The sequence below is a fragment of the Artibeus jamaicensis genome, unplaced genomic scaffold, assembly GCF_021234435.1.
Source record: "Artibeus jamaicensis isolate MK-2021 breed Jamaican fruit bat unplaced genomic scaffold, CSHL_Jam_final scaffold_369, whole genome shotgun sequence".
Taxonomy (NCBI): Eukaryota; Metazoa; Chordata; class Mammalia; order Chiroptera; family Phyllostomidae; genus Artibeus; species Artibeus jamaicensis.
In genome coordinates this window covers 7887869-8016087 of record NW_026522042.1, presented here as the reverse complement: position 1 = coordinate 8016087, position 128219 = coordinate 7887869, and the positions used below count along the sequence as shown (strand labels likewise).

The 128219-nt window shown below is 42.3% G+C and overlaps 2 protein-coding genes, 2 non-coding genes and 1 pseudogene across 4 annotated transcripts; 1 reads left to right on the top strand and 4 right to left on the bottom strand.

The window, feature by feature from the left end:
* The first annotated feature begins 9323 nt into the window (after nt 1-9323).
* Nucleotides 9324-61789, top strand: C7 (complement C7). Its single transcript, XM_053657380.1, has 18 exons — nt 9324-9546; nt 14539-14594; nt 16392-16467; nt 20210-20351; nt 22313-22460; nt 23582-23720; nt 28338-28508; nt 29741-29984; nt 32530-32634; nt 37651-37817; nt 40087-40315; nt 41599-41776; nt 45287-45374; nt 47514-47646; nt 50636-50827; nt 55332-55422; nt 57638-57822; nt 60597-61789. The coding sequence occupies exons 1-18, from the start codon at nt 9541-9543 to the stop codon at nt 60776-60778; spliced, it is 2532 nt and encodes an 843-aa protein (XP_053513355.1). The 5' UTR covers nt 9324-9540; the 3' UTR covers nt 60779-61789.
* Nucleotides 42701-42839, bottom strand: LOC119044264 (small nucleolar RNA SNORA1). Its single transcript, XR_005081571.2, has one exon. It is a non-coding gene; the product is annotated as a small nucleolar RNA SNORA1 (small nucleolar RNA).
* On the bottom strand, nt 54783-54887 carry LOC119044267 (U6 spliceosomal RNA). The gene has a single exon (XR_005081573.2). It is a non-coding gene; the product is annotated as a U6 spliceosomal RNA (small nuclear RNA).
* LOC119044268 (uncharacterized) lies at nt 57854-57953 on the bottom strand (annotated as a pseudogene).
* A 10123-nt stretch (nt 61790-71912) lies between the features above and the next one.
* On the bottom strand, nt 71913-126141 carry MROH2B (maestro heat like repeat family member 2B). Its single transcript, XM_037138506.2, has 45 exons — nt 126132-126141; nt 123671-123735; nt 123415-123466; nt 122478-122621; nt 120618-120679; nt 119080-119190; nt 117907-118066; nt 117190-117288; nt 114491-114645; nt 111338-111478; nt 110873-110965; nt 110712-110781; nt 110174-110287; nt 109192-109265; nt 107491-107613; nt 106661-106774; nt 105691-105847; nt 105503-105543; nt 103746-103887; nt 103143-103186; nt 100935-101042; nt 100178-100294; nt 96874-96981; nt 96222-96374; nt 94095-94121; nt 93361-93480; nt 93059-93138; nt 90432-90567; nt 90244-90339; nt 89891-89980; nt 89419-89539; nt 88122-88219; nt 85708-85860; nt 83138-83295; nt 82550-82676; nt 81821-82008; nt 80578-80718; nt 79175-79289; nt 78448-78594; nt 78017-78199; nt 74550-74705; nt 74135-74269; nt 73651-73753; nt 72457-72522; nt 71913-72079 (listed from the first exon to the last, which is right to left on the bottom strand). The coding sequence occupies exons 1-45, from the start codon at nt 126139-126141 to the stop codon at nt 71973-71975; spliced, it is 5004 nt and encodes a 1667-aa protein (XP_036994401.2). The 3' UTR covers nt 71913-71972.
* Nucleotides 126142-128219: the final 2078 nt, after the last annotated feature.

Sequence of the window (128219 nt, the reverse complement as noted above, 5' to 3'; positions counted from 1 at the left end):
TATATATGCTAGGAATAAGTGATGGGATGCACTAGGGAGAATTGGAAAGAGTAGCTTTAATGAAAAGAATCCAAAAATTCTCACACTAAAAGACTTGTGGGTAAATATTTCATCCTTCTCTCTTCTCGTACATTCAATCTCTCTCTTCTTCTCAACACACACAATTTGCATATATAAATTGTAAATAATATATAAGTAATAAAGAGAGAAAATAATAACATGTATTTATATATTCTTATGCTTGCATGAAGGAAACACTGGAAATATACCCCCAAACTAACACAAATGTTTGCTTATATAAATGCTTACTAATAGAAGGTTAGGGGGTCAGGGATGTGGTCCTTCTAATCCTTCACAAACTCTCCCAAAAAATAGGAGGGGAGGGAACGGGTTCCCAGACATTCTGTGAGGCAAATATTACCCTGACCCTAAAACTAGAGAAAGATATTAGAAGAAAGGAAAACTACAGACAAATATTCCTTATTAGTATATACACAAAGTTCCTCAAGGAAATACCAGCAAACTGAACCTAGCATCATGAAAAAAGGATTGTATATCAATGACCAAATGGGCATTTATTCCAGAAGATCGAGATTGACGCAACATATGGACATCGACTGATGTAATACACCATTTTAGAAGAATACAGGGTGAAAAGCTCACGATCATCTCAGTAGATTCAGAAAAAGCTTCTGACAAAATCTAACACACTTTCATAATAGAACACTTAACAAAATAGGAATAGAAGGAATCTTCCTCAACACAGTAAAGAGCATTTATGCAAAATGTACAACTAACATCACACTTAGTGGCAAAGGACTGAAAACTTTCCTTTTAGGATAAAGAACAAGACAAGGATGTCTGCTTGCCACTTCTCTTCAGTATTGTACAGAAGGTTCTAACCGATGAAATTAGGCATTCTAATCCAGCTTGGGAAGGAAGAAGTAAAATTATTTCTATCTGCAGATGATATGGTGTTACATATAGACAATTATAAGGAATCTATAAAAAAAAACCCCTGAAAACTAAAGAAATAAACTAATTCATCAAGGTTATGAGGTATAAGATTTCAATATAGAAATCTATTCTATTTGCATAAACTAACAATAAACAATCTGAAAAAAATTTAAAAGTCCATTTACAATAGCATTAAAAAGAATAAAACACTTTGGAATAAATCTAACCAAGAAGGTTCCAGATCTAGACACTGGAAACTTCAAAACATTGCTGAAAATAACACCCCCAAAACCTAAAGGCCTAAGTAAATAGGAAGGCGTACTGTGTTCATGAATTGGAAACCTTGCTACTGTTAAGATGGTGATACTACCCACTGCAACCTAAAGATTCAGTACAATCCCTATCAACATCTCACTGGCCTTTGTGCAGCAATGGGAAAGCTGAATCTAAAATTCACATGGAATTACAAGTGATCCAAAGTAACCAAAATAGTCTTGAAAATGAAGAACAAAATTGTAACGCATATTTCCTGATTTCACAACTTTCTACAAAGCTACAGTAATCAACACAGTGTGATATTGACCTAAAGATAGATCAGTGGTTTAGAATTGAGGGTCCAGAAATAAAAGCAAACATCTGTAGTCAACAGATTTTCAACAATATTGCCAAGAGCATTCAACGGGTAAATAAGAATTCTTTAACAAATAGAATGGGGACAACTGGATATCCATATGCAAGAGGACGGAAGTGGACCCCTGCCTCACACCACCATATACAAAATTAACTCTCAATTGATGAATACCTGAAGAGAGCTATGAAACTCTTTGAAAAAACATAGGTCTTCACGATCTTGGATTTGGCAGTGGATTCTGAGATATGACACCAAAAATCAAGGGAACAAAAACAAAAAATGATCAATTAAACTTCACCAAAATTAAAAGCTTTTGTTCATGAAAGGACACGATAAAGAAAGTGAAAAGACAACCTACAGAGTGGGAGAAAATATTTATAAATTATATTTCTGATAAAGGTCTAGTATCTAAAGTACAAAAAGAACTCTCACAACTCGTAACAAAAACACAAGAAACCCAATGAAGAAAGTGTACAAAGGACATTTCTACAAAGAAAAAGAATACAAACTGCCAAAGGCACATGAGAAGATGCTCATATTTATAAATATCTATGCTCAGCATTATTATCAGTATGATGAAAGTTAAAACCACAATGAGATACCACTTTTCACCCTCTCTTATAGCCATAAGGAAAGAGATGGACAGCAAGAAGTATCAGAGAGTGTGTGGAGAAATTAGAGTTCTCATACATTGTTAGTGAGAATATAAAATGGTGCAGATGACTTTGAAAACAATTGGGTGATTCCTCAAAATGTTAATCAAAGAGTTACCATCTGACCCTGTAACTCTGTTCTTAGGCATATGAATTGACTAGGTATATGTCTTCAAAAGAACTGAAGACATATGTGCATACAAAACTTGTATATAAATATTCGAAGCAGCATTATTTACAATAGCCAAAAAGTAAAACACTTAAATGTCCATCAGCTGATGAATGGATAAATAAAATGTGGTTTCCATAGAATATTGTTCTGCCATGAAAAGGAATGAAGTACTGACGTATGCCACAACACAGGTGAAATTTGGAAACATGATACTAAGTGAAGTCAGACACAAAAAGCCACATATTGTATCAATCTATTTACACGAAATGTCCAGAACAGGCCAATCCATGGAGACCAAAAGTAGATTAATGCTTACCAGAAGCTAGGGGACATGGGGATTAACTGCTAAGGGGTATAGGATTTCTTTGGGGGATGACGAAAATATTCTGGAATTATTTAGAAGGTGGTGATTGCACACTCCTGCAAATATTTTTTAAACCACTGAATTATACACTTTAAGATGTGTGAATTATATCCCAATAAACAAATGTACCAGACAGGGCTAAGGGAGGGCGTGGCTGTCCCCTGACAGAAGACCGGAATGAACTAAGGTATAAATCAAGTATATTCTACAGAACTTGACTGATGATGTGTGGGAAGCACAGGGATGAAGGAAAAATTCAAGAATGGTTCAGAGGTCCCTGATCATCTTGTATTCCATTAATTTATTATATATTTGCCCACCTCATTAGAATATATGTCCCTCAACATACAGTGACTAAAAATACAGGGCTTATTGTAGGGGGAGCAGAGATGGCAATTTTAGAGAGACTTCAGATAAAACACTCAGTATGTCCATTTTCAAGAGTCTGTTTTATACAGTCCAATTGCTCAATTTCCCCTGTGGACAGTAAGGTTACTTCCTGTGTTTAGATGGTTTTGAAAGACTACTTCCCCCTTTGAGGTTTCCCCATTTTAGTCGCTTTTTAAAAATTAAAAAATATATTTTATTGATCATGCTATTATAGTTGTCCCAATTTTCCCTCTTTGCCCCCCTCCACTTGGTACCCCCTTCCCTCTAACAACCCCCCCTTTAGTTCACGTCCATGGGTCATTCATACAATTTCTTTGGCTTCTACATTTCCTACACTATTCTCGACATCCCCCCATCTATTTTCTACCTACCAATTATGCTTCTTAATCCCTGTATCTTCCCCCCATGCTCCCCCTTCACCCTCCCAGACGATAACTCTCCAAATGATCTCCATATCTATGACTCTGTTTCTGTTCTGCTTGTTTGCTTTGTCTTTTTTTTAAATATTCAGTTGTTGATAGTTTTGCATTTGGTTGCCCTTTTAATGTTTATAGATTTGATCTTCTTTTTCTTAAATAAGTCCCTTTAACATTTCATGTAATGGTGATGATGAACTCATTTACCTTTACCTTGTCTGGGAAGCACTTTATCTGCCCTTCCATTCTAAATGAGCTTTGCTGGATAGAGTTATCTTGGTTGTAGGTGGTTGCTCTTCATCACTTTGAATATTTCTGGCCAGTCCCTTCTCGCCTGCAAAGTTCCTTTGAGAGATCAGCTGAAAGTCTTATGGTAACTCCTTTGTAGGTAACTCTCTGCTTTCCTCTTGCTGCTTTTAAGATTCTTGATCTTTAACCTTTGGCATTATAATCATGATTCCAGGTCCCCCAGTCACTGTCTGTGCAGGCCCATGAGAATCTAAACTCACATAGTTAGTATTTATTAACCAGGCTCATTCTAGACTCAGTGTTTGCAAGTTGGTTTTATTCCTCTCAGGAAGTGTGGCACCCACACTGTGTATCATTAAAAGGATATCTTTGGATAAACTATTTTTGCTGGCATTTTTCTTTGGCTCCCATTCGCTTATGCATATTTTTTGAAAAATTCATTTATTGTTCGTGGGTGTGGAGGGTGTGGAGGCCTGTGTGTGTTCAAGATACTGCAGTGTGAATTTTATATACATTGAATTTCATCAACCCTATAGAAAATGTTTTATTATTTTTATTTTTAAAAAAATAAAAATACAATCTCTCTAATTCAATGGAACATCTGTGTCCATCAAGTGCCTGTGTGATCACTAGATGGCACTCTCGAGTCGTGAAAAGTAAATGGGCTCTTTATTTTTTCTTAATTCAAACTTTTTCATTATTTATTTTCTTAATTTTAATTTTCATTGAACTTTTGGGGTGACATGATAAATAACACTATGCAGGTTTCAGGTGTACAATTCCACACCACATCATCTGTATACTGCACTGTGTGTTCACCACCCCAGGTCAGGTCCCCTGCGTCACTATTTTTATTTTAAGTAAGAAAGCTGAGGCTCAAAAGAATAACACAGATAGAAAGTGGTAAAGCCCAGCTTCCAGACAAGATTTATCTGGTGATTTTTTTCTGGTAAGCCATACCGTATTTTTCAGACTATAAGACGCACGCCTCAAATTTGGGAGGAAGGGGGGTGCATCTTATAGTCTGAATGTAGCTTACCTGGCTTGCTGTGGGTGGTGGGGGGGGTGCGGCGGTGGAGCAGGGTCACAGGTTATGAAATATTTTACCACATTTTTTGCTTCAATTTCCCCCCCTTATTTTCCTCTTCTAAAACCTGGGTGCATCTTATGGTCTGGTGCGTCTTATAGTCCTAAAAATACGGTCTCCCAGAAAACAGGTCCACGCATTAACAGAAGCTTAAGAAGGAGCAAGAAGGTAGTGAAACTAACCTCTGTGTTGAGTATGGGTAACTTCACACATCTTCATGTATATTTAAACTCATGTGATCAGTGCGCTTCACTCACACGCAGTGTAGCCCGGTTCCATCCATAAACGGATGAACAGAGAAGCGAACGAAGAGGGAGGACCTTTAGGATGCTTATTCTAGCACACCCCGAATGGCACAATTACAGCAGCTAACAAAATAAAATGAAATAGTTCAACATTTTATCTTCGAATAGGTAATAGGGTCATTAAAGCATTAAAAATATAAACCATTATAAGGTAAAAAGTCCTCGCCCATCTCTTTTCCCATCCATCCCGTGTCCATCTTTTCCCCCAGCCCCCTTCTGGCATGCGTGCCCAGTCAGGCCACGTGTTTGTTACTTCCCTCCGTGTCCTTCCAGACTTTCTTTGTGAAAATGTGAACTTACATGAATTTATATTCTCTCTATCCTTCCTCCTTTTACCCCTGAAGCAACGTACTGTTCTGTGCCTTTCTTTTTTCTCCTTAACAATATATTTTGTAAATCTTTTCATATCAATGCACAGAGAACTTCTCATTTTTTATAAGTGTATAGTATTCCATTTAATTGTATACTATCATTTACTTAACCCATCCATGATTGAGGCACATTTGGGTTGTTTCTGAACTTTTGCACAATAGTTCACATTTATTGAACTAAGCTTCCCATATTCCAGGCACAGCGCTTCCTTGGACTCACCTACTGTAACAGCCCTGTGAGTTCAACAACATTAGTTCTGCCTTTTAAGGAAGGAAACAAGAGCATCAGAGTAACTAAGCAGCTTGCCTAAGACATGAACCCGGACTTTCTGCCTTTAGAGCACATTATTCTACTACTGAAACATAAATCAGTACCCTTTATTGATTTGAGAAAAGTTCCTTCTTTTAAGAAGCTTCTAGTCATGTGTTTGTGACTGAACATCACTTATTTCCAAGATTTTTTTCACAAACATTTGAAGGGTTTGTACGATTCAGGATTTTACTTCTTTCTACTGCTCACTCTTCACTCTTTTGTGGCCTGTGGAGAATGTAAAGGTGAATCTGATATCAAACTGCATCTGTTAGAGGGAGTTTAAGGAGGAAATGCCTAAAATTATGGAGCAGATTGATATTATCTGAGACTGATTAATTTTCATTTCAGGGCTATAATATACTGAACTCTTGATCAGGAAAAGAAAAACAAAAAAGCCCCAGACAATTCCAACTGTCTTTGCAGGCAGCGCAAGTTTCAAGTGTAGAATAAATAGATGGCCTTGTCTGTTGCTACACACCCTTCCTCTGTAAGGAAGGAGGGAAATCTTTGCATTTCATGTCTTCCTTCTCAGAGCTGTTTGACTTCATTTAAACGTGAGCCAGATGAAATGCATCTTGGACTCGCGAAGGCTGCTGCTACAACGTGCATCTCAGATCATGGAAAATCCCAGATGGCAGTTAGAGACCCAAACAAACGGGGCCTTCTCCTACAGTAGCAAGTGCCCACCCGCCACTGTTGAAAATCTTAAAGCAGACCAGTCTGGTCTTACTGCCTCCTGATGGTAATTGGATCCTTGTTTTGGGGGTGGAAGGAGGAAGGGAAGTCATGTGTATTGTTACCAGGGGCTATGACTTCTGTCTTAAAGAGGAGTGTGAAGCCCTATAAATATCTTTTACTCCATTTAAACCTTAAACAACTTCTGTATGAAGAACTGGATGCCAATAGAGGCTACTGATAGTGACCTCGCTTTAAACTAATGCACCAATTACAGTATTTAATGCAGTGTTACTGGCAGAGATGGGCAGAGTCTTATTAGGTATAATGATAAAACATTTAACAATCATTATTTTCCTGAAATACTGATTTGGAGAAGGCATTGCCTAAAAGTCGTTTTTCACTATTCACACAGTTACATTTCAATGGAAAAGGAGACACCACCTGGAGTATTTATCGACTTAACAAGCACTTGACTGGGAGCCTCAGAAGATTCGATGTTTCTTTCTGCTTCCAAGTGGTTTAAACTCCAGAGCATAATGTTCTTCTTTTGCTAGAGGGACTGAGCACATCTGTCACTAAGGGGTGCTGTTGCTTCTTTGCTCCAACCCCTGGCAGTTTCAATTCTGACCTTATCAGTCTCAACAGAAGAGAGAGAGAAGATTCCCCAGTGAGTTCATTTCTCTTGTGCCTCCAGAGTCAGCAGAATCTGTTGGAAAACTTTACAACAAAACCAAATGGCTAGTAAATGGAATGGGCTTGTTAAAATAAATGTTTTCAAGTATCTCTCCTAGGTGGACTGGAACAGCTTCTTGATATCATCAGTGGTCTAATAGTTTTACTAGAGTCTGGGGCTGTTAACGGATTTTGGGGTGCTACCAAGCGAAGTGAAGGCTAACTGGGAAAAAGGGGTTGTAGCAGAAGTTTGAGAAAGCTCTGGGCTCTTGAGGCCCCTCCCCCAGTCCAGCAGAAACCTGCCTTCCCCTCTACCCATTTGGTTTTGGCAGAGACACCACTGGCCAGAGCATGACACAATACCAGTTCCGGGGGGTTGTTAGAAATGCAAGTTCTGTGGTCACATGAATCTGGGAAACTCTGATTTGAGAAAAGTTAAAAAGAAGTATTACGTGGTGTCAAACTTTCAGGACATTTAATTTGCCATGCGTTTAATTTGCAGAACTTTCCGAACATTTACTTCGTAATTCACTGTGCACTGTGCTTGTGACTCTAAGGCTGGGCACTTGCCCGGAGGAGACATAGTCCAGTGCTCCTCAATGGAGGGCGGTGTGATCTTGCCCCCAGGGGACTTCCTGCAGTGTCTGGACACATTTGTGATTGTTGCAACTGCAGAGGGTGTTACTGTCATCTGGTGGGAAGCTGCTGAGTGTCCCCTGCGCACCTCGCAGCTCCCTCTCCCCCTCCACTAACAAGGAATGATGAGGCCCAATGGCGCGTAGTTCAGCTGCTGAGAAACTCTGCTCCGTAATACACACAACCTCTTATACTTCGTTAAATTCAAAATTAATGATTTGCAAGTGCCTTGCAGCACAGAGGAGAAGACACATCAGGCAGCTCTGCCCTCGGTTCAGGCACAACACTGTGAGTGCGGGCGGTGTGCCCTTCATCAGCACTCCCTTCTCTGACCTCTGTATGGTGCCCACACGCTTCTCCTGAGATTGTCTCCAGTGGGCTCGATGCGCACTGTGCTCATCTTCCTTCTCGTCTGTGCCTCTCCCTCTCTCCTTCCTGGCTTTTCTCCGTCTTCTCGCTCCCGGAATAGGAGCGCTTCTTGTGGTTTTGTGCTTCATCTGATCAGTCTCGCGACACTTCAGCTGTTTCCTCATGCCTGTGGCTTTACTTCTGTCCCTTTCCACGACATTTCTCCCCGAAGATACCTCCAATCCCAGTTACATGTTGGATGTCTTCTCCCACATAGCACTCATGTCTTTCCTGATCCTAACACTCCACAGTGAGTGTCAGATTGTTGAGCCAAACTACGCACAGAAAACTGTAGTTCAGCTTCATAGAAAACCCGGAAGATCTCACCAAACATGCAGTGTTTTGTGAAGTCTGTGATGAAAGTGATGTTGGAGAGCTGCTAGAATAATGCAAAGCCACGAGAAATGAGGATCTGGCGGAGTAAGGCAAGGCGACAGCCGAGGAGGAGAAAACGGAGGTCGATGGTGACCATGAGAAGAATTTCCCAATGGAGTGGTCTGGCCAGCAAAGGATTATGGGAAGTTCTTGGAAAAACTAGTGGTGCCTTTTAACATATTTGCAAAAAAAACCAATGTTCTTTTGATCATTCCGTGAAAGTCAAGCATGAAGGATGGGTATGGGTATCATATCGTTTTAGACCATATAAATTTTGTTTTGAGGGTGGAGGCTTCCACTCCAGAATGTTCCTTTGGAGTGACAGAACTGCATTTAGGTAGATCATTTCTCCCTCAAAGTGTTTAATCTCTAAGTCTGGCGTTTAACATCCTTTAAAAAAAAACCATGTAAATATTTGCTTAGTTTAATAGATTAAAACAGGATGACGGCTTATTCCTTGTCTCACACACAGCCTCCTTTGGTGCGTGAGAATCACTGGAACGCTGAACTGAAACATTTTCTGACTTTCTTGATTTACAGATGTTTCCTCAAACTACACATCCCAACAGCCCCAGCTGGCTGGCGCTGAGGCCTCTGCAGATTGATAAGAGGCATCTGGCTTCAAGACCCAGACTAACCACAGGGGCAGGCTCCTCTCTGCCAGAGAATCTGGTTGGGGTGGGAGCTGAGTCCCAGAGCACTGGTTCTATATAAGAGTCCCAGGCGCAGCCCCAGCCCAGTGGAGAGGGAGCACCAGCACCAGGGAGGGCGCGTTCCGCGGGGCTCCTCAGCCGCAGAGAACGCCCCAGGCACTCGCAGGAGAAGTGTTCATCCTCTCTCCTGTCCTGAAAGTTTCCCCAATCATGGAGGTGAGATCATTATTTCACTACTTTTGTAAACAGAGCTATTGCAAGTAAGAGTAAGGCTTAATGGGAATAACACAAATAAGGAGAGAACGTGGGAAATGGGGAAGATAGAGGTGATTTTTAAAATCCTTGAATACTTTTTACAGTTCGGCCAAAGCAAATTCCTTTTTCTTGACCTGGGATTAAATGATTGGTTCAGAGGTCTGGGAGTCAGAAATTGGGGACAATGTTTATGAAAGACCTGAGAAGCCATTAAGAAATACAATGGTGCTACTATTATCTCTTAGGGGAAAGTTCCCTCCTGTGTATTTTTGTTTGATTTGGAGCCAGGCAGCGAGCGAGCCCCTGTGATCTGACTTATGTGAGAGCTTCATTAACAAAAGAGACTTCAGAGACCTGGAATTTCAGGGGGTCAGGACTGGGACTGGGGAAGGGACACGTAGCTGGAATGAAACTAAAGGTTTAGCAGATACATGTGTTGGCCCAATGCAAAATGGTCACATGATAAAAAAAATTTACTACTCAACCAGTGAGAGGACCAAAGACAGAAATCACTCTCAGACTATGTTTCTGGGATGCAAAATTAACTTGAAATTGCTATTATAATCTTATTATTGAAAACTTTGGTATTTAAACTTTAAAAGTTTTGCAGTGCAGTGCCGACACAATAATGTCTCAGTCCCGTCAAGCTCCTAGGTTGCCTTTGTGGTTGCTACGCTGTCTATTTGTGATAGTGAACCTATGTTCAGTTCCCGACGGGGCTGGAGGAGGACTGGATGATGCTGTGTCTGGGACAACTCAGACCTGGAATTAACTGGTTAAAAATGAAACATGATCGCAAAGTTGATTTGCCGAATGTTATGATGCTAGAATACCAAGTAACCCTGCAAAGTTAGAATTATGCTATAATCTAATTTTTATTGATGTGTCTTGTATTTTTATTTAAAATTTCAGGATATTTGTTAGCTCAGAAAGAATAGCATGCTTTTCTTAGGGTCATCTGCTAATATATCTTCTCCTAATATTTGTATCAGCCATAAGCCAATGTCTTTATTTATTTTATAATGAGACATCTTAATAATTGATTTGTTTTTTTAAAATTTATCCAGTTATTGATTATTATGGAATTATTCTGCAATGATAATAAAGTAATTGTTTCCCTGCAAGTGGTATACAAAAGTTTGTATTTGAAAGTATTTGTTTATATTTTGTACATGAAACCTGAAGGCAATACTTTGGTGATACATTGCAGAGAAGGGAAACCTGGGATATGAAGCCACCACCAAAAATGATTCCTGGGTCCAGCCTTTAAAGGGAAGTGTGCTTTTGTCCTATTCTCCCAGTCATAGGAACGAAATTCAGAAAGGTAGTCCGGAATCCCCTGGTTCCTTCTGTGTCTGCTGGTTCAGAGATAACTTGAGTCTGAAGTGTTTCAGGACTTCAGAGAAAAAAGTTCTTCCCTTCGACCTGGCTGTGGCCCAGCCTTTTAGGATCGCCTCCCCTGATGTAGATGAACCCAGGGTTTGTGAACCTCAGGCCTGATTCTCATGGGGCTGCCCTGTGGCCCGGTACCATGATGTCTCAGGTCAGGGCCTCTCTGCTCTCTCTCAACACCCAGGGCTGATCTGACTTTCTCAGCTGTCACCGCTCATCAGACGGTGTTGGTATGTGTGCCTTTAAAAACACGTCTTTTTCCAGATTACAATACTACCTTATTGGGAAAAATAAGTTAAAAGAGAAGATAACAGATGTTATTTCTCCACCCAGTGGTAACCACTATTAACATTTTAATCCATTTCTCTTCAGACTTTTATATGAATATGTATAAAACACACTTTATTAAATTGCTATCAAACCAAATCTGGATCTTTTTACTCATTATGTCATGAGCACGTTCTCCTGTCATTAGAATCTATAATGTCCTTCCAATGACTGTGACGTATTCAATCATATTATTGGACCCTTGTGCATTTATTGTTAGAAGAGTTGCAAATTGATGTTTATTTCTAATAAGGATATAAATAAATCTATGTTAAAATCTAACTCCTTCATTTAAATGGTGCCTATGTTCAAAATGTACTGACCAAGATATTAAATATTAGGAAATGCTAATGAATTAAGTTTGATTTTTTCCTACTTAAAAATATGGCTATCGAAACCTAGTGTATGCTACAGAAATTATTTCATTTTTTACCCCAAATGTGCTCATGGTTCAAAAGATAAACACAAATGACCAGACTTGAAGAAATTAGAAGGATGGAGATGATGGTTGTCGCTGGAGCAGGTTAAAAGAAGGAGGTAGCACTAATGCTCAGGCAGTGACTAAAAAAAAAAAAAAAAAAAAGGAAGAGAATTCTGGGAAATGTAGTTCCAACTTCACCATATCACAGAATAAAGACACCACATCTTTTCGACTAGGCAATTTTTTTTATAGAGTCAACACAGCTGTATGTTTATCTTTGTCATTAATGTGTCTTCTCATGTGTCCCTTTGGTAAGGCATCTTTCCAAAGGTAAGAAATGATCATTGCTTCATTTTCAGGTCCACAGCTAGCAAATTCTTAAGAAATTCTTTTGGTTGTTAGATTCAGCTTGCATAACTCATGAACAGAAACTGACTTTGTAATAAGCAGGTGTTCATGGGTTATAATAAGTAGCATGTATACGGGGAAGGTGGTGTCAAAGGCATTTTTGATGAAAAAAAAGATATTCCCCAAAATATAGTTGAAATCCTTTAAAGACATAGGTAAAAGAATCTGAACAATTGACTTTTTTCATGATTCCTGATTTGGCTGGAAGTCAAAGGCCAAGAACAATAAGTGCTCAGTAACCCCACATGTTGAAGTGAAATATTGGACATTCAATGCAGTCTCACAGGAAGAGTAGCCCTGAATCTGTCTAGTGCCCTTTGGCCGTCTCCATCCTCAAGATTATGTAAGATCGTGTCCCTTTGAGTATGAAGGATATAGAGAATGACACCTCCTCACGTTTGAGAAAGTCTAATGGCACAGGCTGGTTGACCGACCTGCCTTTAGCAGAATAAGTCGCCATGACAGTATCAGTTGCACTGTGGCCATTGAGCATCGGGGAGAACAAGGGTGTGTTGCAGCATCCCATGGGCCAGGTGTGGACATTTGTGTTGTCAGGGGCTCTGCCCGGGAGGCTGTCTGCCAGGTAAAGTGATGCCCACAGGTAGCATCCGTACTGGAACGGCCCCAGAGGAGCAGCACTGGTGAGGGTCAGGAGTGACAGCCCAGAAGATGAGTCATTTGTACCTGAGAACAGTGGTCATAGATCCCCAACTCTGGTGGCAGGGAGGGGCAGCAGCCAGAGAAGCACAAAAACACTGTGAGGTGGAGAACTGGCATTTGAACATCCAACACCCCCTGACTTACTATTACCAGCCTCCCGCTGAATGAGTCAAGCAATGTCACCCCAATAAATCTAATAATTAAAAGATGTACTTTTGGGCTCTTTCCTCTTACACTGCTGCGGCTCTGACTTTGAAAAAGATAGAGGAAGCTTGTGGGAGCAGGGCGGGGCAGGGAAGACAAGTGGAAGAACACTCCTCCCGTGTTATAAGCATCTAGGAACTAGGAGTAGGAGAGAAATTTAAAATCAGACGACACATTGAAATTTCACTATTCATTGTTCCAGAATTTTTATTTTCCGAAAATTTGTTAATCCCTGGAAGGGACTCATAAAACTATGAGATAGGCTTTCCCAGGGGCAGGAAAATTGAGAGCATGGAGACATGACAAAAAAAGAAAAAAATGTAGTTTATAATTAGGAAAAAACACTTTAAAAGGTGTTGCTTTATATTCTGTGCTTCCCATGTTTGCTGAAAACTCGGGATGTGTCCCAGCCTCCCCCCCACCCCCACCCCTGCCAATTTACTCATCTCCGTGTTGCTCACAGCTCCTCGGTTGTGCCAATCAGAATGAGAGGCAAAAGGAGTTGTAGAAGTATGAGAGACAGAGGTAGGTGAGAGGGACTTTGTAACTGAAGGAAGACACCTAATATAAGGACAGGTGGTCTCGGGGGGGTGAATAGAAGGCCCTGAGAAAAACGTTAGGAAGCCACTTCCCAGCAGCAGTGACAGAACAGAGTTTGGGGGCAGAAGAGAAAGAGTATCGGCCTGTTAACATGAGGGGATAAGATGATCTTAAAGACGGTTATACTGGGTTATGAACTGAATGCATTCGATATGCTTAGAGCATCTCCAGTAAAGATTTGAATTGTATTCCCTACACCTTCAGCTGTCAGATGAAGTAGGAAGATACTTAAAAGTGACAGTAAAGTGATAGAAATCACCTATAATTTCACAACCAGAAATAAACTATTATTCTGTGTTATATTTCCTTTTAGATTATTTTTCCTCAATACACATTTGATTTTTCAAACAGAATGTGCCGGTCGTGAGGTTTGACGTACAATGTTTAGCTGGTGTTCTCAGGTAAAGGTGACGACTGAAGGCCTCAGAGGCTTTTCAAAGGCTGATAAGGAGGATGATGCCCATCGTCCGCCCCTCTGGACCGGGCTGTGTCTCCGGTTTTGCTTCCTCATTGATGAAGTTTATTTCCCCTTTAACTCCTCATCCCTGGGCACTGCACTTTCTTCCAGAATTTTCCTCTTTGGCTGTGCTCATGGGTGTTGACATTAGAGAGATGAACAGTGGAGAAAGGAATTCAAAGGTCATGGGACCATAATGAAATGCTCGCGATAGTTTCACTCTAGTGAGAGTTTTTAATTTGTCCATGACATCACCCAGCTCCTAGCTGTTCTTACAGCAATAAATTGCAGGGGTGAGCTGAACAGAATTATATTAAATGCTTATTTAAAGTGGGAACTGAAAAGACAAGTCGAGTCATCAAGCCTTCTCTGTGGTTCCCTCACTCTTCCTGTTCCTAAACCACAGATCTTGACTTGCACAAAGGAATTTGCTTTCAACTCATTAAAGCAATGCAAACTAAAATAATGCTTTTATTTCCCCCAGGCAATAAGTTTATTCATGTTGGTGGGATTTGTAGGAGAGTTCCCAGTTTTTTCAAGGTAAGAATTTTTTGGATTGTGTGTGGAAATCATTAAAAATTTTTTGTTTGTTTTTAGGAAATTCTTTAGCATGGCCTGATTTTCACATTGCAGCTTGAGCATGTTTATCCTTCCAACAAGCAAAAGTTTGTTTTATTCTTAGTCTTACTTTGTTTTATTCACTATAAGGAGGAAAGCTGAAGATGAAAGCCATCTTGAGGTTTTCCACTAGTCCCAGTTGCACGGTTTTACCTGCATTTTGGAGAAGCACAGCTGCGCTACACAGCTCAGAGCAGAGTTTGATCTTTACATCTAGTCTCTGAAAAACATCCTTTGGATTTTAAAGGTTGAGCATTTTTTAAGAAACTAGTTTTATTGGCTCTTGAGACCTGGAATAAAGCAGCGTCATTGACTAATGGCCTTGCTTTGCTTTCGCGGTCAGTTTGGTGGGACCAGACTGGGTCAGTGCACCTGATCAAACCATCCAAATATGTGTCAGACTCTGTGCCAGTGACTGGGGACGCAAGGAGGGCTGAGCCAGTGCTGACAGTCTGCATTGCCACTCAGAGCTGGAAAGAGGTGGTTTCAGTACAAACGTGCTGTAGGCTCCCTCCCAGAGGGGCGGGGACAGGGTGTGGGGGTGGGAGGTGGGGTGCACGAGAAGTTCCGGCCAAGCCTGTGTCCCTCACTAAGCCTCCGTGTTAGGGCTGCAGCTGTCCCTGGGACCCAAAATAGCGAGTTCAGATTGTTTAAGTGTCCATGGTTCCAAGGCATTTGGATCACTGGTGCCACGTCAAGATCACAGGTCAGCCAGGTGGGCTCCACAGAATCACCGAGGCACACGGATGGCAGAATGGGGCTCCTCACATTTAAAGTTGCCTGAGGGCCTGAGATAAGTGCAGATCACCTTAACTTGAGATGTTTCCAAGGCTGGAAATGTGCTCGAACTCTAGAAGTCAGGAGTCTTCTTTCCTTTACCTGTTGCCAATGTTCTTTTAGGTGAGGCTGCCCTCACTTCTCCATCTAAGCCATGACACAGCTGGAGTTTAGTCTTGCATGAGCATCAAATCCCCATTTTCCACATGCATTTTTTTAGTGGAATTATTTAAGCTCGAATTTCCCCTCTATGGATGTGTGCTTCAGAAGTGACCTAGATGAACAGGGAGCTTTTAAAAATAAATTCCTGTCCACTCAGCAGTGGCCAGTTTTCAGTGCCCCATTTCTTACTTAGCACTCCTGGGCTCCCAGTTGAGGGTTTCTGAGGAACTCTTCCATTCATCATCCAGAGTCTTTCTGAAGACCATACCACCTTCCTCCTAAATGTTCTCCCTTATACCCCTGAACTCTGGCCACTCCCTTGTCCATGTTTCCTTGAAACATCACAGTGTCCACATTTGTTATGACATGTTTCAAATTAGATATACTGCAGTATGAATTATGCTGTGTTATTGTATCATGATTACTTGTTCGTGCACGTGTATCTTAGTCCTCCCCTCTGTCAGTGGTTCGTGACCTATCTCTTCCAATATGTCTACAACTCCAGCGTCTAAATAGTGCCCGGTATATTATAGATACTAATCCATAATAAACATTAACCTCTATAATAAACATTATTAGAGGTTAATAAACATTAACCTCCAAAAAAGGGGGGTCCCTTTTGCATTTTTTAAAAGATATAGTTTTGGATACTTTTGGTTTCTCCTAGGAAAAGAATTATGAAGCAATTTTTAACAGTATTTGCCTGTTTCTGATTATTCTTGACTAACGTTTGTGTCCCCTCTTTCCTCTCCACCTGCATGACGATGAACCACCGGACAGTGCCGCCAGTCCAGTCAATTGCCAGTGGGGTTCCTTTGGCCCGTGGTCAGAATGCAACGGTTGTACAAAGTCTCAGGTGGGACCACGTAGACGATTTGCATTTATTACTTAAGTGCTGAAATGGCTTAGGTATAGACAGACTGGCACTAACTTTTGAATGCATTTATGCTCCTTGAAATTATAATTAGTAATTTTAAAGGAAAAGAAGTACAACTTGTATGATAATTAATTTTGCAATAAACTAATTTTTGTATTCAATTTTTTTTCTCACAGAACTTTTATAAATCTTATATTTGGGCCTAGAAATATACATAGGGTAAAAATTAAAAGCAACTCACTAACTTTTGAGCTACTAGAGAAATAAGAATAGCATGAAATGAAATTAGTAGATAATTCAAAATCTGTTTCATGTTTACTGGCTTCTATTTTTTTCCTTTTTTAAAAAATTTTTCATCTGTAATGAAATGACTTTGGAAACAATGTATATTTGTATGACACCAATACTATAGTGTTTGGAGTCACAGGTACATAGAATTACATTAGTAGTCAGTATGAATGTCAACATTTCAGCTGTAATTTTTAAACAATTGTATTGATTTTAGAGAGAGGAAAACATTGATTTCTTGTTCTGTCTATTTAAGCACTCATTGGTTGATTTTTCACATGAGCCCTGACCTGGCATTGAACCTGCAAACTTGGTGTATGGGGATGAGCTCTCACCAACGGACCTACCCAGCCAAGGCTGAGGCAGCAATGTCTGTTACATGGCAAACAACTTCAAGAAAGTGACCATCAGACAAAAGGAGACCGACCCATAGTTTCAGACAAGGCAAACCCCAGGACGGTGTATGAGAACAGCCGCTGCGTCAGCCGAGGGTTTCTGTCATAACCAGTGATGAGGCTGCCAAGATTGTTCAATCTTAGCGCCAGAACCAGCCACTCCTGCTGCAGCAGAGCCTGCACCAGTGAATTTGGCAGCAGTACCAATGTCTCCGCTGACTGCACTGGTCCGAAACTCCCTTCGGGTTGGCCGCGACACACCATTGGGGCGTTAAATACCGAGAGCCCATTCCGGCCCTCGCCTCTGGTTGAGATGACTCACACTGATGCAGAAATTGGTCTGGTGCACAGCTCTGGGTCCAGCTGGGATTGGAGCCTGGCTGCAGGCAGCTTGGCGCTGGCCACGGGGCCCCTCTCCTGCTTTCTCTCATCCTGGGAGGTGGTGGCCTCGGTTTTTCTTCTTATTTCAAATAAGCACTAACAAGTAGCAAAATTGCTGCCTTGCTTTGCCTGACAAATAAGTAGTGAATGACCATGCAAAATAACCATTTTGCAATGTTTTAAAGTTTAATTCTTAAGTAACACAAAGAAAATGCCAGACCTGATCTGGAGATTAGAGAGCACTTCTCAAAATACCCACTTTTTCTCTTATTATAAATTATTTTTTTGAGAAAAAAACAAAAGTATAAAGAAAATACAATTTATAATCCTACCATTTAGAAGAAACCACTATACCAATAATTTCTCTCATATTATTTTCTTTGTTAGTTTATGATGTATAAAAATAGGATTATTTGATCATAGTTTTGTGTGTGTTCTACCATTTTAACCTAACATACTATTAGCAAGAATTTTAACAGTTGTATTACATTCCCTTATATAAACACACCAAACTTATTTACCTACTACCTACTGTTTGAAATTTAGATTATTTAAATTTTTGGTTATTATAACAAAACTTTATAAACTTTTAAAAAAGATTCTATTTATTTAATAGAGAGGGCAAGGGAGAGAGAAAGAGAGGGAGAGAAACATCAGTGTGTGATTGTCCCTTGCACTCCCCCCCTCCCGCCCCGGGGACGTGGCCCACAACCCAAGCATGTGCCCTCACTGGGAATTGAACCAGCAATCTTTTGCTTCACAGTCTGGTGCTCAATCCACTGAGCCACACCAACCAGGGCTAATAAACATTTTTATACATAGTTATATATTCTTTTTTCTGATAATTTTATTAGACTAAATCCCAAAACTATAATGTTTGTTTTAAAGTTTCAGAGTATTTGAATGTTTAAATATTTTTAATAGAAATATATTGACCTGTGACATTATAATAGTTTCAGGTGCATAACATTAGTTGATATATGTAAAATATTTTAGAGGTGATTCTGTTTGGATAAACTGTGTGTTTAAATTTTATTTTTTAATTATTAGAACAGCAGAAACATATTGCAGAAGATAATTTTGAAGCATCGTCATAATCACCGTTTTCATCAAGCTCATGTATTTGGTACCTTCATGAGTGTTGGCCACAAAAGTCACACAAATGCAGTGTGACTCCTGGGAGATATAACAGATGACAACTCTGATTACAGGCTGAAAAGTGCATGAAGGACAAGGCAAACGTCAAATAAAACTAGCCATAGACAACATCTGTGTAATTTAGGAAAGAACACTGAAGAGAAGTAGATGGAAAATATTTTTTATGTTAGCAATATTTTTTCCCTTCGAGCGAAGGTCATCATGCAATGGATTCATCCCTAGTTTATAAAATCAAATTTTCATTGAGAAAGAGGCAAGTGAAAATGAAAAAGGTCAGATTTGACAGGTGAGAATGGGATGCTGAGAACAGACAGTCATCAAAGTGGTGCTGGTAGATAGGAAAATATTATATACACACCAACAACACAATCTGTGCTTTGGGACTTCAGAGAATGTCAGATGAATGAGCCAAATGTGAGAGGTGTCTTCATCCATTAAATGCAGAAACTAAAAACATAGCAAGAAAGTGGTGCTGAGTTCCATTCCCCACTGAGAAATGCCACAGGCGTGCCCAGGCTGATGGAAAAGTGCTCAAAGTTCGAATCATACGACTGTGACCCTTCGCCCCCACTTCTGACCTAGTTTAAGATGGATGAATAGATTGAACCTATCTTGTCTTCCCTGTTGGTCTTTGCTCATGGTTTAAATTCTCTGGAATCTCAGATGTCATTTATTTTTACTAATATGGAAGAGCTAAGTATAAAAGATGTACCTTTCACTGCCTTTGCAGAGTGCGGGGGGGGGGGAGGATTTTGTAAATCTTTCTTTTGCTTGAACATTGAATACGTTTTAATTCTGATTAGTGCATTTTAGGACAACTTGGCATGATGACATCCTCAATTTCCCCTCCTTCCCCCCAAGAGGTTTGCTTTTAACATATTTTTCCATTTCAGAAGTCAATGACTTTGATTATTTCATAAAATTTCTTTGTAGATATAGCTTCACCTTTGAACTACTTAGGCTTCTCTTAACATATTTTTTTCTGGATTGTTTGACCTGGCCTTGCCTTCCTGAAAAAAGATTAAATTTATCTCAAATCAATTGCCACCGCTTTTCTAAAGTTTTCCATAACTGCACTTCATGTCAGCCCCCTTCCCAATGCCATTACCTGCTCTCCAGCCAAATTCATTGTCGCTTCTTTAATTAACTTTTGGTACATAGCTTTGGCGAAAATTAATCGTTCTATATTGCAGTCTATTTGCATATATGTCTACCCAGCTAATACTTTCAGGTTACTTTCTTAAAGATTCACTAATACATATTTTTACTACTCACTCCTGACAGTAAATGTATATAGTAAATACATATAGTAAATTTATATACAGTCTATAACAATAATCCAATGTCACTGGATTCAAGGACCAAGGGGTCTGTGGGCTCATTGCTTTAGAGATTTTACTTCTGCAGGATGCCAGAAACATTTGCCAAACACTGCTTCTCCAACTGTATGAATTTTTCTCAGATTTTATTTCTCAGATGAAGGACTGTTTTTTGTTTAGACTCGCAGGCAGACAGTTGCGGTTTATGGGCAGTTTGGTGGCCAGCCTTGTGCCGGAAGTGCTTTTCAGACACAAGCGTGTGAACCGACACAGGGATGCCCAGCAGAAGACGGATGTGGAGAGCGGTTCCGGTGTTTTTCAGGTACATGTTTTTCATCAGTTTAGCATGCAAAGTGTGAACTCAAATGTTATTTGTGTAACTCACTCAGTATATATTTGTTGAATTTTACTGGATTATATTGACCTGTAAGTTAATCTCCCCCAAGTATCAGTTGTCACTTTTATTGGTATAATAATCACACACTTAACCATTATTCTTTCAAAATCAAGGGGAAGCATATGTTAATAAAAGCGGGGATACCCTTTGACTTTTGAAAAGAAATGTGACGACTGATAGACCCAAACAGCACTTGACATCGTGTTTTTGGTGAAGATCTGGCATGAGCACTGATACTGAGAAAAAATGATGTTACAACCAGAATTATTATGTTTATAAGGAAAGCAACTGTAATAGCTAATCAAGGAGCAATACAGGTCACCCCAGCGCATGGGTCATTGAAACATAGTTTTTCCATTTTTTGATTTGTCTATGAGTCATTTGTGCAATCAGATTAATTCAACGACCTTTAGCAAACGTTTATTATTCTTGTTAAATTCCAGATATACTGAGGAGGGTTGTGGATTTAGAAATGAAACACATAGCCTCTTCCCTAAAAAATAATTAAAGTTTTATGAACAGAATACTATATAAACAATCTCTGTGTTAGAAGCGCGCCTCAACAATACCTGCCAAACTCCTATTTTACTTTCAAAACCCAAATGAAATGACACCTCCTTTGGGAAACTTTCCCCAGACTTTAACTGATAAAGCTAATTAACAAACACTTCTCTGTGTTTTCTACATACCTTGTACCATCTGTATTCTGGAGTACTTGTCAGTCTGGTTGTCTCTTGGCAGATTGTGAACTCTGAAGAAATAGGGTAGGGCAAAAGTGGGTTTACAGTTATGGATATGCAAAATACAGAGTTGATGCTTATGTTATTAGTTATTTATTAATTTTGTATTTTCCATATGAACAACTGTAAAGCTCCTTTTGTCCCACCCTGTATTTATGGGGCTTTTGCACCTGAAGTGCCTGGTTGACTCTCGACAAATGTTTGCTGCATTGGATTGAGTGACAGCATAGTGGGGTGCATGCTGTACTATCAGGACGGGGTGTGCAGTGCCTGCCTACTCTGAGGATGGGAGGAAGCACAGCATTGTAGCCTGTGGGATAGGGATGGTGTTTCTCAGAGGAGATCATGTGTAATTTGATCTAGAGAAATGTAAGTGCAGGGTCAATGGCAATGACAGAAGGCCTTGGCCTTTATTCATGTAAGTGATCCAATAAGACTAGGGCACAGGGAGGTAGCAGGATATCTGGAGACGATGCTGGAGAGGTAGCTGGGGGCTGGGCTGTTTGCTCTTCAGTGTTCCCTCGGACCCCTGTGCTTATGTCTCTTGCGACAATGATGGTGTTGAATGGTAGTGATCTATGTCCTCATAGTCTTCCCGTTACTTTGTAAAGGACATTAAAAGCCTGACAAATAACTGTTTCATTCATATCTGTATCCCCACACCAGGAGAGTGTCTTGCACAGAGAAGGTGCTAAAGAAACACTGAGTTTTAACCTTTGGCTCAGTTTCTGTGCTCTCAAAGCTGGTACATCCACATCACCAAGAAAAGCAGGATTCGTCAGTGATTCCAGAAAGGAAACTGGAAGTTGAAGGGCAGGAGGTCACACTACCTTCCCAGTGGCTGGCACTGTATGATTTGGGAGGATTCAGACAGACTGCCTGCTGCTCATGAGATAAAGCCTGGAATGGGGATTCGGGTTTTATTTTCAATTTTGTGTCTGGCCAAGGTGAGAATCAATTTTGTGTGTTGCAAAATGAGGACGAATATAATCACCAGTTTTCCCCTGGACATGCTGAAGATTTAGGTCAAATTCATGTTAGCAGGCCAGTATGGTGCTGGGGACTGGAGACAAACCTTTCTGATCCCATGTGGTGGTTCCTTTCTCCCCTCTTTTACTTTTGTGTGGCGGCTTTTCTCATGGGCAGGTCAGTGCATCAGCAAATCCTTGGTTTGCAATGGCGATTCTGACTGTGAAGAAGACAGCGCTGATGAAGACAGATGCGAGAACATAGAGAGCAGAGCTTCCTGTGACCTTGATAAACCTCCTCCCAACATAGAACTTACTGGAAATGGGTAAGGTACTGGGCAACCTCCTGTGCACATTGGTGGGTTATAAGTCTTCATTTGGTTTTATTTATTTATTTTTTTATAAGTCTAATAGCAAATCATCTGATAATCAAGTATTTGGCTCAGAGCTCTTTGCTGCATCCTGAAACACCCTTTTAGTTCCTATATGTATACCTGTAAATATATATATATGTGTATGTGTGTGTGTATATATATATACACATACACACACACACACACATATATATATGTGTGTGTATGTATGTATGTATTTATATGGTGACCAATTGTCCCTGGACTGTCCTGGTTTTAGCAGCAAAAGTCCTGCATCTAGAGAAACATCGCAGACTCTGGAAAAACCCAAATAGTCAGTCACACTATGGGAGGGAAGGTGGGAAGGGGAGGGAAAAAGAGAGAGAGAGAGAGAGAGTTGATTCAGTGAAGTAGGGCTACTCAAGAGAAGGGAGACAGTAGCATGAGAGCAGGGAAAGGGAGATGCGTGTTGGGAATATTCAGTCTGAAAAGCAATTGCTCAAACTAGCTGAGAAATTTCATTTACAAATAAAGTTGGGACTAAGAGAATTCTGAAGAATTTTTAAGGATTAGAAATCCAAGTTAAAATGTCAAGGCTTTAAAATAATCTATTATAGAATGATAGATGTAATTTTTTCCTATGATATTTTCAAATTCATTTCCAGAGAAATGATAAAATTACTCTAAAGGGTCTGCCAGTCAACCTGCCAAGAGACAATCTATTGAAATTCGCTGTAGAAAGCTCTCTCTCTCTCTCTCTCTGAGTAATTTTAATTGTATTGGTTTTATCTACAAATTGAATTTAAAGCCAGTTGCTGCCATAGATACAAAAGGGCCGTGTGTTGCCCAAACATGTCCTCACACTGCAGAGATGTTGGCTTGTCCCAGAGGTCAGTTTTAGCTCTCATACCAGCCAAGGGAGTTTAGATAATAAACGGTGTGCACTGGGATGCTGTTCCCATCATCTGAGCTCCAAGACGTCCTTAACCGTGATGTATTTCTAGAGTTTTCTGATGATGCCTTTTGCAGCAAGTGCTATTTCTGATTTTAGCCATCTTTTCTTCCTTAACCGTCCCCCCCCCCCCCAACAACAGTTACAATGCCCTCACCGGCCAGTTCAGGAACAGAGTCATCAACACAAAGAGTTTCGGTGGCCAGTGCAGAAAGGTGTTTAGTGGGGATAGAAGAGACTACTACAGACTGAGTGCGAACGTCCTCTCCTATGCATTCCAGGTACTTCGTGACACTGGTTTTACTTACTTCTAACCCAGGAGTTGCTGCTAGAGATCATTATTGTATGATGTTTATTTTTTTGGTATTTATGGAGAATTTACCTGTGCCTATTATGTGGTCATTCTTATAAATGTTTTATATGGACTTAAAAAGAACACATATTCTGTAACTCTGGAGTACAGGGCGATGGTGCTTTCAGCTGGTGCCATGTAGGCTGAAATGCTGATTTGCCTCATTTCATTTTGCCTCTGCTCTGCGTGGCTTGGGACCTCATGGTCTGGCCCTGCATGGGTGTCAAAACTCCGGTCCCTGGCCGTGCCTGGTGTGATTGTTTCCTTAGAATTGCCACAGTGTCCCTTCAAAATGCTTTTATTTTTAACTTGTGAAATATTTCATATATATACAAAAGAGTGTGAATAACGTACATGCAGTTGAAAAAAACTAATAAAACAAATACCCATACATGCCCATCACCCCACTTAAGAACTAGAATTTTCCCAGTGACTTCAAGGTTCTCATTTACCCCTCTCTGATCAATTCCCCAGACCCCACTCTCCAGGCAACCACTATCTTATATTTTATATTAATCATTTTCTCGTTCTATATAAGTGTATCCCCTATGTCTTGGTCTCTAAAATTTATAATTTAGTTTTGACTGTTTTGGCCATTTATATAAATAAGTCATATAGTATATAGACGTCTATGGATTTATTTTCACTCCAAATTATTGTGTTGAATTTTATTCATGCTGATGTAGATGGCATTTATAGTGTTGTTCCCTGTAGTTTCTTATGGAAATGCCTTGAGCGTTCTTGTGCATGAGTGCCATGCAAATGGGGGAGGATTTCTCTGGGGCACTCCTGCAGCTCAGGGTGCTGCCTGGTCTATGACACACTTCACTAGGTAAAGTTTGCAACATGTACCAATTTATGGCCCACCAGCAGTGTGGAGGAGTGGTCTACACTTCATGCCCTTCCTGATGCGGTCTGTATTACCTGACTTCCACATTTTACTGTTGGCATCAGTCGGAATCTCCTCTGGCTCCAGGCTTCTGCTTTTCACGTGCCCTTTCTATCAGACACACTGAAACTCATCCTCTTGCTTGATTTCAGCACAAAATATACTGATGCAAAAACAGTTAGGGCTTTGGAGGATATTCCTGAAGATCTGTGGGTAATTTAGAGGAGAAGTTTTTCTGTTGCAGTAGTGCAAAGTCATTCAACAAAAACAGCTGACTTCCTTTGTCTTAAAACATTTGTGCTTCCACAAGCTGAACCAAATGAACTTCTGGTCTCATCCTGATTTAGCTCCTTCCTTTCTTCCTTCCTTTTTTCCTTCCTCCTCTCCTCTCCTTTCCTTTCCCTCTTCCTCCCTCCCTCCCTTCCTCCCTCCCTTCCTTACTTTCTTCCTTAACTGTGGAGATTATTTTGCTTTTATTTTGTCCTGAGGTACTAAGTGGGTTTGCAGTTGCTCTTCTTCTTTGCCTCGTCCTTGCTGTCTTCTTCCAAGTTCTCCTCTCTTAGTGCATTCCTCCCTTCTTCCCAGAATGCCCCAAATTTCCAATTCATCTCTTCCTACCTACTACTCCTAAATCTGTAAACTGAAATTATTAGGATATTCAGACATAAGGGCCCTTATTTATCAAAATTAACCCTCTCCAGAAAGCAGTTTTGATTATGAATAGCAATCTCACCATCCTCCAACTCACAACAGAATAAATTACATTTAAGAATTATTGAATCATGAAACTGACATGAAAAATAATCATAGTTACCAATTTGAATCTCTCTTGTGGCACCTGCACTATTTTTTTTTTTTGATGTATAGGCTTGCTTCTCAAAATATCTTTGGAAGAAAAGTGTTATTTTACAATTTTATCCATGTAGAAATTGAGGCTCAGAGAGAGGATTTTAGCCGGCTTATTCAGAGTCACAAAAATTATTAAGTAGTAGAGCTTGGATCCAGCCTGTCAGACTTGGCAGCCCTGTGTTTTTCTACTATATTTTACTCTCCCAGTGCATTATATTTAATTGCACTTCAGTTCTAAATTCTACATGGTGAATAATACATATTCAAATTTAACCGGTGGCTGGAAGGGAGAATGTGAGATGGGCATTTGTAGAAAAAATGTTCTCTTTCTCTTCCTAGGAGGATGTGTTGATAATTCTTTCATAATTATAAAAGGGAGAAATGAAAAATACATGTGTATTGGGTGTAGTTTAGAAAGTTACAGAACAATGAGAACAGAAAGGAAGAGACCTTCCGATGTGGTTGGAAGGCAGGTGTGCTGGAGTCCGCAGTTTCTGAAGACGAGGAAGGGGCCTGGGACCTGCACAGCAAATGCGCATCCTGACATTTGCTTTTCTCAGCATGGCTTGATGTCTGGATTGACATCTAAACGCTTTTCCAGTCACTGAATTTGTAGGTGTTTGTCACAGTGGAGGGAAATTACAGGCTGTTAGTGAGTGAAGAATGTAGATGTTTTCAGGATCCAGCCTGGGGGAAGCGAGAGGGAAGCAATGGGCCGTGGGTCAGTCATTAAAGTGCTAGACCCAGGAGGGGTGTGGGCTGGTGACTGCCTTCCACAGTTCAGAGATTGACCTTGGGCCACCGGGGGTCAGCTCTCTATGAGGCAGAAGGTAACTTCCGGTTTGCTGGAATATAAATATTAATAAATAATCACATAAGAGAATCAGTAACCCTCTGTTAGAATCTCTGTTTGGGTTATCAGCATTAAAGTTTATTCAGGGCAAACCCAGAGTCAGCCACCTATTTTGCTGAGGAATAATTTCTCATTCCTGCTGTTTTTCAAGGAAGCTTTTGAAACATAAGCACATTCCTGCTCCATGCTCCCCCTGGGAAAATGTCAGTCTGCTTAGTTTATCCTGGGAGGCAGTCAAAAGACTTGTACTGATTCTCAGCACCAAATGAGTTGCTAGTTAAAGGTTAGGGTGGAGAAAATAAATAACTCCCTGGATCTTTCTGTATTTGGTCTTGAGCGTACTTCACTATATTTTTGAAGAGAAATCCTATCTGCATGTCAAATGAATAACAAAAACATATTCTAAAAGCAATTTTAACTACTGCTTAATTCATTTATCTTACTGTTTCCTCTGTTTAAACTCGGTTGAGTTTAGATGTCTGAGATTTCTACATCTAGCTGGTTAACCAGCAATACTTTAAAGAATAATAAAAATATATGCATTAAGAAGCATTTATATATGAGGCACTATTTTAAGTGCTTTACATCGATTATTTTCTTTATAATAACTCGAAGTAGGTACTGTTATTTCTGTTTTACAGACGAAGAAACTGAGGCAAAGCAATGCTGAAAAACTTAGCCCTGATCAGAGAGGTAGCAGGTGACAAGCCTGGGGCCTGAGCTCTGGAAATGCATGGGACTGCAGGGTCCCTGCAGTGACTCTACTTTGATGGGGTTAGAGTATGTGTAAGTGTTGATAGGAATGAGACAGTAGAGAAAGAAAAGTTGACGTTCAGGGGAGGGAATGTTTAATCAATTAAATACGTCCTTTGAAGAGGTGAGAGGAAATGAATACTGAGAAGAGACAGAGAAGTTAGCCTTAGAGAGGAGGAGGGACATTTGTGGAAGAAAGGAGAAGAAGAAACCTTAATAACTTTGTAGCTTGGTGAGCCAGAAGGTTAAGAGGACTCTGTGTGATCACAGGAGTGTTTGTAAAGAAACAGGTTAGGTTTGGCTTCTTAGAGGAAAGGAAGTGGTTGTAAGTAAGACTAGGGCATGGGGGCAGTTGCAGAACTTCTGAAACAGTTACCGTAGGAAATGGGAGAAAGAGAGAAAGTTGAATGGGTGCTAATACAGAGAAAAGAAAGGAAGAGAAATTGGTGAGCTTGTCTCTACGAAGCTGAGTGACAGAGAAAGAATGGAACGAGGGTCAAAAGAGTAAGTGCTGTTGGAGCATGGGATGTTTGAATTTATGATTTCCAAGGGAACCCAGAATCTAAGCTGGAAGGAAGAAGTACTAAGGAAAATTTAAGATCCTACTACTTTGAAAAAAGATGATTTTTGCAGTTATGTGTGGAGTGCATGGGAGTGAAGAGATGCTGACCTAAGTTGCTAAGAGGCTTACTTGCAGAAATCATGGCAGAATTGGCAAGTTAAATCTACTACTGGATCACACAGAACACTCCAAAACAAAATCTGAATAATTTGATTGCTTCATATTACCTATTTCTATTTCTGTTCTTCTGATAGGCAAAAAAAAAAAAAAATCAAGAACCAAATGTTTTGTGCTTTTTTTATTGTAGCCTTGTTACTTTGTTCACTTCTGGGTTAAACATTAGCATTATAAGAAATGGAAGATGTTTGTACACAGATGTATTTTGTGAATCATTTGGAATTGCCATTATTGATACCATGTCTCTTGTTTAACAAATAGTAATTATAGAATGAACTCTATTCCTTACACTCCTATAGGCCTGGTCTTAATGACAGACACCATGGCTTGGTGTCAGTGAAGAACTTAGCCTTTCAGGGATTCTGTGAAAAAAGTATCCATATTAAAGTATCTATGACAAAAGATTCTTGATTATGTCTAAATCTTAATCGGCTTATAGCAAAACTTTTCATTTTCTTTATAGGTGAAAATAAATAATGATTTTAATTATGAATTTTACAACAGTAGCTGGTCTTATGTAAAACAAACATCAAAGTATTCATCATCTGAAAGAAAAAAATCCTTTTTTGGATTTTCATCAAGTTCTTCTCATTCTACTTCTAGTAAAGGTTACAGTGAAAACCAGAAGAAAAAGGTTAGTATGAAATATTAGTTAATGTTTCCATAATTTACTGGTTTAAGGATTTATAGCATTAACAAGTGTGTTTACCAAAAGCATCAGCTTTCATTTTTTAATGGGGCAATAGTATCTTCTCCAGAAACACTATATATTTCTTTAAAAGATACAGTCTTGTCTTATTAAAAGGTACAGTCTTGTCTTGTTAATTCTCTTTGAATATTTATTTATACTTTTATTTTTTCATTAGAGTGCTTGTACTTATCTCAAAACCTAAAAAATCTTCTAGTTAAAACTTTCATAAGTTTCTCATCCATGATTACTGATGCTACTATTTTAAGTGTTGTAATTTTAAAAATCCAATTAATATGTGCTTCCTAAATGCTAATACTAGAAAAACTTTAAAATACTTTATTACTTTTGAGATACCAAAATTTCATATAAGGAAGTTACAAGACTTAAGATACTTTGTTGTTTTGAAATTTCAAAATTTTCATCTTGGGCAACCTGAACAGTGATATGAATTATACTAATTGATATACACTTATTGCTGAAAAAAATTCAGGCTAATGATCATTCATAATTTGCATATTTTTATCTCATTCCTAAAGTCATTAACTTGATTAATAAATCACACAAGGGAGGTATAAAAGAAGAATATTTTGTTTGTTTTATGACTAAGAAGCTGCAGAAATATGAGCTATGGAAACATTTATCATATTTATATTGTTTCATGTAAGTGAGATTTGATAAAGGTAGATCTTTCGTGAACATTATGAAAAATGCTTAAGAAGTAATTAAAAGGCCTCATTATAAAGTGGGTTAATTTGTCAATGCTTCAGTATGGGAGCTAATTATACAGTCACCCTACCTAGAAGTCATCACTGAGATGCGGATCCTAGGGACACATTATTTTATACACTTATTTGTAAAATTGTTTTGCAGTTAAGAAAGTTGGTTCTCTCTCTGTAGTTGAGGAGGGCATACGATCTTGGTCATGGTGTTTTCAAGGCTGTGTATAGAAGAAAGGAGCATGACATCCCTCAGATATTATTCGTACTTGGGATTCCTAAAATTCCTTACATTGCTCCAAGTGAGTGGGCCCAGAATACACCTTCTCATGCATCATAATTAAAATTCATATAGTCTGGGTTCAAGCTGGCGATCAGTGAAGACATCGGACAGGGTGTTATCTCCACTACTTCTTCACTTTGACCGAAAGGTTCCTTTACTTCTTACTCTTCCCACAGAGTTATCAACTGCTGGTTATTGAGAACACGGTAGAAGTGGCTCAGTTCATCAACAACAATCCAGAATTTTTACAACTCGCAGAGCCGTTCTGGAGGGAACTCTCCCACCTCCCCTCCCTGTATGACTACAGCGCCTACCGAAAATTAATCGACAACTATGGGACACATTTTCTGCAGTCGGGATCCTTAGGAGGAGAGTACAAAGTTCTGTTTTACGTGGACACGGAAAAGATGAAACAAAGAGGTAGAGTATTTTTTTTTAATGTTATAAAAATCATTGCAGGGGTTGTAATGGGGAAATTACACATAGTTAATTTAAACTTTAAAGCTTTAAACTAAGACATATAAAAATTAAATTGCAGAGGATTCCCAAACTACAAGAATCCACTGTGCTCTAACTCAAAGTCATATAGGCTTGAAGAAAAGCCTGCCTATCCTTTGAGACAGTGACCTGAAATGTGAGTTAAACCATTACTAGTCTTGGCTTCTCCAGAGGGTGTTGACTGGGTTTGTAGAATACTTTATAAGCATTCCCCTTTCTCAGATTACATGATATTCCTCAGGGAAAATGAATGAGGAATTGACTGTTATTACGGAAATCAAGATGGTTTTAAAGAACTGTTTTATTCACCTCTGTTCCTTACCACTCATATTCCTTTAAAAAATCTGTCCTGGTTATCATACGTTTGCTTGCTACGTAACACTTGTAACCGCAGCTTAAGTTCATTGGCTGCCTTCCTTCCAACAGGCGAGTTCTGTATCTTAGCAATGACCCTCACTGTCACCCAGTGAGGTGGCCACTAGAATTGCTGTCTCACAGACTGACACACGGAGACTTGGTGCTATGAGGAGACCCATCAGAGGGCATGTAGATCCTAAGAAGATCTGACCAGCTCCAAAGTCAGCTTAGCTTTTGCCTTACACCATGTGGCTGATAGAAATGCCTGTTGTTCATTGGAATCAGTTCATGCTTTGTGGACTTCACACTGAAATCCTCACTAGCTACCCTCGTGTGGGAAGGGAGGGAGTGACGACTTACTATCCGTTTTTCCTTTCCAAAGATCTTTTGGCCCTGGTTTACTAACATTCCCAGTCAAACCTGCTCCTTCCAAACTTTATCCTTAAGCTGATGCTCATTCTTCTTTCTCCATCCCAAATGTCCGCTTCAGGGTGTTCCTCGTTAGTCAAGATGCCCTTATGACTTTGGAAGAGAGTAAACCTTCTTTTTTTTTTTTAAACACAGCAGTTTAAAAATGTGAGGCAGCACACTTTATTTACTTTCTATAACAAGAACTAATTAGTAATCAGCTGCTATTAAAATATGATGGTAAAATTAGAGCAGTAGGGTTAAAAAATTGATACTGCAGGATCCAGGTCATATGCCTACTTGATATCACTGTCATAAGGAGATTATAGGGAGATGTTCCAAACTGTCTAATCACATCTTCACCAGAGAGAATGCAGCGCAGTTTCCCAGACTTACAGCAGTTGCTCCGTTATGGGTTTCAGGGTGGTGAAAGGCTTCTTACCTGAGATTCAGAGGAGGTCTTGTAGCTTTGCCCTGTGGGTGAACTACAATGTTTTTCTGTTTCCATTGGCTAAATTTTCCACTGGGCTTAATGTTTAGCAATAACATTGAAGTAGTATTTGAACTTTTCTAACTTCACAGGTTGAATTAAATTGCATAAGTGCAGGTTTTTGTAGAAATGACAGAGGTGATATTTCTCTAGAAAATTAATCCAGAAAGTGACTTGATCTGAATTCAGTTTTACTCTTCTCCTTCTTCTTCTCCTCCCACCCCTCCTTCTTTTTCTTCTTTTAATTTAGGACTTAAAAGAAATGGAGAGAATTTTTAAACCCTTTTTAATTTCATAAAAGTATTTTTGAGTAAAATTTTACCCTTGAGCAGTCTCTGTTCTTCCTAAATATTTTAATTTAAATATAATCAAATTTCCTGGGACATAATACAGGGTGGGGCAAAAGTAGGTTTACAGTTGTGAGTACAGGAAACACAGTTTACTCTTGTAGTATTATTTGTTAATTATTGTATCATTGTCCATATGAACAATTGTAAACCTACATGTCCCACCCTGTACATGCCCCCTATTGTTCTTTAAGAAATATTGAGGTTATTATCCTTAATAAAATTATATAAGAAAAGTATTTTCTATGCTTTATTATTTTCTATCCTCATTTGAAAAAATAAATAGACGCACTTGATAATGAGTGGTAATTTTCACATACTAAGGTTATGAGTCAGGGGCAAGAAATGTCAGCAACCAGAGGTGTTTAAGATAGAGAGATGGAGGCTATCAAACTAGGGTTTGGGATTTAATTGCTGTAGAACCAGAAACCAGCTTTGAGCTCTGTAGTAGGTGGCCTGGAGCCCACCACACATCTACTTTTATTTACTTGCATCATGTCTGAGAGGCTGACTGAGAATTAGTGAATGCTATTGCTCCTTAGGGTATTTAATTTCTGCTCCCTACACGGTTTCATATAGAAATCAGCCTAGCTCCTTCTCTCTCTGGTCAAAATTAGAAGGGAACTCTATTTGCTCAACCATTTGAAAGTATGTTTTAATATCTGGTTACTTTGTTTAATAACAAAAATCAAATATTCCTTTTTCTGACCATTGACTCTTCTAGAGCACTTGAAATGCACCGATCATATCAGTCTTGATCAGATGGGCACAGTAGTAGGAGACAGTCTTTTGTCCTCAGTCTCATACCTGGCAGCATTTCATAGGTCTTCAACAAAATTAAGCACCTTTTAATTTTTCCCACCAGGTCTTAGTTCAATAAATACGAAGGGCTGTAGTTCCAAAAATTTCGTGATTTTATATTCTTCAAGCAAATGCAAGGAGCTGAAAGATGCCTTAAAATGGGCTTCAGGTAAATGGGAAAGGGGCAGTATGCATTACACACTTCACCTCCATCCCTCTCTCTTCGGTTAATTCCTAGTCATCAAGGTCCTTTAAAATTTTAGCAAGTGTCCTTTTTTGTGTTTTTCAAGTGTTTGGTGGTTTTTGTTTCTGATCTCTCTTTCACATGTCAAGGCAATGAGACTCGTGCAGAGTGAGATTCACTGGGTGTCTTCTGTGGACTGTAGGTATGTCCTCAGTGTCTACCACCTCTTTTCCCTATGGTGGCTGTTAGCAGACAAGCCTAGAAAAACGTCACCATCAGGAGAAGGTTCAGATTCTCTCTATGACATGGATGCTCAGTGAGGTTGAAGTCCTTGATGCACACTGTGGGTGATGGTGGTGGTAGGGAGGTGGGAACCAGGGTGCTGGTGTTTGGGTGAAGAAGTAACAGGAGAGTGAGCTGATCCAGACTGTGTCTAGATGCCAAGTGAAAGAGTTGGGGTTCAGTCCTGATGACAAGGGGTGCCATTAAAGGGTTTAACACAACATGTAATTAAATGGACATTCACAAGGATAAAGTGGCAAAGAAGGAAGAAAGACTGAAGAAGAATAATCTGACAGGATAAGAACCAGAAAAGATGAGTAACATGGAAAGTAAAGGAGCAGAGGTCGACAAAAATGCTAGAGAGCAGGTGAGTAAGAAAAGGACTGAAGACTCTTGGATTTCAGCAATTAACACTTAATTGCCTGCAAATGGGGAGATTCTTAGCCTGGTAGAGCTAGAAGTGAGACTATAGTTCTGGCCAAGATGGAGGTTTAGGTAGAAAACTTTCCCTTCCTCGCACAACCAAAAAGAGGTAACAACCAATCTAAAATCAGTAACAACCAGACCTGCCAGAAAATCAGACTGCATGGAACTCCAACAACTGCGGAATTAAAGAAATAGTCAAACAGAATAACCATACCGATAAGGCCGAGGACGGAGAGAAACTGCAGCAAGGTGGCGGACCGTGCAGGCAGGCTGGCTGAACGGGAAACTGAGACTCAGAGCTGACTGTGGACTACGGTGGTTGCCCAGGTGGGAGAAACTCCTAGTCTCACAGGAGAGTTCATTGGAAAGTGCACTAGAGAGGAGCAGGCGAGCTGCATTGTTCCCTCTCTGGTCCCTCTCCCACAGGCAGCTAAGCAGTGCAGCAAGGGGAGTTGCCCTGCCCTGGTGAGTACCTAAGGCCCCGCCCCTTACAACTAACAGGTGCCCTGAACAAAGAAATAGGGCCCAAATGAAAGAACAGAGCAAAACTCCAGAGAGCTAAGCAAGGAGGAGATAGCCAACCTATCTGATGAAGAATTTAAAACCCTGGTAATCAAACTGCTCACAGAACTGAGCTTGGTTGAAAAATGAAAGAACAAATGAAAGATACTCAAAATGAAATAAAGCAAAATATTCAGGGAACCATCAGTGACAGGAAGGAAATTAGGACTCAAAGCAATGATTTGGAACAGAAGGAAGAAATAAACATCCACCTGGAACGGAATGAAGAAACAAGAATCCAAAGAACTGAACAGAGACTTTTGAACCTCTGGGACAACTTGACATGTTCCAATATCTGAATTATAGGAATGCCAGAAAAAGAAAAACAAAATCAAGAAATTGAAAACTTATTTGAACAAATAATGAAGGAGAACTTCCCCAATCTGGTGAAGGAAATAGACTTCTAGGGAGCCCAGGAAGCTCAGAGAGTCCCAAAGAAGTTGGATCCAAAGAAGAACACACCAAGGCACATCATCGTTAAATTACCCAAGATTAAATACAAAGAGAAAATCCTAAAAGAAGCAAGAATAAAGAAGACAGTTACCTACAAAGGAGTTCCCATTAGACGATCAGTTGATTTCTCAAAACAAACCTTGCAGGCAAGAAGGGGCTGGAAAGAAGTATTCCAAGTCATAAAAGGCAAGGACCTACATCCATGATTACTCTATTTAACAAAGCTATCATTTAGAATGAAAGGGCAGATTAAGTGCTTCCCAGATAAGGTTCATCATCATCAAGCTATTATCATATGAAATGTTAATGGAACTTATCTAAGAAAAAGAAGATAAAAAATATGAACAGTAAAATGACAACAAACTCACAGCTATCAACAAATGAACCTAAAAAAAGAAAAACAACAAAAACAAAAACAAAGCAAACAAGTAGAACAGGAACAGAAAGAGAGAAATGAACATCACATGGAGGGTTTTCAGTGGGGAAGGGGAGGGGAGGAATGGGGGAAAAGTACAGGGAAGAAGAAGCATAATTGGTAGGCATAAACTAGAAGGGGAGAGGTCAAAAATAGTATAGGAAACAGAGAACTTGAAGAACTTATATGTACAACCCATGGACATAAACTAAGAGTGGGCAATGCTGAAGGGTTGGGAAGTACAGGGTGGAAGGGGGAGAAAGGGGGAAAATTTGGGAAAACTGTAATAGCATAATCAATAAAACAGACTTTAAAAAAAGAAGTGAGACTGCAGTGCCTCGTGTGAGGCTGTGGACAGCAGTATGGAGATTAAGTTCTCCTGGGGTGATGGTAGAAATTGGGGAGATGGTGAAGACTGGCCCCGGGGCCAAAGTTCTCACTGAATAAGAGGAGATTCTTATAGAATATTGGTAGATGACTGCAGGATGGAGGCAGACAGGGTAATGAAACCAAGATTATTTACTTACTTCATTCACCAACAGTTTATGAAACCCGTAGTATGTGCCAGGGATTGTCGTAGGCCCTGGGGTTACAGCAGTGAATTTGCCAGAGAAAGTGGCTGCTCGATGAGCTAACATGGCAAAGGAGAAGCCCAAGTTTTGAACGAGATGGAAATACACTGATCTGGAAATGGAAGTGGAAGTGGGAGCTTTGGGAAGGTGTCAACATTAGTCACCAGCTGGGTTGGTGACCGGAAGCTATTCACTGATTTTATTTTATTTTGTATTCAACAAACACATAACACTATGTGTCCAGCACAATTTTAAGTGATTCACAAAAATTAACCAATATACTCCGCCTACTTAAGAGTTAGGTATTGTTCATATTCCCATTTTACAGACAAGGGCACTGAGGCACAGAAAGGTTGCCCAAGGTCGTAGTTGGTAAGCATCAGACATGAGCTACAGGTATATGACATCTGGCTTCCAGATCCGAGTTCTTCACTATTGGACCAGGCTGATTGTCTAGGGGAAGGGGACCTGCTGCAGAGCTTGCTGTGGTATGGCCAGCAAGGCTACAAGCTTAAAAATAAACATAAACACTGATCTTTTAGGATCTGTAGTTCATAAGTAGGGTTTTCAGCTAGGATGATGATTCCCAAATTTTAGCGTGCATGAGGTTACCTGGGGTAGCCTGTTAAAATGCTGATTCCCACAGAAATGAAGATCACATGGAGGGTTATCAGCAGGGAGGGAGAGCAGGGAGAACAGGGAAAAGGGACAGGGAATAAGAAGCATAGACAGTAGGTACAAAATAGACAGGGGGAGGTTAAGAACAGTATAGGAAATGGAGAAGCCAACAAACTTATATGCACGACCCATGGACTTGAACTAAAGTGGTGGGAGAGGGGGTACAGGGCAGAGGGTAATAAAGGGGAGAAAAATGGGACAACTGTAATTGAATAATCAATAAAATATATTTAAAAATAAACAAAGTGGGCTATTCTCTCATGGGCCGTGGTTGGGGCTCAGGAATCTGCAGTCACTCCAGGTGATTCTGATTCAGGTAGTTCAGGGACTGAACTTGGTGATACACTTCATTACAAGAGTGACTGCATATTAAAAATTCACTGACAGTAAAGATGAGGAAGCACTCAGGTGATTTATTGAAAATGTCAGGCTTTAATAATTTCTGGTGATAAAACTGCAATTTTTGAATTGGCAAAACTTTCTGAAAATTTTATGAAATTTAGTTGAAGGAAAGGAAATGAAAGTCATCCTGTCTTGCCTGCCAGTCAGGAATTTCTGATCATGACCAGTGTAAAACACAATTATAGAGATAAAAGTGTTTCTGAAATTATAAGGCACATAATGAAAAAAAGGATTCAATTAGTATTCATAATCTTCAGAGCACTTTTCATGTGTTATTGTGTGCCTGTTAACAGCTTTTTTGCTTATTTTTAGTATTCCAAATGCAGTGAATTCCTCCCATTTTATTATGAAAAATTTTAAACATACAGGAAAGTTGAAAGAGCATAATAATAAACACCTATATATATATATACCCATCTCCTTGTGTAATAGTTATTATTTTGACATTTTGCTATATATCTACATATAATGGTTATAATACTGACTACTTAGCAATGTATAAATAGTATATATTTAGGACATTTGTAATATGTGTTGAACCATTTAGAAGTAACATCATGAAGTTTCACCCCTAAATATGCACATGTATTCTCCAAGACATATATTTCCTGTGTAACATAATATTCTTATTACAGTAAGAGTATTAATAATATGAACAATAATTCCCTAAAATCACCTGCTGTCAGATAATGACTGTTTTCTTTTTTTACTTTAATAGATATCACTCTTTAGGGTAGTGTTAGGTTCACAGCGCAGTTGAGCCAGTCAGTGGTTCAGAGGATTCCTGTGTACCCCTGTCCCAACACAGGCACGGCCTCCTGGCTCTTAGCACCCAGCTCCATGATGGTCTGTTCGTTACACTCGATGGACCTACATGGACACGCTACCACCAGCCCAAGTCCACTGTTCTCCTGAGCGTCCATTCTTGGTGTTGTACATCCCATGGGGTCAAACAAATGTGGATGACATGTATCCACCACAGAGAACCGTGGAGAATAATTTCACTGTCCTAAAAACTCTCTGTGCTTCACCTGTTCCCTCCCACCTGCACAACCCTGGCAAACACGGATTTTTTTCCTGTTTCCATGGTTTTGCCTTTTCCAGAATATCATAGAGTTGGGTGGGCTATGTTTTAACAGTTGATAGACTTTTCACGTTTGTGTTCTCATTTTGTGCGACCTAACTTCCTTCCCTTGATTTTTCCTCATGTAGAAACTTCAAGCAATAAGCTGCAAGGGACCCCCTTTGTCAGAGGGGGGAGTTCAGGTTTCGTGTCTGGCCTCAGCTACCTGGATTTGAATAATCCTGCTGGAAACCAAGAACGGTATTCTTCCTGGGCAGCTTCTGTGACTGGGCTCCCCCAGGTCATAAAGCAGAAGGTATGTGATGCTGTGTGTACAGCAGCAGAAAGCAGCCGCGTTGATGTGCACTGGGAAAAGGAGGTTACGTCAAGGTGCTTCAACAGAGGAGGCTGCGATTAGCCTTTTCTGAATCCCAAGTTATGTTCTGTGTGAGAAAAGGAAAGCATACCTAACAACAAGAAACAGAATATTTGTTATCTTGTGTGTCCATATTTCAGTTAAAACATCTTGTTAATCTCAAGAGAAATTAATGACAAAATTTGCATTTTAAGCTGTTGCCCTAAGTTTGATAGATTTTTCTGTTCTCTAATTCAGAGGCGCTATAGATTCTTTCAAGAGGAAAAGGTGTTCAGACTTGTTATATTTGTCGGATCACCTTTCTTCCTGTGCTCTTGGCTTGCATGCTCCTGGGGCCACGTAAATTCAGTTAGAACCAACATGGCTGGCAGAACTTTAGGACGTTCTATTGACACTCAGTTCTCTTTAATGCAACAAATGTGTTCCTTAAAACTGAAGAGCTAGGCAAAATTGCACAATAAAAGGACTATAAGGTTTATGGGGGAAATGGGTCTAGGGACACAATGATCAAAAGTTTAATCTGTAACACTCATTAAAAAAAAGATAGGCACCAAAAAAATCAAAACCAAAGCAAACACAGTAGCACAGTTCTATACACGTTAAATTGTTAAGAAAGGTGGATACTATAGTAAATACAGCGTACTACCTATGAAAAGATCTGGAGCGTGCCGGGTGCTGGAACAGTTACAGCTTGTGGATTGTTGTGAAGTGGAAGGAGAACAATGAGAAACAACAGACAGTTGTAACACTGGATGTGGATGGGGGAGTGGATCACAAGGACGGTGAACTAGATAGATGTTGGAGGTATGTGTTTTGTGTGTATTATGTACCATTTTGTGGCTTGGTTCAGTGTGTCCAGTTTTCCGTAATCACCTGGTGTTTCCTGTGGACAAAATTGTATGTAAGAAAAGGCAAAACTTGTGTGGTATGCTTCTATTATTCCTTAATATAGCAATCTCAACAGAACAAATTCATATCTTCAAAACAAATGCTATAGCAGAATTGATTCTGCGATCTGTTCCCTGGCATGGGAATCGAGTAATGTCCCAGGTGAAACTTGACTTTCAGAGATTAAGACACTTGGACTCAGCTTCTCAAGTTATCTCCCCAACGCCAGACAGCACCTACCTGCCTCCTAATAAGGGTTAAGGAGGAGGGGGAGGACTTTCCTCAGCAGTCTCATCATAAAGTGCCATTCATTAAGATTCAAAGCAGCCTATGTTCATTGTTAGTACCCCATATAGCTTTTTAAAACCCTACATTGTTGACTAGGGAAAAGCAGACACACTTTGCTGTTCTCAACTGTGCACTTTTCCACATACTCCTGTAACTGTTTATAGCTAGCTCTGCAAGCTCGTTAGTTGGACAGGAAAGGAAGAGAGAAAGTAGAGATGTTTCACAGCTCTCTGGCCGCACAATGCCACCCAGTTCAGAAGAGCCTGGGCAGCGATGGGGGGCAATGTGACCAACTTTGTGTTTGTCACAGTTGGGTGTGGCCACCAGGGTGTATTGACTCTCTCCAAAGCCAGTGATGTGCATCTCTTCCTAATTCTGTGCTCAGCGGCATCATGGAGGTGGCCTAAAATCAGCCATTGTGACAGTAGTTACACTCAAGAAATCGGCAGGTGCTGCAGATCAGAGCCTCTTTGTTCCCGGGAGAGCAGATGGTTGGCACTTAGCCAGCACATCCGTGGTCTTGAAGCGTCAGACATACCCAACACAGAGCAGTAGTGCCTACCTAGGTGTCTTCACCGAGAAAGAGTAACGGTCTTCAGTTGAGAGACATGTTGAGTCTCTCAGGGTCAAGATACGTAATTTCAAATTTAATTGCACGTATTTCTTTACTCTAATGCAAATACATTTCCTTTTCTTTTGTCCTCTGCAGGTGTGGAAATGTATTGTCTTCAAAATAATATTTCAATATCTAGAAAATGAATGTCCTGTTGTTTTTTAAAATTATACATGTACACAGGATACAAAATATATATATATATATATATATATGCCTTCTCCAGCTGGTCCTAATTTCCCCAGACTTGTCTTCTAAAGAAAGTGAATTGCTTTTTAAAAAATCTGAACAAGAAATAATTGGAATTAACCTAAGAGTGGCTTTTGGTTTTGTCTTAATGGGGATTGAGCTTAACTGCCAAAAGGAAAATAGTGTCGCCTAAAACCCTGATTTCTGATGGTGACGTTTTTACCTGTGTAGCTGACACCTTTGTATGAGCTGGTGAAGGAAGTACCCTGTGCCTCGGTGAAAAGACTCTACCTGAGACGGGCTCTGGAGGAATACCTGGATGAATCTGACCCCTGCCATTGCCAGCCTTGTCAAAACGGCGGCCTCGCCACTGTGGAGGGGACCCAGTGTCAGTGCCATTGCAAACCGTACACATTTGGCGCCGCATGTGAGCTAGGGGTCCTCGTACAGGGCGAAGCAGGTCAGTGCACTGAATTGTCTCTGGTTGCGTTGGACCCGTGGGAAAGGGACTTCCTCTCCTGCTCTGGCCCCTGAGGTGGCCCTTCTTGCTGTACAGAGAGAAGGAAGTCTCACCGGGCATTTCAGTTCAGTATCACCATCCCCATTCCACTTCCGGATTGTAGATGCTGGGGCCAAGACCTGTGGCTGTCTCTACTTTTCTGTCTGAATTAACAGACCTGCTGTGCCTGAACCATCCCCGTTCCTCCATTACACTAGATCAGTGCCCAAACACCTTCTGTCCCTCCAAAGTCACCTCATTAAGGCTTTGTCATAACGTAGGTCTGTGGAGCAAGGGTTTGCGTTGCCTAAACTTCCTGATGGCAAGCTCCTTGAATCATCTTTATTTCTATTTTGTATTCCATCCCATCCATCAATTATTTGCATGTTTGTTGAACATCTGCTGTGTGCTCCACAACATGCTTGGTGATTTAAGCACTTTAGTACAGGGCTCTGTGAAGGTACTTTATGAGCAGTCGAAGTATGAGATAGTTTATGTTTATTTATTTAGATTTTATTTATTTGTCTTTAGAGAGGAAGGGAAGGAGGGAAGGAGAGAAATATCAGTGTATGGTTGCCTCTCGTGAGTTCCCTGTTGGGAACTGGCCTGCAATCCAGGCATGTGCCCTGACTGGGAATCGAACCGCAATCCTGTGGTTCGCAGGCCCATGCTCAACCCACTGAGCTCAACCCACTGAGCTAAATATCAGCCAGGGCTGTATATTTATTTTTATATCTGTTTATGTCTCTCTCCTCTAGAAAGCTCATTTCTTATGATCAGGACTGATTGATTTATTTACAGAGCCTGACACAGAGTCTGACTTATAGAAGTCACTTAACAGATGTGTGATGGATGAATAAATGCAGGGGGTGCTGATGGGAGGCAAAAGCATTCCACCTGCTTGCATGCTTCCTTTCCTTCGTGCACATTTATTTACTTCTTACCTCATTCTTGTGAGAAGTAAATAAATGATAGAATATATGTGAAGGTGCTTTGAAATGGTTGTAATACGACAAACAGATTTAAGATATCGTAAGGAGTGTATGAGTGCAGTCTTGCTCTGGGCAACCCCGGTCAGTGTGCAGAGACCCCTGGCCATTGCAGAAGACCTCGGTGAATGCTGGAGGTAGTAAGTCCCCAGATCGCCCTCTTCCCCAGCATCCCTGTGAGCAGGAAGCTGAGCACTAAACTCTGAACTCTTCCTCTCCGAGTACTTTCTGACCAACCTCTCTCTTATCTCACAGGGAGGGTTGATGGAGGTTGGAACTGCTGGTCCTCTTGGAGCCCCTGTGCTGAAGGAAAGAAAACAAGGCGTCGAGAATGCAATAACCCGTCTCCCAGAGGGGGCGGGCTGTCCTGCATTGGGGAAACGTCAGAGAGCAGGCAGTGTGGAGAGGAAGACGAGGAGCTGAGGAATCTGCGGTAATGGAGACCAGACCTGCTGGCAATGACACGAAATTCATTGTCTGCTGCTGTCTGTAGGCGTGGACTAGGCAATTGCTGCTACTAAAAGATTTAAAAGTTAAATGGTGCTTTTTTTTTTATCAGTGACTGCTTTGCCCTTTAGCCCTGGGCTCAGTTAAAGGACCCAGGCATGTCCTGGTCACCTTGCTCTCATGTTACAAGTTTTCCCGATGTTATTACAAAAGGCTGTGGGGAACTGGGAGGCAGTCTGGGCTTGTAGACTCGAGCAGCTGGCACCAAGTAGATGGGCCACCTCCCTGCTGTGTGACCCTGGGCAAGTTGCTCGCCACACCTCTAACATTAAGATCATCAGAGTAGGGAAAACGATAACTAGCTTTGGTCAGAATTAGAAAGGATTAGGCACCTAAAGTGATTAGTCCAGTGCCTGGCTCAGAGTAAGCATTCAAGAGCAGTTGTATTTATTACTTTTCTGACACACCTTTTCTTATTTATTTACTTATTTATTCAGCATTAACCATAAGGTCAGATGCTTGAGATGGCTAATAGCTTTTTTAAAACAGTCAATAAATTTTTATTTAATGATTATCACATTGCAATTCCTTCCACTGACTTAGTTCCTCCTGAGTTGGTGTTCAATATTCAAGTTTGCCTGTTTGCTCAGTGCACGATTTTCTTCCCAGTCGCCCACAACCATTGAAGTAGAGATTCTTTGATCTCCACTTGAATATGGACATACATCAAAAATTCCCTACTTGTAACCTTTGGGATCTGATTTCTTTAAGCAATTTACTTTAGATCCCTAGAAATTATTATACATGGTGGGAAGTATATTGCAGTTTTGGCAAGCGATCTAAAATGTCAGTTGTTTCTAATATTGAAAAGTCTTGTTACACACAATTTTTACTTGTGAGCCTGGCAAAAAAGTGTTACAGGTCTCATTGCCACCACTGCCATACACTTACTGTGACAAAAGCATAACCTGTGTCTCAGTGCAGGCACCTGAGATGGTGGATAACTTGACTGGTTAGTCTAGTGGTCTGGCACTCACTTCCTGGGGCCAGGACCTTGTGAACGGTGCATTGAACGTCACGGAGTTGGAGAGAACATGCTACTTGGGAATCTGGAGGTGTGATACCTTATTCCTACGTCTTCGATGTCTCATAACGTAATGTAAGCAGTGTCTGCTGAGGAAGGGAGAGCAGGTGGAATGATGATGAGAGGGGGTGTTGCCCCTGGGTACTTGTCTCTGGGAATGTTGTTGCCAGATAGCAGGTGGGGTCTCACTGCCAATGCCACCCCCTAGGCAAAATTCCAGAGGCAAAGTTTTGGTGATAAATGAAAGGAGTCTTTATTCAAAGGCTGCACAATTTTGGAATAACGACCTTCTACATGCAGTAGTCGCTTAAGCTATCAATTAAGGCTAACTCTTTAACTCCTTTTTTAAAAGTATATTTTATTGATTATGCTATTACAGTTGTCATGATTTTCCTCCTTTGGATCCCTCCACCCAGCTCCCCTGACTCCCTCAGGCAATCCCCACACCATTGCACATGTCCATGGGTCATGCATGCAAGTTCTTTGGCTACTCCATTTCCTATACTGTACGCCTTCCCATCTGGCAACCATCAAAATGCTCTCTGTATCCATGATTCTGTCTCTCTTCTTCTTGTTTGCTTAGTTTGCTTTTTAGATACAATTGTTGATAGATATGGGTTTTTTTGCCACTTTATTATTTATATTTTTGATCTTCTTTTTCTTAAGTAACTCCCTTTAATATTTCATACAATGGTTTGGTAATGATGAACTCTGTTAGTTTTTTCTTCTCTGGGAAACACTTTATCTGCCCTTCGATTCTAAATGGTAGCTTGGCTGGTAGGTCCCTGCAATCTTGGCTGTAGGTCCCTGCTTTTCTTGACTTTGAATATTTCTTGCCAATCCCCTCCAAACTGCAAAGCTTCTTTTGAGGAATCAGTTGTTAGTGTTATGGGAACTTTCCTGTAGGTAACTAACTTCTTTTCTCTTGTTGCATTTAAGATTCTTTCTTTAACCTTTGCCATTTTAATTATGTTTCTTGGAGTGGGCCTCTTTGCATCTATCATAATTGGAACTTTCTGTGCTTCCTGGACTTGCATGTCTGTTTTCTTCAAATTAGGGATGCTTTCTTTCACTATTCTTTCAAATAGATTTCCAGTTTCTTGCTTTTTCTCTTCTCCTTCTGTCACCCCTATCATATGAGTGTTGGACCTCTTGAAGTTGTCCCAGAGGCTTCCTATACTATCCTCATTTTGGGGGGTTATTTTTGCTTCTTGTTGTTCTGATTGGTTGTTTTTTGCTTCCTTGTGTTCTAAATCATCGATTTGATTCTTGGTTTTGTCAACTCTGCTGTTGTTCCTCTGTAAATTGTTCTTTATTTCAGTGACTGTGTCCTTCATTTCTGACTAGATCTTTTTTATGCAGCTGAGGTCCTCACTAAGTTTTTTGAGCATCGTTATAATCAGTGTTTTGAACTGACTATAGTTTGTCTGATAGATTGCTTATCTCGATTTCATTTAGCTCTTTCTCTGGAATTTTGATCTGTTCTTTCATTGGGTCCATGTTTCTTTGTCTCCTCATTTTGGCAGCATCGCTGTGTTTGTTTCTATGTATTAGGGAGAGCTGCTATGATTTCCTATCTTGGTAGCATGTAGACCTGCTTTGATTCCGTGTCTTGCTGGTGTGGCCTAATGTAGTAGGTGTCCTATAAGGTACAGTGACAGTCTCCGCTATCATCCCAGGTATGTACTCTAGGTGTGCCCTTTGTGTGGGCTGAGTACACCCTCCTCTTGAAGTTGAGCCTTGATTGTTGTTGACAGATCAACAGGAGGGATTTATCCAGGCCAGTTAGCCACAAGGATTGGCTGTGACCACAAACAACCACCCTCCACCCTCCATGGAGGATCAGCTGTTCAGGGTCAGGGTGGTAGTGCTCTGATGTGGTCTGTAGCTGTCAACTGGGTATGCTGGACCTGGAGTTTCCCAAGTACAGGACAAGGTCAGCCCCAACCTGTGTTTTTTTAGGAGCCAACCTGCCTGAGTCATAAAGCAATCTGAAGTGGCTGCTACTTGTGCTGGGTTTGGAGATTCCCAGGCAAACTAAGCTGTGAATCTAGGCTGGCTGCTGCTATTGTGGGGCCTGGGGCTCACTGGGACCGGCTGCCGTTTGCTTGGGAGGATTTAGGAATTTATGCAATATAAGCCAAGACCAGGCATTCATATGAAAAAGTAGTTTGGTGGGCCTGTAAATTGGGGGTGGGGGCGGAATCTCTGGGGATCTCTGAGGGGGGTTAAAGGATGTTAGCCAGGTTGACAGAGTTTCAGATATGACAGCAGCTTGCTGACTCTGTGACAGGAGGGTTTAGAAAAGGGAGTCCTTTCAGATGCAAATGAAAAACTTGCTATGGTGCAAAATACTAATTATACTGTGGAAATTTATCACATTAATGATATTTTGTTTCCTTTTCCTTCCAGATTGCTTGAACCACACTGCTTTCCTTTGCCTTCGGGTTCAACAGAATTCTGTCCACCACCCCCTGCCTTGAACCACGGATTTGTTCAAGTTGGTTATGAGAGAGACATATTTTCCCTTTACATATACTTTTTGCTTCAAGTTCTACCTCTCTTATGTTGTTATGATCCATGTCCTTCTCCATGATGCAATGGTGCTAAAAATATTTTATGCGTGAATCTTAGTTTTAGTGATGGGGTTTTAGATCATGACTTTTGTTCTTTGGCCCAAGGTGATTAGAATTCTGCAGAAGGCGGTATATCTTCTGTGGCAAGGTAATCAATACTGCTGCCCAATGAATTAGAAGTGCAGTCATGCCAGAGAATGGCTAAATATTTCCATTCCCACTAAAAGTAGAAATCTGTAAGCAAGTTCTTCATAATGAGGACTTTCTTTATTCTTGCCATTAAAAGAAACCTTTTTCTAAAAAACACTTCTTTTTCACAAAATGAGGTTTGCGATGAAGTATTATGTATATTCCAGGAGCCAATCAGACATTTAGCCAGTGATGGGGAGATATGAGTCATTATACTTTGAGCAATTTTCTTGTTCAGGAAGGAACAGGAGCCGTTTGCTACCTGTCATTCTAGGGAATTTTCCTGGCTTTGGGACCCTGTTCATTTAACTCCCTGTTAACAAGGAGTGCCCTTCTCACTTGGGTGAGGCTCGGGCCCTGGACCCAGTAAAGTCTCCTCCTGGTTCACATAGGAGATGTTGTTCATCGGGGTTCTCTGTGTGCAGCCTGCCTTGCTTTCTCCACAAAGGAGTTTGCCTCTCAAATTGCAGGCCTTAGAACATACATGCACTGAGATTTTGCTGAAGTTTTGCCCAGTTAGGTACTATTGGGAGATGGAAGAGCACTCTGCGTGTGTGTGTGTGTGTGTGTGTGTGTGTGTGTGTGTGTGTGTAGAGGGAGAGAGAGTGAGAGAGCACAATGAACCTAGTACTACTAACACTCATATTGTCCCACTATAGTTATAGTCACTACAGTCTGTGGAGTTCCTGATGGCAGCATAGCTCAGAGAGCGAGGCCGAGCAGACTGACATACTTTAGCAAACCATGAGGCTGTTGGCCCAACCTCTAGTGCATGTGGTGTCCTATAAGGAGCCCATGGACTGGCTACGTCAGAGTCACCTAGGACCTTAAAAATAGAGGTGGCTGCCTGCCCCTCGTCTTTCATTTTTCCTTATTCTGTAGGTTTAGAATAGATCCTGAGAGTCTATATTTTTCTAGATTGCTACTAACAATTCTTACAGAGAGGCAAGTTTACACACAGTTGAGTTCAACTTTCCCATATAGGAGTCCCTTTTGTAAGGCCCAGGAGCTAGAACAAAAAGCCAGTTGAGTGTCCTTCCTCATTATCTTCAAACCTCCATATCAACCTGGGCCTCTGTTTCCTACCAGCTTCCATGAAGGAGCCAGCCTGGGCCAGGCCTGACAATGGGGAGAAGGCACCAAGGAGTCCTGTTCTAATGCCTGTAGCATAGCCAGTGCAGCTCCAAGCCCTCTCCCAGGAGAGACCCCAAGCAAGCCTGGTTACCCACTCAAGGCTCAGACTTCAGACTCTTCTTTGCTTTACTAAGAAGGTTCACCTCCTGGCATTAGAGGCTAATGACATGCCCTTGAAGCTGACCCAGCCCAGCAGCCCTTCCCCACAGGATGGGGTGGGAGAAGATCAACATTCTGCTTCCTCTGAAAGTCACCAGGGGGAGACTTGACTTCATGAATATGCTGATGGGATTTGAACCTATATGTTCAAACTGGTGTTCATCAGGCAGTATTGTCAATGAACAGCCCCTAACATCTTACCATGAAGGGTTGACTGACAAGGACATTTCCAAATTCTGACAACAAACTGCCTTTAACTAAAAGCATAAGGGAGAGAAGTCACTTGGACAGTGTGTACTAAAGTAATTTTAGCAAAATGCTTAGTACAGTGCTTGGTATTTTGAGTACAATCAATAAATTATGGTACAATGACATTAATGGCTTCATTGATGGTGGGAGAAGTGGTGTTGGCTGGGGCTATAAACAAAAATTATTTTTATAAACAATTATTAAATCAGTAATTTCAATGTTGGTTGCCTGATGATTAAAAGAAGGCATGGTTTATAGACCAAATATATCTAAAGAAACATTTTGGTGATGCAAAACAGGCATACTTTTCCCTCTCTTTTCCTTCTGTTTAGGGTGAAGATACCACATTTCCTGTTGGGAAAAATATAGTGTACACCTGCAGCGAGGGATACTCTCTTGTTGGAGACCCCATTGCCAGATGTGGAGATGATTTACAGTGGCTTGTTGGGGAAATGCATTGTCAGAGTGAGTGGCCTCGGCTGTAGCCTAAACTTTAAGATGAGATAATAATGTGGAAGAGAATGAACCAAGATAAATAATTGCTCGTGGAGTGCCCCGTGTCTTGACCTCCCTTTACTGAAAGGCTCATATGATCCTGAGTTTCAGGAGTGCCTTGAGGAAGGCCTCAGCTTTCTCTAGTCCATAGAGCTCCTGGGGGGTACAGCACATTTTATTGTGATTTCTGGGACCAATTAGAATTGGCCAGGAAGCTCAGTTCTGGCTAAGACCATCAAGACATCTTCTAAAGTTCAATAATTAGGAGGGTACTACAATCAATACCACAATCTGTCTCTGTCCTTAAATGTTTTGGATCCTGTTCTGTTCCAGTGTAGACAAATTGTGTTACGTTAACACTACTGTTTGGCTTCCATCTCGGTTGCAATAGAAGTTCGTTCAGCAGATGGATAGACAGAGTGTAGAGATATATTTTTCCTACATGGCTTGGTCTGTGCATATAAGGAATGCCTTAGTGAACCCAAGCACGTTTTTTTGTCTTGCATATATATCTATAAGTGAAAGTTCTGAGTCATAGGGTACATCTACATTTAAATTTAGAACATTCTGCCAGTGTTCCATATGATCATTACCAATTTGCATCCCTACCAAAATCTGAGAAGATTGCTCTGAATCCTCACTCACATTATCTATCTTTAAAAATTTTTAGCTGTATGAGAGTTTAGTGATATCTTTTAATCTGTATTTCTTTCTGATGAATGGTGATGTTAAACCTGTTTTCACTTGTTTATTGGACATTTGGCTATCCTCCTTGGTGAAGTGATTGTCCAATCTTTTGTCCATTTTTAAGGTTTCTCTTTTTTTCTTGCTGGTTTGTAGGATGCCCTCTCTTCCTCTCTGCCTCTTTCTCTGTCTTGTCTTTCTGTCTCGGTTTTGAAGCTCTTCAGCAGAAATTACTGAAATGGAATACGAACAAACATTCCCCAGCTGGGGGTAATGGAGCCCAAAAGTGGTTTAATGAAAAGATTAATCAGACATTTCTGCTTGAAGAACTTCTTTCCTTTTATTGTGAAACTCGTGGTGAAAAACAGTTCCACTCTTTGTTCATCTTAAAATGTCTTCATTTTATCTTCATATTTGCAAGATATTTTTTATTGGGTAAGGAATTATAAGTTAGCATTTATTTTCTCCAAACTTCAAAGACTTCCTTACATTGCCTCTAGCTTACTGGGGTTTTTTGTCTTTGTTTTTCAGCAGCAACCCTACTCTGATGTGCCTTGGTGAAATTTTCCTGGTCTTTATGCTGGTTGATACTCATAGGAGTTCTTGAGCCTGTGCTTTAAAGTTCTTTGTCAATTTTAGAAAATTCTTGACCATTGTGTCCTAAAATATTGTACCTGTTTCATTCTTGCTCACTCTCCTCATGAAAAACAAATAATACATTTTTAGACTTTATATATTATTATATATGCATTCTTTCCTTTGTTTTACATTATTTTCTTCTTTGTTTCATTCTACATTTCCTATTGACCTATCTTAGTTTGTTAATTCTCTGTACAGTTGTATATAATGTACTTTTAAGAGCTCTATTGAGTTCTTAATTTTATTTTCCAATTCTAGATATTTCATTTATCTGCTTTTCTATACTTTCTAATTCTCTTCTGAAATTTCCCATCTTGTCATTTTTTTCCCCATCATAACTGTTGATCATGGTTATTTTGAGGTCCATGTCTGTTAATCCCATGGACTGAATCCCATTGTCTGAATCTGTTCTGGGTCTGCTTCCAAAGTCTTTTTATTTTACTTTGGTCAATTCTTATCTTTTCTGACTGTTAGACTAGTTTTGATTGAATGCCAGACTTTATGTGTGAAAAGTTAAAGAAATAATTTGAGGCCATGGGGGATATCTTCCTTAAGAGAAGATTTGTTTTGTTCCTGGCAAGCTGTGAGGCTGGTTTACACCAGTTTGCCTTTATTCCTAGTGTGTAGCTGTTAATGGACCCTACATGGAACTGTGATAGTAATGTGCATATAGGTCCCTTCTTTTCAACAGGAATGGGCTCTACATTTTTATCTCAGCCCTACTCAACTGCCTAAAACTTGACTCAGGTGTTCAGCCTTTAAGCTGCATTTTCCTCCTCAGTGTAGCAGCTTTTCAACATTCCCCTCCCCTTGCCCAACTTGCAACTACTTCAAGGACAAAGGCATTGCTAAATATTGTCATCACCACTTTAGACTTCCTTTCTCTCTGGACCTTGGATCTTCAAACCCTGACTTGTATCTTGTATCCTCAGTAGCACACAACACACTTGGCGAAATAGAGGCACTCAATAGATGCTGTTTTGAATGGATGAATGAATGGATTTTCTGGTGCAGAAAGAGAGCAGTATTTTGTAGACTGTTGTCCATTAGAGAGATTGCCAAGATTTTTTTAAACTGTGAATTCTGACTTGCTTTCCATCACTGTGTATGCATCCCATTTTTCTCTGCTATTTTTTCAAGTAGAAAATTTGAACTAATAAACTAATCAAGCAAGAAAGGAGATGAGGAACAACATTTCACACTTCTGTGGTTGCAAGGTTAAAGGAAGCTCTTCAAAAATTTTGGGTCGTAAAATATCCTATTAGACACATGCTAATCATACAACAATGAACATAGTTCTTGGGAAAATTCCAGTGGGGCTTAACCAGACCAGAGAGATAAGTGGCAGTTGTGAAAAGGCTGGTTTTGACAGCAGGCCAGACTATAGGATTCTGTTTATAAGCTAATTTATTTTAGATTGTTGCATTGCTTTGAGGGTCGGTGTGAAGAGTGGGAACTATTTCGGTCTTCAGCCATTCGTTGGTCAATTTTATGTGGGGCACAGTGGGGCATGTCTTGTCTTCTAATGTGAAAAAGCAAAGCAAGTCCATCAGTGCCATTCAAGGCTCTCCTGCTTTTACAAAGATGGTGCGGGAAAACAATGACCATTGTGTTCTGTGTGTGCGTTTATCTTTAGAAATGGCCTGTGTTCTCCCTACACTGATGGATGGCATTCAGAGTCATCCCCAGCAGCCTTCCTACACAATTGGCGATAAGGTGACCTTTTCCTGTCCAGATGGCATGTCCTTGGAAGGTCCTTCGACATTTCTCTGTGGATCCAGCCTCAAGTGGAGCCCTGAGATAAAGGATGTCCACTGTGTGCACAAAGGTGAGCCGTCCAGGCTTGTCCCAGGACGCCCGCACTCAGGAGAGTGACAGTCCTGGTGGCTCTGAGTCACCATAACTGTTGAGTCCTTGCCTCCATCCCTGTCCCTCCATGAGAAAGAGGTCAGTTCATAGACCGAGTAACCGGCTTTGATACCTGGCACACGCAGACTCCCAGGATGAGAGAAAGGCAAGAATAGCCCTGGTGGTTCTAAAATTGTAATCAAAATCCTTATATCAGAGATTAGCTTTGTATCACTTATGATGCCAAGGAAAAGGATTTTTAAAGTGAATTGCTGGTTTCCTCCTGATTCTAAATAGACTATTAAGTACAAAATTGAGATAATAATTACATGAAGTTCTGTATGTTTTATTTATGGGCTTTCAGAGAGTTCATTAGTATTTTTGAAATGAAAATTTTAAAAGCATTTACATTTAACACTGCAAAGCAGAGATGATTGAAGGAAAAGTGTGGTTTGTGAAGTTGTTCTGAATAGTGTAAATCCAAAAAATGTAGTGTTTTCAACACTGAGCAAATTAAAATGGTGTTTTGGAACTTGAGGTAGAAAAAGATTCGGAAAGCAAAATCATTTCTTTTTAGAGATATTTAAGATGAAATGAGTTTGTTTTTTAAAACAACCTTTTGTTTTATAAAACAAACAACCTTTTATTTTTATAAAATAAACAACCTATTATTTCTTTTGTTTACATTTAAAAAATAACTTAGAAATGTTTGAAATCATTAAAAACAGGAAAGAAGAAAAACTCTCTTGCATTCCATTTTACATGGTATTCTGTGTCCCTTGGCTATGACTTTGAATTTGGTGTGAAACGTCCTTTCTAGTGAGCATGAAGTGCCAGATGCCACGGGAGATGCCGTCAGGTGAGCTAGGTGGGCACAGCTGCGGAGAGCAGGCTGCGAGGCGCACTTGGGACCGACGCTGCCGTGGGCAGTGTGAGAAAGGGATTGAACAGATGAGGAAGGCGGCCTGTGCCGTGGAATGCCCACGCCCAGCTACCACGTGTCGTTTAGTGTCAAAGGTCCTATCACAGACGGTTGCCTTTTCTCTACATGCATGGAAGCACATGTATACATTTACTTGCATAGTTGCAATTTACATGCACATTTGAAGGAATGGACTTGTGCCAGTAATTCTACAGTTAAAGAGAGCGATGTACAATTGATAGGGTTGTTCCTGAGTTCCAAAGGAGAGGACATGCTTGTCTTTCTAAGGTGTCTGCTTCAGACGTTTTAGAGCAAAATTTGGTATGAAGTTTCTCCCACTTGGTAGCAAATTCTACTTAAGTTTTAATTAAGAATGTTTTTTAGACCTGCATGTTTTCAGAAGATGTAGATATTAATAACTACCTTTAACATAAGCCTATCACAAACAAAAAATCCTAGTTTGTCAGCCTCCAAAGTGAATGTTTTAAAGTACCTGCTGTGTCAATATTTAGTCTTTTTTATTGTGGTAGAATAAACATACCATAAAATTGACCATTTTAACCATTTTAAATGTAGGGTTCAGTGGCATCAAGTACGTCCACACTGTTGTGTAACCTTCACCACATCCATCCCCAGAACTTTCTCATCCTTCCAAACTGAAATTTGGTACCTATTAAACACCATTTCCTTAGTGTTTAGTGTTGATGAGAAGGTGATTTGGTTTTAACATAGTAAACGTACATACTGTATATGGGCCCTAATTACATGTTTGTTTGGTTAATGGAGCTACAAAGAAAACAAAGTTATGCTCGATTGAAATGCCAAAGTCTTTGGTCTAGGTCATTCTATAAAAAATTTTCACAAATTATAATAACTTTTAGCAAATATTTAAAGTGTAAAATGATTAGCAAATGAATTTTTAATCACAATGCAGAAATGATTTTCAAAGAGTTAGCATTGAACTTTAGATTTGGTACATTTTAGTTTAAATTTCTCAACTCTAGCACTGTTGGAATTCTGGGCCCGATAATTCCCTGTGCTATGCACTGTAAGAAATTTAGCAGCATCCTGACTTCCACCCACTAGATGTCAGTAGCACCCCCCAGAGACAGCCAAAAATGTCTTTAGACATTGTCAGTTTGTTACCAAAGGGACCTGACTGGGGGCAAGATTCTATTACTGAATGGACATCCTCCTTCTCCCGGGGTCCCCCTCTGTTAGGTTTGCCTTACCACCAGGAAATTATAGCTCTTAATGTCAGAGATTGGTGAAAAGGAAAGGAATTATTTATTCAAAAATTATACAAACTTAAGAGCAATGACTTAATGGCTTCATTAAAATCCTGAAGTTCCTTAAAACACCCACAAGTACACGCAGTCCTTCTCCCCGCCCCCCCTTTGCCCAATCTGGGGTACCGTATCTCAGGAAAAGAAATAGAAGTCCATGGCTCAGGTAGCCCCTGGTTCTTCCCAGTAATCCATGCTTGGCCGGCAGGCTTTCCACGGTTCCCAGCAGCATCAGCTGTGTCACCTGGATCTCCAGTTCTTAATCCAAATTCACGTGGCACCTTCTCATGGCCCACCAGCAAGAGTCCTTTCACCCCTTTCCTTCCCACAGTGTTTCTCCTGCATTCTTCCAAACTGCTAAGAGAAAGCTCTGCACCACTGCTAAGAGCTCTGTCTTGCTTTCTTGCTTCCTAAGCTACGTGGCAAAAAGACCCCCAAAGCCGCACGAGCCCCCTCCTCTTGTCAAAGCTGCATAGTCCTCCCCTCTCAAGGCTCCTGTGCTCTGGTTTAAATCCCCGCACCAATCTTCCTCTGCAGCCCCATTTCCGACTCCTCCCACAATTGGCTACACCTGCCAGCATTCCCGTATTTTTTTCAGCTTTTCTGGGCTGCCATTAGTAAGTCCAGGCAGGTGTGGCCTGGTGGTGTGGAATGAATTATCTCCAAACTCTTATGCAGATGCTATAATGAAGGGGAGTTGCCTCCCAGTTACATCCTGGGTAGAAGTCGCTCCCATCTCCTTGGCTCAAAGCATGGCCATAGCTATTTAGCATATCCATGAAACAAGTTAAAGGTTATAGACATGTTAAATGACCATGCCTGAGGTTAGCTGCAAAACTGTTGCTATACAAAACTCTCAATGGGCCTGCTCCATGTGCCCTATCACCCAGTTTAGACTTGTGGGGGTGAGGACATCCCATATTTTTAATATTTCCTAGAATACCCTGAGTTCTGGACCCCATTACAAATCCCTCTTTGGGTGCCCCCTGATTGCACCCCATTACAAAATGTCCCTGGGGTTCAAAATTGCTGTTGGTTGAGAAGCACCGATCTAGATAATACCATTCCTGTTGTGTCTAAAAGCTCCAAAGTTTTACAAAGTTAAGAAGTATTGCATAGTTTGTGCATCCATGAAAACATGCTCTTTAGCCCTTTCTTACTGCTTTACAGATGTGTTTTTCAGCAGGTAAGTGGTTTTATAATGCACTGAATTTCATTGTAAAGAAACTGGCAGGAGGAAGGAACAGCAGAGTATTGTAGATTATTCCCACTGCAGTCAGTACAGCTGAAGCAATGCAGGTCAAATCATGCTTTTATAATTTGGACCATGGCGTTTTCTTGTCAAAACTGGAATGATGGTTAACCGTTGATCAGTGTGTAGGAAACCTAAAACTACGGGGAGGATTCTATTAATGGGAGTACCTCCAGACTTCTACTCACTGTTGAAGGGAGGCCGCTTGGACACTACACATGAGAGGTGGTTCCAGATCTGCTGGGGATTCCAAGGAATTCTCTGTGTTTAAGTCAAGTCATAGTGCTATTTCCTGTTCTACTGAAGGTGCACCAGGCAAAATGCTGTCCACACAGCAAACACCAGCTTTTAAAAAAAATCAAATTTATTGGAGTAACACTGGTTGACAACATTATGTAAATTTAAGGTGTACAACTTTATAATACAACATCTGTATAATTTATTGCATGCTCACTGCCCAAACTCTAGTCTCCTCCTGTTGTCTGTGCCTATGACAAATCTGTGTGTCATTCTTATGCAGGGCCCATGCTAATCTCCTTTGTGTCATTCCGATTTTAGCATATGCACTGTTGAAGTGAGCACTAAACTCCAACTTCCTGATGAAAGGGACCCTGCCCTACCAGCCATGGATTCAGACAGAATCCCGACTTGAATCCTGGTTTGGCCAATCTGTTAAATGTGTGAACTGGCACCAACTTTCTAACTTTTCTGATCTTTACTTTCCTCGTCTCTTAAATGGGCATTTGCTAAGGAGACTTAAGTATCACAGTGTATAAAGAGTGTATAGCTAATGGTAATTGCTCCAGAAATGGTAGTGACCATGACCAATGGCATTATTTTTGGGGTACTGCATAGAATGCTCCATCTCTTGTAAAATGCTTTCCAGCGTTTTATATTTTTACTGTGTACACTTGTTGCAGTTGAGACTAATGCAGAGCCACGTTCAGCAATGAAAATGGTACGTGTTGACCACGAAGAAGCTCTTTTCCAGGTGACCACACCTCCTGTATCTCTTGCCTCTTAGATGCCCCTTTGACATCGGCAGCACCCAAGTGTCAGCCCTGGGAGAAAGTGAAGAATTCAAAATGTGTTTGTAAATTGCCCAACGAATGTTGGTAAGCCCCATCTTTGCTCAAATCTCTGTTTCATTTTACTCAAGATAAATAAAACAATTCCTTAGGTGCTAGTCTCTGTTAGACCCAAGGTGCTGCTTACCAAGAATTAAGGGTTTTTGCTTTTTAATCTGCTCCAGCTGCTGCCTGCTGTTTGCCTGGGTCACCAGAGCTGATGGCTGGAGGCATCTAACCTGGCTAGAGAGAGGCTGAAGGACTACTTGAGCGCTGCCTATAGTACATGTAAAAAGGACAAAACTGCCACCTGAGGATTTAGAGCTTGAGAGGATTAGGACCGAAATCTTGAGACAGAAAGCAATGCTCACTCACAGTGAGAAAAGCAGTGGGTTTCTGATTCCTGGAATGTGTGTCTCTAGATTGCTTTATAAAATGCCACCCAGCTGGAGACAAGTTCATTGTAGAAGGAGACCTGAGGGAGTTCCTAGATGTCCTCATCACGGTCCTAGCCAGTACAGATGGCATGATTAAATTAAGACAGAGGAGGATGACAAGTGGGAGTGTTAACTGAAGAATGGAAGAGTAAAGGACAGTGTGAGCCACCGGGCAGTGTCCTGGATGAGTCACAGTGTGGGTACATATCCACACCCAAGCCCGAAGGAGCAAGGGAGGAGCATTTACAAGAACCTAGACATAAAGAACCTAGACTGGAGACAGCAGCTGAGGAGGGACCCAGCTGAAGCCCCTCCCCTTCCAGTCTCCTACCACTGCTCCCACTGATTCAATGCCCTCAAAGCTAGAGGACAAGGAAATCTATTGATGTGACGGATGCAGCAGCCTGCCCAGCAGGGTGGGGGAGAGGGAGAGAAGCAAGTGGGAGAAATATGTCCACGTGCCCGGGGCTTAATCAGAACACACATTTACAGGCCAATTACTTGGCTTTCAATTACTATTATCAGCGCATCCAACTCCATGAACACCTGCAGTGGGTGACAGTGACTGTGGTGGTGTCTGACCCGGAAGAACTTCTTGTGGGGAAGAGAATACAACAAAATAGTGTGACTGGCAATGGTGTTTGTTATCCTGAATGTTCTGACTGCTGTTATTTTCTCTCAAGCATTGTTTATTCTGATTCACTTCCATCGGCTTTCCAACTTCCCCGATTCATTTAGTTTGTCTGCAGCCTGCAGTTTACAGATGCAGTGTGTGTGAGTTTACATATAAGATCCTGTTGACCATGGGGCCTTGCAAAGTCTCTGACTTTTAAGCTGTTTTGAGCAGTTCTATTTAAATTTAAATAAGCTGAGAGAGGAGAGAGATGAAGATTTGTTTTCATTGTGTAAATAACTCCAGCTAAACATAGCACTTGGTCAGAGAAGAGAAAATTAGAGCTAAGTATATGTACAAGTAAAGATAGATATTGTCTGCTCTACAAAAGTGCTTCGTTGTCTAAGCTTGCACCGCAGTAATGGTTCCCTAATCCATTCACATTCAGAAATGCAGTTGTTTTCATCAGTGACATTTCTAAAAAGCTGGATCTCATCATTTTGGCACCAATGCTTAAAAAAAAGGAATCATTTTTTATGGAAATATTTTTCGAGTATTTTGTAAATGCAGATGTTAAAACATAGCATTGAAACATAGTTTCATCCTCCCTTGAGGATTTGGTCACCGACCGCTGGGCTGGGAGGGCCCACGTGTCCTGTGGTTGGTGGCCTCATCTAACCGTAGCTTCTGAGTGTTGGATCTCTGGGTACTTTGGGTCCCTCTCCTGTCATCAGCCTCCCAGCTGTCCTAGCACATCTTGCCTTCTCTTTCCATTTGCTGTATCGGATCTGTTCTAGATGAAACCAGGTTGACACTAGCTGTCTCAGCTCTCTAAACTTCAGGAGCAAATAAAGAGCAAAAAACATTCTTTTAGAAGGATGTCCAACTCACAGCCTGTGGGGTTGCTAGTCCCTCAGGATGGCTGAGAATGCGGCCCAACACAAAACTGTAAATTTACTTAAAACATCATGAGATTATTTTGTGATTATGTGTCACAATACATTTAATGTTTGGCCCAAGACAACTCTTCTTCTTCCAGTGTGGCCGAGACACCCAAAGGTGGGACCTCCTGATGGGGGTTGGGCCTTTATAATGAAGGGATGTGAGTGTCTGCTCCACCTTTTTGCCACAGAGCTTCACCTGTCGCTTCTCACCCTCAGCTTTTAAGGAATGATCATCTTGTAAACAACATAATAAAAAAAATTCGTTCCAGGTCCTCCCTGGGGGTGTGCGCTCGGGACGAGAGAAGGGGAAGGACGCTGCCCCTGACCGTGTGCAAGCTGCATGCTGTGCGCTGCCAGGGCCTGCGGTTCACGCTGCTGGGTGCCGACAGCTGTGTCCTGCCTGCCCCAGCCAGGAAAGCGTGTGGCGCCTGTCCGCTGTGGGAAAAATGTGACGGTGAGGGGCATTTCTTTTCCTTCATTTAAAAAAATATATGGAAGGTGTCCCAAATTTGCACGTCATCGTTTCTCAGGGGCCACCCTAATCTCTCCATCATTCCAATGTTAGTATTTGTGCTGCCAAAGCAAGAAAAGGGAATTTTTCGTCTGAAACTGTAAAACTGCTAAAGCAACAGTGCTGCGGGTTAGAGAAATATCCTTCTCTAGTTCAGCACAGACCCCTGAGAGTGTCAGAGGTTCAAACTGGTCTGAGAGTGAACTGGGAGGCAGGGTGGTGAAGCGCCCAGAGGCCAAAAACCTATCCCTGCTGGTCTGAAGGTCCTCCCGTACCTCAGTGAGTCCCATTCTGCCTTCATGATATTGCTCTGTCCTTGTATCATCCATATTGTGTACTTGGAGTTTCGGCTTTTCCAGGAGGGAAAAGCTGGGTCAGAGTAGCCCTTCCCCCTCCCCCCGGTCCCCATGCAGCATACACCTGTGCAGAGTGCTGACCAGGGGTGCTGTACCCAACACTGCAACCAGCCAGCCCTGTGGCAAGGGCTCGGCCCTGAACTACTTGTGCCAGGGAGTTCTACCTGCAACTTTGCAAGTCCCACTGAGTCCTCATGCTGCTGGGCCGGCAGAGAGCCTTGCCCATCCCCCGGGGGCATGTCTGTGTCAGGGGCTGAGTGCTGACTTGAATTTGGCCAGTTCTCTCTCTACTTTGAGCAAGAATTGGATCAGCTGCTGGGATCCATGGTACAGGCTACTCCCAAGCTCTGGACGCCGTATCAAGTGTAGTACCTTCAGGGATGGGGCTGGGGCCACAGCCATAATGCTAACACCCCGCTCGGAGCACACAGGCCCCTCTGCGAACGGCTTCTCAATGTGGTGTCACCAGCCCCAGGGCCCACTTAGGCACAAGAGCCACAGCACCCTCTCCAGTATCACATGAGGCCATTGACACCGATGGAGAATTCAGACCAATCAAGCTACATCTGTGACAAGTGGCTAGCAAGGCCACCAGTCTCTCCTTCCCAGAACTTGCTGAGTCCAGGTGCTTTCAAAAATATCATGGCCTTTCAGGCCCCTGGTCACTCCTCTCATGGGCCACTTCGGGAAGAAAATATGCCCTCCTATGCTGAGTCTCTGGCTCATTCTAGAGGTTGCCAGACAGTCCTTTGAGAATAGGAGACGTGGATGCAGGACGCTGACCTTGAGGTCATTGCTGGCCATAGACAAGCTTGATCCAGACAGAAACCACGCAGCATGTGTGTCTGTGGGTTCTGCACAAAGACAGAGGCCTGCCATCCACCCAGTCCACTGATGAGGGGTGGTCAGTGAGGACTGAGTGGGTGGCGTGGACTGAAGCTCTAGCCCCCAGGCAGGGAGGCCCAGGAAGAGGCAAAGCGGGGGGGGGGGGGAGCAGGACTTGGTGTCCAGTGCAACTGTCTCTGTGGCACAGGCTGGCCCCACACCCTCTTCCTGGGTGGTGCGCTGGGCTTCTGGTCACCTGTGAAGGCCGTCTGAAAGCACGGTCCCTCCAGACCTGGTAGCTGCCTTCCCCCCTCTCTGCAGTTGGGGCTGTGGCAGACATAGCTGTATTTATTGTGCTGCACTATTTTTAACATCTCGTGACTTCATGCTAAAGTGTTCTATTGTTCATAGAACCCATTTGGATAAACATAACTCTAAGGCACATCTGCATGTCAGTAAAAATCTCAACTTCATAAAAAATAGACTCATAATAACTTTTTTAAAAAAATGATCTCATTTTCTTAAAAGGAAGTCTCACTTGCTATAAATATTAAGGAGCTATCTAAATACTTGAACTGAAACAAAATGAGGGCGTAGCCTCCAGCCAGATGCTGCTGGGAGCTCGAGGGTGGCTGTTTCCTTGGGTTACGGGGAGTGTGGGGCCGGGCAGGTATTACAAACCTGCAGTGCTGAGCCAGAGGGGCCCGAGGGTTTGGGGAGAACAGGAAGATGAGTTACTTTCTTGAGTTGTCATTCCGTATTTCTGGTGCTGTGTCCAAGAGCACTCACAATGACCTTCACCGCCACTGCAGACATGACCCACCTCCCTTGGTGTCAGCTATACCCCCACGGGGGGAGGGCTGGGTCACTGCCCTCAGTTTCCCCATCTGTCTCCAGCACAGATGACGACACCTGTAACTTCAGCTACAGTCCCTTAGGGTCTGGCAGTCACCACAGCTGGCTCGCTGACCTTGTCACTTTTTTTCTGGAGACACCTGGCCTTGAAACTTCAGTGCACACAGTGCTATCCTGCACAGCTTATTTCTGTTTTGTTTATTTATGTATTTATTTATTTTTGTGGGACATGCAGCCTTTGGTGCTTCATGCCCTTTCCCTCAAACCAAGTTTGGGTGTTTGGTCCTTTGTCTCTCTTTGACCCTCGCCGCTCTGCTCTTTGCCGAGGTGTCCTCAGTTGGTGATGGGGTGGTTGGCGGATCCCACTTGGGTTCTGAGTCACAGGGACAGCAGCCTGGATGAGGAGTGAGCTGGACCCCCGCTCGACTTGGGAGAACCGTCTCCTGTGGCCCAAACAATAATCGCAATCCTGGCGCCAGCTTCCAAACCTGCTCACTCTGAGTGGAGCTGAATGGCTGGCTTCCCCAGTCCTCCTGCATGTCCAGGGGGTGGTGGGTTCCATGCCCGGAGGCTGGAGCTCCTATGGGCCGTTAACCACCGTGTCCTGACTTTGGAGGCAAAGGCCCTTCATTCGCCCACCTGCACCATGTGCCAGTGAGCCCCTCTCGCTTCTCTTTGCAGACCAGAAGAGCGAGTGCATCTGCAGAGAGGCCTCGGAGTGCGAGGAGCAAGGCATCAGCATCTGCGTGCTGGTGAACGGCGAGGCAAGGACGATGACGGAGTGTGAGGCTGGAGTCCTGAGGTGTCAAGGACAGAATGTCACGGTCACTAGCATAGAGCCTTGTGAGGGGGGAGCCCAGTAGGCTCCGGGCTGTGGTGGTGGTGGGGGGGGCTCGCTCAGAATCCAGCAGTGGCTGTGCACATCCCGTGGGCACGTCCCATAACTGAGCACTGCAACGCCCCCAGCCGGAGGCCCATGCTTTCTGCTTCCCTCCAGGGCCCTTGCACCCTGAGCTCCCAGCTGCCCGCAGAAGCCAAACCTTTTTCCTTACTCTTTGTCCTTAAAAAAAAAAAATTAGGCTGAAGAGTTTTCATGAACCTTTGTCTGAGTTAACGACGTTCTTGGAGAAACTGCTAACTTCTCTGGATTTGGATTTTTTTAGTCGGAAAATTAGAGAGTTAGGCCAGAGAAACTCAAATGCTGCCTTTAAGTCTGGGCGGTTATGCCCAGCAGCCAGAAAACAGAAACATTAGAGAGGCGGCCCGCTCAGTAAACCCGAATACAGAGGGGACCTTGAATGCAGAAAGACAGTTGCAATGACTCCATCCCGGGAAGAACACGGGCGCCACCCGGTCGGCTCCAGCACCTTGGGTGGGGTTCCCCAGTCCTGTGGGGAGACGGAAACACCGACTCGCAGAGCTGAATTAGTCATGTCCTAGTTAGGGGCGCCTTCTGCCCCTTTGTCTGACAACTCACATAATTCAGTCTTGTTTGGGGGCCATTTTTAGTGCAGGTCACAGCCGAGACCTCCAGTTTGCCCTGCCGCCCCCTTTTCTTCCGTAGGAAGCGCCTGTTCCCGGCTGAGCCAGGTGCGATTGCCCATTAGAGAGAACGTTTTTCAGCCATGTGGGTTCGCTCTGGATGTTTCAGGGCCTGTGGAGGTAAATAGACTTGAAGCATTGGCCTCCAGTTTACTCCTTATTTATTCTTCATCAAAGCAAAAAGGAAAACAGCTGTGGGAGATGAAATGAGAGGGCTTAACAAAATATGCTTTCATATACAAACAATATCTCTGTATTTTTCTGATACTGATAAATACATTTCTGCAAAGCTTTAGTTAAAATGACAATGATTAAAATACTCATTAAAGATACTATCCTTTGCAGTGTTTTGATTTGTATTATGTGTAATTTTAAAGAATCTTTCCATGAAGAGTGGTTAATGTGCTCTTTTAAAATATATTTTTACTTTTTAAACTACTTTATTGAGTATGATTGACATTAAAAAGCTGTGCATATGTACTATATACTGCAACTTGATGAGTTTGAGGATAAGTATACTCCCATCAAGGCAAAAAATATATCCATCATTTCCCAAAGTTTCCTCCCACTCCCATTATTATTATTATTATTATTATTATTATTATTATTAGAATACAGTGTAAGATCTTTCTTTGTTCTTAGAAAAGCCTAAGCATCCATGACAGTTTTGCCAGCCAGAGGCCCTATGGCTTGCCCATGGCTGCAGCTGTGCTGTAGGGGGGTCTCCAGAACTTACTCACCTTACGTCACTGACAGTCAGCACCCTTGACCATCATCTCCCCATTGCTGCCTCTTCTTAGCTTCTGGCAACCACCATTCTCATTTCTGCTTCCGTGAGCTTGACTATTTTAGATTCCACATATAAGTGAGATCACACAGTACGTCATTTTTTGGTCTAGATTATTTCATTTAGCACAACGTCCTCCTAGTCTACCTATATTGTCACAAGTGGCAGGGTTGTCTCCTTTTTATAAGGGCTTCATGGCGTTTCAGCGTACATCTGTACCACACTCCCTTCATCCGTTTATACCCTTGGGGTGTTCCCATATCTTGGCTGTTGTGAATGACCCGGCAATGGTCATGGGAGGGTAGATACCTCTCTGAGATTCTGATTTCAATTTCTTTGGGTAGAACCCCACAGATGGGGGACTGCTGGGTCATATGATAGTTTAATTTATGGTTTTTGGGGGGAAACTCCATACCGTTTTCCATGATGGCTGTACCCAGGTCTCACCCAGCTCAAGCTTTACATACCAAATTGTCCCTCAAGTGCCATCTCAGAGATAATGTGTGGAAGTTACAAGGAGGTAGGGTCAAATTGATTGAAAACAATAATATTCAGAAATGTTTAATTGAGGCCGATGACATTTTTTGGAGTTTATTACGGAGCTGACTTATACCCTGGGTGAGGGGATAGATTTGAAAATGCCAGTCCAGATGCAGATCTCAAAACAGAGTTGAACTGGTAGTTTATGTAGGAGGAGATAGCTCAGGCTCTTCTCAGTCTGAAGCTAGTCTGGAGGTAGGTGTCTCCTGCTTTCACACTGCCACGCCCTTCCTAACCAAGGCAGAGGACAGTGAAGGACAGTGAGGACACGGTCGGCATTATGAAAGGCTGCAGGAAAAGGAGGCCTAGGAACTCCCCCCCCCCCCCGGCAGATTTGACAGCTCAAGTTTGAGAAAGAAGTTTCACAGAGACAGTGAAGGAGAAGGAAGGGGTTAACGACCAGCTGTTGGAGGAGGAGGGGAGCGGTGAGGTTGTAGGGAGAGGCTGCCTTGAAATGCGTCATTTCATGCTTTTTTGTTGTTGTTCTCTTTTGGACATTCTTCTACTTGACCTTTCCTCTGGTTAAACAGAGATACTCACAACTGTGTATAAGAGAATTGGGTTTGTTGCAGTGGATCTGCGAAGAGAAAGTGACTTTCAATGTTAAATCTTTAAAGGTGTTTGAGACTTCCAAAATAAGGTCTTAAATGGCTAAAGAGAGGGCTTTGAGAAAACTGAAGACTATTTCCACCATGAAAATGGATTGCAGAGAGAACTGAGGGAGTAGGAGACTTTCCCTGCTGCACTTCCCTTTGCCTCAGGCCAGGTGGGGGCCACCTGGTGAGGACGGGGCAGTGCCTTGGGGGAGAAGGCAGAAAGTGCTCAGACTGAAGTCATCTGGACCTTGGTGAGGGGAGGGACAGAGGGAGAAGAGAGGATTGGCTGGTACATTAACCATCACTAGCTTCCAACAGACAGGGAAGCCAAGCCACACCCCACAGATCATCACTCACAATCCAAGTGGACCCTGTAAGTCACCTGGGCACAGAAACTGCTTCAGAAGTTCTTCTAACTGCGTTGGCCAATGTCTTCCTGTGACATGGCACATATTTCCTGATGACAGGCTAACAGAAGTGCTGCTGTCATTCCCCTGAGACCTAGTGAGCCCCATCCCGACAGGTCAGTGCAAAACCTTGCTCTCCACCCTCCCCAGTCCAAGGCACCTGTAATGCCCTTGAAACAGAGGAGGTTCTTTGTGTTCAGGTGGGGTGTGAGAGGTTGCAGTGTAGCAGGCAGGAATATCTGACAGGTGGCCCCTGGAACTCTACCCAGGGACCAGCTGGACTAAGTGGCTCATTGGGGTGAGGCCTCCCTCTCCACTGGGCAGCTGGCTTACCCAGCATCCCCTGCAGCAGCTCATTGGGCATCTACACATAAAATCGTCAATCACTTTTGCTTTTGGTTAAGATAAAAATGTATATTAATAAAGAAATTTGAACCCCACAATTTGTTATTGGTTCTATACTTTCTATGCCTACCAAAATTTCTTACAATCACAAACTCATACACCCAGTAACCCACCGTAAGCATTTGGATTATATGTAAGACAAATGTAACAGCTAGTGGAGGTGGTCATCATAAACTTGAAAATAAACTAAGATACTTTGGGTATAAGATGAAGTACGTGTTCTACTACTCTCTCTCTCTCTCTCTGTCTCTCTCTCTCTCTCTCTGTGAAGTAGAAGCGAGAGAGGAGGAGAGGTGAGGCAAGAGAAGAAAAATGAGAAGAGAGAGAGAGATTGGGTCATTGTTGTGTGGGATTAGCAGAACTGAGCTCCCACGGGCCTATTATGTACCAGTCCGCTGTGATTTTTCCTCCTTGATGAACTAGTTGAAGTGTATTCTCTACTCGTGTTAGGAAAGCAATGATCTGTTTCTCATTCTGAGCACTGAGCCAGAAAGCAACCACAGTAGGAGGCAATTTCTGTTAATATGTGAGAGACCAGAGGTATGTGCATGAGTTTCAATTACCTTGGTCTTTCAGGCAGTTCACACATTTGGGGACAGGACAGCTGATGGCAAGATAGGAGCCCTCACTGTGATAACCGCAGCACCTACAATTTGTCTTTTTATTTGTTCCTGTCAGGCAAAAACTTCAGATTTACCTTCAGAACATCAACCATGTAGGAAAATTTCCTTTTTCAGCCAAGGGTTAACAGTACCAGATAGAAAGAGGGTCGTTGCTTCACAAGGCATGGGCTGAAGGTGAGAAGCTGGGCAGGAGAAGAAAAACAAATGTCCCCTTTGATTCACAGGCTGTGGTCAGTTGCCTGTGAAAGAACAAACATAAAGAACTATCCCGTCCTCACTTCTATTTCCACACATCCCTCAGTGAGGAGACTGGTTCTGAATTACAGGGGAGGGTCCTTAGGCACAGGATAGATCAGTGAGGTTTGAGACAGACAACCACTGACCTGAAGAATGAAGCATATGTAACCCTGAATGAAGGACCATTGTATAGCAATCAGCTGGCCACATGGGCTGGGAACACAGAGAGGTGTCAAAGGAATTTTCCGTAATAGTGAGAAGGAGTTTCCCCATCAAAGGAGAGTTTTACCAGACATCCTCAAAAGAAAGTGCTTCCTATGAAGGGCTGCAGATTGGTGTGAAGTGAGAGCCACTTTACGTGCAACCCAAACGTGCATTGTGACAGCATTTGATGAAGGGCCCTAACTGAACTCCCAGATACTGAGCACCAAGGGGAACTCCTGAAACTGGGTACGATGGAAAACTGTGGACAAGCCCATTCGTTGGATGATTGCAGCCGTAAAGGATTCAATACTTTGGTGTGATGAGAAGACTTTCAAAGGATCTCGAGTCTCCTAGAAGTGTAATGATTGGCTGTTTGCTATGGACATGGTGCACAGATGCATTAAATGTGAGAGGAAGGCACCTTTAAGGATCTGGTTCCAGATCTCCTCTCAACTGGTAAGAGTCGTGTTTAGGGAAGTGTTTCTCGTGACGTGGAAATGTAGCTCAGCCTCTATGTTGAAAACCAGTGGGGATCGAGTGGCATGCAGGACCACAGCCACAGAGAGGTTTTCCCATGGGGAATCAGGCCTGCATTGTACCTAGACTGCTATGAGACTTGCTTTGGCTAAAACCCTCTTACCCTGAATTGAGGCAGAAAGTGCTTACTGTAACTTCCTAAAGTCTGTGCTAATCCTCCCAAGTATGGACTATAACCAGTTCAACCATTTTCCCCTCTGATCTGTAACATCCTTCTCTTTGAAGTAATTAGCAACATTCTTTCCTTTGTTATCTGTAAAAGGTAATCACCTGCAGGAACCTCTGCTTAGTAAATGAGGACTGTCCTCCATGCAATGTACCCAGAGAAGCAATAAAAGCCTGTTCAGGCAGGGGCTGGGGCCCTCTTGCCCTCACTGTCTCAGAGAGTCGCCACGCCATTCCTTTTTCTCCACAGGACTTCTGTAGTCTGCGTGTAGATCCTGCAGGCCAGGATCTACAACAGTCAGGGCTTGGATGGTTCTGTGCCCCTTCTTGCTCAGCATGCTGCCTGTGTATACTCAATATAATGTCCATTTTCCGTAGTCATGGGGGTTAGTCTTCATAGTCCTTGGCTAGTTAGCAGGAGACTGAGTCTGGAGACAGCTCCTGTGGTTCCCGGGGGAGTGCTCGTCCTGTGTCACAACAACGCTGGCTTCCTGCCAGTTCAACAGGCCTAGGATGTCACGTTTGAGCTGTGTCTTCCCAGGTAGGGTGGAGTTAAGGAGCTGTGGGGGGTGGTCTCTTGCTACATGTACAGGGCTGCTATTCTGAAGTGCTAACTTAGACATGCTTCCAAGGCACAAAAGACAAAGCATAGCTATTTAAATTCAAGTTAGTCATTGGGAGGTTTTTGATTACTGTTTCAATCTCCTTACTAGTAACTGGTCCTGTCATTCTTTTTTCTTACAATATTCCCTTAGTCTAAAACCCCATTGCCCACTCCTTGATTTATCAGTTTATCTACTCTGTTAGTACCACATGAAAGCACTAATTTTATCATTTCACTACCTTGACCAAGAAGGTTTTTGGCTTCTCATTGTTTTCTGGATACGGTGTAACTTGATTTGTCATTCGATATTTGTGCCTTGCTATGTAGCCATTGTTATCTATTAAAGCCTTTCTGCCACCGTCACATGGGGCTTCTTTCCATCTTTCATCGAATGCTGTGGACTAAAAAAAGGGCCATACCACAAGTCCGGACCACTGGCCTGGCACAGTCTCATGATCCCAACCCTGAGCAGAGCCTTGGAGGGTTGGATGTGGGATAATTCATAATTTTCTGATGACTCCACTGAAACCAGGGTAAAGATAAATTCCAACTCCCCTCTGCTCTCCCTGGAAATAAAACGGTCCTGGTTAACCTGTTCTGTGGGCTAATCAGCAATTCTCCAGACTCTCCAACTCCAAGCTAGAGCCTCTTTTTGACCATTGTGCATTTAAGAAGGTGTCAGAGCTTTGGTCAATTTAATCCTTGAAATTTACCTCTGAGAATGGTTGGAGGAATGTAGAAGAAAATATTTCTTATCTTGTGTTTTTTGGTGGTTCTAAGATAGAAGAAGAAGCTATGAGTCATGGATATTTATAAAACTGTGTTTCCAAATGTATCTTACTTTCAGGATAACCACATAATTCAATAAATAAAATCCAGGATAGTTCATCCAAAAGGAATACAGATAAGGGAGGATGTTTTGTTGGATGAATAGTTTGACCAAGTAGAGGGAAGAAGCCAATGACATTTCTCAGGACATGACTTGGGGATTTTCTACACACACACACACACACACACACACACACACACACACACACACTTTTGTAATAAAACCCACTCTCTTTCCTCATGTTGCACTTGACTTCCTCCCTGTCTAAGGATATCTGCAGTAAATGAGTAAAAAAAAATAGCAAGAAACGGTCATTCCCAGTTGCAGCTGTATAAAATTGCTTGTCAGAAAGCTGCTCTCACTCCAGGGCCTGGGTAGAAATGCCCGATTAGCTCGAGGTTGCTACCAGGTCTGAACTGATGGTGCGCTCTTCGATTCTGTGCTTAGGTCAGGTGAAGGATAATGGTGGGATTGGGGATAAAATCAGGTAATAAGAAAACGCTATTAGAAAACCTTTACTATAATCTCAGAGTCTCATGAGGGCTTCAGAAGAAGGGGCTAGTCTTGTACTTTATCCTTGAAAATAATGGTCGCACAGGGACAATTCCAATTATGCAATCCCCCTGGCTTAATTGTCTGGAATCTTGTTTCTTCCTTCCCATCTCTGATCTTTGTTCTCCTCTATTCTGGGGAAACTGCCTTCTCATCAGGGTCAGCCAGGCTGAATGTCCTTGGTTTTTCAGCAGAACATTGGCTCTCACTCTTGGGTTAAAGGGCAGAGAGAGTCCTGAGTTGCAAAACGCCGCAGTTCAGAGCCCTGCACGGAAGTGCTAGCCCATTAGGCAGTCTGTGATCATCGCAGACTCACTACCCTCAAGTAAACATGAGTCAAAAAAAATGATTACATGGTCTACCAATAGGGAGGCAACAGGAGGGAGACTGGACAGAACCTGTAACTTACTCAGTAGTATTTGAACGCGTGCTGCTTCTGTGGTTCTATTTCCTCGAGACCCTGGAGAGGCTTCTCTCACTTGGGTTATATGCCTGTGTTTGATCCATCGGTGAACTGCAGAGGCCGAGGAAGGATGGACTGGGAAGACAGGCATTGGGTGGGGCTGCAGGAAACTCTTTAGAATGAATGGCAGTCACTGGGATTAATGCACATTACTGTCAGGGAGAGCAGGTAGAGTTCCATTTCTCCTGTCACACACAGCCTGCCTGTGGCTTATTCTGTCTGATATGAGAGCAAGTGAGAAGGCTCTGCCGGGGCACTGCAGAAACTCAGACGTGGCCGAGTGGGGATCTTCTGAACAGAGGGGATGCCTTATCTCCAGCCTCCCCAGAAGGCTAGGAACATGAACACATGGGGCAGGGGGGGGTGCGGATGATCAGCTGGCTTTATATACCAATCACTGAGTTCATGTTGATACCTGTGACCCTAATGATAATACGTTTGTTAATTCACTCATACTTATATTGCATAGTTAACATTTACTGAATGATGATGCTGTGCTGCATTTCTAAAGGCCTTATGTGTACAGAAATACATTTAATCCTCACAATAGCATTTTGACATAGATAATTATTACCCTAATTTTACAGATGTTAAAATTGAAGCACAGATAGGTCATGTGATTTTCCAAAGTATCACAGCTATGAGAGGAGGGGCCAGGATGTGATTTTTAAAAAGTCTTGGAAATTCTTGCCAGGGTAACATTTTCTAATTTTCTTGACAGGGAAGCTGGCTCCCCCCAAAGTGAGTGACTTGAGAGAGGGCAACACCATGTGCGACCTTGCCTTGGATCTGAGATTAGGGTTTAGACAGACAAGAGTTCAGCGGTGATGTGTATTACATGTGGCCATTCTACCTAATTTCCATCAATAGATGATGAGGAGGATTCTTGGCTAGGTGCTAGGAAGGGTGAGAGTAACAATGGGGATTTATAAAGGAGGATCAGTCAAGGTCTGGTGTCATTTAATTCATACATCTGTGGAGAATGTCTTATAGTTCTTGGGTGGCTCAGCCCAAATTCTATCTGACCCTTTGCTCCATGTTCTGGAAATGCCTTGTGCAATATTGTAGCTATTAGTTACATATGACCACTTAAATTTAATTAAATTTAAAAATAAAAATGTAATTCCTTGGATAGACCAACCACATTTCAAGAAGTTCTGAGTTGCCACGTTTGGCTAGTGGCTTCCCATGCAGGTCAGCACAGATGTAGAACTTCCCCATCGGAGCAGAAAGCTCTGTTGTACAGAGATATCCTGAAAAATCATTTGACTTAAAATAACCTGCCAAAAGGGGTCAGCTAAACCCATGTCTCTTGCCTTCTTTCCTTGCTCCATTTCATATGTTAGCCTTGGGAATAACTTCTGACTCCATTAAGTATTTAATGAAAGCTATTACCCAGAAAATGCACCTATGCAATTACACTCAGAAATTTGCATACTGCTTTGGTGGGATCATGAACCCTCTGTGTAACAGTTGCCCACAGGTGCAGAGCAAATTACCTCAAACTCAGTGGCTTAGAACAAGAAAGATTTATTATTTCATACAGTTTCGTGGTTCAGGAATTCAGGATGAATTTAGCTCAGTGACTCCAGCTCAGGACTCTCATTATTAGAGTATAGTAGGGTGATCAGATGTAGCAAATAAAATACGAGATGCTCAGTTACACTTGAATTTTAGATAAAAAAATAAGGAATTCTTTGCTATACATATGCCCCAGACAATAATCAGGACATACTTTTACTAAAAAAAAAAACCATTGTTTACCTGAAATTCAGATTTAATTGAGCGTTCTGTATTTTAACTCATAATCCCACCAATGTGCCAGGCTTCCCTCATCTAAAGATTTTTCATGGATTTATTTCCGCGATGGAGCATTGCAATGCCTGGGAAGTTCATCCTGGTTGTTTGCAGGAGGCATCTGTGCTTCACTCGGCAGCTCCTTCTGGCTGCTTGGGGGCCCTCTTGACAGGACAGCTGGCTTTCCCCAAAATGAGCCACTATAGAGAGTGCAACACCATGTACGACCTGGCCTCAGAAGTCACACTTGGTCATTTCTGAAATATTGATTGCGCAGGTCATTTCCATTTTTGTAGGCATTGTGGGAGAGCACTACATGAATCCCAGCAGGCAAGGACCACCGGAGGTTGTCTTGGAGCCTGGCTCCAGCCTCTAGAATTTATACACTGATTTCATAGAATAAGCTCCATGAGGGTAGAATTTTAAAATATTTTTTCCATAGTTGTACCTCAGTGGCTATAACAGTACCTTATAAATTGTAGCACTCAATAAATATTTGCTAGATGATTGAATACATGAATCTCTGACCTAAAAGACCCCTTTGGTCCCTAGAAGGTTTTGTAAGAACAGAAGATGCTCCCTCAGAGTCTAAGGATGGAGAGATTAGAAGGTAAGTAACGGGAATCTGTAGAAGGGATACATCAATTTAATAAAGCTGCTAATAAATCATCACGAAGGCGGCACTGTGTTAGAGATGCCTCTTTCCATTCACAACTCTATGTATGGCCTCTCGGGTATGCACTGTGGAAAAGGGCCCAGAGTTCTGATTCAGATGCTACACAGAAGTCTAACACATGCACACACACAATTCAGAGGGAAGAATGCTCTGGGATAAAAATCGAGAGGAGACCATGCGATTTAATAGAATGTCAGAAAGTTTCTATTGTGGAAAAGTAGCTGGCATAGTCCTGATGCATAAATTATAACACAAGAAAGAACCCGGCAGCTTTAAGCTTATCATAAAATTGCTTATTAGAAAGAAAGGTGTGTGAGCAGTATGAAGTTGGCTAGTCTATGACACAAAAGGGCTGTGTGTGAAAAATCAGTGAAGCCTCTTGAAGGCTAGAGTGGGATCTGAGGTGATCGGGCATAAGAAAGAGTTCCTAAAAGTCCTATGAAGCCTGCTTTGCTAAGAGTGCTTTCATTCATATGATAAAGGTCCGAGCAGGAGATTAGTATGTCTCCCAAAGTTTCTGCAACCCTCCTTCCTGACAGACACTGACTCAGATTAAGCCCTCAGATCTCTTTGAAATGTTATCTACTGTTTGATTTTTGCCACCCTGTATTCCTGGGTATTACAACCCAATAAAAGCCCCTGGAGGAAGGGGCTCTTGGCCTTTCTCCTCTGACAGATTGGCCACCTCTCCTCCCCAAGCAGATCGTGTCTTGGTAGAGTTACTTTCATCCGTGGTGGATGGGGGGACTTGCTGGCAAAGTTGCCCCCACAGAAAATAGAGTGGCCCTCTTCCCCACGGCAGCGGAATTGTTTCCAGCTCTGTTGGTTGGGGTACCTGCAGGCATTTGAGTGTCTCGACCTGGAGGGCTAGCCCGTGGCAAAGCCATGTGGCTGCTGCCACTCAGTATATTTTAGGTTTGACTTTCACCTTGTGGAGGCCCCCGGGGAGGCCCAGGTGGGTGAGGAGTCCGACACCTGTTCAAGGCCTCACCCTAGGCACCACGTCCCTCCTTTGGATGCTGCAAGCCTGTGAGTCATGAGGAGAAGACAGGAGTCAGTCACAGAAAAGCCTAGTAGTTTATTTCCTGATGGCTCAGGGAAGGATGCTGACCTCTTTACACCTTCTCAGGAGGGTCTGCAAGGCAGCTTCGGCTGCCCTCTGGACACTGATACAGGGGTCCTGCCGCAGTTCTTGGAGCCCTTAAATGGAGAGAATGACAAGTCCGGTGAATGGGAAATGCCCAGGCCTGAGCTGAGCCATGCTGGGAGGCTCCCCGCTAAGGAGCAAGGCGGGCTTCAGGTTGACGTGTTGCTGTGAAAAGTAGGATTTGGGAACCGCAAGCTGAGATAAGCTAAGAGAAGATCCTGACCCTGAGATGAAAGGACAACTGGAAAACTGTAGTCTCTTGGGCATGATGCCTGTGCAGGCGTGGAGCTGGGGATCAATTTATACCCTGAGAAATGTCTAGGGAGCATCCAAGGAGTTTCTGGGCAAACGTGAAGCTTGGAGCAGTGTGGGCTCCCCCTTCTCTCAGAATACAGCAGTACGCTGGGCAGGAACTGGGGCTGGTACTCACGTGTGTTCAGTTGCTCTCTGTCTAATGACTCCACATATTGGTTGGTCAAGTTAAGAACAATGGCATCTGAAATCAATAGGAGAAAAGGGGACTAACTTCATTATAGAGGAAGAGGCCATGGGCCTGGTCCGAGGTTAAGTGGTCTGGCTACTGAATGAGCAAATTACAACTCCCCTTGCACCCAGGGGTGATGTGAGGCTCATGTGTCTGGGGTCCCGAGTGCCACATCTGAAATGGTCACTCACTTGCGTCTTTGAGAAAGCTCATGCTAGGTCCTCCTAGGGAGCGTGCCGTCCATTGTCAGGGTCTCAAGCGTGCGTAAGATATGGCCCTTGTCTTCATAAAGTTTACAACATAATCGGGAATCCCATACACGATCCAATACAGAATCCTCACTCTTTAAAGTGGCCAACTAGTGGGCCTGTGCACAGCAGGCTTGATCAGTTGGAACAGGCATCATGCTAAGGCTTAGATATTCATGACAGGAGGGTCCTTAGAGACTCAGTCCCTTTCCTCTCTTATCTTATAGGTCAGACAAAGAAGCGACGCTGACGAGAGAAGTGAGTCGTCCAGACTCACACAGCAGAGCCGAGGTCTGCCGGCACCTGTCCCAAGGCACTTTTCCCCTGTATTGTGTTGCTGCCAAGGCTCTCAGCTTGGCCTGAGCTTGAGTGTATTGTTCTATGATAAGAGATGACACAAGGAAAACATTTAGGCAAGGGGCAGCAGGCTTGGAGCAAAGACCTGGGGAAAAGAAGGAGCAATGACTTGGGACCAGAAGCACAAAGGGCCCAGTATGGAGAGTGAGTGTTGGAAAGACAGAAGATACTGCAGACTTTCATGCACAAAAGAGAACAGGTTTGCTCCTTTCAGAGGAGATGTTGTAAGACAAAATTTCCTTCCTTCCTCCCCTTCCTTCTTTCTTTTCTTCCTTCCTTCCTTCCCTCCTTTTCTTCCTTCCTTTCTTTCTTTTTTTCCCTTCCTTCCTTCCTTCCTTCCTTCCTTCCTTCCTTCCTTCCTTCCTTCCTTCCTTCCTTCCTTCCTTCCTTCCTTCCTTCCTTCCTTCCTTCCTTCTTTCTCTTTCTTTCTTGTCATACCTATTGCTCCAGTGTTCATGTTGGAGCAGCTGCAGTCGGACAACAGCTTCACGGCAGAGAGCAGACTCACCTGAGTGGAGGGGTGGCCCGCTCTCACCTGTGAGTTTGATGGCTGAGCTCCTGATCGTCTCCCAGCTGCTGCTGAAGAAGGGGAAGGAGTGTGTGTGCAGGATCCACAGAATTTCCTGGTTTTTCTTGGCCTAGAAGAGAAAGGAATTGCAAAGAGGGAAACTGGAATGAGACCCTTTACCAAAATCAGCAGCCCAGAGGCCCTAAGGAGGAAGCTCTAAAGGCCAGTGAAACTCACACAGACATTAATTATTCTCTCAGCTGTTCCAACTTAAATTGAATCGGAAAGGTACCGGGCTTATGGGACAAAACAACAGAGGTGTTTCAGGAATTGGGGAGAACAGAGTACAGCTAGGACTTGGGAATTATGGCGGGATACCAAGGATCTCTGCCATCCTTCCAAGACACTTCTGCGTCTGGCTGGAGCTCCCTTGCCCTGCTGGTTGCCTTTCTGGGATTGGCTGGGACTCTCGCCTGCATTGTTTTCCAGGCAGAGTTGACAGCACACTCACCAGTTTTGCACAGAATTGCCTATAGAAATCTCGGGCCCTTGGTGGATCCTGACCATCAAGGAGATTATCTAATACCCCGTAGAGTTCCTGGAGGCCCAGAAAAGGGATGGAGACCGTCAGGGTATCACGGCAAGCCTGCAAGACAGAGTTTTCTGCGTCACCGTCCATAACACTGGATCCCCTTCCAGAGGGTGAAATGCTGACTAGTGTTGGGAAAGGAGAATGTCAATGACAGGAAGGGCTTCCTAGTCCATATTGGCACCTTCCCAGTGTCAAGGGAGGAAGAGTGAACTCTGGAAGAGATGAAGAGAGAGAAGGTAGGAGTGGAGTGGTGGCTTTCCAAGTCAGACATGGTATCTAGGCACATCTGGCCATAAGGGAGGAGAAGGGGCAGTTGTCTGTAAGGTCCACTTACAGCTCCAACTTTGGGGTTGGGATCCCAGAGGTGAAGAAGGAACGATATCATGCTCTTTTTTATTTCTTCCGCAAAAAACATCTTCCACCTTCTTCCTGTTAGGGATGCCAGATTCTCAAATAAGACGATGGCAGTCAGTCTCACATCATCCTGTTCCTGTGGCGACAGATGCAGGTCCTGGGTGAGTCCCCCTTTCAAGCCATTTCCAGCCAGCACACTCAGCTCCACCCCCACCCTGGCTGGTGCAGCCCATCACAGTCCCAAATGTTCCTTTTCTAGCCACCCTCTGACACACACTCACTATAAGAGTGTTAATGGCTGCGGGCCTGGGGTCTAAGTGATACCGTATAATGGGAGACAGGGTTGCTGCCTCTGAGAAGTGAATGGGGACATGTGACCACAGGAATGAGAAGCAGGGAGCAGAAAGCCAGGACAGGGCTCCTGTTTCTTTTTTATGTACACAAATCAGCCTGACTGCATCATGGGCATGAGTTGTGGGGCCTCTGATCCAAATTTCCCAAAACCTAGGACCTTCTCCAAGATTCCAAATATTTTCTAACAGAATTACAGGCCGTTCAGAAATTTGGACTTTGGGTCTCAAAGAGAGGGGATAAACAAAAATGTGTTTAGCCTTATTCTTGCATATGTGGAGTTATGGAACTTCTTTCCTTGTCATCCTGGATGGCAGGCAATGACCCTAAAAACTAAAGGGTAACATGGCGGAGAAAGACGCCCTTCTATTGTCTCAGATATTTTGCCGATGAGGTTTGGCGTTCTGAGAAACTCCGATGAATTTTCTGGAGAGTTTCCCCCTGACCAGGTCTAGAAAATTAGTGTAAAATACCTATGTGGAGGGCACGGGGATGAAGGACCGAGTTCCAGGGAGCAGACTATTGTTTAGATGAGCAATAAACAATGGCGCACAAGAACATTGCCTGAATGCAAGGGAGGGAAAGTGGAGAAGTGGATTTTGATGGTGAATTACAGGTCTGAGAGGGCATGCAAACAAAATGCAGGAAAAAAGGAACCTAATAAAGATTTCCCAGAAAAAAAAAAAAAAAGATGGCCTGTTGAGAAAGGGCCAGAAAAGTTAAACAAAAACATGAGATATGAGTTTATATGGTAGAAATGCTATTTAAATGTACTAGAAGTGTGGTCAGGATATAGATTTTTTTAAAGTGTCATTTTTGAAAAGAAAGCAGACCAATAACAAAGTACCCATAAGGCATTTACTTTCTAAAAAATTGGAATTTAAAAAAAAACTGATGACCTAAAGATAGGGTAAGGAAGAATCAACAGATCGGGAGCATGAAAGAGTGGGAAAGAGAAGTGCTGAGGTGTCTCGGGTGCTGAGAGGGATGCTGGCATCTGAGGTCCTTGTTCAAGTTGAGAAGATGGACTCACAGAGAGGGAGGTGATTGCTCAGGGTGGCAGCGTGGGAGAGAGTGGCCAGGTGGGCCTGGGCATGGGGCAGCGGCCATACTTCTGGTTCCACCATTTCACCAAAGTGTTGCTGTGCTATGAGAAGTCCAGGAAAATACTTAAATATTGCAAAAAAAGGAGGGGGAACTTGGAGATTACAAAATTATATGTTTAATCTATAGGAAATACAGGGGCAAATTATCACAAAGTAGAGTCACATATATTTGCAGAAAGAGAACATTACTGGACAATAAATTGCATGTCATCACCAAGACTCAAGTTTTATCAAACTTTTATGCAAACACAGTAGGAACTGATACCTATTAGGAATGAGAAAGGTCGACCCTAACAACCTAGAAGACTTGAGATTTTATGTTCTGCAATAAGAGGGAAAAACATTATCTTGCCACAAATGTCCTTGTGATTATTGGAGGCTGAGATCCAAAAAAAACCCCAAACTATCATCACTCACTGAGTGAACAACAAACTGAGGGAAACCCAACAAACAGGTGGGGCTCTGAGGGGTGACCTGAGCCCCTTGTTGGGGATCGTCACCAGCTGTCTGTGCCATGAAAAAAAAGTAGCTGGGAAGGAGCAGTAAGCGCCTTTCAAAGGTCCGATTTAAGCTAGCACATGAGTAAACAAGGGGTACTGAATACATACAACTGAGAATGGCTGACTGTGGGTATATAGTGCAGGCCAGAATCCAGAGATCTGCATGGCTAAGAAATTTTGCCAGAGTCAGGAAGAAAGGACAAGACTTAAAGGAAAGAAATGGAGTGAATGAATCGAAAACTATGGACTTGAAAGGTAATTTTTTCTTTAGGTTCCATTCCATACCTCTCAGGCTGCATTTAGAGATACAATGCAGTTGCGGGCTTGTAAAATACTTCAGGAGCTGAAAAATTAGGCTTGTGATGAATAGTGAAAGAAAGGAATGAAGACTTTCCAGGCTGGAGAAGGGAGGTAAATAAGTAATTTAATTAAGCCTTAATGTTTCAGAAGGAGCCCACTGGCAGTCTTCCATCTCCTCTGACAATATAGAAAACAGGTCTGGCTCACAAACACAGAAATTGAAGTTAGATGTGATGCAGATTTGTGCACCATGACAGTGCACACACCAAAAAACAAAGAATGAAACCAAGTTTCCCAGAAGTTCTGAAGGAAAATAGCCGTCCCTGGCCCAGGATCCCTGCCTGATGTTTTCTGAGATTAGGGCTATGGAGTAGATCAGGGGGTCGACAAACTTTTCCCTAAAAGGCTGTACAGGAAATCACTTGGACTTTGCGGGGCATCTGGTTTCTGTAACAGCTAATCAACTCTGCAGATGAAATGGGAAAGCCGCCATCGACATTGTGCAACCAGTGAGCATGGCTGTGTTCCAAAGAAACTCAATTTACAGGAAGATGCTCTGGGCTAAGTCTGGCCCACGAGCTACGGTTCATACTGATTCCTGGACAAAATGAGCCATATAAGTGTTTGGAGTCTTTAAATCTTGGATGTGGAAAAGATAAGGTTAGAGGTGACAGCACCATTCCCGGGCCCCTACTTCTGTATTGAGTGTAACTTACAGTCCTAATTTGTGTCCCCCTGCAAAGCTAACTTTGACAATGAGGATTTAGGTGCAAGTAATTCATTTGAGAGGTGAACCCAGGCAGCATAATGGGATAGGGAAGAGACAAAAGCTACAAAAGGGAACACTTTCCCTTGTAGGAAGGTGGAGCTCCATCCCAAGGGGTGAGAAAGCTGGGAAGTTTGGCCACAAGCTCCTGTTTCTTATCATTTGAGGGTCCTTCCCCAACATCGAGCCCAACATGTTCAGACCCATTATGATTCCTGGGCCAAAGAATACCCTTAAACAGAGAGACACAGGAAGCCAACAGCCTGCTCAGGAATTGTTCAGGTGACCCCTGGGCAGGTGACCTTAAGGCCAGAACAAGGAATATGGATGAGACACCGACACTGTCTGCAACAAGCACTACCTGAACCTCTTGTGTTCGCTTACTTCTTCTGGGGAGGGAAGGTTCTTGAGCAGGCTCACTTACGTCTTCAAAGAAAGTTCTTGTTTGCAGCACTATTTCTTTGAAGTAGAAGCTCACGTCTCGCTCTGTGAGCAGTTCCAGGATCTGTTTTAGAGCCTTCAAGCTTTCACAGACGACTTCGGTGCGGGCCAGGTGGTACAGACCTCTGATGATAGATTCCAATATTATCTGCTTATGCTTCTTCACCTGTTTTGAAGTAAGCTCTTTTAATCTCAAAAGCTGTTGTATGCATATCTGGAATAAGGGTAGAAGACCCCAGAGAAGGGGACTGAAATTCCGTTAGGGTCACAAGCCTTAACAGAAATCAAGAGCTACAGTTTCAGCAATTTATTTGGATTTGTGCTTGATTTCTTTGTGACCGTAAGTTGTGAGTTAGTCAATAAGTATTTCAAACTCTACCTAAATGAACTATCCCCCCCAAACCCTCCTGTTACCTTGTGGGGGGCTCCAGAAGCTGTGTTGCCGAGCCCTCGGATGGCCATCTGCCTGAGAGTGGCATTGGAGTCCCAGGCACTCTGATCCATCAAGATGAGCACGTTCCGGAGATTCCAGTGCTTCCAGAGGGTCGCCTCCTTCATGAGCTGAAAGGGACACAGCCCTCCCCTTTAGGTGAGGGAGCGGCTTCCCTGGGGGGGGGTGCCAGAGGCCTCCTAACTGCAGCTGAAGAGGGGGCAGCCACTGCCTGTGGACCGGAGGAGGAAGAGCCCACAGGTGGGCCAGCAAGTCTTGCAGAAACTAAGCTTTGGATGGCAGCAGCCCACAGGTCAAGGTTACCAGTGATGAGAAGAGAATCCCTAGTTAAGGAGATGCTTCTAATTAAGCTAAGTGGAAAAAACAGGGCAGGGAAAACAGGGGTTATCCTTCTCTGGATCAACTCGGACGGCCTTTATCCCAGAGGGTGGGGGACCAGTCATGAATGCCTGTTGGTTACTTGTTGTTTTGTCCTTCTTGTATCTATTCTCTGCCCTTCTGTGTCCTGGGAGGCTGACTTCTGCAGACCGGAGGGAAGGAAGAGGTTGGGGTGGGTTTTGTTTTTTTTCCTCTCACTCCCTGCTCAGGTAACCCAGGGCCTGGCTGGTACCCTGTCTCCCCTGCAAGGCCCCTGAGAGAAACACCCCAGGGGACATCCCCTGGAGCCTGCCGAGATGCTCCTGGCCTTGCCTCAGAGAAGAACGCCATGCCAGTGATGCGGTAGTTCTCCGAAGAGGAGGTGAGCGACCAGTGCAGCTTCTCCATGATGGCCAGGATGACTCTGTGTTGCCACACGGCCATGCTCCTAGAAAATGATGCCTCCAGTTGTAATGTAGCAGGGGTGCCTTCCTTTCTCAGCAACGGAGGGGCTTTTGGCCTATGTCTCTCTCAGAAAAATAAATCCTCTAACATACAGAATATCCAGAGACACATGAAGAGATGCTCAATATCGTTAGCTATCAGAGAGATGCAAATTAAAACCACAATGAGATACCACTTTACACCAGTCAGGATGGCTATAATAGACAAAGCAACAAACAACAAATGTTGGAGAGGTTGTGGGGAAAAGGGGACCTTAGTTCACTGTTGGTGGGATTGCAGACTGGTACAACCATTATGGAAAACAGTATGGAATTTTCTCAGAAAAATAAAAATGGACCTGCCTTTTGACCCAGCAATTCCACTGCTAGGATTATACCCCAAGAATCCTAAAACATCAATTTCAAAGAACCTATGCACCACAGTGTTCATAGCAGCACAATTTACAATAGCCAAGAGTTGGAAGCAACCTAGGTGCCCATCAGTAAACGAATGGATCAAAAAATTGTGGTACATATACACAATGGAATTCTATGCAGCAGAGAGAAAGAAGGGGCTACTACCTTTTGCAACAACATGGATGGAACTGGAAAGCATTATGCTGAGTGAAATAGGCCAGGCATTGAAGGACAAATACCATATGATCTCACCTTTGACAGGAAGCTAAAGAATAAAACAAACAAGCAAACAGAATAAAAACAAAGACACTGAAATAGAGAACAAGTGGGCAGCGACCAGAGGGGAGAGGGAAGGGAACTTAAGGGGAAAAAGGGGGAGGGATTTTGAGGAACAAGTATGAAAGACACAGAGATGAGGACTGGGGGGGGGGGATGGGAGGGAGGGGGGGAGACCGGGCGGGGGGGGGGGGGTGAGATGGGAGAAATAGATTAAAAAAAATGTACTTGAAAAGTAACTAAATAAAATTTAATATTAAAAAAAAAGAAAAAGAAATCCTCTAAAAAGGGCTGTTCAAGGAAAGAGCTGCAAGGCTTCAAGGACATTTAAAACTGCCTACTGCATGCCCAATTTAAGTGTTGTTTGCCTAGAACTGTTCAATATTTTGCTGGGGTTATTTTTTGGAGGAGGTGGTGAGTTCTGGGCTGATCCCACCACCTCTTCCCAAACCCCGATGCTCCTTCTTCTCTGCTTCTTCTCCTTGACCATATGCAAGCCCTTGGTGAGTCAATTGCTCTCAGGGAAGTCGCCTGCACTGCATTTTCTACTCCATTTCTAGTTTTCTCCTTTGTATACAGTTTGGGACACCCGCGCGTTACCTGGCCAGTGCGCACACTCCGAGGTGGTGGGCACTGGGGCTCTGGAGCAGCGTCCACACGTTGTCCCCTTCGTCAGACTCGATGGCAAAGCCTCCTCGCACGGCCTGGTCCTGCACGCACTTCAGAGTAGCAGTTGAGAGCCTGCGGGAGCCAGTCAGCATCACAGGAGGAAGTCAGCCCCAGAGAGCAAGCGGCGGTGACTTCCCCCGTCCACTCTTCTGCTCCCAGCAACGCTCGCTCCCTCACTCCTGCCCGAATGGATGTTGTGCAAGGAAACAAACAGGTGACCTGGCCTCACACTTTCGTCAAAGGGAACATCGAGGCGATTTGAGCTGGTAGGTAATGCCACTAAATCTCGTCAACCTCTCATAAGAAAATAAAGCCCTAAGGATGGAAAGTGAATTCGGCGTCACATTTCACTGATTCTGAAACAGCGCCTCGGAGATCAGAGTGCGTCGGGCAGTGGACAGTGTGTTGTTGTTGGTTTCCAGCCAGTAGCTGTGACGTGGATGCTCTTGCACGCACACACACACACACACACATGTGCATGGATTGGGGGAAGGCTTTTTATACTGATGCCATTTTAGTGAAGTTACATGTACTGTTGACAGACACCACACGGGTTGTGCCTAACTGCTATTTTAAACCGTCTTTTTAATGTTGATTTGACCTTGGAATAAAAAGTTACGGAAAAGAGCGGGGAAACATGGCAATGTGATATTGGAGAAAAATGTGTGTCTAATAATCCTAAACTAGCTTTTTGGATAAAAATAGAACATAATTTTAAACTGTAAGAAAGCATTGATCCATGGCTTAATTGTTCTTTTATTTTCCTTTCTCAATAGTACACAAAATAAAGTTGCTTTCTTCCATGGACAAAGTCTTAGATGTGCTGAAATGTGGTTTTTATTTTTCTTCTTACCCTGGCAGCCTTGCACACCGTAGAATGCCAGCTTTCCTCGAAAGGTCTCAATGAGAGAAACCAGAGGAAACAGAGTGGGCCCTCTGGGGAAGAAGACGCAGCCGCTTATTTGTCCTGTGACCATTCTGGGCAACTGCACGGGGTGCGGCTTGGGAAGAATCGCTCTGAGGCTGAGGGGTGGCCGAGTGGTGGAGTGGTGCAGCGTTGCTCTCTCACAGGTAGTTGAGGCCGTGCCAGAAGGCGCAGGCCTTGCCTCCTGCCTCCCAGTTCTGGGTCTGGGACGAGGATGGCTCTGGAGTGCTCCCCCACCCGGCCACTCACCTGCAGGGGTCTGCAAGCTGCTGCCGTTCCCCTTGCTGTATCACCCGCCGCCGGAAGTTCGGGTTGGAAGTGGGCATCTCCTGGCCCAGCGTGCAGCTGACCAGCTTTAGGAGCAGAGTAAACAGCTCCGGGTACAGGCCTGTCACAGGGGTGCCTACTGACGTGACTTCGTGGATGGCACAGGCCACCTGAGGGGAGAAAGGGCCTTGTGGTCAGGCAGGCTCCTTTCCTCCAAGGTCGTCCTCTCACTGGGCCAATCAGCAACTTTGCTCTCTCCCCAGATGACTGCCTCCTGAGTTGACCACGTTCACAGCAAAAACATAAAAAGGGAAGGCGTGGGATCGTGGGGAAACCTGTCAACTCGGACTGCGTTCCTCTCTCAGGACTGCCATGTTCGGCGACTCCCAACTCCGGGGGCCACCAGCCAGGTAAAACGAAATGCTTTCTAGCAGTGGGGGCTCTCTCAACACAAAAGGGTGCTTCAGATATCTCGAAGATAAATTTGGAAACATAGAGACACAGGTTTTCTTCGGGCTGATGAGAAATTTGCTTCTAACAATGGCAGCCACAGACAAAACAACTGCCATCTTTGTCTGTTACAAACTGGAGTTGGTTTAAAATCAGGGCACGAGAGGACAAGTGTGATGAATGGAACATCACCAAGTTCCAGGTGGGGACAGTCGCGGAGTGGGGCCCGATCCCAGACACGTGGTGGGCTGTCCGACTCACTGCGATCGCGTCCATGCCGGCCAGGTCGTCTTCTAAGCTGTGCTCCAGCTTGTCTGTCAGGGCTCGCAGCAGCTTACTGCTGGAGGCCGGGTTCTCCGCCAGAGCCTTCCACAGTGTCTTCGTGTCCCTAGGGCAGCGAGGCAGGGGGCTGATGAGGCACAGCTCCTTGGAACAGGAGCTACTCCCTCTGACTCACTCGAAAACCACAGAACGACTAACCAAAATTTCAAGGGCAGAAGGACATGTCAGCATGGGGGGGGGATAATGAGGATGTTTTATTTAACAACCCAGCATTCCGGCCTCAGATTCCTGTTAATGTCCATCAAGACAGAAACCTATAAATAGGTCTATTCTGGGCAACCAAAAAGAGGAGATATATTCACTTTTTAATAATTATTCCTATGGTGTGTTTAAGAAAAATCTCATTATCATTCAAGGAGCATATATATATGGAAAACATTACTTGTGATTCAAACTCTAATTCTTAAATTATTATCCAGCCTTGATTTTCAGCCCCTTCCTCTCACGTGACAACCCCTTGCAGAGTGGCCTTTCCCAGGAGAAGGGGCCAGTTTAGTAAGACTCTACCTGTCGAAGGGCAGGGGCTTCTGCAGGAGGCTGGTGACGACGGCCTCCGTGTGGAAGCTGGCCATCTGGGAGATGGCTTCCAGCATGAACTGAAAACTCTCCTCCTTCTGCCTGAGGACTGGCATGTGGTAGTAAATTATGCTCAAGATATCCAACAGCTAAAAGGGAAAAGCCAAAGCAAACACTCAGTTGTCGTTTTCCTTTTATGTGAAAGGCTCAGGGCTTCTATGGTCAGCACATTGGTGGCTGATGAATTATAAAAACTGTTAAAATGATCATCAATTCTACACATGGTCTTTCTCTCATTTGGGAGAATTACTGATGAATTGGGTAATTATTCTTAAATACTTCAGTAACTATTTTGTGAAAGGCTGCTTTATGCCAGGTGAGGTGCCGAGTTGAGTGCTGTGTGAAATTTACCCAAGACAGGTAAGATGCAGCCTCTCCCCCAAGAAGTGGGTGGTCTGGTAAAGGCCGTTAGGCATATACTCAAAGGCTTGTGCACAAGACAGTGTGTGACAAGTGGTATGCAAGCAACACACAGGGCTGATGGGGAATCCCGAAGCAACTGAGGTTGCTTTGGAGAGACACCTGCTCTGGGTCTCCAAGGACACACAGCAATTTCAAACGGCAAGGTGGGGGTGGTGGTGAGAGGCAGCCGCATCAGAAAGGATTCAGGTGAAGATGTAAAATCAAAAAGCATGCAAGCAGGCGGAGCACAGAGGATTTTTCAGTGACACTGTTCTGTGGACATGTGTCATTATGTATTTGTCAACACCAAGAGTGAACCCTAAGGTAAACTGTGGACTCTGGGTGCTTATATCATGTGTCAGTGTAGGTTTATCAGTGGTGCCCGTGTGGGGGCAGGAGCTGTAGGGGAACTCTGTGTTTTCTGCTCGGTTTAGCGGTGAGCTCAAAATGCCTCTAAAAGATAAAGTCTGTATCTTGAGCATATTGTGCTAAACAAAATGTCAGACAGGAAAATTTAAGAGCCATATAATTTTACTCATATGTTAGACATAAAACTTAAAGGAACAAATAAGAAAAATAAACAAAAACTCATACACACAGGGAACAGGTTGGCGGTGACCAGAGGGAAGGGGAAGGGAGGGGTCCTAATGGGGAAAAGGGCTAAAACATATGGTGACGGAAACTGGTTTGACTTTGGGTGGTGGACACAAAATGCACTATACAGATGATCTGTCATGGAATCATATACTTGAAACCTATATAATCTTATTACCCATTGTCCTCTCTAAAAATACAATTTAAAAATCTATATAAAAAACAGCATGAGATCATGGGTACAAGCAAATGCAGAAAGAACTTCTGGAGTCGGGAATGGTCTAGTTGGGAGCACAGAGAGAATGGACGCGATCAAAGGAAGATCACTTGCTAGCAAAGATGAAGCCAGATCCTCAAGGGCACCAACGGCTGCTGTTATGAATTTGGATGTTAATCTGCAAGTAGCATGGGATGATATTATATATTTGGATTGTTGACTTGGAGAAGGGTGTGTCTCTATGGTAAAGCAACTTTGCTTCTAGTAGTTGTTTTCCTCACTTATTTTGGATAGAATTTTAGGTTAAGCATACATAACATGATTACTACAGAGTCTCATTTCAATGATTCTTGGAGAAGATGTAAGTCCCTTTTGTATCCTTTTACTTATTGCATGAGTAACTCTCTTTTATGCTAAACACACAAATTCATGAACATTCTACATTTATTAACCTTTGATTCTCCCATGCCTAGCTCAGTGACTGCCAATTGTATGTAGTCAATAAATGTTTCTGAAAAAAAAAAAAAACAAAAAACCCCAAATTGAGTAGGAAGTAATTAACACAGAGATCTTTTGTAAAAGTCATGCGTTAGTGAATTCTTTGACTTGAGATGCTGACGCTGGGCGGTGGGAAGCATATGTCCCTGGGATGCCCGCATTGACTTGAAGAGTCTTTTTCTTCTTACTAATCTTTGAATTGTTTGTATTCTGCTTCCGACCTCAAGAGACAGACTAGAACATATCCATCTGGAGCTCTTAGCCAAGCTTCCCTTAATTGAAATCCTGTTTTCTCAGCTTCCCTCTCCAGCTGGGAAAAAGGACGAGGACTTTCCCCTCAATCAGTTCCTCAAGGACAGCCCTCCTTCCCCCAAGAACAGGTTCTAGGGTGTGTGGAAGACCAGCCAGAAGAGTGCCAGTGGCCTTAGTGACCGCTCTGGCCCTCCATGGCCATCCCAAAGGCATCCACATGGCCATTCTCAAGCTCAAAGATCTCATAGCCCAGTTTTCCATAATCCAAATGCCCCTGGTTCAGAGCTGCTTCCTCTGGCCAACAAAGGACAGTTGGGAGGTGTTTAGGATTACAGATTAGAGTGGCAACTGAGAGTGCCAGGCACTCTGTCAGCATGGGCCTGGTTGTTGACACACACCTTGGGGCCCTGCGGGGACCTGCTGAGGATCTAAGTTCTCTGTTTGCTGCCCATCAGAGGACAAGGTGAGAAGTGACAGCCGAGTGGCATTTCAGAAGTGCTGGAATTTGGCTCGGTCGCCTGGCCGGCTGTCAGTTTACCTGATCTTCCAAAGCAGCGCCTTGTTCCTTCAGGGCGGTGACCATCCACATGCCACAGGCAGTTGTGCACGAGGGGCCGAGGGTCTCCAGGCCATCCAGGATCTCCTCCAGGAACACGACAATTTCTTCACTCGGGATGAGTTTACTAACCATCTGAGAAGGTACCAGAAAAACTCGTGTTGCCAACCCCCACCCTCCATATCTGGACACGTACAACGTGCTGTTCCTCGTTGCTCTAGGATCCTGGAGACCAGTGGGCTCGCAGACAGTGAGCATAGGACTGGGGCCTTAGAAACTGGGAAAAATACTCAAAATGGACACAGTCATGACCTTTTACCTCTAAGCAAAATTTCCCTGGAGTTGCCTTTTTATCATTTTACATGTATCTAGTCCCAGGCCTGCGGATGTAATACTCTCTTCAAACGGAGGCTGTAGTGCGCTCCATAGGGGGAAAGTGATGTACAATGTGTACACAGTCATTTATATGTTCCAAAGTGCTTCACAAACACTTCATACAGCATAGAAGTGAGTCTCACATCTGCCAAAGACTGGCTAAGATGAACCATTATGAGCCCAGTATTTTGATCTTCTCTGTCTCAATATTATAAGTAGTCAGTCAAATGTCAAGAAATGTGAAACTTTGCACTTTGGTCTTTATGTACAAGAACTATATAAAATGTTGGTTGATAGCAGTGTGTGAGTATGGGTGTGTGTGTGTGTGTGTGTGTGTGTGTGTGTGTGTGTGTATGAAAAGCCAGCAGTTTGAAAGAATTCCAGGAGCATTACATGGGGTTTTAACCAAGGAAGGTGGTCATAATTATGGGTCTTTTGGTATAAAAACATTCCTGTTCACAGTTGACTCCCCTTGTATTAAATGGGCTGATGATGTTTGGCAGAACCACCCTGAGGAGGAATTGAGTTCTTGTTCACGAGCAGTGGCATGTCCTGGCCAGTGTGTGACTGATCCCTGTTCTCAGATCAAAGGGCTAGGCTAGCGCATCTGTTCTACATGACACCAAACGCCAGGCTCAGTGGCTATCTTTTTTCCTTCATTCTTTTTTTAAAAAACACATTGTGATGGGTGTTGATCCAGGAAGAAAGGGAATTTATGTCTTTGAGCCTGTGTCAGACGCTTCCTTAGGCACGTGTCCTATGTTCCCCCCTAATGCCCACCTTGCTTCTCTCCCATATTTTGATTTTTTCTCATTGTCATCACTGCTGCCTTGTTAGTCTGAGTCACCTAATCTCACACCTATATCCTTGTAGTTTTCTCCTAAGTTGGCTCACTAACGTCACTCTTGCCGGTCTACTTTCTAGTGTGAACACAGCAGTTGGACAACACTTCAGAAATAAAAATTTGAGTTAGTTCCTCCTCACAGAACTATCGCTAGCCCATAAAAGGGTTTTGCAAATTAGATAAAGGTGTCCTGTCCTCCATTCTGACTGATTTGGTTGGATTCTTCATTGCCATTTGTGGATAATTGCCAGAATACATATGAATCTCCAATGTCTATTATGGAACAGATGCCACCTCCCATGGGGGTTCCCTTGTGTCTTCTTCTCAAGTGGCACAACTACAGGTAGTGGTCCTGAATCTTCTGCTCAGAAGCCTCCACTGGCTTTAGATTTTCATTTTGGCAAAAGCCAGGGTCCTTCACAAGGCTTGGCAGGTTCCCGAATTGGCCCTGGGCTATCTCTTGGATCTCATTATCTACCTTTTTCCCCAACACCAGGCGTTTGCACCTGCTGCTTCCCCTCTGCCTGGAGTGTTCTTTTCCACAGGTCTGCATGCTTGTCTCTTTCAGAGTGATGATCTCGGAGGGATCACCCCTTCCTGACTCGATTTCATTTTTCTCAGCAATCACTACCTGACATGATGTCTATTTGGCGGGCTCCATCTACTAGGACGTAAGCCCGGTGAGGGCAGGCATTTTGTCCTTTTCTGTTCTTAGAGCTTAGGACAAAGTCTGGCACATGGCAGGTGCACAGGGAATACTAGGTGAATAAATGGATGATTGAATGAATGGACAGTTGATCGACTTGTCCTCACAACAACTCTGACAGGTAGTCTAGGAACTTTTCTGAAGACGAGGATTCTGAGCTTCAAGCAGTGCACACAGAGGCTACCTGATTGACTCTACAGCCCTCGTCCCTTCTGCCCCACCTCACTGTCTTCCTCAACCTGCAGAGGACCACTCGGCTGACAAGGTTTCCCAGACTATGAAATGAGCAGTAACAGGCATCAACTGGGCACAGGTCAACCCGAGCTCACAAACAATAGGACAAAGGTGCCCTGTTCAGCCTGGATGGCTACACTACTGCCCTCTTTGATAGTGGGATACACATAGCTTACTCACTTGAAAGTCAACTGAAATAAGCTTGACATCCCTTTGCCAGGCCTCTGTGTCTATTACCTTTGCTATTTTAGAAGAAATCTTGACCTGGACCTGCACGTCATCACACTGTAGCCCTTCCTGCAGATCCTGCAGCCTTTCCATTTCCAGGCGAACACCTAAAAGCAACAGCAGGGGACACAGGTAAGAGTTCAGAGACCTGAGAGACCTCGAAGAGGCTGGCTATATTTCGATGCAATGCTAATTCAGCTGTCAGACACCCTGAGGACTGTCTGATGAGACAGCGAACATAAGAACAAACATGTACTGAGTAGTTTCTACCTGCCGAGCACTGTGTTGAATCCTCCCATACACTGACCTCACTTATTACTCCAAAAGATCATCTAAGGTAGACTCTCCCGTTTCTGTCCCTATCTTGCAGATAAGAAAGCTGAGGCAGAAATATGAAGCCATTTGGCTACATGACTGAGTAAAAAACAGGGAAGTTAGAGCTTGCGTCCTGGTCTGTTTGACACCCTGACAGCGATGCCCAGGCTCTTACTACTGTACTGTCCTGCCAACCCCGTCAGCCTTTCATCCTGCGGTGAGCTGCTGTGGGGGGACGGAAAGGTCACTTGTAATTGGAATGTCAGCAACTGCATAGGTGCTTGTTGATCTCAATTTATAAAAGCAGACCTAAATTGTAATGGCTTTCTGTTTGTTGTTTGAATATATATAGAAATATATAGTAATTGTGGAAATTCACACCTGGATGATTCAGCAGAAGGCCACCTAGCCCAGCAAACACACAAAGACTTTAGAGTCACACAGACTTGAGCTCAAAGCCCAGCCCCCCATGAGTTCAGCAGTCCAAGGCACTGGTACATTTTTAACCTCAGATACCTCATCTCAAACTGACTGAGCACCATCCACGAGTATCTAATGGGTATTTAATTTCGTATTACAGTTGTTAACTAAATCTAGGAGGTGTTTAATATTCATGCTCTTCCTTTCTACTTCTGCTTATTTGATCAATCAAGAGAAAGAGTTGAAGTGAATCAGAAATCAGGAGATTTCTTGTTAACGAAGAGTATTTGAAGACCTGAATTTTGCATCTTTCAGGGAAATAAAGGAGGCTAAAGGAAGAAGAGGTAGAACAATCATGGAATTCAAATTCTCTTCTCCCTCTGAGGTTCCCACTCTAACATATTTCTTCTCTTACTGAAATGGGGCCTCACTTCCTCAGACATGGACGAACTGGGGAGGGAGCAGGGGAGGGAGAGAGAAGAAGAAACAGAGGAGAGGAAGGAGAGAGACACATAGGTACAAGGAGGAAAAACGGAGAGCAGTATTTTCTCTTCGTTTGTCCCTCACCCACCTTTTATACAGAACAGAGCGACGGTGCAGCTGGCCGCAGCCTGGCGGATGGTGGGCAGGGTGTCGCACGAGTGGGGGGCCAGAAGGCCCAGGAGTGAGCCGATTTTAAAGTCCCCTGGCGCCTGCAGGACAAAGGAGGCCCCCCAGGCAATAGGGTGGCTTGATAATCCCTCTGGATAGTCCCAACCCTGGATATTCAGTCCCTTGTTTTCTCCCTGCAGGTCCTTAGAATGAAATCGAATATTGGACTTGTCCCTAAGGGGCAGTGGAAAAATAATTAAGCAAGCATGCAAAGACAACTAGATGCTGTTCCCAGGTGCTTGCCACCCCCTGGGGTTGGGAGACCCCTCTCTGGAAAGCACTCTGGCTGGGGCCGGAGACCCAACCTGCGTAAGAGTTTTTGATTCCAGGGGCCTCAGTGTCCCCTGCTCTTAGCAAGCACTGATGCCTGTTCATTCCAGGGGACCACTCACCTCCACATCATTCGTCAGCACTGTTGCGGTGATCTGGAAGGCTCTTTCTCTTTCCCAGTCTTTTTGTGAAACAAGCCACATTCGGAGAAGCTGTTGGTCAAAGAAGTGTCCTGTCCTTAGTGTCCTTTGTATGCCCTCATTGGGGTTCTCACACTCTTGCTGCCACTCTCTCTCAGTCCCACCCTCTCTCTGCCTCGTCCGGAACAGGGGCTCACCTCCCCACCAGCTATTTTTAAGTGGGCCAGCCCTACGTGGGTTGGGGGAGGGTTAGTGGGTCAGACCGGACGTGTCCCTGTGAAGAAGATGAGGTACAGATTAGGGGCAATGGGGATCAGTCTGAGCAGGGGCCTTACATTGAACATTTCCTGACAGTCCTCTGCTTTCACATTGTCCCACATCATGGTCCTCAGCAGCTTCCCCAGGGCATCCATGGACCGTTCATAGAGAAACTGAAACCAGACGTGAGTGGGAGGGTGAGGCTGGGGGACGAGACGAAGGTCCCACTGGGTTCTTCCTTCCACTTGGGCGTCACTCCACCTACCTTAATGTGCTCCTTGTCCTTGTCCGTCTCACCCTCATTTCTGAGGTCTTCCAGAGGTGGAAGGGGCACCAGCTTCCGAATGTTCTCTTCAAGAATATTAAGGTGGTCACTTAGTGAGAGTCGTGGTTTTAACGTACTGAAATGAGAGCCACACAGAGGAGTGGGCATTACGATGACCAACAAAACAGGACCCAGGAGAGTCCTCCAAACTGCCCGTCATGTCTGAGGGGTCAGATACACCTTCTGACATGTTGGGAGGCTGAGGAAGGAGGTGACAGAAACAGGGAGAGCGTGACTGGGGACACAGAATGAGACTGTGCTAGTGAACATCATCAATACGCCTCGATTATGATTCATCAGAGTTACAAGCAGCTTGCCACTTGCTCTGCATTACTTAACCCTTTAGTAGATGAACATGAACCTTTTTGTTTTCACTAGTGCTCGTGTGTGTGTATGTGGGCAGGGGGGCGGGGAGAGATTCCTAAGTTGAGAGCAGTGAGTTTATCAGTTTCGTCTGTCCTCTCAGTTATGTGTGGTGTCACACACACTGGAATGTATGTGTGACATTCCAAATGCACAGGTAAGTACATGATCCCTTCTTCTCTCCCTTTTTAGAAAAACATACATGAGGATATGAACAAACCTGGATACACCTTGGCACAATGCAAATGTTCAATAAAATATGAGCAATTCCATTTGTTATTAAATAAATGTAAATTAAGACAACCTGATACCTCTTATCAGTGACCAGATGAGTGAAAAAATGAAAAGTGATGACATGCCCCAGGCGGGCAGGGTGACACTGGTGCCCCCACAGGAAGGAAAAGTCGGGGTGGCTGGAGCAGCTCTATTGAAAGGGGCAGATGTGTTGGTACATGTGCAGTAGTTTTCTCATCTTCGTTGTCTGGCTGACTTTTTCAAAATCAACTGACCGAGATATAATTTAGGCACAACAAATTACTTCCATTGAAAGTGTGCAGTGAAATGGTTTTTACATCCCTGGAGCAACCATGATCATGAATACAAAACATTCCTATCACCGCAAGTTTTTCCTTATACCCCTTGGTAGTTCATCTCGCCCCAGGCAAACACCGATTTGCTTTCTGTCGTTAGACATTAGCCTTCAAGTGTCCTGTCCAAGTGAGGGCAGCCACTAGCCACATGCAGCTACTGAACACGTGAGTTGTGGCTGGTTCAGATTAAGATACTCTGCCATTCTAAAACACACTGGGTTTTAAGTGTTTAGTAAGAAAAATTATGCAGATTAGCTCATTATTATTTTCTATATTGAATACATGTTGAAATAATATACTGAATATATTGGATTAAATAAACTAATTGCTAAAATTAATTTCTTTTAAAAGTGGCTACTAGGAAATTTAAAATGACATATGTGACTTGCATTATATTTCTACATTGGAACACTGATCCAGAGTCTGGTTAATACTTAATTCACGTTCAATCTTTATTAATTGGAGCCATCTTCAAATTTTCCTCACTTTGTAAACGTGGCAACCTATGCCTTCCCTTATTGTGCCTCTTCCCACACTTCAGAGCAATTATGCAGCTGTGGTTTGCATCTGTTTGCCCAGTGGGCTCAAACTCTTTCAGGCCAAGGACGTATTTTGTTCATTATTGTCTTCTTAGAATCTGGCTTGCTGTGTGACACATGGATAGACCTTGAGGACGTTATTCTAAGTGTGGTAAAGAAGGCATGAAACCTTAAATATTGCACGATTCCACTTATATAAGGTACCTAACAGGTAGAATTCATAGATACAGAAAGTAGAATGGCGGTTTCCAGGGCTGATGGGTGGCGGGAATGGAGGGTGGTTTAATGGTGGGTATAGGTCCCACAGTGTGGTTCTGCTGAACACCAATGAACTATGTACACTCAAAAATGACTAACATGATAACTTTATGTTATATGTATTTCAACACAGTTAAAACTTTTTAACATTTTAATGAAAAAATGATGTTTGTGAAGCATTGTCAATAATTTGGAAATATAAAAGGTGAAGTAAGGAAAAAAACAGGATGAAAAAGCATATGCAGAGTAGGATCAGAACTAATCAATACAGAGCACTATGTATAAAAGACTTGAAGAAAACATCAAAATGTTGAAAAGAAGGGTTGAAAATAGGGGTGATTTTATCATTTTTCAAAGAACTTCCTATAGTTTCCAAGTTTTAGCAATGAACTTGTATTTCTTTTATTGCAGGGAGGAAATATGATTTTTAAAATTTACTTAAAACTACTTTCTGCTTCATATTTATTGCTACTAACTAACCAGATGTGATTAGAGCTTTTGCAATTTTGTTCATGTGAAGATCAAAATCTTCCTACAGGTCTAGACCTGGGAAGAAAAATTTCCTTTGGCACAGAAATTCCAGTCTCCCAGTCTCAATAATCATGATTCCTCTCAGTAGCTCTTTAGTCTCTGGCGGTCATCAAATGACCAGCCTGTCAGTTCTCCAACTCCAGGAAGAGAAAAGGCCCCTATTTGCAGGGACCTACTTGTTCATGTTGGGGAGGGTGCACCAGGGTCTGCACTGAGCCACAAATCCGAAGGACATGGAAGAAATGTTTGGGTTTTTTTCCAATGAGAACAACAGAAAGTTCTCTACCTGAGGTATCTGATGGCGATTAAGGCTTTCCACCGAACAGGGCTGGCTAAGGAATCCAGGGGCTCGTCCCTGACGAGGTCCTGCCACACAGACAAGGAGGCAAAATGGTTCAGAAAGGATCGAGTGAGCTTCTAGGCGTAACTGCGACTTCATGGGACCCTTGGGTGCCCTCGGGCAGAAATGCAGCAGGGATCCGTTCCTTGGGACTGGCGAGTTAGTCTCACCCATTTGTAAAAAGACAGCCCTGCACCCTTGGGAATGGACTTCTCAGAGCCTCACCCACATCCTCTCTGCTCACTCACCAGCATGTGACCGAGCAGCTGCTCTTTGTAGGAAAACTTGAACCCCCGATCCCCGGTGTCTTGGACGGCTATGCCGATCTCAGTGATACTTCTTGTGAAACTCAGTTGCAGATCCATGTCCTAAAGCACAATGATTCAAAGTACAAGCCGGGTCTTAGGCAGTGTCCCTGGTTCTGTAAACATAGGCTTGAAATGTATGCCCAGACGGAGTGAGAATCTCTGCCCCTATTGCCATCTCTACCTCGGTCTAGGGTGGAAGTTGCAGAGAAAGTGAAAAACACCCCCCTCTCCCAACCACCTGACAGACTGAGGTTTCTCTAGGGTAGTGGCTTTCAAGCTTTTTGACCATAAACCGGAACAGGGAACAGTTTACAATTCCACCCAGCATCTACATGAAACATAGCTCTATATCTATCTGTCTATAAAAGTTTTAGGATACTTCTTGCTATGTACAATGTGCTCTCCTATTTCTCTTTTATTTCACTATAAAAATGTTGCTGGTTGTGATCTATGAAATTAATTCCATGGTATACTGGCGGGTCACAGTCCACAGTTTACAGTCTAACTTCCGAACTACCTGGAACCAAATGGAGCAACCTGTTCGGTCCTAGGCTAGGCTCTGCAATTCTGGCTGGAGAATTGGATTCATTACTTATATACTGGGATGCTTTCCTCCAGAATCCAATCCAGAGGAATCTATGGGGGCAGCATTTGTGTTCAAATATGCCACATACCTTGTTCATCACAGACATGCCCAGGACCTGGAAATTCAAAGGCAAAAACAGATACTGGAGCAAGCTGTAAGAGAGTTCCCACACCCCAGCAAAAGACCCGTCCGTCAGCCTGAAGGACACGGAGAAGTGGGGCACCCCGTCTCACCAAAGAGTGGGGTCTGCTCACTCCCCCCCCCATTTTCAAAGTGTGGCTTGTTTGTTGGCAGAACCTTTCCCTTGGGTGAGTCGTGGCTGCTCTACAGGAGGCAGGGGGAGGATGCCAAACCATTGGGTTTCAGGCTTCGTGGATGGGTGGGAAGGCTCTTAGTGAAATGAGCAGCGAAATCTTCTAAAAGGAAAGTGAATAGAGCAGCTCACTTTGGAACTGGATACAGTAGGTTCTACTCTGATGTTTGTGTTGAGAATGCAGATTCGTTGCAGTGAGATTGATGTATGGGGGAATACCTGTAGCAATTTGGAGTTGCATTTCAGTATGCACAATTGTGTCCGTAAGAGCAGAATGGTGCCCTAGTTGAACCAAGCCATGTAAAAATGTTCACACTCACCCCTTAGCACATCTGCCAGCTGCCTCAGCTTATTGTGTGTGAGCACTTCCTGTCCAAGTCTGGTATTACAACTGTCTGTCAGACTTCAGGTAACTTTTCTTTGCCACTCTTTTATAATATTTTACAACTTTCACAATTGACTTTTGGTGTTTTTCAAAGAAAAGGGCCATATTTATTGTTATATATTTAACTATTTTTTAAAATTATTTTAAAGATAGATTCTTGTTTCTTTTAATGTGTCACTGATGGGTTTTTAAAAAATGTGCCCTCAACCCATTTCCTCACATGCCCTGTGTGTTTTTCTTGCACTAGTTAGTGCGTGTGTGTTACAGGAAAATCAATTGTACCTTGAAAGTGGACAGTCATCTTTACCTAAAACATCTTTATCTCCTCTCTTATTTTCACCATAATTTGCCTCAGTGATTGACTGAAAATGAACATAACATAAAGTGTCATTTTTTTAAATTATGTTTTCTAGTCTCATCATTGTGCACCAGATTTTGGGCATGTCAGAATCGTCTTTTCAGGAGCATGGTAAAAGTCCAGATTCAGTGATCCATCCTGGGAGACTATGATTCCCTAAAGATCTCTATTTATAACAGACTCCAGATAAAAATCCTCATGTGTCTGAGGCGTCAGAATCACTGCCCTGCATCTTTCTGCTAGCATGGGCTTATATCTGTATTTCACGAGCTCCCTGTGACTCCATTCTTATCCTGTACACACATGAATAGAAGTCTAGAGCACAGATTTATCAAACAGGTGGCTTCTGGAAGGCACAGCAGAGGAGATAAAGGAGCATAAGCTACAGTCTCTAAAGTCAAGATGCCGACATCTAGTGGGAGAAGCAGATGTGTACGTAATCAGTGATAGCTGCCCAAACCTGGCTATGGGTAAGGATCATTCATAAACCTTTGAAAAATACAGATGTCGTATTTCACCCAGCTCGACTGAATTGACCTCCCTGGAAAGAGGCTCTGGGAAGCTGTTTTAAACTTGATCCCTAGGTGATTCTTAGGTGGCTAAATTGGTACTAGTTCCCAAAATGGCTGAATTGACAATACATATGGTATGAAGCCCTTCATTAAACATCCACAAAGTGCTATGGGGCACAAAAGTGATGGGATGAATCCTAACTCAGTTCGGTGGCTCTGAGTTAGAATCAGAGCACTCCTGGCATGTTTGAGGAGTGGCAATGACAGTCGGGTGGCTGGGATGAATGTGGAGGGGGAAACAGGACAATGAGGTAGACCAGGGAGACTGATGAATGACATACTATTAGTAACATTTTAGAGGCTACTACAAGCAATTAATACACCAGCTGCCTTAAAGTAGAATGGGAATAATTGCTTGAAGTTCAAAGGTGGGTAAGACCACTACGGGTACAATTGGTTTGAGAGGGCATCATGGGAGTGGTAGGGTGTAGGAGAGAAAAAATTACCTGACTCTTAGCTCCCATACATACCAGATCCTGTCTTGCCTTCAGCCTGTCCCTTTGAGCATGAAGATTCCCAAGGACTGAGCCCTTCCAGGGTTTGGGAACCCTGCTATGGGAACAAAAGCAGACTCTCTTGGTCATTACCTGAGAGCACTGGCCATAAAGAAACAGGACTTGGGATACGATGTCTTGATCAAGCCTGGTGAGGAGCTGAGCCTTGGGAGCGTGGAGGGCCACGGCTCCATAGATGACCATGACATCAGTCTTGCTCAGGCTCTTTTTCCCAGAAAAAATACCCTGAGGACAAGGAGAGGCATGAAAAACATAGCAGAAGGGGGTTCTTTTCCTCTTATGTCTTTCCCCAATCCTACGGACAAGTACAGGGGTGAAGAAATGAGACTGCGATGAGGAAAATTTGTCTAAAACAGATACTCTTGTTTGTCCAGATTTAAACACCCTGGACCATGTTGTTGATGGGTCAGGCTTTAACAGAACTTTCTGCGAGGAGGCTTGGGTTTCTTTTTACTCATCAAATTTGTCTCCTTCAGACGAGGCTGGGCGTACACAATGGGAGCTCTGTTAGGCCAGAACAGCTAGTAGGGACAAACATGAGCACATACAGAGCTACTTAGGACTGTCAGGGTCAGCATTAGTGACAGAAAATAGAGTAGCCTTATTATCCAGCTGATTGTTCTGACCTGGAATAAAGACCTAAGGACTGGAATTAAGTACAATATGATCAAAAGCTTTGGAGAAGAGAATTGTTTTTGTTTTTGTTGTTGTTGTTTTGCTTTACCTTACATCGATTCATGAAACTCTTTTCCTGATCTTGGAATGTTTTAAGAACTTTTAAAACAGTATCCATGTGGTTCTCGGCACAGTATCCTAAAATAGAAGTTACTCCCTAAAATCAGAAAAGGAGATTTTGAGTTTAACCCTTCACTTATTCAACAAATATTTACTGAGCACCTATTATGTGGCAGTCACATTTATAGGTGTTGGGGATGCCAAAGTAAAAAACACACATCCAACTCCTTGTCCTTGTGGAGTACGCAACTAAGGGAAGTGGCAGGGAAGGGACATTAAATAAACACAAATTCAGTAAGTATAAATATACAGTGTTTTGATAGCAATAAATGTGATGGAGAAAAAAGAAGCAGAAAAAAAGGTGCAGTTGCTATTGGTTGGGGAAAGTTTGAAATTTAAATATGGCAGCCAGAGAAGACCTCATTGGTGGGGTGATATGGAGCAGAGCCCTGGAATTAATGAGGGAGTGAGTTGCTGGACTCTGGGAAGGAGAGCTCCAAATAGAGAGAAAGTAAGAGCCGAGGCCCCGGGACAACTGAGGAGGCCTGAGTGGATGACCCAGGAGGAAAACACCGCAAGATGAGGTCAAAGCAGAGGCGCAGGCTGGTTCCAGTAGAACCTTTTAGGTCATATTCAAGATTTCAGACTTTTAGTCTTAGATTGGTGGGGTCTTTTGAGCTCGAGTTGACTGACATTTGAAAAGGATCACTCTGTGGCTGAAATTTTATCTTAAGTGGTTAAGGTGTTTTTAATTAATTAATTTTTTAATTTAATTATTTTTCAAGTACAGTTTTCTATCTATTACTCCCATCCCAGCCCACCCTGCCCCGTGCTCCCCACCTCCCTCCCATTCCCCCCCCCCAAGTTGTCCCTGTGTCCTTATACTTGTTCCTCTAAATCCCTCCCCTATTTGATTTTGAAAGCCACAGGTAGCTCTTGTTTGGCTATGTTCTCTCCTACCCACCTTTTCTGCTCTCCATCTCTTTTGCCCCCGGCTGATTTCATCACAGTACCTTCATGGTGATTTGCTCACAAATCCTGTTTCATTTGGTTTGATTGCACAGCCCTGCTAGAGAACCCAGGGACCAGACCACTGTTACCATGGTCTCATCCAGCACCATTCTTAGTCCTCAGGTACCAGGCCACCTAGCCTCCATCACCAGACAATGCTTAGAAAAATCCCCCAAAGCTTGTAGCCTGACATTGCTATGTTCCTTGGTCATGGCCAGAGATATAATCCTCTCTGTGTTTTTTACCTTGCTGTGTTCTCACCCCACGATGCTCTGTGTTTCTCCTCTCCCACTCCATCTTCCTTCTTGTTTCTTCCCCGGCTTTCCTATGTGCCCTTATCTTTCTGTCATTTAATCTGGTAAAACCCAAGCTCTGCAATAATCTGACTCTCCAATTTACCTGTCACCTATGCCTACCCCTCATCTTCTAGATGCTACTCAAAAAGGTGACACCGCAGAGACAGTTGGTGGTGGGAGAAGGTGACTGCAACCCCAGCAGGGCCCTCGAGTCTGCACAAATCCCCAACTGTCTTCACTTAGTTCAATGCCTCTCTCTAGTTCCTCATAGCAATTCTCAATTTCAAACCTTTGTAGGGGACCGGTTTATTTTGGTCTGGCAAATGTGACTCAGCTCTGTACGGAAAACCTACAGAAGTGAGGTGGTAGGCAGGAGCCAGACCTTCAAACTGAGTTTTCCCATGGGAATCATGCCTAGAAAATGCGTCCAGACTGTTATGGCTTGCTCTTGCTAAAACTTCCTCACCCTGGTCTGAAACAGTAAATGTATATCGCCTGTCTTCAAGGTAATTTCCAAAGCCTGTGTGAACTTTCCCAAAGACAGAGCTAATCAGCTCGCCGCCTTTCCCTTCTGCACTTGTTATTTTCATTTCCTTGATCGTACCTAAAATGTAGACAATAATATTCTATGTAATAGATAATGAATCCTTTGATGCAAGACCCAAGAAAAACAATAAAAGCTTGTCTAGGCAAGGGTCGGGGCTCTCTCCTCTTGAGAGAGTGGCCATCCTGTCCCTTCTTTTCTCCACAGGACTGCCGTAGCCTGTGTACTTATTCTCATCTTCAATCACAACGGCCATACTCTGCTGGCCAGAGTCTGCCACAAACCTCTTCCTCTGAAACTGCTCACCAGAAGCATTTTATTTTCCCTTATTTTACTTTGGGGAACCTAAGGAGGATAGCTAAGCCAAGGATATACTGAAGCCAAGATCTGAATCCAGCTAGTCTCACTCACTGTAATCTGAAGTCTGGTGTTATGTGAGTGAGAGTCATGCTTAGGAGCCGGAAAGTCAACAGGCCTCAGGATTACAAATATCATGTGCCGACATGTTCCCCGTTCAGAGATCACTTACTAGGAGACGCAAGTGTGTGGGACACTCTGAAACTTGAAGTGAAGTTAAGCAGAAGAGGAATTAAAGAAGCTCAAATGGATGTCATGAAGTTTGTAAACTCCTCAGACCCCTTATTGCATGCTTATATCCAAAATAAACTTTATTTCCTAGTTTATAGCAGAAATGAAATGGCAACCAGGGTAGGGAAGATGGTGTTAGCAATAATACTAAGGGTAATAATGGATAACCAAACATTTGATTAGGACAAAAGAAATAATAGCAAAAAAAGCAACTTCAAAACTTTAGTAAGTCTGGTGGTATCTGGACATTTAATATGGGGAAAGGAACCCTAAACACCTTGGAATTCCTGAGGAGAGTATATAACACAACCCAATGACTATTTTTACTTGGTGATCCTCATTAACCCAGAGAGTTGTTTTTGTTTTGTTTTGTTTTTTAAACGGACGTCCTCTCCTTCCTCCACACTCAAATATGCTCTCCAGCCTAGGCTAGGGTAGGGGTAGGTAAAAGTGTTTTTGCAACACTTGCAATGCTTTCCAGGTTATACTTATATTCTCTCTAGGTTGAGGACTGTTGGTATGTACGTTTACATTAACCCTGTAAACTCAATGCTTTTGAAGCTTGTGATCACATTCAAGTTATAAAGCCAATGTCCAAATATGCTAAAAGATACTCTTGTTAAGTAAGAATGATAAAACTCATTTTTCAATATTTTTGTAAACATGGTTAAATAATAAGGCATTGATATTTGGACAGGGGATGTGTCACTTTTCTGTAAAAATTTGTTGGGCTATTCTGAAGTTACCTATGGATAATTCTAGACGAGTAAGACTTTGTCATGAGACTGACAGGTTTTTCTGGGTGGACTTACTTACCACTGTCAGAAGAGGGAATTGAGAGAAAGGGGTCCTACCTGTCGTTGATCCCCCAGTTGGCTGGGAGCAATCAGAAATTCCTTAATCTGTGAGCCTACAAAGTTTGTGTCTTGGCAGGATGCTAAGGTGGTTCCCAAGGCTTTCCAAAGGAATTTCTGGGAAACAAAAGACAAGAAACAGAATGTTAAAAGTTGGAAAGCAAGATGACTTTATATACTTTATCTCATTGAATCCTCATAACACCACACCTCGTGGAGGTGCGAATAATCTCTATTTTATTGGCCAGTATACTGAGGTTAAGCAGTTTACCTAAAGCTACAAGAGGAGCAAGCTGTAGAAAGTGCATTCAAACCCCATTCAAAATGGATGGCTACAGTGGGGACTGTTAGGTAGAGGCTAGTTGGAGACAGAGGAATGAAAGAACTGGCCTTTGAGCGTTCTTTTAGCTCTAAGTTTTTGCTAAACTCTAGGAGATTTTTTTTTCTGGACATAAGCTGTGTGCTAAGTGCTATAGCGGGGCTGGTATGTGCCTTCCAGTATTTGTTCTTCCTCCTTCTCTAGAACAGAACCCTGAATTTCAGTGAGCACATATCCATCCTGAAAACACAATATCTCTCAGTTTTACTCTCAGACAGCTGTGGCCCCATGAGTAGCTTTTGGACCAGAGTAAGATAAGAGAAGGTAGTATTTTCTAACAATTCTTCCCTCATTTTGATAGCAGTATAGACAAATTGGAACTTGAGTGGCCATTTTACAGTATAAGGTAGAGCTAAGGTCTCCCCGCTGGACGCCAACCTTCTCAACAGAGGTGTTGCTGTAACTGCCCATTTGCTGGTTGAAATCCTGGCTCAGCTGAATGGTCCAGGCTACATCATTGATCCTCCATAAAGATTCTTTGAGCAACTGCAGTAGGAAGTGGAAGTCAGATACACATGTGACTATTTAGTGTGCTTTCTTGGTCCTTTTTTGTTATCTTATTTTTCAAAAGTACGAATATGTATTAAATGAGGTTATTCCATTTCTCATTTAAAAACTATTTATTTCAGGACTTTTACTCTTCATTTATTTTAAAAGCCATATTCCATCATGTTCTGAATCCCCATTAGGAACAAGTTACACAGAATGTGGAAGTAACTCCGGGTCAGTGCCTCTCTTTTTCTTCTTAAATAAAAATTGCTTAAAAACTTTAAAAAAAATAATCTATCCTGAAACTTAAATTGAAGTTAAGGTTTTTCAAGTTGTGAATAGATTTGGAAAAATGCCATTAGTCAATGTTAGTTTGCTTTATTATCTACTTTAAAAAAGGGACATTTTTGTAACAAAGAAATAAATGTCTTTAAAAACCAACTAGATATACGGGCACTTTTTGCTAACTTCAGCTCTAATGACTAAATATTCCCAATTTCACCAACTGTTCTGAGCCAAGGCCGCAATCAGTCACCTGAAGCCATGTCCTTCCTCATTGAACAATTACATTAAAAGGGGTTGGTGTCTTTTTGGAGGACAAAAGCCACTGCAATTTCTAACATCTATTATTTTACCTATTTTCTTCTAAGTCTACAAAAGGACATTTAATCTCAAAACCAATGAAAAAGCCTGTATGCATTTGCTTCATAAGAACTCATGCAGTGAGTGGATCCTTTGAAGAGAAAAAAAATTAAACAGCCCTGGAAGCTGATGGAGAAGAAGGTACATGCAAAGAGTTTTGAAAGAAATGTAGAAGCATGCACAAGATTGGAAGAGGGGGAAAACCTGTCCTCGAGGCTTCTCTCTAGGGAAAGAAACTTTCTTCCTAATAAGAACAATTATTTTAAAATGGCAGCAGGGGGATATAAGGTAGGAATTTTGATGGGGAGGTGTGGTGGGGTGGAGGATAAAAGAAACATGAATAGGGAGAAGAGGTAGGTCCTAGAATTAATAACCAGGAGAGGAGACAGTGGCTTTTACATCTCATACTGGATAGTGGGTAAAAATCACTGTGGGAGCCTTTAAAATTTGTCGATTCTTACACCCACCCAACCCTCCGCCCTGAGATTCTGACTCTAAAAGGGCTGGTGATGGGAAGTGGAGGTGCTGTGGAGAGGTCACTGGAAGTTGACATTTTACAAGAAGCTGTATGTGAGTTACAAAATAGTGAGAGGGATGTAAACTACAGCACAGGGACTAGAATCGGTAATATCGTAATAGCTATGTATGGTGCCAGCTGGGTTCTGGAAATACTGGAGGGAACACTTTGTAAAGTATGTGACTGTTTAACTATGCTATACACCTGAAACCAACACAAAATAATACCAAAAAGAAATTGCAATTTAAAAAAAGAAATCCCTCAAAAGTAAAAAATAAAAGAAACGCATGTAATTCCTTTGCTAGGTCAAGAGCTCCCTGCTCATGGGCTTCTTGACCCCTTGTAGGCTCCTGAAATCAAAATCCTCCTTGTAAACCCAATGTATAACTCTTGTCTGCAATTTACCATTTTGGGAATTTGCATCATTTGGGGCTCTGGTTAGTTGCAAAAGTCCAAAAAGTTTTTCATGAGAGAAGATTCTTTTTCTGAAAAAGGGTGCAACATGGCCCCTTGGTTTTTAGAAATCAGGAAAGAGTGAGAAACAAACACAGAGGAGGAAAGGGAGTTGCATTTAGAAGCATGGAAGCAAAAATGGGTTTAGTCTGTGTTTCTTTATGTGAATGGCAAAAGAATGCAATTGTAAGGACAGAAAAAACAAAAGCCCTGAAAATTGGAGAAGATTTCAGAAAGACACAGAGAAAAATATTGGTAAGTGAAACATTCTAAACTGTCTTAAAATCTTAATCAAAATGGAAACTAAAGATTGTTGCTTAAATTATGGTGATTCAATGAGCATAATTCTTAAGTGATCACTTTAACATTTTAGTCCTTTTCCTAAGGAAAGCAAATGTTGCTGACCACCATTTGGAATCCAGATGGGTAACTCTGGCTGATTTCATCACCCCATCATCAACAATTAGCCCAGGTATTACCCTTACCTGAAGCAGCATGGTTTCCCACAGGACAACACTAGCATTCTTTCCTGGAAAGAGAAATTAATGCCATGACTGCCCCCCAAATCCAGGCTCAATTGCTCCCTTCCAAGGTCCCCAGAGGATGCCAAAGTCCCATTTCAAGCTTTGCTTTCACACGGAATGGTTATGTCAGATGAAATGTACCATGTTGCCCACTTTCAAGTGCTAGACGGGTAGGAAGAGGGTCTTCAATCCATATGAAAATCTAGACTTTTTGCTAATTTCAACAGTAACTACTGAAATGAACATTATTTTCATATTCTAACATGAATAATAACTTTTTAGAACAATACCAAAACAGAGTTTGTCTAAGTACAAGAAAAAGACCAGGGCAAAAGTAAAAGCTCCTGCTAAGGATGTCAGCTACCAGGTCCTGTTGCAGTAGAAGTTATCTGATAAAGAAACAGAAGGTGAGCAATCAAGGAAAAATACAGCGGTCCACCTTGTATATCGAGTTCATTGTTGTGATTGCTTAAAATGAACATAATGGCTTTATTCAGAGGAGTGATGCCTCCTTTCTTTGTGTTCTTGTCTCCTTGGGTAAAGACTGATCACAGCCCCTCGTACCTTCCAGAGGCTTCAGGAGCTCGGGTAAGCACGTTTTCCATAGGTTTACCAATTTGGGGTGAATTATCTCAGGCAGAATCTTCAAAAGTCCTATTGCACCAGCACCACGTAACTGCCCTAAACTGGCAAGCATGGATATTACCTGAAGGACAGAAGAGAAAATGCTGGTCAACTTTAAAAGGCCACCTACCTTTACTGTTACATGTAACAGTTATATATATATATATATATATATATATATATATATATATATAACTTAAAAGATAAATGTTACAAGGAAAAACTTTTATAAAAAGCCACCAGCACTTGGCTATTGTAAATTGTGCTGCTATGAACACTGGGGTGCATAGGTTCTTCTGGACTGGTGTTTCAGGGTTCTTAGGATATAGTCCTAGCAGTGGAATTGCTGGGTCAAAAAGCAGATCCATTTTAAGTTTTTTGAGGAAATTCCATAGTGTTTTCCACAGTGGCTGCACCAGTCTGCATTCCCACCAACAGTGTACTAGGGTTCCTTTTTCTCTACAACCTCTCCAACACTTGTTGTTTGTTGCTTTGTTTATGATGGCCATTCTGACTGGTGTGAAGTGGTATCTCATTGTGGTTTTAAGTTGCATCTCTCTGATAGCTAGCGAAACTGAGCATCTTTTCACGTGTCTCTCGACCCTCTGTATGTCCTCCTTGGAGAGCTGTCTGTTCAAGTCCTTTGCCCATGTTTTAATTGGGTTGCTTGACTCCTTAGAGTGGAGTTGTGTGAGTTCTTTATATATTTTGGAGATCAAACCCTTGTCTGAGGTATCATTGGCAACCTAAGTTCCTGCCAGTAAATAAATTGATCAAAAACTATGGTACATTTACAAAATGGAATTCTTCACAGCAGAAAGAAAGAAGGAGCTCCTACCCTTTGCGACAGCATGAATAGAACTGGAGAGCATTATGCTAAGTGAAATAAGCCAGGTGGTGAGGGACGAATACCATATGATCTTACCTTTAACAGGAACCTAATCAACAAAACAAACAAGCAAGGAAAATATAACCAAAGACACTGAAATTGAGAACAGGCTGACAGTGACCAGAGGGGAGAAAGGAGGGTATTATAGGGGAAAAGGGTGAAGGGTTTACAGGAACAATTATAAGGGACACATGGACAATAACAAGAGGGGGGATGGAAACAAGGGAGGGAGGTGGGGAAGGTTGGGGTGGTGGGAGGGGTGGGGGAAAAGGCAGAAAACTGTCCTTGAACAACAATAAAAAAGTTTAAATAAAGGCCACCTACATTTTCCCTTTTACTATTGTCCTGGATTCCCTTGATTCCTACATTAGCTATTCTTTTAATAAATTACTACAGCCCATTTGTACTTATTCTAGAGCAGAAATAAATAAAAGGTACCAACACAGATATATTTATTAATTAAAGAAGGGCACGTGGAAATAGTGCTTGAGTAAATAATACATGTGTGGCAAAAAAGAAAATGCAATCTGAACAACGGATGTGTACATTGTTTGAACAGTACTTATGGATCAAATTCAGTTTATGCTAATTTTAAAATCATGAAGTTTAACAAGCACTTCCGAGTGAGAAGGTAATCTTGGCAATTATAAACTTTCATGAGTATCATTAGTATAGTAGAACATTTATTATGCCTTTAGTGTTTGTATTTGTTTGGAATAGCTGTAGTTTTTATTAGCATTTACTCAGAACCCAGTTACCAATACTGGCTTCCATTTCTCCCACACTGTTTTATTTGTAACTCACTCACCAGGAGTCTGGCCAGGAGCTGCTGCGGTGAAGGGAGTTTCACTAGAAAGAGAAAGCAAATGTGCATGATTGCTGTGGGGGCTGGAAAGTTTCAGGTCGGGGCTTGGGGGGCAACCAAAGCCCCGCAGACTTTCTGAAAACGAGTCTCAGACAAGAGAAATGTTTTGCTTTGTTTCCGAATGTACAAACCAGCTCCCGTAGAGAGGACAAGGGCCGTCGACTCCACGGCATTCTTCTTCTTTCTCTCTTCTGCCATAATCAGAATCCTGATGATGTTGAAGAGGTGGTCCAGGGTCCCCGTGTATTCCGCAGGTACCACGAAAGTCAGGATTCTTGGCCAGAGCACCTGTGGAAAACAGGCCAAGATGCAAGGATTGCTTATTCTTTTCCATTACTTTTTCTAGGTCCTCACTGTGGGTTTGCTTCTGATTTGAAGAATTTTTCCCACTTATTAGTTTGCTCTTCAGGCCAAATCAAAACAAAATGATTAAACAAAATCTCTGCACAGCACATTCACTGCTAGTTGTAGTAAGGGTTGGTTGGTGTTTTTCCACAGGCAGTCGCTAGAACGTGGGGCAGCATGACCAATTCTTCATTACGAGGAAGTGGCCCGGGCACTGCCTCGCTGGGTCCGCTGAAGTGCCCCAGCTAGATAAAGCCTCTGGTCCACTTAAGGTGGTCTTTCACTGTCTCCTGGTTTTACCACGTACTTCTGACCACTAAATCCCTTCTCTAGTTGTTTAGCTTAAGCAAAATGCAGATTCCAAGGCCCCTCTCCTGAGGTTCAGATTATTTTAGGCTTCAAGTGAGGCCTGAGAATATGAGCTTTTAACATGTCCCCAGATGAGTGGGGATGTTTAGCATTCACTGCATTAGAACCACCACTGAACAATTAACACCATGTCCAGGTATGTCAGGGGAAGAAAAGGAGAGATGTACTAGGGTACTTACAAACTCTCATTTGCTATCCCAGTTATAAGAGATTAATTAATTGAGTAATTCCATACCTGTCTTTGGGTACCTACTATGTGCTAGGCACCTTCCTGTAGTCAGAGCATCAAAAAGCCGATGACACGCACAGTTGTGTCTTTGCTCCCAAATGGGCGGAGCTTTGGAAAGATGATCAGAGTAACTATAAGGGGGGACAAAGACCCCTCACCTGAGGCATCCCAATGACCAGTGGGTCCAGCGCTTTTAAGACCTCCAGGCTTGTTTCCCGGACAGACTGCTCTCCCTTTTCATCCTCTTGGGAGATAGGTTTCCTTGGTTTCTCCTTTAAGAAATGTGAAAAAGGTGGCTTGTTAATGCTCTCTCCTGTGGGTCCCCTCTGACTGTACAGGGGTGTGCTCTAAGACCCTGGGTGCAGAATGCAGTCACTCAGCAGCAGGGGCTCCAGGGGCCCAGCCACCTTGGTCTTCAGCATCTGGTCCCTGTTTTGAAATGCTTCTTGGATGAACGGGTTAGAAAAAACACCCCTGGCTGAAGCTGAAAAGCAAATGGTGAGGTTCCTGAACCATGGACATTCCCTCTGCTTTGCAGGCCTTCGCCATTTTCTCTGGGACCAAAGATGTCACAGGTAATGCCTCCTTGTGGAGTGGACTGCAATTTCAGTCGTGACAAACTTGCTGAAATCACTGAGATCTTACAAACGAAGCTACCCCCAGTGCAACAAGTACTGTTCTCTCTAATTCTAACAGCTCATTTTCTCTGCCTCTCCCCACATCACCCGCCAGCCTTGGGGGGCCAGGCTGCCTCCTTTTTAGGAAAAACTGTGATTTAACTGCCTTGTGTTTTGTCCGGGTCAGAAGTGATGTCAGTGAAAGGGAACTGATAACACTAGAGGCTGAAAAGCTTATGATAAAAATGATGAAAGTTAAATATCGCTTCTAACTCAGTTGTTGCATCAAACCCCAGCCCTTTCTCTCAAAGTGCAGTCAAGCCACCCACGCCTGTTACAGAGCAGCACTTGAAACTGCTCCCTCTTCATACCAGACTCTCGTTGGACATTGCAAACTGGGAGAAGACGTAATGGATCAGCGGCCATCCTTCCCTGGCTTCAATGTAGCATTTTTCACACATGGTTTGGATGAGGAGGAGGGTGGAATTTCTCACCTAGAATAAGAGAAATGCATTTGCAACATTTTACTATGTAGGGGAGAATAGAAATTTAGCTTCTATTCTTTAACCTGGACGGATCATCCCGTGGGAATCTTTTTAAAAAGGGTATACATTGAATAATGTGACTGTAATAGAGCAGCAAATAATTTGTAGGTTATGATTAAAAGGTCACAAGATAAGCTCTCTTTAACCAAAAACTTTCTCTTTAGCTCCCAAGACATGCCCTCTGTTCTTATATATATGCAGTGTTGGTGACTTTGGGCTAAAACACTGCCTCACTTTAAAAATCCTCAATGGTGGATAATACATTAAAGTAAAGTTCCACAATTCCTTATTCACAAATCCAAAGTCTAACAACTCTGAAAACTGGAGTTTTAGTTTTTAAATTTGGTGCCGACTCATTAGTGGCAAAACCCCAAACGGAGCCGTTTTAAAGCTATTTGTAATCTTATTTTATGTAGTGTGGACAGCTATACATTTTTTCCAGAAATATTAATGATTCTGACTGTGGGCTATTGTCATGGTAATGCTTTTCTAAAATCTGAAGAACTACAAATTCTGAAATATATGTGCCCCTAAGGACTGCAATAAAGTGTTAGGAATCTGTGTGACAAATTTTTCATAATTTGGCTTCCATTAGTTTAGTGGTCTGCTTCCCTGGAGGACAAAAAGCTCAGATCTAATCCCTTAGTGACCTGGTCTTTTCATGGAGGCCTGGGAAGGAAAGGATGCTTTGGACCAGGGCGGCAGAGCTACGGGGTGGCGATTAGCAAAAAGGTCACCCAGTGGTCTCACAGGAGGAGGAAAAAGGAGGTGCACCCTCTCCGCTTCTGCCCCAGGAGCTGCCCTTCCCTAAAGTTTCTGTGCTCTTTTATTCTGCCCTAAAATCTAATGATTCTTTAATTGGCTTGGCCAATTACTGGGCCAGATTTTTCTGTATAATTACTCCATTGTTATTTATTGCACAACTTTTATTTTAAACACAGTCACAGTCGATCAAAGGTTCGTATGGGGACTTTTCTCCTCTTTGTTGGCTTCTGGGTAGGGCTTTGAGCCAAATGAAATATGATTTTCATACAAAAAAATACAATTACTGATTTTTAAAAATTTGTATTAGTGTAAATTTTATATCTTTCCTAACATGAAATACTTGTTCAAATAATCTGGAAATATTGAGCAATCTCTTATGTGTCAGTCTTGTTCTACTTGCTCCCTGCTTGGGAAATAGGATGTCTATTCATAGAGTAAGGTCAGGGGTTATTATTTTTTGGGGGGAGGTATATTATTTTTATAATTAACAACTTATTTCTAAACCCTTTATTTGAAGAGCATTTCACAGTGATGCTGTGTGAAAAATGCTTTTTTCTGCTGAGAAGCCCTTGAACTGAATGTGCTTTAGAACTGGATTTTAATTGGGTTAATTTTTTTCAGGAAAAATGGAATTCTTTTAAAGATAGAATTGATCCAAGTTCTTTATAAAGTCTCATACGTAGATCCTTAAACCATCAAAACTGTTTGGTTTACTCCTAAAACTACCACCAACCACATAAAAGTCCCTGTTAATTCTCTTACTTTTACACTGGGGTCACCCAGGACGATTTTGACTGTTCTTTCGACTGCAGTGATGTGGTCCCTCAAGCTGGGCTCTGAAGGGAAGACGAGAAATTGAGAGGCGTGGTTCAGCAGGAGCACAGTATGTTCTGGGACTGATGGCAGCCCATTAGAGTTCTGGTACAAAACTGCAAAGTCTCTTGTCCTTTACATTTTATCCCCAGTTGATCCTGGTATCCTCTCCTTCTCCAGCTCTTTAAAGATGTTGACTACATTCTTTGCTCCTTATTATATTTGGTTCCATCTTGTTTAAAGCTAAGTTAGAGCATAAATGGAATTCAATACATTCAGCTTTAAATTTTGTGGAACTACTTCAAATCTCTTGTTCGATTTTTTAGTAAACCCCAGTGCTAACTGAATTTAAAAGCTATTATGATGTAGTGCAAAACTGAATTATCATATTTTATTAATCCAAGCTATCATCAATGTTATGAAGCACCCTCATTTTATATTGCATCAAAAAAAAGAGAAAAACTATAGTGGCTGGTTATAATAAAAAATGCTGTCAATCATAAGATGCATTCCAATATTATGAAAATATGTGCTTCTTGGAATTAATGAAATATGATAGTTTATTAAATTCTGCTCTTTTCTTTATGTACTAATCTCTAGAATACTGTGAATATTTCTTACAGACTGCCTGTTTATTACGCCACTTAACCAGCTTACTAAATCTTCCAAATTCTAAATTAAATTCTCAAATATTATGGATGCACTGTCATTATCAAGTCAGTGCATCCATAAATATAATAAAAGAAGGGAGATAACTGAAAAATGGCTGTTTAAAATTAGTAAATTGCAGACAACCAAGAAGACAGAGCTTCACTGGAATATGATGTTCTATAAACATCTGAAAGACGAGGGAGGGCATTAGAGCATGTGCAAACTTGGGTTTTCTTCCTGATAGAAAATCAACCACCCTGGCTTCATCCCCATCGCTTACCTTCAGCACCGATAACCAATCTTAACAAAGCCAAGATTCCCCTCCGAATGGCTTCATTATTACTTCTTATTTGTTCATCAAAAAATTCCATCAGGTCTGCAGGGTTGGAATGGGCTGCAGGTTTAAGAAACACTGGCATCATAAGAACTTGTTTTTCTCTTCAAGTAAAATATTTGTGAAGGGGAGGGGGGAATTCCATGAGGGTTGTCCAAGTCACTCTTAGGTTCATAGTTAGATTTTATTTGTTCTTTCTTCTTTAGTATCATAGAATTAATTAAGTGGTTAATACCAAAAATATGCCGACACTTTCCTGGTTCTAGAACTGAGAGTTTTATGTCCAGATGACCAGTCACCCTATATACTGCACTCTTTTGGGGAACAGGTGAGATAAGGGCAGGCACAGAACACTGTGAGTTGAAGAAACACTGTATGTGTGAAAGTAACTAATGTTGACAGTTTGCACACCCTTCATTCACCATTGTTACCATGGTCACCTGGAGACATTTTTGCTAGAAACCCTCTGAGTGTTTGGTCCTACCTAGAAGGAGGAAACAGCTTGAAGCTTCTATTTCATTTTCCTTCCCTGGAGGCTCTGGGACTCTGCACACCTGAATGAGAGAGAAAACGCAGGTGGTAGATGTCGAAAAGAGAACGCTGGCGTGAACAAAACAGTCAGATTGGACAGCATGGTCTTCTTACCTGGTGGAGCAGATTGATGAATATGCTTCTTTTCAAGTCCTTTGGAAGGCCAATGTCATAAAGGACGGCTGCGGCCAGTATTTGCTTCAGGCTCTGGAATCAAAGGTGAGTTGGAGGCTGCCCACAAAGCAGCAAGCACAGGATGTGGAAGGCAAGTAATTATGTTTTCTCACAACAAATCCATAACCTTCCTGCAGTTACCGGTTTTGTTTTGTTATTTTAAGTGATCTGCCCTTCTACCTTGTTCAGTGCTTCAGCTGGCTGAGAAAAGTAATAAGAACCCCTTCCTGGAGTTCCCATCATCCAGCTATGCCAGCTTCCAGCTGCCTTGCATTTCCAAAGAGGCATTTTTAAGTTCAGCTGCCCACAGAGGTATTGACGTTCTTTAGGCCCTCTTGAGACTTTGTGTGCTCTAAGATGGTTACCAGTGGACTCTGAATCAGTTCTTTAGGATGTGTCTCTTACCTGAGTGACATGGAAGTCAATCTCTTTGTCTTTATACTGGTTCAGGAGCCAGGGCACCTGGCCCAGGGCTTGTTCACAGAGGTCTTCCCAGTAGAGCAGCAGGCTCACGGTGGGGCCGTGGGCCTTAACGATGGACAAGGTCTGCAGAGGCAGTTGGGAAAGAGCACTTCTAGTGCTTCATTATGCTTTTTACGCATTTCTCAGAATACCAGGAGATATAGAGCCCCCCGCCCCTGCCCTGCCCCCGCCACTCCCCACTCCCTGGCCAAACTTTACTCACTGCTTTCAACCAAAAAATGTTTCTAAAAACTTTCAAAAATGTTTAGGCTAAGATCATTGCATGAGGCAGTTATATTTACAATTGTATTTATATTTATATCAACATCTATCTCTGTGTTGATTCTCATTTCAATATTTGTCCCACTTATTTCTTTAACCTCTCTCTAACAGTCACTTTCTTTCACTATACCAACACATTTAAAATTTCCTTCATATTAAGAAATGATTTGATTCCATATTACTTTGACCAACTATTATCCTCACTCAGTTTTTTTTCTTACTCTCAGAGCAAAGTCTTTTGAAGGAGTGGTTTCCATTTGCTATTTCCTCTTCCCTCCTCTAGTGTATCCCCCCCCCCAATCCACTATAATCTGGCTTCCACTGACATGGAATGAACAAATGAACAATATCAATGAACAATTGACACTGACATACAAAAAATGAACAAATATACATGTAATATGTATTGATTACAAAAGTTTAGAAATCCCACAAGTCATGAAGAAGAAAATATTGTATCCACAGTTCTCATAGATAATCACAGCTTAGTGAATTTTTAATATGTTCTTTCTTTCACTTAAAAAAATCTTTTCTCTATGGATTTACATTTTTAAAAAAATTGATATCATTCTTTTAATACATAGCTCTATATTCTACTTTTTCTGCCTAATATTAGATGGTGAATGGTTTTTCTACTAGCTAAATTTTGCTGTACAAAAACCTACTTCCAAAGTTAATGCACATAACAACCACCATTTATTTCACTCAAGACTGTGTGTCAGTTGAATTATTCTTCTAGCACATTTCTGTGAAATGAATACTTTTCAAGATTCCTCTTGCTTGAACTATGCCCATGGATTCTAGATCTCTCTTCTTCTTTGAAAAAGCCTCCTTTCTTATGCTGTGAGATCTCATTCCACTTGGTTCCCTCACTCCTTCAGCAGCCCATTCTCAGTTCCCCACTGTGAGTTCTTCTTCCTTTGCTTTTCCTTAAATGTTCATTCCCCTAACCCAAAACTTGATTTTTGGTCCTTTTCCACTCCACATACTTTTTTTTACATTTTATTTTTCAATCAAAATTTGAAATCAACACTATTTTGCCTTAGTTTTGGGTGTGCAGCGCAGTCAGTAGACATTCATTACAGTTCCAAAGAGTTCCCTCTGATCATGGAACCCAGAGTCTTCCTGAACAACTCCATCCATAGCCACCTAGTCAGTTGTCACTTATATAAAGCTGTCACTTATATAAATCTGTGCATCTGGCTTTTGCTTTTCTTCCTAACACTAATCTTGAATATCCCCAAATCTATTAATATCTCCAGTTGGATGTCCCATAGGCATTCAAGTCAGAATATTGAAAATTAAACCCATTTTTACTACTGCACCAAATATGTTATTCCTTCTGTTTTTCCTCATCTTGATTAATGGCCCCAACATTATTCAAGTTGGAAATCTAAGAATCATCCCAGATTACTCCATTTCCTCATTATCTGTGCCACGTCCTGTTGATCCTATTTTTCAGCATGTGATTTCTTTGATCCCCTTAGTGTTCAGGACCTGGGATGTTTCTAGAGCCTCTTAATTGAGGCTTTTGTTTTACTCCACCCCTATACCGAATTCATCTTTAGCATCAATATTATAATGATTTTTCTGGCACTTAAACCCTTGTTTAAAAATTTTTTAAAGGTGTGTCATTTCTTAAAAACAAAAAGTCCAAACTCCTGAGTAGCATTCAAGGTTCTTCATTATGTAGCTAAGACTTTTCTGGTGTCATTTCTTTCTGCTTCCATATACCTTCCCCCTGTCCCCTTGGCGTTTTCCCACCAGACTCGCTCAAGTGTGCATGTGATCTCATCTCCAACTTCTGCTTCCGTAGGTTTTATTCCCTCTTTAGGGAATGCATTTGCCCTGTAGTAAATGACTTCAGGGGTCAAAAGCTCAATTCCAATGTCTCAGCCTTTCCAGAGCTCATCATATTTCAGCACTTCCCTCTGCATTCCTTTACTACTTTATATACCATCTTATCATTTGACTCTCTTGTGGGGAGTTAGAAAAGTAGTCATCAAATTTGTACTGAGTTTTGTTTTTCAGGTGTCCTGAAGAAAAGACTTCTATAGGATAATTTAAATATTCCATGTTTGCGAATAATTTAGCTAGCACAGCATGTTAAAAATAAATGCCTTAATAGCTTAAAGGATAGAAAAGAAACTGAATTAGAGAAGGTGGCTAAGTGGTAAATCTTTTAAAATGCAGCAATAGGAGATTAAATAGAGTATAATTTAGCCTACTTTAAAAAAATGATAACAATTAAGCAAGATAAGGACAGGATTATGTATACGTACTTTGTGAACTATTCTCCAGAAAGCATTGCAGTATTTTGAAGCAGTCAACTGAACTCTTTACATGTTATTTTATTTCACTGTGAAAGCCATACACGCAGGAAAGTTCTGTGGACTGTTGTTTTTCCTAACCAGTGACTCGGCCCAAATGTTGGTTATGATATATGACACGAAGGAGCTAACACTCCATATGTTTTTTGTTTTAGCTTGTTTATTGTTCTCTCCACACATTGGAATGTCAGTTGCATGAGAGTGGGGATTCTGGTTTGTTTAACCTCTGCTGTGTCCCCAGCACACAGAACCGTGTCTGGCATGTCGTGCAGATCCAGTAAATATTAGTTGGAAGAATGAGTAAATACTGATTAGCACTAAGAAAAATGAAACTTTTGATAAACCTCATAAAAACAACCCATAGCTTTCCAAAACTTCCCCCCAAAACAAACAAACAAAAAAAACCAAATGAAGTTAACAATCATGTGAAAAAAAAAGAGGAAGTTGCGCCAGCACAAGAGAGCTAGTCCGAGGCTCCACTCACCTGCACGGGTGAGGCCCCGGGGGCCCACTTCTCCATCATGTACCGGAACAGCATGAGGATCTTGTCAGACAGTCGGTTGGCATCCAGGCGGGGGTAGGGGAAATCTCTCCAGTGGTTGATGTACTTGTAAATGGCTTTGCTGAACTTTTCAAGGGCTGCATTTTAAAAGCAATGACAGACTGAGAAAAATATGAAGGCGGGAAGGACCATAAAATAATTTGAAAAGAGAAGTGCTGATGATTAGCGAATATAGTGTAATAGTCTATAACATCTTATGACTATACCAAATAAAGATATAGAGTGTTCAACCACATTGGTAAAATGTAAGTTGAAACTATAACAAGATACTATTTTATAACATCAAATAGGGTAAAATCTAAGACAATGTCCAGTATCGACAAGGCTTAAGTGCAGCTGGTATTTTCATATACTGCTGGTGAAATTATGAATTAATACAAACACTTTGGAAAACTATTTGACATGATTGACCAAAGCTGACCCAGTGACCTCTGTGACCCAGATTCCACTTCCAGGTAAATACTCATTAGCTGTGCATACATACAGGCACTAGAAACTTATACAAGAATATTCATATTGGTTTTTTTATAATAGCCCCAAAGAAAACAGTCCATATCTGCCAAAAGTTAGACTGAAAAACTACATTTACTGTAGACATGTAATAGTTATACAGGAGTGAAAATAGACCACAGCTGCCCAAAGCAACACATACGAATCTGACAAACAGGCAGAACTGATCTATGGTGATAGAAGTCAAGACTGTGAGAGAATGGAGAGGGTGAGGACTGAGAGAAAGATGGAGACTTCTGGGGGATTAGTAATGTCCCACTTCTTGACTTGAGTGATGGTCAAATGGATGTGTTCACTTTGTTACAGCTCATCAGCCTGGAAGACCTTGGGCCAGTAAAAATGTCATTTGGGCCACTAACCCATATGTGTTTGCATCAAATGTATCAAATAATATTATTTTTCCTTCAGCCATCATTTTACCCCCTTTCATGGATGATAATAAAATTCACAATTTCCTATGAAAAGAAAACTTTAAAAAAGGTGACAAGAATCTTAGCTTTAGAGATGCCATTCTCTCCAAACTCTTTCTGAGAATCTCCTGCTATGCTTTATCACAATCTTTTGTGCATGTGTTTGTGTGTGTGTGTGTTTCACACTGGCCTATAAGTAACATGAGAGAAAAGATGATGTCTTATACATGGATGGTATTCAATGCAGCAGATATAGGCAGGGTCTACTTCTTTGCTGATTGATTGAATGAATAGATAGGTGGATAGACAGCTATTGAATTTTATGCCTTTTCTTTCTTTAGTGGCAGCCGGGCAGAAGTTGCTCTAGGGCCAAATGAAACTAGATAACATTATAGCACAATGACAGAGAATTCCCTTATTCATTGCCATAATGATTCCTGATTTTCATTTCTTGTACTTTTTTACTTGCTAATCTTGCAAGTAAAAATGCTATCAGAGGTGCCAACATTTATTTACAGAACACAGTGTTAGCTGTCATTGTAAGCAGGGAGAGCAAACGGTATTGAAAAGTGCGTTAATCTAGTACAGTTGCTCAAGTCCTTGAGTCAGACTGTTATAGTTTAAATCTTGGCTCCACCGCATAGTAGCCATGTGGCCTCAGTCAAGCTGTTTACTCTTTCTGAACCTTAATTTTCTCATCTTCAAAATGGAGGAAAATGTTATCTGTCTAATGGGATTACTGTGAGGGGTTAACGAATCACCCAAGGAAGTGCCCAGGCACATAGACCATTCTTAGTATATGTCAGATGTCAATATTACCTTCCCTGAGGACAGAACAAGAGGAAAAGGGCAAAAAAAGGGAATGGAAAATAGGTAAAGTAGACATTCCTGACAGCATGGGCTTTCAAATAATACAAAAATAATCATATTGGGGATGTTAAGGGTGAAAGCAATCTTAGCACTCAGTTTATTTGATGGTTTTAGAGGTGAAACTGAGATTGAGTGAAGGTTGGGGGTGCTTGATGCCTCAATAGCCAATCAGGGACAAGGGTCTGGGTCTCCAGGCTCATCTAGGAAGCCTCTCACTGTGCTGTGAACGCTCCTTCCTGGGCATTCTGGGGCATGCTGTTCCTGCAGACCCTCGATTACTGTAGATGCATTCCAGTTTGAAGGTGGAGGGGGTTCATGACCATCATTTGTTTACCCATTTTTCTTGATTTTATGATTGCTTATATTTAATTAGATTGTGTACTTATCATGATTACAACATTGCATTATAAAGAGATGTTAAAATTTAGCCAACTGGTAAGAGCAGCTAAGCCCTTGTAATCATTGTAGAGAAATTGTGGCCCATTTAAAGAAGGAAGCCAGTAGAAATGGACACCATACAAGGCAGTGGAAAAGTGTAGACTGGGTGCTTATATAGACCTGGGTTTGAATGCCATCTCCACATCTCATTGGCTGTGTCACCACCTTGGACAAATTGCTTAACTTCCATGATTCTTGTCTGTAGAATGGTCTAATAAGTACTTACTGTGCAGAATTGTTGTGTGGATTGATAACTCTCTGCAGAGGGCCTTCCATATGGTAGGCACTCAGTAAATGGTAGCTATTAGAAAGAACAAGGCTGGAATAAAAGAAAAATGAGATATTTGTTCCATTCATAGTCTGGTCCCAAAGCAGAAAGCACAGGGTACCCACCAACACAGAAAGCTGCTTTCATCCTTTCCTCCTCAGCCAGCCTGAGCATGGTTTGCATGGTGAGCAGGGTCATCATCATGAAGGGGATGCTCTGGGATGCTGCAGTGAGGGGCCAGAGAAGAAAGGCATTATCTTCTCACATGGGGGATTTCTGTGACTCCTCCTCATGCCAACAACAAGCATTTCCAGAGGTGCAGTAGGAAGATGTTCTCTATTCCGTCCGCACCATAATGCCAGGCTACAGTTAAAGAATTAAGGAATCACTGGCTTAATGTAAGGTACTAGCTATATAGCCACCTGTACCTAAGTTTAGTAGCAATTACTTATTTGGATGATTATTTCATTAACGTTCATCTCTTCCATCAGAACTTTCCTATATCCAGAGGGTCTAGCATCTTAAGAAACCCTTGCTTTGTGTAAGTTTTCATGGTTTGCAGAATATACCTTGTAGAAAATGTGCTTCTGCAAACACAAAGCTGGATGTAAGAGAAGGTGAGGTTGGGGGAAAATCCAGCCAAATTCAGAGCAGCATGGACCAGTGGCAGTCAGCAGGTTCATCTTGGCCCATACACAGCTGCCCAAATCCCTGTATCAATATTCTTCAGTTCGGCACAAGGTAGAGACACTCTCCCTTCTGCTGTTTGCTCCCACTGGGGTTTTCAACAATTAGTGAGGGGGTTGTTTCCCAGGAAGTCATGCAAAGCATTCCCTCCATACCGTAGCTGGTCGCCAGCTCAGCCAGGGCGAGCACAATGAACTCATTGGGTAGCTCCAGGATCCTGAAGTTACTTTGTACTTCATACATCACAGAGTTGAAGTCATGTGCAGCAAGAGACACCAGAACCTCACCAGCCAACATTCTGATTTCTCTGGGAACCTGTGGAAGAAAAGGAAGACAACAAGGAGGACAGGAAGAAGAGAGTAAGTCTGCAGAAAGGAATGGAATCCATAATATTTGTAAGTTCCCCTGGGTTTGGGATAGCTGGAGAACAGGCTATTTACAAACCTGGGGCAAAAGCCTCAGGGTAGCTGTACGTAGCTGGGAAATCAGAGCTAATTCAAAAACTAAGTTATAATGGGATTCTTGTAAACTTGGGGTAAATAGATACTTTTTCACTAAGATACCAGACACCATACATATAGGATTTATGTTTTATGTCTGAGTGATATGAAGTACTGTGGTGGAGTTATGGTGATGGGAAGGCCATGGGGAGAGAAAACTGGGGCTAGGAGTCTAGAGCTTTGGGTTTTAGTGCTGCCTTCATCTAATAATGTCTTTGTTATTGGAGATACTTGCAGGGACTTCTGCTCTTGGTAATGGTGAACTAGGTAAATCTGGTCAACCTTACTCCTGAAAAGTTGCCTAGAAAATCTCAAGCTCTGAAATTTTAATCATAGATTGTTAGTTCTCTTGGCAAGTAAGCAAACAAAAAATCCTCTCTGGAAGAAAATATCATTATCCTAGGACTCAAAATAATTTCTGCAAATAATTTTTCAGATACGATGCTTATGTACCTAGATAAGTAGGCACATAAAGAGATAAAATTTATATGGGAGCCAGGAAAACGTGGTTCTAGTCATTTGTTCTGTCAATACATAGATCATTACTTTGAAAAAAAACCTCTAAATATCAACTGCCTCATATAAAAGTAGATTGGATGATATTACCTCTAATGTCTTTCTTAACTTTGCCTCAGTTTCCTCATCAGTGAAAGGGTAAATAACAGGCACTGTTATGGTACCCAAGTTACCATGAAGAACAAATAAAAGTAATTTATGGTCCTGGCAGTGATGAGCAAGAAACCTGTGGATGTCTACCTGGTGCGGTTGGGTCACTCAAACCCCTGTTGCTGGTTGTGCTCCTGATTCTTTGTCAACAATCAAACTTACATTGTTGTCTCTCATGTCCTTAGAAGCATAATAAATCAGCCTTTGGACAATGGTGTCATCCAAGATGTCAGTGTTCTGAATAATGGAAGTCAGATGACTGTAGATGTCTTCCTGTGAACATACCAGGGATGCACAGAAATTTGAGTTGCAAAACTAAAGGAATCAGAGGAAGCCCAGATGAATACCACTGTTAAACTGAGCAAAGTATCTGTACTACGCAATAGATTTTTGCATATCTTAACTGGGGCTTCCTGAACATAATATGCATCTTTAGAAGTCAAAGGCTTTTAGGCAGAGCAAAGTTCATTCTAAAAACTACTTTAATTTGACTACATTTCTATGGCAAAGTCTCACTGAAGGCAAAGGTGGACTACGGGACAATCAAGGTGTCTTGAAATCCCTGTTGTAGGGCACTCAGTGAGAGTGGAGATGCCTATCAACTTAACTGTTGCTCTTACTACCAGGGAGTGGCCATGGTATTTAGGAACAAACATGAATCCCAAACAGGCTGCTAAGCTACCAAACTTGTTCCTAAGGGAGTTTTATAGGCCCTTGTTCCATTCATGCCTTTGTGGGGAGAAAGTTGAGATTTGTTGTTGTTGTTGTTGTTGTTTGGGTAGAACTATAGGCTCTGAGAATTGAATGGCTTGACCAGATGCTGTGCGAGAAGGCTCCTGTAGATAGCTCCATGGTCTTTGGAAGATGAGAGACAGGTGTTCTAAAATCTCCAACAGCATGTTACCTCAAGGTACTGTGCCCATATTTAAAATGGGAAACAACTCTCTTTGAATACAGACCCTCACACGCAGTCAGGGTTGAGAACCACTGGACTGAGAGAGAAAAGCCTAGGAATTGTCCCTCTCAGGGAGGCTACCCTGAATAATTGTCAGGAGCCTTACTTTGGAGGTAGACAGGCTTGTGTTTGGATATAGTCCTGCTGTTCTGAGGCAAAGCATGTAATTTCTCTGTGCCTTACTTTTCGTAGAGGTCGAATGAAGATCATAATACCTACCTTGTAAAGCTGTGAGGAGAGAATGTAAAGTGATGCACTGTTGTTTGCAAAGCTAACAATAAGTGTACATCAAAGGGTAGCTATTGTTATTTTACAAAAGGTTAATGAAGCCAGATAGCCTTCACATCCCAGAGGAAAGAACAGTGAATTGTCAATTAGCATGGTAGATGACTACGGAAGATCTTTTGGGATTTTCGGAGGAATGCTGAAATTATACAGGAGGAGACTGGAATCCACAGGTTGTGAGTCCGACATCCCCTTGTCCACATACTCTTCTAAAAGATTATGGAAAGGGGCATTCTTTGCTAACTTCTGGAACTGGGTACTCTGATTCCTTAAATGCCAAATGAAATTGTTTAGAGATTATAATGACATTCATTGTAAGTGCATTTTCTGAAAAAATTATTTCTACATAAGAAACCAAAGATAAAAGAGGAGTTTGAGGCAAAGAGGATGTATATGAAATGCTGAAATAACCAAACTAGAAAAAGTGAATGGGAAGGGGATTTTTCTCTATTTTCCTTACCTTGCTGATAATATCTTCCTTGTTTAGCATGCCAAGAGTGAGGTTAATATCTCCAAAAGTCTCTGAAATGCATGGAGAAAAACGAATGGAATCTATGCTAAAATTCCCTCCCATTAATTGTAATCAATAGTTGCAGAAAAAGTTTCTCTCTCCTTCCCTCTCTCACCACCCCCCGCTACTTAACTGCCAGCTCTCAGTTGGCAGGAGCTATGTCTTACTCATATTTCTTGTACTTGAGATACTCAAAACTAGCCGATGCTAAGTATTTTTTCCCCAAACCTAAATTAAATGTGAAGGAAAAGATAAAAGATGCCAGATTTCTGTGTATCCCTCTAGTTCTGAGGGCATCGCCTGCCTTACATCCTTTCCAGCAAGGCTCAGCCCTCAGGTTCCGTGAGCTGAAGCACTTCACTTACACCTGACCAGAGCCTGAGACGGCAGCTCGGGGGCGGTTCTCCCTCAGCACACTTTCCACCTCCTCCTTCCACGCCCTCTTTCCTTCTGGGCCCTGCCAGTCCACCTTGTGGCCCCACGCTCATGGAAGCTTGCTCTTTCCTGATAAAAATATTCTAAAGGTTTTTGATGTGCCCTCTCTGGGAATATTTGTACTTGAAGACAGCTTTCTGGAAAACTAAAAGAATGATTGAGTTGAAGAGAATGAATAATTGTAGGCCCCACAGCAAGTTGGCAGAAGACATACTTTTAGAGACAGTGATTCTCCACAAGCCTCCAAGTTCAACAACAGAGCCCTCAGCATGGTCTTTTTTGGCAGAGTAGAAAGGCAACCAAACTTGAAAATTAGGGAAAATATTTCCAAAGAATTCTTCTTAATTAATCAGTATTTGAGGTTAAACAGTGTGTACCCAAAAAAAAAGGGGGTTCAAAGAAGTAACCTCACAGGGTGATCTGATCATAAAATCTTAAATGGGCGGGTCATGGTGGCTAGTCACACCTCCTCTGTGTGTGTGTGTGTGTGTGTGTGTGTGTGTGTGTGTGTGTATTGCTTGTTGGTTAATCCCTTTACACTTTTCACTCAGCCACACAAGCCTGTCACTTCTTAGTCAAAGGGTTGGCTATACCTTAAGCAAGCCTGTTCCTTGTTTCTGTGCATCTAGGTTACCACACCTTTGAAACAAGATGCGACCACCCTCAGGAGAGCACATACTCTTGTTCGCTATCCTGTAACTTAGTCCCACCTTGCTTCCTCCTACTTCTATGTGATCTTCCTTCGGTTCCCTCCTTAATTTCAAATGTATAAGTGAAACTGCAAAACTGTGATTTTTCCAGAACATTTAAGAACTTGTCCCCAGCCTATGTCATCAATTTAGCTCAAATAAGTCATAAAATTTATGTACAGGTTTGGATGTTTCTTACATTAACAAAAACAAATGGTCTTTCTTATGCTGTAGCCACTTTACCATCAGGCAGACTATACATTTTAAAGACGATGTAATCATCTGCCAGGCTCCTAGTCTATTCTTGGTCATTTACAATCAGTGTGATTTTACCATTTTAGAATTGAGAGAGAGTAGAGAGAGACAGTCTTACTTTAGCATAGCTTCTCATAAAACCTTTAAGGTGTGTAGGCCTCCCACAAGGACACACACCATCCCCTACCCAAATATGCGTGTGGCCACACAGACGTAAAACACCAAACTCCTTAGGCGAGTGTGAGGCTTACCTACAGTTTCCTCCTTGCCCTGAGTCATGTCTTTGCTATTTCAGGTGAAGAGATAGCACCTGCGTATCCGAAACAGTAGGCTAGAAATTCGAAGAACCAGGTTGGCGGGCTTCTCATACAAGGTTCACATAAGATTCTCTAACTGAAAGTTCCCTCCTTCCCTTGATGGGCACAATGACCTGGAAGCTCCAGCGATGGGCTGCTGTTGAGGAGGAGGACGCTGTGTTCTACCACTATGACATTTTCTTGCTTCCGAGCTCCTGCCGACCAACAAAATGGCTGCATCTCACCAAATATTGTCCCTTTAGTGGAGACCAGAGGATCTGAGAAGGAAGAAATTAGAGACTGGAACTTAAACCATTTTTGTAGACCAAACGAGCTCCTCTCTCTAAACTTGGGTCCATTGATCACAAATTTGGGAATGATTTTCAGTGGTCACTTTACAGGCTTGGTGGTGGTAAAGCCTTTATGGTGATCTTGTTGATTGTTCTACTTGGTGAAACTCAGTCACACAAACTGGGCATGCTCAGTGCACTGGAATCCCCACCAGGGGCAGTTGGATGGAATGTCCAACTGACGACAGCAAAGCAAAGCTCTACCTCCCTCCCGGCTCTCCCGACCCAACCCCTGTGATGGACTTGGTCACACTTCAGCCTCAGGATTTTTCTCTTGACTTCATTCTATCTTCTGGTTTTCAAATGATTTTTTTATTCAGACTTCTCAGCTATAATGCTTTCAACTTTACTAGTTTGAACTTAAATCTGGTCTCCATACCCCCCAATCCTAAATCTATATGACCACAATTTCCAAGTGTGTCCAGATGGCATGCTAATGTGACAGACTGTTAGAGGGAGTGGGAAGCATGTCCTTGGAGTGCATAGGTCTGGATGAGAAAGGGGCCTGGGTTGTGGGAGTTGGGGGGGGGTGCTGGGGGTGGCTCAGCACCGTGCTCAGGTCCTGCCGCTTCTCTGGCTATCTTCCCTTCATTAGTGAACTTTATTTCACATTCTGAGGTCAAATGCTTCCAACTAAATCTTTGAATTTACTGTTGTTTCCACAGACTGATATTTTGCACTGTACTTACTTAGGGGTTCTCAGCAGGCTGGTGTTTCAGACCATCTTCAGCTTCCAAGTCAGCATCATTACTTTCTGATGTGTCCACAAGTGCCTAGTAACAGGAATCACCTGGTGCCTTATTTAAAAAGTCCCTTTCCAGGTCCAGTTCAGACCTGGTAAATTAGAATGAGTCTCAGAAATCTGAATTTTCAATGAGTGCCCCCGGTGATTCTTAGGTTTGCTAAATTCTGAGAAGCACTGGCCAAGATCCTTGGTTGTCCACCCATTAGTGGACAACTGAAAATCTGGCAGTTACCTCAAGGGCATCCACTGGTTTGGGCTCAACCAGCAGCTGCTCATCTTGACACCACGACTGAGCCACTGGAGAAAGACCGAGAATTGGTGGATCAGAGGGGTATGGAGATGATGAGAGGCAGCCTGAAACTCCTAATGTCTTACAGGAAAAACAAAACAAAACAAAAAAACATTGGCAATTACATGCACTTAGAATCTTAAAGAACAATGTGCAATAATCAAGAGGAAGAAAGCTAGCCATTTAGGTGTTGTTAAAATCAATTTCTTACTCTCTTTGTAAGTGATGGCATAAACTTCTGTGAATGTCTGTACATAAAGAATTCTTTGATTTCACTCTGGCTGGTGTGGCTCAGTAGATTGAGCACCAGCCTGCCAACCAAAGGGTTACCAGTTCAATTCCCAGTCAGGGCACATGTCTGGGTTGTGGGCCAGGTCAGTCCCCAGTGGGGAGCATGTGAGAGCAACCCACATTGATGTTTCTCTCCCTCTCTTTCTTCCTCACTTCCCCTCTGTCTAAAATAAATAAATAAAATATTTTTTTAAAAAAAAGAATGCCTTGATTTCACACAGATTAGGAAAGTTAGATGATTGATTTTTTTTCTATTTATTTGCCAAGGGTTAGTTATTGTTTTCAGTGCAAATATACAGTATTCAGGTATGTTATCATGATCAAATATATATTCAAAACACCTATTTTTCCCCCAGAGCATGATTTGAGAGAAAAAAAACAACATAGAACTCGGGGTTCAGACAGCTGAACTGCATCTAAGTTCTGCTTCGAACTAGTTGTATCCCTCTGGAAAAATCAACTTCTCTAGACTGGCCTTGTGTTCTCAATTGTAAAATCTGAGGATCACATTAGGTTACCTAAGGATTATTATTTCCTGCACAAAGCAACTTAGTTTTTATTTTCCTGGAAATGCCAAAATCATTTGTAATGCTGTTTTTAATTCCTAAACAACAAGCTTATGATTTTTGGGTGTTGGATCTGTTGTGGATAAGAAATGCCCTATACTATTCCCTACATAGACCCAGAACAGAGACTTCCTTCTTCCTTGCACTGATAGAAGCAGCTGGTGATGGAGGGAGAAGAGGTCAGAGATGTGTCTAGGGATTGAATGTAAGACAACCACAGTGGAGGGCACAGTAAGAGTCACAAAAACCCCCAAAAGCCCAGTGCTTATGCCTCATTAATGTTTGTGGAATAATAAACCTCAAGGGATATTAGCCAGGCATTGCTAATATGAAATGTGTAAACAGCAGTTACTTTTTTTGTATATTATTAAATACGTTGCATTTTAAGATTGAGACTGATTTGAAAGTCATCCCTTCAGGAATTCAGAAAGTGCTCAGGAATTTAATCTAGGAATTTCCTTCAAGGACATTTGAAGATGGATTGATATAATAATTTCACTCTCAAATGACAGATAATTCAAGCCCCTGCAGATGAGTAAGTAATTTTCTAGCAATTTGTTTCTCCAATACCTCTCCTATTAGGCATCCCTAGCTTCATTACTAACAAGCGCCAGGAGGAGAACACAGACCAACTTTGTAATTTGGAGGAGTGAGGAAGCCCTTGACCCCCACAGACCTCACCTAATGCCTGGCATCACAGGAACTGGCTGGCTCCTTTCTGGAGCTCATTCGACCTTGGCTGAAGCTTTTAGAAAGACTAGGTTTTAACTCTTAGGGTGTATTAGTGAGAAATGAAACATCATGTTTTTGACTGAAGAATTCAGCTTTAATGGTGGTAGATAATTTAATGCCACTATTCAATGGTTGCTAAGATATCTCAGATTTTTATAATAAATTACTTGGGTCCCTTAACTTCCTAAGTAAGTAAATCCTAAAAAAAAAGTCATTAGTATTATATTTTTAAGGATTAAAAGATAATTTGATTACCTCTGGGCTATTATCTTATATTTAAAAAGCAAGAAAATACTTCACTTTTTTTTCTTAGGGAAATAAACACATCTCTTTTGTCTTTTGATTCCTTTTATAAGATTAAAAATACGTAATTCATTATTTTGGTAGTTTCAATTGCCTCTCTAGATATACCATAAAAATGTGGATATTTTTATGGTATACTTGGAGACTTTTAAAATCCTATAAATATTCAATAAGTTTGAAAAAAACAACTTATTAAGAGAAACTCTTGAAAAACATTTAAGTCAAGAACTAATGGTAAAATATTAGATCAAAGTTCAATTGATAAATTTTTGGTTACCAGAATCATTCAGTTATGAGTAGGGATTTTGCTGGAAAAGAGGCACATCTCAAGACCATAGGTCAAGGACTGAAAAACAAACCATGACTTTCACGGTTTGCCTTAATGTTAGGATAGGTGTTTCTTTTCTTTCTTTCATCATTTTTATTGTTATTCTATTATAGTTGTCCCAATTTTTCCTCCTTTGCCCACCTCTGCTCAGCCCACCCCTTGTTCCCACAGTCAATTTCCTCACTGTTGTCCATGTCCGTGGGTCATTCATACATGTTCTTTGTCTAGTTATTTCCACTTTTTCCCCTAATTATACCCCTCTGCCCTCCCCTCTGGTCACTTCCAGTCTGTCGCATGTTTCCATGCCTGTGGTTCTGTTTTGTTCATTAGTTTACTTTGTTCATTAGGTTACTCTTATAGGTAACATCATATGCTATTTGTCTTTACTGGCTTATTTCACTTAACATAATATCCTCCAATTCCATCCATGCTGTCACAAAAGATAGGAGTTCCTTCTTTCTTTCTGCTACATAGTATTCCATTGTGTAAATGTACCAGTTTTTTTTATCTGCTTATTTACTGATGGACATCCAGGCTGTTTCCAGCACTTTGCTATCATAAATAGCAACTCTATGAACATAAGGGTGCATAAGTTCTTTTGAATTGGTGAGTCAGCATTCTTGGAGTATATTCCCAGCAGTGGAATCACTGGGAAAAAAAAAAAAAAACATTTGCTATAGCAACAAGAAAAATTAAGTACCTGGGAATAAATTTAACCAAGAAGATAAAAGACCTGTATGCAGAAAATATAAAACACTAAAGAAAGAAATTAAAGAAGATACAAATCAATGGAAGCATATACCATGTACATGGACTGGAAGAATCAACATCCTTAAAATGTCCATATTACCCAAAGCAATCTAGAGACTCAGTGCAATTCCTATTTAAATACTAATGGCATATTTCACAAATATAGAACAAATACTTCAAATATGTATATGAACCACCCCCCCCCAAAAAAAATGCTGAAGAGCCTCAGGAATCTTAAGAAAGAAGAACAAAGTAGGAAGGAACACAATACCTGATATCAAACTATACTACAAGGCCACTGTAATGAACACAGTCTGGTACTGGCATAAGAACAGACACATACATCAATGGAACAAAATGGAGAGCCCAGAAATAAACCCAAGTCTCTAGAGTCAATTAATATTTGACAAAGGGGAGATCCAAGAATGGCTAAGGAATAAGAGAAAGCTAAACTAACCTTCTCCCAGGACCAATCTGGAATTACAACTACATTGTAGAGAAATCATCCAGAATAACCAACTGAACAATAACTGGAGAGAAGACTCATAATCACTACAGATACAAGAAACTTCATCATAACATGACTGGTACAGAGCATGAAGGAAACAAGAGGGCTGGCTGGCACTGATGGGTGGCAGCTGAAGTACTTGAGGAATATTTCAGTGACTGAGGGACCTCTGAGAAGTGTGGGGTGTGAACCCCCAGCTGGGCTCCCCAGCCTACAGCCCCAGAGCTGGAAAAGAACCCAGATAACATCCAGCTGCAGAGTTTCAATCTTCTAGGGAGAGACAGCTGGAGTCACAGAGAGCCTCTTAAAGAGCCAATGCACAAAATTTCAATTGCAACCACATTCCTGGGTGTGGGACAAAGGGGGACAGGGTAGACTACAGATGCTTTAGGAGAGACAGGAGATGGTGGCTTTGGGGAGAGAACTGAGGCAGCTGCCCCCAGGATCCCTGTGCTGAGTTATTCCCCATGCTGCAGAAGCCATTATTCTCAGGCAGATTACTCCCCTGAATGGCATTAGCCTGAGGGGAAGCAATAGCCCCACCCATAAGAATTACTCTGCCCCATCCTGTGTTGCCTAACCTGACTGCTGATTACAGATTGACTAGATTAACAACTAAAGGAGACAGCCATATTTAGTGGACCCCTGATTGTCTTGAACAGGCTGCCTAAGGACAGAATGGGGCACCATCTGGCATCACCAGAGGTAGATCAAGAAAGAGAAAAAAGTGCCCCTGCATAACGGCATACAATATCTGTTGAGTGGAGTGACCCTTAGTCAGCCATCTGGAAGGAAGGACCCATCAAAGAATGACCCAACAACAATCACAACCCAATTATAACCTGAGAGCCAAAATAAATGGCATAAAGGGCATCCCAAGAGCATCAAGTTCAGGAGATCAAGGAGACTGCACCACTGAATCCCACAGGTCTCCTACCACAGAAGGTCACACCACAAACACAAGGGGTCAAAGCAGATCAATCTAAGAAGCAGAAAGAAGCAAGAAGAGTCACC

Excerpts from the sequence above, each read along its gene's own strand:
- C7 (XM_053657380.1), top strand. Across the intron at positions 14,595-16,391 it reads GAGTTCCCAGTTTTTTCAAG|TGCCGCCAGTCCAGTCAATT; the intron begins GTAAGAATTTTT and ends ACCACCGGACAG. Across the intron at positions 16,468-20,209 it reads ACGGTTGTACAAAGTCTCAG|ACTCGCAGGCAGACAGTTGC; the intron begins GTGGGACCACGT and ends TTTTTTGTTTAG.
- MROH2B (XM_037138506.2), bottom strand. Across the intron at positions 111,479-114,490 it reads CCGGGGCCTCACCCGTGCAG|ACCTTGTCCATCGTTAAGGC; the intron begins GTGAGTGGAGCC and ends CTGCCTCTGCAG. Across the intron at positions 90,568-93,058 it reads ATCGCCATCAGATACCTCAG|TACGTTAAAACCACGACTCT; the intron begins GTAGAGAACTTT and ends CTCTCATTTCAG.